Raw genomic sequence first — 135,151 nt, forward strand, 5'->3', positions numbered from 1 at the left:
CTGCTCGTCTCCCTCCCTTCCTCTCCCTTTCTACCCATACAGTTCCCCTCCGACTCACACCGAGCGATACATCCATCCATCCCTTCTTCCCTCCCTCCCCTCAACATCCCTCATCCTCTGCCCGTCACCATTTATATGTAAACGGTGTACGTGTATATACTGTGTATACTAACACCTTAATTCCAGGTATCGTCTTGGGGGCCCGTAATCAGCCCACGCAGATCATGCCGGAGACGGAACCCCCACTCTGAGTCTCCCACTGCACGGACCATAGCTCGTCCTCTCAGATCATCCCTTCACCCCCCCTCCTATCATTCACATGTTACTTCAATAAACGTACACACATCACACTGTTGTGGCGTGGTTCCTGCTAGGGAACATCGCTGTAATTACCTAAACTAATCCTATGTGGGCTTTTGGATAAAACAACAAAAGGTGAATTGGCAGATGGGCTGGAGTTCATTTAGCACATCCCCTTCAGTGTTTGTATCCTTCATCCGGTCCAGCAGGGGGGCCAAGATGCGGAGAGACCATCGACTTCACACAAAAAAAACCGGCAAATAAATATCCTGCAGAAATGTCTTGGAGCATTTCCAGACCCTGAACTCTGACCCCCACGGAGAGGGAGCGTTTGTGGTGTTGGAAGGTACAACTTATCCGTATAGCATTTTGGTAAGCAGTATGCGTCTCTGTTTTAGCAACACATATTAGAGTTACAAGCAACACTGAGACTGTTGTGGTGAAAGAGAAAGCCTGGCGTATGTTACAAATCATGTTCTACCTTAATTTGCAGTAAAATGCCTTACAACAGAAATCTAACTTGCAACTACAAATCCACACAACTTTATAAATTGGTATTAGCTTAAAACAAGTATTCACATAAGAATATTTTTTGTGTTTGAAAGCACAATGGTAAACCTTAAAACTATTTTTTTTAAAGTATCATTAAAACACATTCAGGTTTGTTTCGTCTTGATAAACAAGCTCTCATTCTCTATAGCCTTATATGAGACGTAAAGCTCAAAGAACAGCATTCTTTGCATACGGATGGTCACAAATAGCATAGTCCAGATGATTAGAGAACAAGGTAATGCTTTATTTTACAGCCTGGTATAATACATACAGTACTTATGTAGAAATATTTAAGACATGAGTAATCAGTAACTTGTCATTGCAAAGTTTGCATTTTAAAAGGCTGTAAAATTAAGCTTTAGTAATTAGTATCATTGTAAATGTAGACAACACTACATCAAAATTAAACATACTTTTCCTCAGTGAATTGTCGACATTTGGGGAAGTTTTTTTTCTCCCAACAAGAAATGAAACAAAAAAACACATACATTTTGAATGTAGATTTTCCCTCATTGGGTAAATTAAATTTATTTTGGAAATTTGTCAAATGTACATAAATTATATATAATGCATCAAAACCAAATCAAATACTTCTTTATCTTTAAAAACAAAAGAGGACATTCTTTGTTGAGATCATTTTAAACAAGTATTGGTCAGGCATTTCATTAACCTGGAAAAAGCAAAGTGCTACACACAACAACCACTGAAGACAGTTCACCATACACCTTAATGAGAATTGGACTGAAGCACCTTTTCTTAGCTTAAAGCTAAAATGGAGATTTCACTGTATTTTTTTTTTTAAAGTTTTCCTTTTCACAAAATAAAAAACTCCATTGTGTGTTTATAGTCTACCTTCAACAACGCATCCAAGTTTATCGTTTTCCTAAAGAGAGGCATACTTGCAGTACATTGTTCTATTTCAAGTTAAAGTACGTATGTGAACTGCTTAACACAACAGGCTGCTAAGACCTTGGTTTACTATTTCCTCCAGGATGGAGCTTTGAGTGCAAATAAGGCATATAACTCCTCATGAGAAATGAACATGGAATTCAGCCACATGCTTTACAATAGTAATTATATATTTAATTGATATACATATATTGCCACCATTGGCACATACGATATTGCACACAGTGATGAAATGTTGCACAGAAAAAAATAGATATATTTTTTTGTGGGCACAAACATTCCAAAATTACAAATAATGTGGAATAACGCTGAAAGGTAAAACTTCGTAAAACGAAAAAAACAAGACATGCTTGCTGCTCCCCATTAATTGAGTGACTTACAACTAACACATAGCTACCCAAGCCACAGAAGGAGCATTTCAAAGGGGGCTGGCTTCCAAACAACAACTCATAGCATTTCAGCGTACTACCGAATGTTCCCAATCTGCCCCTGCTCTCCCTGCTAACGCGCTAGGCTAGTAAAGAGCCAACTCCTCTGCATCACCTCTCATCTAGGTGACCACCCCCTTCCATGTTTACATGTAGGCCGATACCTGGATGGCTAGGGAATGGCAAATAAGTTAGGAAAGAAGGAAGGTAGCAGAAAAAAGAATTCTGCACCAAGTTTTTTCTTAAGAGTTTTTTTTTTTTTTACAAACCCTTTTTAGCACCACGAGTCATGCGCTAGCAAACCAGAGGGCTGGGACACAAGAATGGAAGAAAGAGAGGAAACGATAACTAAAAGAAGCCAAACTGCGATCCAAAGCATCAGGCCAGCGTGTAAGGCACCAGGTTGTTTATATGCTGAAGAGGACGCTCCCAATCAGGTATCATTTAGGCTATACCATAAGCTCCAGAAATAGGTGGTCAAGAACTGTCTCGTCTGCTGGTTTCCAGTCCATCTAAAGCTGGGAGCAATCAATTCATTCAATGCGGAGGAACACCTGACAGTATCTGATTGTTGCCAGTTTCTCTGGAGTTCACTGACAGAGTTTATAAAACTGCTATCACACATCTATGAGATGCGACTGAACTGGTTAAGAACCAGTCGTTTTCCGCGTGGCAGCCCAAATATTTACAAATAGACCAAGACAGAATCTGATCAGCCCCGGCAGGTAGATATATGGGCTAACAAATCTCAAGTGGTGCTACGTGTCCAGATAGCACCACTGAGCGTCACACCTTGAGATCTTAAACTTGTAGGAATGTGCAAATCCACTGACTGAAATGAATCCCTTTCACCTTGGTTTATCCAGTGGTCCTACCTATAGTGGAATGGCAATGTTTTGATTTCTGTTTGCGAGGTTGCTCCTTTCGAATGCGCTCTGAAACAACTTTCCCTACAACAACATAGCCTTTGAATGGAAATCACTCTGTACTCAAACTTGAGATTCATACACTGCAAGCAGATAAAGATATATATATATATATATATATATATATATATATATATATATATATATAGGGAAGGGTCCTTGGGCCAATATTTTAGGGAAACCAACTAAATGTATCTTAGTGCAGATTAACATGCAGCAACAGCACTCCTTGGCAACATTTGGACTTTTATGACTGAACAGATCACAAAATGCTTTAGATGTACAAACCAAAATAATGCTCTGCTGATTTTTTGCCTCTTTTTTCAGACCACTAAGTCAAATCAGTGTAGGGCGTTTGTCTTATTCAGTACTCTGCTAATTCAGGCCATTTGCAACATGTCACAGAATTTCCTCTATCGATTACACATTTAGTACCTTAAAATTAACACATTGCATTAACAACGAGACACAAAAAGGTCTACAATATATCCATCTGCATGGCAACAATTTAAACTGAAACAAAATTACAATATTAATATGTCTTTGAATGCCTCTGGCAAACGTCATCATGTGAAGATCCATTGATCAGCTCAATATATTTGATTTGTATGCAATGCATATTGCACGAGAAATAGAGTACTTATTTCATTTGATGAAATGCCTGTGTTTATTTTATACTGCATGACATCTAACCGGTTTCCGAAGCAGGCCTAGCCCTCATATGACTTGTGTAAACACATCTCTATTCACATTTAAAAAGTAAATAGAATCGCATGTACATGTGACAACCTCTTACAAAGTTTTGGGATTTTTTTCTTTCTCTTTTTTAAATTAAATGGTCTGATTTGTGCTGAAGTCATTAGCTCACATGAAAAGGAAACGGGTTGTCCTCTGCAATAATTCCTCTTGAACATTGCAGACGCCATTTTTTTTGTTTTACAATAGCTTTAACTGGTACAAAAGTTCTGTTAATAAGGGAAATAAACACTCAGGTCAATATTGTTTGTCAAGTAGGAAACAATGTTCAAATATAATGTTATTACTTTGTTTAGCAGCCTGTTACTGTATTAATGGTGGATAAGTGGGATAACATCCAGCAATGAGTGACAACATGTCATAACTGTCAGGTTGTGGAGGTTTCTTATATTGTGGGTGATGCTCCCTTGGAGTTAAACCATTACAGTTAAATCTTTAGATTTCTTTCTTTATACAGTAGAGTTTTTAATTATATTTCTCTTGTTATTTTTCGTTATTCTTGCATGTTTTGTTGCTATCTATAATCAATCCTCTTCTCCATCGTCTGGCTGCATCTCCTCTTGTTGCTGCATCTCGCTTGCCCTTTTATCCCGTTGCTTCTCCTGGATCTTCTTCATCTCCTCGGCATATTTACTGAAAGTATTCCCAAATTTGGACCACACTTTGTAGGGCACGGTAATCGAGTTGCGGTAGGTTGGCTTCACCTCGCTAACCCTCATGAACACACCATACTTATTGGATCCGACGTCGAAGAAAAACCGTTTGTTGTCCACAGTCAATGATGACCCTTCGGGCAACTCTGCAGGTTCGTCCTCTACACCGTAATCGTCAATAAGTTTAGCCAAAGCGTCACGAAACTCAATAAGTCCCTGGGCCGGCAAAGCGATGGTCTGGCCTTGCGTGGATCCCAAACCGGGCCCCCGGTTAACGGTCTGTCGAATCCTCAGAAACCGACCCCTCTGGTTCTCTTTCAGATCCATGTAGTATTTGCGGTTTTCCCGGACCAAGAACTCGCTTTTGAGTGCTCGCCTGGGCTCGTCTTGCACCAGAGCCGGGTTGCTCGGACCCAGCTGCGCATAATGTTCGATGAAGTCCCCCAAGTAGTCACGGAACTCGACAGCCACCGACATGGAGAGAGTCAGGCGGCTCTTGTTTCCACCGGCCCCGACTTCTGCTATCTTTAAGAAGCGGCCTTTCGCGTTCTGCTTCACGTCCAAATAGAAGCGTTTGTTTTGGATGTCAACTCGCTTCGACGCCAGCTCTTGAGTCTCATGCTGGAGCCCGGTAGCCGAGCCCGCCCCTCCTGTCGCGGGGTGCACGGAACCGAAGACTGGGCCCGTGGCTGCTCCTCCCTGCTCACTACCACTGTCTCTGTCCGCCATGATGCTGCCTGCCTGCCTTCTCCCTCTGTCTGCTGCAAAGCCACGGCCAGTCACAGAGAACGCCGGAGCTCTCGCGAGATCTACACAGAGAGGTATAAAGAGGCGAGGGGGAAAACATTATGCAGAGCGAGAAGGACGCTGTTTTCTCCCTCACACAGGGTGTATTATCATAGGCTGTCATAACGCAAATTAAACAAGGGTTGTTTGGAAGAAATGAAACTCCTCCTAGCACTGGTTAAGTTTCGATTAACCGGAAGAGCCTCTGAAAATGACGGGGGTTTTGCAACCTAGGAAAGACTGTAGCCTGCCCTCTGTTTCAAAAAGTAGGAGGAAAAATGCTTATCTTTCCAAGTAACACTGGTTACATCAGCTCTGTGCATGTTGAATATGCTCAATATTCTTATAAATGACGAATTAGTCAATGATAAGGTATCATGACAATAGTTTACTGTTAGGCTACACACGTTTGGCAAACTCATTCATTTCTTATGACTCAACTCATGGGAAACGTCTGTCATGACAAACAAGTCCCTTAAGCCAAATTGTTAGACTTTCGTTCCCTAAGCTAGTCACTATCACCGTTTTTTTATAATATTTTGTTACGACATTGAAGGCTAAGGCCTAGGCAATAGCCTATGGCAGATGACTCTGCATTGCATGCAAATTAGGCTATTTTTAAACTTGATAGGCTACTACACCTGTGAATTAAGCAACATCACAATATTTGTTTTCAAAAACACATTAAATTCGTTCTCTCATTTAATTCAACATTTACTTTTCTAGCAATGAGATGAAGGGAAAATCCCTCAACCCAAATGTTTGTAGTGTTAGGAATGCAAGGATTCAGAGCCACCTCACCATAGTAGGCCAGACTAGTTGGTGTCATTATGTAAATGTGATTTTTTTTTAACACGAGTCAAAATTCAAATGCATTTTTAAATCAACCTTTAGGGTTTGAAATCAGACGAGTTAAACTGGTGGGCCTACCTTCAGCAACTACTGCAGACTGAATTCATATGAGAATCCAAATGTTCACGAAAATAAATGAATAAAAACAAACAACTCTTTCAGTGTGCTTCGTTCAGACTCGCAGATTCGCCACATTGTAACTATCTGGGCCTAAACGACCAGCACGCTGTCCCTGACTGCCACAAGCGCGCTCACGGAATAAAATGATTACTTACAGGTATATATTTGGCATTGGAGAGACCATCAAGGTAAATCATTTTTTATTTAAGTTATGATCTAATTTATGACTCCAGTCCATAGCTTACCGTCGTTAAGTTGACGTGAATGTGTCCTCGTCCAGGTGCTCAGTCTGAGTGTTTTGTGGCTGTGCTGCTGTTTAGACCCACCTCTTCTTCATTGCATATTGGCTACCTGACTGCAGGCTGCAATCGCATTTAAAGACAGCTGATGTAAATTGTGTTCGCAACCCATAATTGACTGTGCTTTAGGATACGGCGATAAAAGACTGGTGGCTTAGGCCTATAGCCTACTGTAGGACCCTAAACACACGACTTGTCAAAAGAGGATGATGTATATTGTTATTCATTCCAAATGTGATTGCAAACAGTTGTACATTTCTGCTCTTAATTCTTTCTCATTGTGATTACAGTTGACTATTCTAGTTTTGCATGCATGTCTACTCCAAAAAACAAAAACAATCAACGGATTTTAACACATTTTATTAGGCTACAACACGACACTTTTAATGTAGCCTACCTGTTTTTGGTCAGTTGTTAAAATACTATTCCCATGCTGACGAAACTTTCTCCACTGTAATGTTCTTCCTTCTGGTCCACCTGTAAACACATTTGATAGCGCAAACATTTCACTTAAAGCTTCTTTGCCTCTTTGGCGTTATTTCGATGGTGCCAATTTGCTGCTGCTGTGGATGAATGTATGATATGGAAATGTATGTTAATATTTCTCTCAAATAACTTTGCCATTACTTGCTAGTGCTACGTGTTAATAATTCCAGTCAATGAGGTCAAATGAAAAATATGTAATAGAAGCAGATGTTTACGCATGCATGAGCACTAAGTGGATATTTAGCCGTGATGGGGAACAGCCAGTGGCGGACTGGCCATCGGGACGAATCGGTACCGAGGTGGGCCGGTCGAATAAGTCACTAGCACCCCCTCCCCCCTCTCCCGACAATTTACGAGCGGTACCGAGGTGGGCCGGCGGTACCGAAGTGGGCCGGTCGAGAGTCCCGGGCTGATTTGTAGTCCCTGTCCGCCCCTGGGAACAGCTGACCATCCTTTACATAAAACGCTGAATAAGAACTCTTTCAGAGAATATTTAGTATGAACGCCACATTTATTCGTATGAAAGTGAAAGCATTCATAATTTTAACATTTGATTTGGCTTAAAACAAGTATATTGTTATCGCCTAATGATAGATGGTCCGTTTCTGGAATTTGATCTTTGATTAGCCTTTTTAGGTGTTTTGATGTCTCAACAGCGTATGTTATTTTATATATAAAATATGAATACAAATTTCCACGGTGACAGAATTGTTAATGATAAATAAACGTGGACTTTTTCTTTAGTGTAAGCTTCATAAAGTGCCTGCAGGCCTGAGTGGAACTAAAGGAAATCTGACGCACACACTAAGATACCCTTAAACTGTTTACATTCATTAGATTTATTTATACTATTATATATATATATATTTGTTCATACAATGGAATATAAAGTCATTCACATGAATTATGATTATCATGGCAAATATGGGCTAATGTCCATTTTTGGCTGGGAATCATAAGGCAAAAGCAATGGAAAAAGATAAACAAAAACTAAAGTTAAACATGTATTATCATTTTAGAGAACTACATTGTTTGGATTTATTATTGATAATTGAAAAGCCATTGGGCTGAAAACTAAGAATACGAAATAACGTTAATTTATTGAAAGTGGTTTACTCATACTTATTTGGTTCATCCTTCATGTGAGGATGCATGCCGGCCTATAGGGGGCTACTTTACCCGAATTCCTCTTCTTTAACTCTTTGATTTAAGTTTACAAATGACATGTTGTGGACATTATTCAGATATGCCCTGCGAACGTCGCCCGGCCTCCTGATCAGCTCCACAGCATTTGTCACGTCTCGTTTTTCAAAAATAATGTTTGGAGAAATGTTAAATAAGTGAGTACATTATTATTCAGCTGTATAAGACACATCAACCGACATTTACGCAAGCAAATACAATCATATTAAAGTAATTAAAGAGGGCTATTCATGTACCTCGTAGGATTGTAATGTCCACAGGCCTACTGAGGCTTTGTGAGCCATTTGCTGGTTTACCCTCATCTCAACATCCCTAACCCACGCTTTAAATGTTTTTGATGTATTTATATCGTTGAAGCAACGCTAGCCTTTTTGTGTGACGTAATCTTTTTTTGTTTGATGTTTTTCTCAACCAGTTGCGATAAACACGAGCTGGATGCATGCAAAAATTATTCCTATACTTAAACTCTGAGATGGTCTCTTCGTTTTGTTATAATACAGACTGTATTTGCGTATAATATTGTCTTTAGGCTCTAATTACCCATAACAAAAAATCCACATGTACAGTTTGACACTACTTTATAATCCAAAACTTCCTTGGATATGTCTGCCTCATTTCCTTGGGTTACCTAGGCTGCAGAGGGACCCTCGCCATGTCTCTGTTCCGTGGTTTAGACACAACCTGTCAAATGTAGTTAATCTATCGTGAATGGAGCCTACATGCACCATTTTCAGAATATTTTTCAATCGTGAATATGAATCAGTTGTTTGAATGACGTCTAACACAGATTGTACCTTTTTTAAAAGAAAAACAAATCTGTCGTCGCAGTTTATTAAAGGGCAGCCTTTGTGGTCTGCTCTCAAAGTTTTTGCCCTGCATCCCAACACCGGAATGCAGTGACGCTGCTTCAAATGCAGCCCCCTTATTATGTCCGACGCACGACCATATGCTGTATATTCTGCTTCTGTACACTCTTTGGAGCGATTTCATATGCTTGGCTTCACGTTAGGACACTTAACTGCTGCAGGACGCGGTAACAATACAGATGACATGTAGCGTCATTGCAACCTAGCAAGATCCCATAACCTACCTTACAGCGCTCAGTCTGCAGAGGGGAGCGCCTACAGCATCGAAGGCGTGCTGCGGAAGACCAAGCGAGGCGTTAGACACATGTATGTGGCTGCCAGGCCTTTGTATGACAGCTCGACCGACTGATTCTGCTTGCTTCACAAGATGGACAAGGAACGGCGAGTCGTGGCACGGACAGCAACACACGCACAAGTTCAACGCCGCACGCTTCACCTCTGATGTCAACACGCACTGTGGGAACTCCGAGGACTAGCGCCCCCCCTTGGTTCTACTGAGGAGTTGCAGCTTTGCCTTCTGGTGGTTACAGGTAAGGCAACAGTTTCTGCAACTGTTATAAAGGGCACTGTCTCAAAAAGAAAGTAAGCTTTGCTGTTAACACCTCTTACAATTTCAGGTTGATAATAAGTCACGTGTCTCACTTGGATTTGTCAGGGAGTTATTGTTGCATGCATGTTTAAAAAAGCACATAGTTGTTGTTACGGGAAAAAGGGATTCAGTTCACATAATACAATATGTTATACCTTGTTTTACATAAGCATACAGGTCTAATATATAGTCTACATTTAAAGGCTTTGTAGGATTTCAGCACCACGGAGAGCAGCCAGGTCTGTTAGGTGTGTACAGTATGCGCACGGATGAAAACAGATAATAGTTGTAGCTGTGTCTTATACATTTACAATAGACATTTGCTTGTTCTGAGTCTCATTTGCTTTGAGTTTTAGAGGTCTTTAATTGCAACATGTATTTTCCTAAACTAGGCCACGTGAATTGTATAGTCCACACTGAGCATATGTTGTATGAACAAATTCAAAGTGCTTTCTTTTTATTATTTAGTAGTTTTTTCTGTTTGATTTACAGCAGCATTTATATCAAGTGTGTCAAATAGCTCATAAATACTGTGTGGACAGCAGATGTCGCTCTTTGTGAATACTGTCAGTGCAACATTCTGTATCCGCATTCAATTTAGGGTAAACTAAACATTACAATCATACATTGACGTTAACATTGCTATAGATATCATCCACACTGTCAATATTTCTCTGATTAATTTTGTTTTCTTTAGTTAGCATGTATTTAACTGCATGTATTGTGTTAACAAATCAGAATATAATACCAAAAACCCAGAGAAACTTACTTTTTAAATGTTTTATTTTTAAGTGTTTTTTTTCCTTTGCTGTGGACCCCAATTGTGCTGCTGTTTTAGCTGTATGGATTTAATGCAGTGCTTCAACATCAGTTTTTTCAGAGGCTGAGCAGCGAATGTGACCTGAATGCAGGGCATGACTTAATGGGATGAGACGCAAAACTCATTCAAAACAGTCTCTTGAAGAATCTGAAATGCTTTCGCAGCCTTAGTCATCGCAGCCATATGATTTTTAGGCCCACCGGACTATATACTGCATCTTTCACCGTGAACATATTTCGTTTTTTGGAGTAATGCCTTGGCTACAGTAAGATGCGATGCTGAGGAGGGACAGTCGTGGATTTAGGATTTGTTTCATTATAACGTGAGATCACCGCTGATAAAACACCATGGAGTGATTGACATACAGTAACTGGGTTTTGGGAGAGAGGATATCGACCCCTTGGTCCATCGGTTGCCTATATCAGTGCTCCAATCCTGCGTTTTTGTTGACGGAGCCCCTTGGCAATCGGCATTATTTTCTCTCCGTCTGTGGTTAGTGGGGGAGGCGGAGAGAGAGCCACGGTGGAAGGCGCCGTGTTAGCGTTATAGCTTCCGACCAGAGATATTGTTTTATTTTTTGGAAAGAAACGTGGCTTATTTTTTGCGACTGGACTACCAACTTGTGGTTCACGGCAGCATTTTGCGTCTTTTCCCTCCGCTGCAGATGATACAGAAAACCATCATAGCGGTACCCCACCACTGCAATTTTTGGGCAAAGATAAGAGTGGCGTCGTCTTGCAGTTAAGGCTACTATGGCAGCATAGGGGGAATCTTCTGGAGGGGAGAATCCGCCGATTCCGCGCTTAGCCTACCTACAATGCCTTATTATTAGCAGTAAGCTGTGACTGGATTTGAAATCCAGCATCGTCCCGCGGTTCCCCCGTTTCAGAGCTGCTGTTTACCCATTGGAAATCACTTTGAAAAGCAGCGGATCCCGATGGCATGGACACTTATGCAAGGTCTGCCGCGCTGCCGTGCTACTGGAGCCTACTTGCTGTCTCTTCATTCAACCCAGCTCCATCGCCCCGCAGCCCAGAGAGCCCTGCCGCAACGCGACCAGCGACCACCGAGCCACAGCAGGCGGCATGAGGCTTGATTCAGTACATTTATCCATGCTGGTCATCGGGGTCTCATTCGCCTGCTACTCCCCGAGTTTGAAATCCCTGCAGGACCAGATTTACAAATCCGCCGTGGTGATCGAGGGCAAGGTGCAGTCTACGCCTGTGAACGTCTCCGCGGAGCGGTACCGTGTGAATGTCAAAGTGCTGGATGTTTGGCCCCTTAACAGCGGGGGTCTGGAGCGAGAACAGCTCGTCACCGTGGGGGAATTTGGATCTGAGGCTCCGTGCACCAAAGTGAAGAAGAACCACAAGTACATTTTTTTCATGGACCCCACTGACGAGCCATTGGTTTTCAAGGCATCGTTTGCGCCTCGGGACACGAGTGTGAAGAGCCTAAAAAAGGATGTTGGGAAGATCTTGTGTGAGGACTGCGGTAAGTTAATGTATTGTGGATTACCGGTGAAGTCCAACCCGGAAGAATGAACGGTCTGTTAACGGCTCCCTGGCTTTTAGGGCTTTTGGTAACGGGCACTGTGGCGAATTGTGGTTATTATGGCAACAGTATTGTTTCGAGTCAGTGGGTACCAGATAGGTGCCTAAGGGGCGTCTATGCAGCAATTTTCGACAACTCTCGCAGGCTCCCATAGCCCACATGATCAATCAAACTCTCTTTCTCTCTTTCTCTCTCCCCGAACTGCATCAGACATGCGCCTCGCACTGTTGCTTGTGAGGAATTGCAGTTGGTGTGTAGTCAAACTATCTGCATCCTGCAAACCCGCAGTGTACTGTACGCTTCATGCACATGCTTATGCATATTTAACCTTTAGTCTGCAGATACAGATGTCTGTATTCCCCGCATTGAACCGGCTTCCTCTCTGAACATCGAGCACATGCATTTATGGACCCGGTACAATTTCAGGACCAGGGACAGCGGCCTGTATCACCGGTATCACGTGTGGGAAATCACGCTGCCCTAAGCAAATTGGTTCTCAGGCTATATTTAGGCTCACACCCTGCTTTAATTCTTTAATACCCCACACTTTGGTGTAGCTTATCTTAGACCAAGTCCTGCAGACATGTATATTCTATGCTCAGAGCGAGCAGTGTGTGGTGTAGTCTTAAAGAAACCGATGGGGTTGCTGTTTAAACATATCAGAATACTTTACCACCCATCACTTTAGTATTTTTTAAGATGTATGCACAAGTGGTTCAGGAATGGGCTTTGGTCCGCAGATGTCACCCTTAGGGAGAAACCTCACATCGAACCAGACACATTTTATTTTTAATAAGGCTTTTATTTAAGTGTACTTTACTTACTTATATGGTTTAGTGAACAATGGCTTCTCGCTGTCTCTCTTTCCTTCATAGCTAATCATTTCATTTAGGCACTGAAAGTAATTGACTAAGAACAATGCAGAATATTGTTTCAGTGTTCATGCAGTAAGCTGCACACTCGTACGTGAATGCACACAGTAGTGTTTCAAACATGATGTACTGTTCAGGAGCTCTGTCACAAGATATGCTCGAGCCACCTGTCGGCTGCTCAAATGCTACAAAGTGTCTTTCCTGGTGTTCTAGTGGGTAAAATAAGTCTCTACTTTAATTATAAAGTGGTGTCAGTGACTGCATCCTTAAACACTCCTTTTGTTCTACTTATGTCCCATACTAGTCAGCCTAACACAACTTCAACATGTTTCTGCCATCACAGGGAACACACTCACTCGGGAATTGTGGCCTGTGCATTGCCTTCTTAAATCCTCTTATGCCGTACGAGACACACATGCTCCCCTCTCTGGATTGTGTCTCACTCACTTTTAAACTCATCATCCCAATAGAGGGGAAACCCAAAATGGACCTCATCACCTGTTGATACCTTGAACAGCCCAAACCTCCCCCGGGGATTCTTCTGGCATTAAGCTCAGTGACGTGATCGCACCGGCACAATCACCACAGTCTGGTACCTGGGAGAGCTGCCACGCCCGCTCCCTGGGCCTCTGAAGATCTCATGTATTTAGTTCAAAGCACCCAACAACATAGCTCGGGTTTATCTGTAGGTAATTGTAGATTAGCGGCTTCTCACTCAGTGATCTAATCACTCGTCTCTTATCACGCAGTCTAAACATTACCTTTCATAAAGACAGATATACAGTTGTCCCCGTGGCCTCTTGATCTTCCTCCTTCATTCAGCAGGCATGCAATATCAACAATGTTCTGTTGAATGCTTCTCGACTTCATATTAAGTCACAAACACTATATTAAAAAGCGTGTGTATTTTTTACGCTATTAAACTTGAACTGCTGCATATGCATCTTTGTTTGCAAAACCTGCTTCTATGGCCGCTTGGCACACATTTCAAATCGGCCTCGAATCCCTCGTGTGCAGATACAGAGAAAGCTCCCAGGTGTGTTTACCAGGGGACCGAGAGCACACACTGTACACGTCTCAAAGTGATGCAGGTGTTGTCTTCCGGCTGCCTGGAAAACAGGCTAACTAAAGGGCTTGCCACCTGCACCCTTTCCTAAGGAGGACCCAGCTGGGAGCGCTAGGTTCCAGCCAAAGACGGAAGGAAAATACTATTCTTCTGATATAGACTACAACAAACAGGCTCATGTTTCTCAAGCAGGCCTTGTTGCATCTGGCCATCATTCCACTGTAGAGTAAAGAGACTGGAAAGCTCTCCGACAGCTACTGTATCTAAACTCATAGCTGCACGTGTTTCCTGGCATTGCAGATGACAAAACGCCATCATTGAAGTGTGTCTAACATTTAATCCAGACACATACAGCTTTATTTCATAGTGGACTATACACTGACCACCTGAAATGACATGTGGGATTCACGAGGCCAGCATATCCGTTAGCGGGATCATCTCCTATGACAAACTCTTCTTCAATGTATGCACTTTCAAAAAGAATATCTATTATGTGATTGCCATTTCAAGTAGATCAAATCTGCCTTTTTTAAGCTGTCTTTATTGAAGAGTGTTTTAGTCTAAACCAAAGTCTGTGTCATGCAACATTGGGAAGCTTTTGTGTCTCTCCATAGATCTCACGGAGGAGACCTACATCAGTGCATGTTGTGTATGCATCTGTGTGGGTGTTTGCAGACTGGTGGGAGTATGGTGTCAGTGCACATCGGTGCAAACACTCATGCACAGAAAAAGGTCACGCGAGTCGAGGAGTAACACATCGCCCTGAAACCGCCCTCACACTTCTCACTCATATTTATTTATCACTCATTAAGCCGGTTTCTTTCTGTGAAGTAAATGAATGTAACAGTGTTGTCATCGTGAGTCCGTCCCATTGGTCGCAGTTGCTGCTTTGAGGTGGCAGACAGGCAGCATGTTGCCCCCAGCTATGCATCTTTCTGTGAATTGAGAGACTGCTTTAGAAGAGTTAGACAGAACATGAACGACAGCTGCTGATGGCGACTGGCTTCTGCTGCTAAACCACAGCTCTATCTGGCAGCAGAACGAACCCAAGGGCTGGCTGGTCATTATACCCTAATGGCGCATTCAAGGGCAGCTGTTGATTGTGACAAAGGCACTCATTTACTGTGTAGCACCAACAAGATAACTGTTGTGTACAGGATGTGTGTTTGTTAAGATAACAAGGATTGAAGTGTTTTCAATTGTCAACGCGTTGCCTCTGGCCAAGGGCACAGGCTAATGAGGCTGACATCATGGATTTGTTTCAACTGTATGTTTGTTGGGATTTCTTTCTGTGTTCACCGGGTGTTTCTCAATGTCGAGGAAGGCTGCTCCAGAGCCACTATTTCAAGGATGCTACGTCATCGAGTGCCGCCGAAGGACTGTTCCGATGTCCAGGATGCTTGGAATTCTACCGAGGCCGGCGTACTTCGTTGCGGGACATTTCGAGGCTGCACGTGTGTAGACTCCGCCGTCTTAAAAGCCCCACAATGCTTTGCACACGGACCGATTTCCAATACTCGCATATGACGCACACCTGTTAGCCTGTTCCACAATTCTTCGTTTTCGGAAGACATGTCCTACCAAGGAAGCGTCTTCGACATTGAGAAACACCCACTGAGTCATTGATGTAGACTTGATGCTTCGCTGAATCTGCGCTCGGCTACTCTACTCTGACAAGATGATGTATATTTATAAGATGTATGAAAAAAAAACGGCATGGCTATTTTCAGTAATTGGTCCCTCATTTCCCTCTCCTGTTAGGACGCTTGGAATTTTACCGAGGCCACATCGTAAGACATCGTTTTACATGGTATTATGACACAGTGAGCACGTTGGGTCTCTATCTTCTGTGTATGTAAATGTGTCAGTTCCTGATCTGTTCCTATGGTAGGGTTGAGGTTTACTGATTCTGGGTCATGGTTGGTATCTGTTTGTTTGGTAGTAGAAGTAGCATCCTTTTGTGAAAGCCAACACTTTGTCGAGTCTACTACAGTGTCAGTTGATTCATATATATTTTAGAACATCACAGACATCTGCAGAATGATGCATGCTTGCAGAGGTTGGATGACTAAAACAGAAGTGAGGAATTTAGATGTCTCTTCTACTCCAATGTTGGTCTTCTCAGCATTTACTGTGAAGAGCTGTTATCTGTTCAAATGACATCAGTCTGCTTCATTGTCCAACAAGAAAAACACATTTAAAATACAAAACTTAAACATAGTATAATTATTGGTCTGAATATATAATTCACAAACATATCATACTACAGGATCATTTCTATAGCTTTTGTTCTTAAGTGTGATTTTTTTTTGTACATACTTTTTGTTTAGTCACGCAATTTCTAGTGAAGTGCAGCTGCTATATTGTGCAATTGTACTTACGTGCAACATCTGCTGTGAGCTGGAACTCGACCAGCCCTGCAATTATCAGGGTGAAGAATAGAGCTCCAAAAAAGGATTCATTTCATCATGTCAGTCTTTACTCGTCCAAACAAGTTACGAATCTTTAAACACCTTAAATATAGGAAAGCACAACATCGTCAGATTTGATGTTTAACACAGCATTTTATTCAATTTTGCATGAAAACCCTCATGGATAATAAATGATCAAAATAGTTATGATAGTTATCTTTCTCTTGATCGATTAGTCCACTAATTGTTGTAAAGAATATCCATGCTGTAAACCAATACTAAAGCTTTTTTCAAACTGTCATACCCTAACCAAAATGTCTTGCTGGCATTGCCCAACATTAATACATTTCTAGGCTTGGAGGCAAACATACTATTGATATCTCAATGAAGCCACTGCCTACATTAAACTGTTCAGTAGCTTATAACAATATGCGTGATGACAGATGAGCTTCCCCCCTGGTGGTCATTACATTACATTACATGTTACTTGTTAGACGCTTTTATCCAAAGCGACGTACATACTCAATACTGTGGGCAATCTCCACTGGAGCACTTTGGGGTGAAGTGTCCCAGGGACACAACGACATGCTGACTGCAGTGGGGTTTGAACCTGTGACCCCCCCTGATCCAAACACCAACCCACTGCACCACACGCCTCATTAGTGGTTAAACACAAGTACATGATATCTGTTGCCATGTAAAAGCAAGATCAAATGGACAGTTGAATATTTGAATACCATATATGATCGGCAAATATTAAAGGCAGAATGCTAAGTCCCACAACTGCAGAGTGAGAATCAGATTCACAAATCCGATTAGATCATTTTGACTTAGATACAGTTTGTGTTACAGTTGCCTTATAGCTAACACAGCGAGCGTTATTTGGAGTTGTGTTTTTGGCCAATTGAATGGAAATCATTATTCTCCTTGGGTGTTTCTTTTGGTCTCTTCCAAGTGCTGCAAAAATATATACTATTTGGTTTGTAGTTAGCTTGAAGGTTCTTCAGTAGCTAGTTGGTCACTTACCTTGTGTGTCTCTATGATTTGGTGCTTGGCAGGGGGTGTACACTCATTGAACCTTTTCACCTGAGAACAGCTGTGCGGTGCTATTAAAGCATTCAAGATGACTAGTGGTTTGAATTTTGCATTGCGCCTGCTGTCATTCAATTTTTTGTAGCCATCAGCAGCATGCTTTTAGGGCAGAGAAGTCCCCTATATGACCACTAATGTATAACATCCCATCATGTAGCCAGAAGTCGGTCATGCTTAGTGCAAAGTGCTTTAGAGAATTGATGACACAAAGTTATTAAGAAAAGGAGATCCCAACTGTCCTGTCTTCTAAGTTGTGGAAAAACACTGAAATTAAATGTTATTCCCTTAACCAATCATAATATATTCAAAAATACTTATATTGCTCCAAAGTTTATATTGAGCTTAAGAAAGAGAAAGGACAGGATTTGTGGATGGTCGATATTGCTAATATGAGAAAGTAAAAACAAAACAGAACATCCACATTAGATTAAAGACATCTCTTTGATGCGCTACGTCGCTGTTTTCCTACCAAAGCTCTGGACATGGAAACTAAGTTGTTACCACTTCCTAATTCTGCGCTTCACCACAGAACTAAAGCACTTTATGAGTGGTTTAACATGAGTTTAGTTCCACACGAGGGGTTACCACTCTACTGTGACAGATATTTCCCACCATTTTGAATGTCTGTTAACATGCCCTTTGATTTCACACACACCACAGCAAGCTTTGGATGATTACAAATGACAATTCTGTAATACAGAATAATGTCTGGGCTCGTGGAGAATAATGGGATTATTCTAAATTCAGCTGGATAAGAACTGAGAACAAGTCTGCAGTGCAATGCAGTTGAATGCTTGTAATATAACAAATTAGTGCTCCATAAAACTGTAAACGGCTTCAGTTGGACTTGCAATTTAAAATTATTTCTAAGATGTCGAGACTGGGGAAGTAGTTTCGGGTAGTTTCAGCAGAAGTAGTGGAAAGGGGGCAGAAAGTCATGATTTATTTCTTTTTGGATCAAATCTTTTTTTTTGTAACGTTAATTTAATATTTTATAATTTAAGAAAACGATATATATATAATTAGAGTGACAGATATTATTATGATCATAATAAATAAATAATATAAAAAATATAATTTATAAAAATAAGCAATTTTAGTATCGTTAAGTGTTGGATATTTTCTCTTTTCGTCGGCGCGCTGTTTGAAAGTCCGGCTATTTCTGCCAACTTTTATCAACTAAGGCTTCTTCTATTCCCATTACGAGAAACTGGGAAAATAGTCACAATTATTTTTGTATAATAACAGAAACATTGGTGGTTTTTTATACACAACCATTGGTATCCTCTGCTGCTGCAGCTTGCTAACAGCTGGCTGAAATCCGCCTCAGACAGGGATTGGGTCGGATGCTGCCGGTGAGAACGCAGATTAGTTTTTCAGTTAATACATAATGTCACATCCAGTAATCTCTGGTAATCTCAGGCTTGTAAAACGGGATGAAAGCTGCTTTTGGAGGAGCAAAACTATTTAGAACAGAATTAGACTATTTTTAGAGAGGACACATGCATTTATGTCTTATGGGTTTGGTGGCATTTGTCTTATGCTTTCAATATTAAGCCCGGAGATCATTTGGTATTTGTGTTGGATTCCTAAAGCCCCTGTCACACTGTCCCGAAATGGACACCCGATGGACACACGAATATGGAATTGTGAATTTCGCACGAAGATGGCCCCGAACCACACACGAAGGCAACATTTACATTACATTTAAGACATACAACTGCAATGAAAGTACCAAAAACAATTATGTTACAGTACTATGATACTGTACTGATATCTTCAGACTTTGTTCTTTACTTTATCCGTCTTTATATGTAGAAAATATTACGTTTTCTCCGTAATGTTGTTTCCATAACAACAACAACTTCCTGTCAACTGTCCTTCAAAATAATATATTATATCCTTTTTAGTTTCACAGAACACAAATTGGGTTTTTTACATAATATGTTTACATGATTTTGTTGTGCGGTGGGAAAATCTTTGGCATGCCAAAAAATTGCCGAAGGACTTTGCGAAGATTCATTTTCGTGTTGAATTCGTGTGTCAATTTTGCCCTTCGTAAGGCCATCGTAAGGGCATCTTGTTATCATCGGTGCCATCGGGCATTCGCCCCGATCAGAGTGAGAGTGAATGCACCGATGATAACACGAAGATGACACGATTTGACAAGATGCCCTCACGAGTACCTTACGAAGTTGCCGCTCACGAAGTTGCTGCCGGAGCCTGAGAAACTCCACCGGCGGTCGTACGATGGCTTAAGATGCCCTCACGAATGGCCCGATGTTGCTACGATCAAAGCCGAATTTGAACATTTCCTTTATCGTGTGTCCATCGGGAGTCCATTTCGGGACAGTGTGACAGGGGCTTAAACCACATCAATGTCGAACTGAATGGAGAATATGCGTTGTAACAAAGAAATGAATATAAGGTTTCTAAAAGTAGAGCTGTTGGTGGTTCTTTTTACATGGACTTAAACAGATGACTTTTAATGACTACAAGAAAATTAAGAAGCGCCTTAAACATGTTTCCAAGAACAATTGTTTCTGTAAACGTATTATTGTGGTGTGAAGCTTTATTGATAGAGGGACATTTATTTTTAAAGCCTATTTCATCTCAGATATTACACTTTGCATACTTTTCTATAAAACTTTAGTTGTTTTTGATATTTTCTAGAATATATAGATGTGTACATATATCTAGACCATAACACGTTATTTACAAGAGCATTTATTCCTTACATTCGACCATTGAATGAACTTCAGTGAGTTTTACAGGAAGTACAGCCTCTTAACTATCACAATGAATTTAAAAGGTCATTTTAGATATTTAGCTAGTTACCGAATTGAAAAACTCCTAAAGTATTAGTTGTGTACTTTGTATCCCTAGACTTACTATCAGCAAGCAGCTCTTTACTCAGTGAGAACCACACTTCCTATGCGTGTAATCTGATATGACAAAGTGGAATTTAAAGCAAATGTCACACTAAACACATCCTCAGTCTAACAAAAAAAATTAATCTTTAAATTATTTTGGCTTTACCCTCTGTAATCACGGCTTAGTCCTTATCTCGCTGCTTATCCGACAATTAGGAGTTTTCCAACCCACTGAAGAATGTTGCCTTCACCACAATGAGGCAGTATATGATCAGGATCAGGAAGCAGGAGGAACACCGACAAGTTAAAAGAGAGTCCGTTGGGAATGTCCCAGCAGTTGTTAGAATCCCTGCCCCTGCTGCTGGAGCCGTGTCAAAAGCCCACAGTCACGGCACAGGCTGTGAAATATGTACAGGATAACAACTGTGGAAGTCACTGCCATTTGGGTATGAGTTTGTTCAGAAGAGGAAGCCATCTTTCTTGTGTTACTCCTTAGCTGTTCGTACTGCAGTCAGCTGTACGCCGCTGTGTTCCTTTCACTAACTCGACTGTAATGGCATCCCTCAGGGAGAAGCCATCATGTACAGTGCTGCACCGAGGTCAAAAAGATGACCAGTAATAACTCTGAGCTGTTGTGTAAATGAGAATATACACGGCTGCCACCAGAGCTGGATATCCTCCAAGTAACAATCAACCCCTTTGAATACAGGCTTGATACATTAGTCAACGTCAACTTTAGTGTCAATCTTACTCAGGTTGTGTTTACAGACAGAGAGATCGAAATGACGTTTCCAACAGTCCCGAATATACAATTATACAATATACAGATATGTATACAAATATGTATATCCTATATACACAATCAACACAAGACACATTTACACATATGCACACATTCAGATAAAAAACACAACAATCGATATCAATCAATGACCGGAATATGTCTTTTTAAAATCACAATAAACATTGAACAATAAGTCATGGGCCAACGAGAAAAAACATTCAAATCAAATCACAAAAAGCCTAAACAAGAGACTCACACTAAACAAGAGACACACACTTGTTTCCTCACCTGAGCACTCTTAACCCTCCTATTGTCTTCATTCCCCTCCCCCTTACTTTGGTGACCGGTCCTGTTTTAACTGCATTACATTAACACAAAAACCATTAATCATCACCACGTTTCATTTAACACCCTTTCAAACTGTACATATTGTATCAGACTACTGGTGTACATGAAACGCTGCAGTAAATAGACAAAGAATAGACACTGAACCTGTATTGCGTGTAACAGGTGTGATTCACATGGGGGTTAGGCACATAAGGGACACACACACATCTAGAGTGTGTGTGTGTGTGTGTGTGTGTGTGCGTGCGTGTGTGTGTGTGTGTGTGTGTGTGTGTGTGTGTGTGTGTGTGTGTGTGTGTGTGTGTGTGTGTGTGTGTGTGTGTGTGTGTGTGTGTGTGTGTGTGTGTGTGTGTGTGTGTGTGTGTGTGTGTGTGTGTGTGTGTGTGTGTGTGTGTGTGTGTGTGTGTGGCCGGCCTAGCATTACTATACTTGTGGGGACCTAAATCAGTTACAGTCACGTGTGGGGACTCGCCTCCCTTATGGGGACAAATTGGAGGTCCCCATAAGGGGAATCATTAATTTTAGGGTGAAGACTTGGTCAGGTTTAGGATTAGGGTAAGGTTAAGGGTAAGGTTAAGGGTTAGGCATGTGTTGGTTATGGTTAAGGTTAGGATAAGTCTCCAGGAAATGCATGTAAGTCAATGTAATGTCCCGTGTGTGTGTGTGTGTGTGTGTGTGTGTGTGTGTGTGTGTGTGTGTGTGTGTGTGTGTGTGTGTGTGTGTGTGTGTGTGTGTGTGTGTGTGTGTGTGTGTGTGTGTGTGTGTGTGTGTGTGTGTGTGTGTGTGTGTGTGTGTGTGTGTGTGTGTGTGTGTGTGTGTGTGTGTGCTTTATCTGATCTGGATGGTTACTAATTCCTTTTCTTTATGGCGGTCAAGATGACCGGGAACACCATGGTGTTACAAAGTTGACTAAATCATCCAAAATTCAATGAAAGTTGTGATCAGCAATTGTATATGTTCAAATGTCTCCTGTGAAGGATATGATAGAGCCTTAATGCAATCGAATGTAAAACAAAAAAGTTATGATTGATGAAAGTAGTAAATCGGTCAGAGTGTGCTTCTCTTGGCCTGCTCCGTGTGAACTGTATGCTGCTGTTTGTGGAGGCAGTTTAAGTTCGCACTGCCTTTTGAATCATTCAGTCATTTGCAGCTATCTTGGGCCGCAATGCTCTTCCTTCACGGGCTGCAGCCAGTGCATGTAATCAAATATTTACGAGGTTTTTTTCTTCGGTGCACAGCATGAACGGTTGTTAACAAAATTAACCCTTGAATGTTGCGAACAGTACCAGAAATAAACAAGAAAATCAGAAGTCAAAGGTAAAGAAATCTGTTATGGGCAGGATGTACGGTACAGCGCATGCAGGTGTACAGAGAAGGAAGGAAAGGGCTACTGTTCTTGTACTGTAGCTTAGCATGACGAGACAGAACAGAACACAAGTCAACCATTCAGCAGAATGAATGTTTGGCATTGAGTCAGGAATGTGTTTTACTCAGAAATTAAAGTAGTTTTTATTCAATAATTCTATAAAAAAGGCAACAAATTGACTAATATTAGGCTTTTTCAGAGCTATAAACCTATGCAATTGGCTATTATCAGCTCGATTATTAACCTTGTGTAGTCTTACAACACAGCACTGGATCAATGCATGTAAATGGAACAACTGAACAACCCATGTAAGCTATGTGTCAATAATCTTAAATCTTAATAAGCTGATTTGCTCCCTCAAATATTGAACTGGTTACTGTGGCATGTGAAATATTGTTCTTCCCACTCCTTGTTATCTCTGCCAACTCTTACTGACACCGGGTTACATTCTCAGTCGATGGATGGGCATCTTTTTCGATAATTGCACCACCAGACTTGTTGTGTTGGCATGTTTGAGAACTATTGCTCAGCCCAAAGAGGGAGGGTGAAGCTGGCGGGCACACATTGTCATGTTCCCTCTCCTGAAGATCTGTGTAGCTGTGGGCGTAGCACTACACAACACACATTCCATAATATGACATATGACATGTTCAGAGATGTCAACAATGATCCTCAATCACAGGGCATCAAAGGTTTGTGTAAACATCTCCAGGTTGTCACTGTCAACCTCTAGGTTATTTATGGAGCAGTATCTTGCAAAATGGTACAGAATATGTCCATTATTTGATATGTAGTGATGAACACAAGTTAAAACCTGAGCAATGTTACAATGGTTGCATGCTTGCTTACGTGTCTAAAATGTTTGTGCATTAGTCAGTTTGTGAATGAAAAGCTGCTTTGCATTTCCTCTCTGGGAGCTTCTCCATTGCAGCGTCTCCTCACGAAGGTGTCGGGTAGATTCACAGGAAGCCGCGTGATACTGAAGGACAGTGCAGGAGATAACCTTTCACTGCAGACTCATTCTGTGGCATTCATTTACCAAAGGCCCCCAGGCCACCGCCTCACTCTCACCGTGCACCGCAGTCAGTGTCTGCCCCTGGTTGTATCTGTAGATCTGAGCATGTAGTGTTATGTCAACATATGCATGATAGACAACTGCCTTTTGGCCATTTTAGGTCATATTTCAAATTAGGTAACTGACATTTACTGGGAATGGCATGCTACTTATATTCAGATACATAACTATGTTAACCCGCGTATTCTACCATTTTCAGCCGTTAAAAAAAAATCTGTTTTCCTGCTTCAAGATAAGATTCAGTGTTTCATAAGGTATGCATGCAATATAACTAGACGTCTTTGTAGATGCTTGCCACTGCTTGGGTGTGAGATAATTGTCTGAATTGCATTAGCTATAATTCTGTGTCGGCAAGCATATGCATGTTTTCCTGCGTCATTTGTAAGATGGCTAGTTTTTTGTCTGCACGACGAGCCCGGGGAAGTCCTGGAAACATATAATACCCTTTTAAGTGAGTGTCTGTCCAAAAGTGTAATAACTGTTGGTTAAAACTGTCCAGAGAAAGCTGACAGTGTCCATGACAGGAACTTCAACAAAACGATAGGGAACAAAAGGACCATGGGAAGGGCAACTGTGTTTGTGTGCAGCATGTCGAAGTGTTGAAAAGAGGGGCTGCTGGCACTCCCGCTGGGCGCCTCCCGGTGTGTTTAAGGGACGTGTCCGGCCATGTTCACCCCACACACACAGCACATATCCTGAGAGAGGTTTGTTTCCTCAGGTATGTTGTAGGTGTGGATTGATGTGTGTCTTAACATGAAAAGACTTTAAACAGAATGGAATGGCTTGTTAGCAGCAGGGTACGTTGGAAGTGGACCAAGAGAAAATCATGTTTCCCTCAATAGGGAAGGGGTCTCCTGCTTTGACTCAGAGGTTTTGTTTCAGAACACATGCATTCATAGCGTAGCTGAGATGGTTTGCCTAACTCTGTGGTCCGGGATTGAGCTTTGCCATCCTGAACGTAACACAGAGGAGGAGCTAATAAAAGATTGTGACTGTTGACTCACAGAAGAACTTGTAAACAACTCGATACACTCATTCTTGAGTATTTACAATGAGTATGTGGATATTTAGACACATTGTAAATTACCATCATCCCACTATACGACGACCAGATAGCCTACTTGACATTTACTCACACAGCGGCGTGTGTGTACTGTCTGTGTTTCCTAAAACGGTGACGCCATCCATTTGCAAATCCGAGAGTTTTTCCAGAATATTTTTGGAAAGTTAGGAAAATTCCCCTCGGGGGTTTTACCCATATTCACGTGGGATCAACTTCAACAATAACCCCTCTTATGGTTAAATCCCCAAGTTTGTTTCTCATTTTGAAGTTGGAACGTCTTTGCAAAATAAAGTAAATCCAACATTAAAGAAATAGACAATTTCTTGACAATTTTGATAGTGCCATCGTCACATGACAACCAGAACTCTCTTTGTTCTTCTCAAGCTCCAAACACAGCATTCATTTCCTAGAAAACTGCACGACTACTGTGATGAAATATTTCCTGTGTACTGATTGTCAAAATCACGGAAAAATCCATCTGCTTTTTCATGAATCCTTAGCAACATGGCTACCGCTAGCACACAGGCTAATGCTACTGTCCGAAGCAAGAATCCCAAAGAACAAGAGGCCCAGACATCAGTGCTATGGTACAGAGTTAAACACCTGCTTTGTTAATACGTGTTGTTACTTACTGATATAGCTCAGTAGAAAAACCCTTTTTCCATCACTTCCATCTTTGCCGTCTTTGCATCGTCTGTCTCCGGGCTCTTTTACCAAGTAGAGATTCCATAGTTAACATGTCTCTGGTTGTTCCACCATCCGTTAGCTGACGTAGCTACTTTAAGCTACTTTGTTGAGTTACCTTATCGGAAAATGGCCACTGGTTAGCGGTGATGTGGTGTAAATGTCTAGGGCTTTTATTGTGAAAGGCAGTTTGAAATCTGGAGCCCTGCAGAAAGAAAAAGGCCAGATTTATGTGGAACAAATCCATATGCAGATGGTGTTTTTATTCTACAGCCGATACACTTTGCAATCAACATTAACTTCAAAATGATACGTTTAGGCAAAAGTGTTATTTCCTGTTAAAACGTATGAATCCCTTTTCAAAGCAATCTGTTTCCTAGAAGTAAGATATTTTATTCTTTTAACATTGGGACACAACACAGTTGATCATTTAGACTTTTAAGTTTTTATAATTATATGATAAAAGCGTGTGTGTGTGTGTGTGTGTGTGTGTGTGTGTGTGGCCGAGCATTACTATACAGTACTTGTGGGGACCTACATCTGTTTACACAGTCACGTGTGGGGACTCGCCTCCCTTATGGGGACAAATTGGAGGTCCCCATGAGGGGAATCATTAATTTTAGGGTGAAGACTTGGTTAGGTTAAGGTTAAGGGTAAGGGTTAGGGTTAGCCATGTGTTGGTTATGGTTAAGGTTAGGATAAGTCTCCAGGAAATGCATGTAAGTCAATGTAATGTCCCCTGAAGTGATGTATACATGGTATGTGTGTGTGTGTGTGTGTGTGTGTGTGTGTGTGTGTGTGTGTGTGTGTGTGTGTGTGTGTGTGTGTGTGTGTGTGTGTGTGTGTGTGTGTGTGTGTGTGTGTGTGTGTGTGTGTGTGTGTGTGTGTGTGTGTGTGTGTGTGTGTGTGTGTGTCTGTGTGCGGGGATGTGTGTTTTGGTAGTATACTGTTACTCTATCCTTTGCCCTTGCTTTCTTCTGAACTTCCACCGGTGCGTCTGCTCATTATTGTGCTTCTCTAATCTGGAGGGGACAGGACTGGGTGCAGAAGTGTATTTATCTTCCTGCACAAATAGGACCTCTTTCCGTCTGGTCCCTGCTCAGCTTGTTGTTGAAAGATAGTGAACAGCATAGAGCAAGCTTGTGCGTGTGCGTGTGCGTGTGTGTGTGTGTCCGTGCGTGTGTGTCTGCACACGGGTGAACTGAGATGTGTCCCAGCTGGCCCACAGACCAGCACACTAACCATCACCTCACTGCAGCAAATGCAGGCAAAAGAGGAATATATCTCCCTTGTGATATCGATACCCCTTAACTCCAGGGGTGTTTCACCCTAAATGAGAAGGCAACATTCCTCACAGAGGTCTGTTGTACTTGTAAAAGCCAGTAAGATCAGCGTTACAGAAAGTCCCTGTTGTGTGAGTCGTGTAACCCTGTTTCCGCTTTTGCTCCATCACATCTGTTGGGATGTGTACTTTTGCTACGCACTGTCTAGGCATGTTTCTTTTCATTCCCCTGTCGTCTCCCTGACATGAGGCTCGCAGAGCAGCAGCTATCATACAGCAAATGGCCATGAGGCAAAAGTCGGTATTCCGAATCAAAACAGAACGTTAAAAATAATACAAAAGATGGCTTTCGTTCTGATCCTTACACAACAGAAAACTATTGGTCTGACCTCGGTTTTTGATGTCCAATAGTTGCCACTAACCTGTTTTCCTCTCTGTCTACAAACATGGATTAGTATTATATTCCTACTGCATGACCCTTTGAGCAATAATTAATACCCTGTTGGCTAAACCTCAACTATTAGATTCTAAAGCTTTAGCAATGCTCCTCCATCGCTAAGCTGCTCGCGGTGGCGTGCCTATTTAGAAAAATATGATAGCTTTAGCTAGCTTTGACCTCCTTCTTAGTGCCATCACTGTTTGGCTTTGACTTTAACTCCTGGACGGGTGGAGAGGCCTTTTGGACCCAGGCAGTCCTGCTGTCGCTCTGAGATGACCCGACCTCAGTCCTGGCTTCCTGTCAGCCATGCCTGCGTGCCAGAGCTCTGTGTGTGGCCATCCTGGCACCATCATCTGGGGCCACTCTCTTGCCCACTTATCAAGCCCACTCATCAAGCTCACTCGATTTGAGACCGCCTTGATCTGGTCTTTTGCCGCCGAAGTGTGATCTAAGCTTACACATGCGTAGTGGCCTGTTTTTCAGGAAACGCCGGGTGAAAAACAAACAAAAGAGATAAGCGTTGATAAGCCCAAACTCTGCCTTGAGAGGAAAAAGCAGAAATGCAAATGATTTTTTTTTTTACCAAGAAGCTACTTCCACTCTGTGTGAAACTCAGTGTCCTCATTGTGACATGTTTGTGTTGCTCTAAAAGCACATTCTGGAGATAAAGGACAAGTGCAGAGCACAAAAGGAATTTGATTTGATGCGAAGAATGCGAAGCAGAGAGTGGATGCACGCATGTTATTGAAGGGGGGGCGGTTGCTGATAAGAGCACAACCTTCCCTTGTTTTCCCTTGTGGACATTTACACTTCGAGTTGAAGTTTTATAAATGTATGAACGGTTAATTGATAGATTCAGTTAAAGCGAAGTTTATCACTGATATTAATATCTATTATTGTGAAGGTTTGAGGATTGGAGAAAAATGCAGGGTCATCGTGTCCAAGTATGAATGTACAGACAAGTATACTAAACATTTCACATATTATTTGAAGACTTTAAGGTTTTTTTATTTGACGACTTTAAGGTTTTTGTTACATTTCTTTGCAGTGACGACAAGCAAGATGTATGAAAGGTTTAGTCGGTTCGTTTTTCAGGGGAAAAATGTGTGCGCAATGGTAAGAAATCACAACAAGCCTGACGTTGAGCTATGATTCAGAGGTCTTAAAAGTCTGTTTTGTAAATGAACGTCAGGGGAAAGGTTTGTATTGGGTACATTACGAGTGGAAAACAGGTCCATTCGAACGCATCACTGACCCTTCTTCTATTTACATGTGGATGCACCTGTGTGTTTGTATGAGTATGCTTATGTGCGTATTTGAGGGGGTCTGTTTGTGTTTGAGTGTGACAGTGTATACTTTGTCGGCCCGAGGACACTTAGATTGAGTGTGTGTTGTCCTCTCTGGTGAGAGCACACATATGTGTTTGCATGAAGACCTGCTACTATGTGGGTGTGTGTTTGATAAACTGTGAGAGCATGTGGGAGAATGTTTGTCTCTTCATCTGGGTGAGAGCGGGAGAGAACGAGCAGAATGAGGAGGTGGAGGAGATCCGCTTCCAGCCTCTATCTTCAAGTCAATCTGCTCACAGTCACACAAAACCTCTTTATCTCTCCCTTAGACAGCGGGGAGGGAGACAGGCAGAGGGAGAGAGACAGACAGACGGAGAGGAAGACAAATATATGCGTTTTAAAAAGAGGAAAAGTACAGAGGGTAAAGGGAGACCGATTCAATCAGGCAGCTTTAAGAGGATCATCAAAGTCCTGCTCAGACAGCATCTGCCATTATAAGTATTTGTGCTATTTCGGTATCAGCACAATACGCTATTATTGTCCAATCGAAAGGCTCTTAGTAAGATCTTCAGGATGTGGCACGTCAACTTTGATACAATCCCCGATCGACAAGCGAAACATTATTTTACAGTGTTCCCTACTGTGGCCGCAGTGGAAGTGGAGTGGCCATTGACATCCTCTCCAGCTTTCACCGTGTCCTCTCAACACATGCAGTGCACACACACTCTTCCACACACGACTGTGAACGATGGCGTCAATTTTCAGCGATGAAACTGACAAACACGCAGTCGTGTCTCCGCGTAGGTGTGCCTGTCTGCCTGCAGAAAGAGCAACAAATCAAATAAATCAACTTGGCTTAATTGCACGTCTGACACAAATGTATGGTTTGCAATGCAGCTCTGGCAGCCGTCCAGATAAGGATGACGACCAGTAAGAGTCTGGAGGCGCAGAGACCATATCTGGCAACAGGGCTGCTTTGGGTGCGTGTGTGCGTGCGTGTGTGCGTGTGCGTGTGCGTGTGCGACTGCGAGGCTGCCGTGGTGCTGGCCTGTTATTGCAGTATCATGCCCCATTGGCTGATGAGTTGCTATGCTCATCTCTTGGTCCTTTCAGCCCCAATCAAACCTGTCACAATATGAGTCAGCGTGGCCATAAGTGGGGCCGATGCCTCTCACCGTTAGATCAATCCGCCCTGTGGCACACCGGGCACATTGTAATCCAGTGCCGAAGCCACTGGTGGTGTGATGTGCTCGTGAAAGCTGGCTAGTGACAGGCGGAGGCTGGAGAACTGAAATCTCATTTTCTCATGTGGCCTTGAGAGTGGAGCATGCTCAGTGCTGATGTTTGTCATCTCTCCCTCTCCGAGATGCTGCTGCAGTGCTTCCCTGCTTATGGACATCTCTCTTATGGAGCGATACAGCGGCCAAGCTGCAGCGGCTCGGTGGAAGCCTGTGTTTCTTCCATTCACTCTGTGTTTCTCTGCGGCTCTCCCGTGTCACCTTTCTCCCATTTCTGCCTCTCCCACTCTTTCTCCCGTTGTGTTTCTCACACATTATCTCCTACTTTCTCGCCTGCATCCTTTTCTTGTCTCACTCTCCCCGCGTCTCAGCCTCGCGTCTCAGCCTCACTCCGCCCTTCCACATCTCTCTCTCTCTCTCTCTCTCTCTCTCTCTCTCTCTCTCTCTCTCTCTCTCTCTCTCTCTCTCTCTCTCTCTCACACACATACTCTAGTTGCTACCCTTAAGACCGTGGTTACCATGGTGACAGCTATGTGCTGCGGAAACGTCAAAGAAGCTGCATCCACCCAGGATCACTTCCTTGTTCAACACTTAAATTCTTTCAATCAATCAATCAATCAATGTTTATTTATATAGCCCAATATCACAAATGTTACATTTGTCTCAGTGGTCTTCACAGTGTGTACAGAATATCAGTATGACAATACGACACCCTCTGTCCTTAGACCCTCACATCGTACAAGGAAAAACTTCCAAAGAAAACCCAGTTTAAAGGGAAAAATGGGAGAAACCTCAGGGAGAGCAACAGAGGAGGGATCCCTCTCCCAGGACGGACGGACGTGCAATAGATGCCGTGTGTAAATTGAAAAGATAATACATTTGCAACATAGGTAGTCCAAATGTTTGGAAATGCATGTGTGTATAATAGGAAGATGAATCCACGAGGATATCCATCCAGGACCTATGATCCAGGACCACAGCCACGACTCAAGATCCAGCGCTCGCGATCCAGGACACAGGACCGCAGGATCATCCATGACTCCGGATCCCAGCGTATATAGACACCAAAAAGAAAGACATTTGGGGAAGCTGGGTTAATCGGAACATGAGTGTACACGGGTATAGACAGAGAGAAGGAAGATGTAAGATGTCCCCCGACAAACTAAGCCTATATCAGCAAAACTAGGGGCTGAATCTAATCAGCCCTAACTATAAGCTTTATCAAAAAGGAAGGTCTTAAGCGCACTCTTAAAAACGGATAGGGTGTCTGCCGCCCGAACACAAACTGGAAGCTGATTCCACAAATGTGGAGCTTGATAAGAAAAGGCTCTGGCTCCCATTGTACTTTTAAAGATTCTAGGAACAACCAACAACCCTGCATTCTTGGAACGCAATGCCCTAGTAGGACAGTAGGGTATAATGAGTTATTTAAGGTAAGATGGCGCCTGCCCATTAAGGGCTTTGTAGGCGAGAAGAAGAATTTTAAATTCTATCCTGTGTTCTATAGGGAGCCAGTGTAAGGCAGCCAGAACAGGAGTAATGTGGTCCCTTTTCCTAACTCTGGTTAGTACACGAGCCGCAGCATTTTGAATCAGCTGAAGCGACTTGATTGACTTCTTGGTACTCCCTGATAATAAAGAGTTACAATAATCCAGCCTAGAAGTAACAAATGCATGGACTAGTTTCTCTGCATCATTTTGAGGCAAGATATGCCTGATTTTTGCAATGTTACGTAGATGGAAGTAGGCGGTCCTTGAAATTGATTTTATGTGGGCGTTAAAGGATAAATCCTGATCAAATATAACACCAAGATTCCTTACAGTCTCACTGGAGGCCAAATTAATGCCATCCATAGTTAGTATGTCTTTAGATAATTTGTTTCGTAGATTCTTCGGGCCAAGTACAATAACTTCAGTTTTGGTCGTGTTTAACATCAAAAAGTTTAAGGTCATCCACGTTTTTAAGTCCTTAAGGCAGTCTTGAATTTTATTTAGATGATTAATTTCATCAGGCTTGATTGATAAATATAGTTGAGTATCATCCGCATAACAATGAAAGTTTACAGAATGATTCCTTATAATATTGCCTAACGGAAGCATATATAATGTGAACAAAATAGGTCCGAGCACTGAGCCCTGTGGCACTCCATGGCTAACTTTGGTTTGCGTGGAAGATTCATCGTTAACACGTACAAACTGAGAGCGTTCAGATAGATAGGACCTAAACCAGCCTAAAGCAGTTCCCTGTATGCCAACTAAGTGCTCTAGTCTTTGCAATAGGATATCATGGTCGATAGTATCAAATGCAGCACTAAGATCGAGCAAAACAAGAATAGAGACAAGTCCCTTGTCTGAGGCTATTAGAATATCATTTGTGACTTTAACCAGAGCTGTCTCTGTGCTATGATGTGTTCTAAAGCCAGACTGAAAATCTTCAAATAAATCATTGTTTTTTAAGTAATCACACAACTGTTTTGCGACCGCTTTCTCAAGAATTTTTGAGAGGAACGGAAGATTAGAAATAGGTCTATAGTTGGCTAAAACCTCTGGATCGAGGTTGTGCTTTTTAAGAAGCGGTTTTATCACTGCTACTTTGAATGATTGCGGAACATAGCCTGATAATAAAGACATATTCATAATATTTAATAAAGAAGTGCTAATTAATGGAAAAACTTCCTTCAACAGCTTAGTTGGAATTGGGTCTAACATACACGTTGATGGTTTAGAAGAGAGAATCATTGAATGTAATTGTTCAAGGTTAATGGCTGAAAAGCATTCTAGTTTACTATCTAGTGTAATATTAGAACTTACGATTCCGGGAGCTGTTGATAACACTATACTGGTCGAAGGCAAGAGGTCATTAATTTTGTTTCTAAGAGTAACAATTTTATCGTTAAAAAAGCACATAAAATCATTACTACTGAGTGCTAAGGGAATAGAAGGCTCAATCGAGCTGTGGCTCTCTGTCAGCCTGGCTACAGTGCTGAAAAGAAATCTTGCATTATTCTTATTCTCATCTATTAATGAAGAGTAGTAGGCTGCTCTCGCTTTACGCAGTGCTTTCTTATATTCATTGAGAGTAATATGCCAAATTAAACGAGATTCTTCAAGTTTAGTGGAACGCCATATCCTTTCAAGTTGTCTAGACTTTTGCTTTATTTTGCGGGTTTCGGCATTATGCCATGGAGCTAATCTATGTTGTTTTATTTTCTTCTTTTTCAAAGGAGCAACAGAATCTAATTTTATTCGCAGCGCATCTATAGCACTATCAACAACATGATCAATTTGGGGTGGTGTACATTTTGTATAAGTTTCCTCCCCTACATGCAGACATGCTATCGAGTTAAGTATTGGTTGAATCTCTTCCTTAAATGTGGCTATAGCACTAACAGATAGGTTTCTGCTGCAAGAGCTTTTGACTAATGCTTTGTAGTCTAGTAACAGTACTTCAAAAGTTACTAAGAAATGGTCGGATAAAGCAGGATTATGCGGTTCGACTAATAGTTGCTCAATTTCAATACCATAAGTCAGAACAAGGTCGAGAGTGTGATTATAACAGTGGGTTGGTTTATTTACACTCTGACAGAAACCAACAGAATCTAATATAGAGTTAAATGCAACAGTAAGGCTATTTTTATCATCGTCAACATGAATATTAAAGTCACCTACGATAATTACTTTGTCTGTTTTAAGAACCAAAGTTGATAAAAACTCAGAGAATTCTGATAAGAATTCTGAATAAGGACCTGGTGCACGATACACTGTAACAAATAAGATTGGCTGCAAAGTTTTCCAGGTCGGATGCGTAAGACTAAAAACGAGGCTTTCAAAAGAGGTATAATTACATTTTGGTTTAGTATTGATAAGTAAACTTGAGTCAAAGATTGCTGCAACTCCACCTCCTCGGCCCGTGCCTCGAGCAATATGAGTGTTGACATGGCTGGGTGGAGTGGCCTCATTTATGCTGACATATTCTTCATGTCTCAACCAAGTTTCAGTGAGACAGCATATATCAATATTATAATCTGATATTAAATCATTTACCAATATTGCTTTAGATGCTAGAGATCTTATGTTTAAGAGACCACATTTAATCTTCCTGTTTTGTTGCACTGTAGTAGTTGTTACATTTACTTTTATTAGGTTATTATGTATGACACCTCTATTAGGTTTTACCTTAAATTGTCCTTGGGCAGACACACACACCGCTAATATTGGGTATTTTATTGGGTTCGGGATTCCTATGGGTGACTGCCTAGGAGAGAGCGCAGAGAAGCGTGTAAGACTGCGACTCTGCCTCCTGGTCTCAACTCCAGTTTGTCATGGATTACGTCCACAAAGCCCTGAAATGTTTGCCGAAATGAGATCTGCACCTTTCAAAGTAGGGTGAATGCCGTCTCTCTTAATCAGACCAGGTTTTCCCCAGAAGGCTGTCCAATTATTTACGAAGCCCACATTGTTTGCTGGGCACCACCAAGACAACCAGCGCTGAAATGATGACATGCGGCTATACATGTCATCATTGATCAGATTGGGGAGGGGACCAGAGAAGATTACGGTGTCCGACATTGTTTTAGCATAACTACACACCGACTCCACATTAAGTTTTGTGCATTCTGATTGGCGTAAACGAACATCATTACCACCGACGTGAATAACAATCCTACTGTATTTACGTTTATCTTTAGCCAGCAGTTTAAGATACGCCTCAACGTCGCCCGCTCTGGCCCCCGGAATGCATGTGACTGTGGAGGCTTCGGTCTCTAAATTCACGTGTCTCATAATAGAGCTACCAATAACCAGAGTTGGCTTCTCAGCGGGTGTCTCGCTGAGTGGGGAATATCTGTTAGATACGTGAACGGGTTGGTGGGGACCTGCGGGTTTCGCGTTATGCCCCTTCTGAACAGTCACCCAGCCTCCCTGCTGCTCGGGAGTTGCCGGTCCGCACATGCTAACATGGGCTTTACTTTAACTGAGTTACTTTCTAAGATGCGGAGCCGGGCTTCTATGGCTATGATTCCCGCCTCCAACCTAACAACTATACTACATTTAACACATGTATCCTTACCAGTAAGGGAGGCCGGGAAGTAACCAAACATGAGACAGGAAGAGCAGGAAATAGCACCAGAAGGTGGGGAAAGAGCCATGGCTAGCTATCAAGCTAAAGTAGCTACCGTTAGCAAACCCGAAAAGAGTGTAGGCAACTGTGGAGTTACAGTCGCTAAGAGAAGGAGAGTTGTGAGTGCTTAAGCTGTAGTAACGTGTGATTACAACGTCAGGCAGTTGCCGTGATCAAGAGTTTTAAAACGATCGATTAAGTTTAAGTTAATAAGCTATCAGCAACAGAACAGGCACACGGGATACCCGGAGATGAAAACAACAACAACCGGAAGTTACAACGTGCAACGTGCTCACCGCAATAGGTTCCTCCTTCCGCTCTCGCTGTTTCTCTCTGATCTCTAAATGCCAAAGAGCCATGCTTGATTTGAATGTGCTATGTTGTGAACGAGGCTGTTCACGTATGCACTCAACTGTTGCTGAGTAGAGTCCTAAGTGACACGTCGTTTTGGAAACTCGTTTGACCTTGGTACAGCTGACCTTGAAACATCCCAGAAGCCCCCTTCCTCGGGGCTTCCAGGTGTCACTGACGTTGATTTGTGTGGTGTCTGTTTTGAAAGGGGCTTCGCCAGCACGCCCAGTCACATACGTCTCGTCACACCTTTAGCCTGTCGTTCACACAGAGGGCCGCTTGCACAGACGGACACATTTACCCGCTAATGGAAAGCTGCGAGACTGGCAGCATCAAGCAGATTATATTTATGCTTTGTACACAATCTCCTTGGTCTGTACTGACAACATATGCTGCTGCTGGGTGAGCAGGTTCGTATTGGCCCGCCGGTGTTGTTTCCACAGCACACCTCGGGGCACGGTCATCTGAGGGAGCAGATGCCTTATTAAGAGGTGGATATCAGCAGGTGGGGCTGTTTCTGTCATCTGATGAGGAAGACGTTATTTTCACTCCCTAGTTTCATTCACACGTTACACCTTTGTGTCCTCCCATTTCCTTTCCTTCCCTATTTTCCCTGTCCTGTCCATTTTCCCTTACTGTTGTTGTACTTACTTACCCCTCCTCCTTGCCCTTGCTTCACCTCTGAGAGTCAAGATGTGTGTTAAAAGCTTGCACTATGCCCCTACTCTAAGCCCCCCTGACACCCATATACACTTTGTTGGACACAAAAGCAGACCGATGTAAACAACACAACCTAATGGCGGTTTAAAGCCATTATGTCTCAAAGATAAACTCTGGTGCCTGTGAAAGGGCAGGAGTGCTGTCGAGCGGTATCCATGTGATGATGTGCAGGTATGCTGTTGTTAGGAGAGCTGTCTCCCCTATTTGAGGGACAGCAAGGAGGGATTAGGAGGCAGGCAGAGATGGGGCCTGTGGAGCATTTATGAGCAGGGCTCAAAGGATCAATGTCAGAACTTTTAGGGGTTGGCTCCACTTCTCTTTTTTGGATATGCTCTTCAAGTGATGCTCCTCCCACACTGGCCCAGCGTGCCCCTCCACCTCCAGACCCTGATCCAAGGACGGCCCGCGGCTGTTGAAAAACAGCAGATGCTTTTGAGTAGACAAAAATGAAGAGAGATTTCGATGCACATGGCCGTAGTGTGTCTTGGTGTGAAAAATGGAGTTCATTTCAGATGCTTGTTGGGCTCCACAGGCTCATCTACAACAGCCTTACCTTGTTCAGAGCTCTTGACGCAATCTTGTGAACAAAAAGAAACATCTAACCCTATTTTCTGATGGCGTGTAGTCGGAGAGGGCTCCATTTCCATCTCCCTCGTTCCTGTATGTGCACACACTGTTTGCATAACATTTGCCAAGTGGGACACAGTTGTGGCACGTAGTGATCGTAAAAACGAATGCATCTGCACAAAGTATATTTTCAAATCTTTTCCCAGTTCAGCAGGAGCTCGGCACGTTTGCAAAAACGTTGAGACGAGAGCCACACATTGATGTCCACGCTAACCCCGAGGTTAACCTGCTCCTGTTGCTCCTACTGCTGTGTAGGACTCCCTCATTACTCATGTTACATTTCACCAATTTGCATCTTGTGTGGCTCGACTTCAAGGCATCCGTGGGACCGTGAAGGAGCAGGTTTGGAAATGTTATGAGAGGCACACAGAATATCTAGATCCACATCCCGTCGGCCTGAAGGTGGTGCTTCTTTTGTCCTGACGTCACTGATACTCACATTTCTGACACATACATAACCCGCACGCCCACCCAGAGAGACGCGGGCCCGGGAACGAGTCCCATCTCGTTGAATAGTGGAGGAGGAAGTGAGTGTTGAGGGTAGGGGGGAGATAGGGCGGCAGGGGCAGCTCTCTGACACACTGTGGCCCCTGCCAGTCCTCAGCGAAGTCCGCTGACAGATTAGATCATCGAAAAAAACGACCAGCGGGAGTAGAGGACAGACGGACAAGCATTTTGTTCGTAGGAAAAGCACAACATTGGATCGGATTGCCGTGTCAGCCCTTCGCCTCAGTGGGACCCCCACCAGTTTGGTTGCCCACAGATTAGGCTTATGCTATTGAGGGCAGTGACCCGTAACGACATGACCCCCTTTCTGCCCCCTTTCCAATCCCTGCTGCCGCCGCCTCTTCCTAAGAAATCAACGTCATGAATCTATGGAGGGCTGGACGGAGGCAAACCTCCGGAGGGCCCCGCAGATGACTCATTTACGGATCTTTTTTTTAAACCAACGAGTTTCATTGAGAGTGGACCTGCTGTTGTTTCAACCGGTTTTTATTTTCTTGCCACTTAGTGGGACGGTGGAGTTCAGTCAGCATGAAATCAGAAAACCTTACTTTTGCGATAGCAGCTTAAAATAATACCATTAGCCGCAGCGTTGTAGTTGTCAAAGTTATGTTTGCATTAGATATTGTTTTACGAAAAAAAAACTAATATCCTCTTGTACTAAATTCGGGCAGTGACTCATTTGCCACATTCAGAAAGTTCTGTACTTTGATTTATTTATTTTCTGGAGCCAAACATGGCTCAACCCAGCCCCCCCCACCCCCTCTTTTATATTAGTCTCCCCTTGCCCTATTTTCCTCCGTGCTTTCAAACTTTCTACTGAAAGTAGAAACACACAAGGTGAGCTTCCCCCTTAGCCTTTTAAAAAAAAACTTATTTGCAGAATAACAAAATCTTCATTTGAACAAATTCTGGTATCAAAAGCAAATGTCTGCATTTTTAAAAGATGAATGCTCGTTTCAACGGATGCATATTATTTATACCTCTGCATGGACATTGATGACAGCGAGTTAAAACCACAGACATGCTGAGACCCGCCTGAAGTAAAGAGAGGGGGGTCTGACAGACAAGAAAGCTGAGGAAGGGGAGCAGCTATAGGAAAAACCACAGATTATCTTTCTTTTTGTGTATTTTTGGAAGAAGCAAGTCTGTCGTAGATTGTGATCTGACATTTGGCACCTCACACATCGCACACATCGCACAGAAACAGTGCTGGGCAAATCTGGACCAGATGTGAAGTGTTGTGGGACCCCGACATCAACCTGGCAAGGGCAGGTCCCCGCCTGAATGATCTGGGTGGGGTCAGCAGTGCAGAGGGGACAACTTAAGAGGTCTCGCTGCACTTTTGCATGGGTCATTAGAGGGGATGCTCCCGAAGGTGGGGACTAGAGTCAGAGCCGGCTAAGAGGCCGTGGAGCATGAATGGACGAGTCCAGATTCCTGGCTGGACTTCCTCAGTCGTGGCTGCAGGGCCTGTAAGACCCGCTGCTTATCTGATAGATCCAGAAGAGGAACATTTGATTGCCGTTAAAGCAATAGGAAATGCCTTCCCTCTTTCTTCACTCCCTCCCTCTGTATTCTCTCACTTCTCCCCTTTCGAGCTATGCCTCTACCTTTTTCTCCCTATTTTTTCCTGCTCGCTCCCTCCCTCCCTCCCCTCCCTCCCCTCCCTCCCTCTCCTTCTCTCTCCCTCTGCCCTGCTTTGAGTAGGTGGTTCTTGCTCTACTTGATTGGTGTGAGTCTATATAGGAGGAGAGACGACTCTAACAGGCTCAGAGTCTGGTGGTGCCCACTTGCCACACGTTCCCAATAGGACTACCTGGGATTTTTTTTTTCCCTGTGTCTTCTACTGAGGATTTACTTTCTTGTGACAGCATGACGGAGACCAAGAGGAAAGATAGGAAAGGGAAAAAGAAGGGGGGTAAGAAGGGCGATTCCACTGCAGGTAAAAATAAATGAAAGGTGGTTTCTGTGTAACATGTTATGTATGTATGGCTGTGTGTTAGAGAGAGACAGTGTGAGTTTAAGTTTGTGTTACTGTATTACGGAAGTGTGGGACAAAGTAAGTATCCCCTTGGCTTGTCAAAGCTTGCCGCTTGGTTGTCACATGGATTGGTCTTCTTACATGGACAGCGTGTAGAGGCACATCTGTTTTCTGCTGCAATTGGGAATTGTAGGGAAGACAACTAATACGACATGTGTACAAAATCAACTTAAACTTAGGTTTTTTATCCCAACTGTTTCTGGATCTCACAGAGCCAAAGCACAGCTGTATAATGAGCCATGTGGAAACTGGCTATAACTGCTTTTGTTGATTCATCTGATAATTTAACAACTGATCTGTCACATCAAATGTTGATATATCGGATTTTTTCCTCGGTCTTTATCATAAAAGTAACGTCTGTATGGCAAAATTCTGAATTTCATCACGCATTTTTCGACATGGTTAACAATTCAACAGTTGCTTTCATCTTAATATGCATATGTGGTGAGTCGTATAACATAAAAGTCTGACTGTGTATGTGCTGGAAGCTACTCTGACATGGGGTATAGTATGGGAGCTGCTTGTATTTCGGAATCACAGACGTAGCAATGTGCTTGCTTAGTGGAGGATCCTACAAGCTGCAGCATGTCACTGTAGTTTGACCTCAGGTCATGGGGGAAGCCCAACCCCCGTTTCAGTGACACTTTGAGGACAATACCATGAGAAGCACTGTAGCTACTTTGACTTCTCATTCTTGGTTGGATTAGATACTGTATCTTACACAGCATCTGTTATAGGTAGCCATTTTGTACCTGCTGATGTCACTCATGTCAGCCTCCAACAGATAACCCTCAAAACTGGGTTTAACATGAACAGAATTTCCTTATGTCGACCACTTTTTGCATGTCTTCTTTATTGGGAAGACATGGGGCCTCTTTTCAGCTTAAACGTGCTACTGTAGTTGTTTTTGGCACCTACGGTTAATTTGATTTTATTACCCATGTACAGTGGAAGATGTAGCCTGAATAATGAATGGTCCTGGACTCCTGGTTCCAGGTCTGATTGTGATCTATAAACATGTGAGATAAACGGCTCCCAGAACTACACAGGACACAGAGTGCTTTTGGAATATTTCTCTGTGTCTTTGTTCATAATCTAGCACAGCTGCTGGACACAGAGAAGATTAGCGTGTGATGTCTGGTTTAGTTTACTTTTACAAAAGGATGCAACTGATAATAAACGTAACTCTTGTTGGATTTGAAAAAATATGCCTTTAACAAAGTAACTGCGGATGTTCCAGTGCCACGTTCATTTTGTATGTATCTGATAATGATCTTCAATATCCACATGGAGATCACTTCATTGATGTATTACAAACTTTGGTAACTAGGTAACCTCTTTGAAACTACAGTACCTGCTTACTCATAAAATGGAGCTTATCAAAGGAAGCCAAAATGATCACACCCTCATTGGTGACGCTTGTTGTGTCTGCTCCGCATCAGTTGCCTTGGCCTAAGGCTCTAAAATAGGTAATCCTTAACATAAAAAAAAGGAACCTAATGACCCATAAAGATGGCTCCTCTACCACAGGGGTGTCAAACTCAATTTCACCACGGGCCACATCAGCATTATGGTTGCACTTAAAGGGCCGGTTGTAACTTCAAGACTATATAAAAATGCATATATAAATAATATGTTATATATATATAAAATAATGTTATTGCCTCTGCATTGGATTATTATCGGACAGGGTAATAACTTCATAATTAACTACGTCTGAAAGCAGAAGTCTAGGGAAAATAATTGCAAGTCTCTTCAGTGAGCATGTCACAAAATGATTTAAAAAGAAAAAAAGTGAAATCTTGAAATAAAAGTCTAATTCTGAGAAAAAAGTCAAATGAGAGATGCATTGTGGGACATGTAGTTTGTGTGCTTCTGTAAATCAGCCTTTAACCGTTCTATGCAAGCTCTTGTGGGGCCGCATAAAATGAAGTCGCGGGCCGGATTTGGCCCCCGGGCCTTGAGTTTGACACCCCTGCTCTACCAGAACCGCTCTGATCTGGCTCTTTAATAAATGTTGCTGGCTTGTAATTATCTACGAGTAACATGGCTTCATTCAGGATGTGTTTTTTCAATTAATGAAGTTCAAAAGAAGTAGCCTTATCATTCGCAAATCTATCAACAAGACTTTATAATCAAAACTTACATAATACAACGGTCATATTCTCTAAATGTAATTGCTGCATTTAATAATAATTACAACTTCACGATGTCCTTCCAATAAATTGCTGTGGTTAGTTTGTTGATAGTCGAAGTCGCGTTTGGTCGAAACTCACTGAAAACTGTTTATTCTGAACAACGCATCCGATAAGTACAATGTACTTTGTGTCCTTTCACGTGTATACTTGTATGAAAGAGGTGTGTCAAAAATAAAGATGGTTCCTTTACCAACATCACTCTGATCTGGCTCTTTAATAAATGTTGTTTGTAATTTTCTACGATAATTATCTGGCTTCATTCAGGATGTGGTTTTTCAATGACTGAAGTTCAGAAGAAGTAGCCTTATCATTCGCAAATCTATCAACAAGTCTTCATAATCAAAAGTAGCTATGTATGCTGCTAATTAAATGAGTAGACATATATACAGCATCAGAATAGGATGCCAGCTTTCTGTAAGCTACCTTTTTGATGTCAGTGCTTAGCTCAAAAGCTAATTAAAGATCTTTGAGCTAGCTGGCTTGTTTCGCTAGCGTGCTAACTAAGCATCAGTCGCATACAAACCAGTGCAGATTGTCGTTAATGTGCTGCATGTTAGCGGTGTGGTATGACATGGATATTGTGTACATTGCACCAAAACATGGATATATGAATATTTGTCAAACGAAAGGGCTACCTTCCAGTGCTATTTAGACGTGAAGGTGTGCAGGAAAACCAAAAACACATTTTGTATGTAACTGTTTGCTGGCAACACGCTTTTGTTCTCAAAGCCTTCAGACAAGAGATAGCTGGTTCCTTCATGATTGTTCTGCAAGTTGTAAAAAAACGGATTATTTGTTCTTGTTTTGGAAATACAACTGTCATATTCTCTACATTTAAATGCTGCATTTAATAATAATTACAATTCCACGATGTCCTTTCAATAAATTGCTGTGGTTAGTTTGTTGATGATTGAAGTCGGGTCTGGTCGACTCACACTGGAAACAGTAGTACACTGAACAACGCATCCGAATCGTTGTACACCATTGGGTTTGCTATCCTGGCTCCAAAATGGTGGAATGAGCTCCCCATTGACATCAGGACAGCAGATAGCTTACACACCTTCAGGCGCAGACTGAAAACTCATCTCTTTCGACTCCACTTCGAGCGATAGAATTATTAACAAAGCACTTATATACTAATAAAGGGCTGGCTTATCTAAAGCCAGTTGAGTAGCACTTGAAATGTTTTTGCTCTATGAAACCTGATGTACTTTATGATTCTGTTTTCTTCAAGTTTGTATTTTGTTGGTCGAACGCACTGATTGTATGTCGCTTTGGATAAAAGCGTCAGCTCAATGTAATGTGATGTAATGTTGTACAATGTAGTTTGTGTCCTTTCATGTGTATACCTGTATGGAAGTCTAGAGGTGTGTCAAAAATATAATTGTATGTAATCTAGCCCATGAGCGATCTGTTCAGATTGTTAGACTGTCAGTCAACCATCAACGATATCACACGAACTCAACCGTATTATCTCAAGCACGATGTGTTCTCAATCAGCACACATACCTTTAAGAAGATGAACTCACAGCATGTACTTCTCAGTTATAATTCCCTTTTAACTGGCTATGACGTCTCCAGAATTTGGATCAGAAAGTATTTCAAGTTTTTGATTTATGGAATTCTGCTGCTGCAATGTTACATGATGACTTCCTTTCAGGTCTTTTTTTGATAGGCTTGTGTTTTGTGGCTGGAAGTCGACGCTCTTTGAATAATGTTGCAGGACTTTTTGTAATGAAACAAGCCCAGCGTTAGAAAGGGAAAACTTCTGCAGCGATTTGTGCCAAAATCGTGGTTCTTTTTTGGAAGGAAAAGGCCCCCGAGGGATGGAAATGCTCTGCAACTTGGTTGTCTTTCTTATGAATAAGACAAGAGCAAAATGCTACAGGCATTTCATCAAATCTGTCATCAATACAATACTACAAGAAAGCATGTCTCTTTTTTTTTCAATAGCAGTTAGAAATCCCTGTACAGTTCGCCTGACCTACATAAATATTATTTTGCTGATGATGTTGCAATCTATAAACTTCAACCATCCATCTTATATTGTATCAGCACAAGACACAACCAGTTTCCTTCTGGCTGGGTTTGCTTGTGTTGTCAGGGTATTTAGAATTAGTTATGTATGAGATCCTTCATTTTGTGTCAGACACTTTAATAATGTAACACCTACCACAACTTTTATAATTGAAATAAAGCTATTATTTGTTTTGCATAATGGCTAGTGGTGTAAGGAGAAGGTGGTGAAGCACAGTCTGAGCTTCTAATTCATGTCGGATCTTGCTTCATATAATTGCTCTTACAAAATTACTCTATCATGATCTGTTACAACAACGACTTGAAACGAATCAGAAAGTAAAATCAGAGACTATTACAACTTAAACCAACCTACAGAATAATAGTGCCGATGAAACACCTTAATATCTGTTCAAAGAGTGTCACTGTCGCTGGTAGACTAAACACGGTTAATCAAAACCAAAAATCGGTTGACAAACACGTGTGTGCAGAGAAATATTATGACAGGCTTTTAATCTGAAAGCAATCTGCTGATGAAACTTTTGAAATCTCCTGTTTACCAAAGAATCTGTGGAATGCTGTGAGTGCTTGTAATGCACTTCAGTTAGCTATGCTGATCAAATGTTAACCACTTCTGTCAACAATTGCCCTTTACTATACCAACATAAACTTAAATCACAATAGTATTTTTGCAAGATATGACACCAAATGCAACATCTGTGGTTTGCCCATTTTCTTTGCCTGTCCTTATGTTGCTTTTGTAAAGAAATTGGCAGAACTTAGCACAACTCCCAAACCTGATATTAAAGTTGGCCATGTAAGCAAGAGGCCAGATGTGGTTTTAATCTAAACTAGCATGTCTGAAATGATGTTACTCATCCATCAGAAACATTTGCATCCCATTGGAGACCTTTCGCTCTGTAACTGTCAGCAGTAGTACAGTATCAGGTCCAGTCTGATCTACTAACTCATGCGAAACACACATCCAGTGTGTGTGTTGGGAGCGCAACTGAGATGCAAATGTCGCTGACTTCTCATACCTAATTTGCCTGCAGTTTTTATTGCACTTTTGAGTAATTCAACAACAATGAGTGTGTACCGAAACAGTATGACAATTAACATGAAAGTCATTTGCTAACCAAAAAGGACCAGCAGTCAAAGGCACATATCAAATCAGAACGCAAGACGGTATGTGTTATCGTAGGGGTTGGACTGATATAATATTGCCGATAAATACAAAAATGTTGTGAAGGTAGTTGAAGCAGACATCTCTTTTCTTTTCTTGGAGATTGTATCCCAACAAGGTGCATTGGTCCTTCAGTGGTGTGACTGCATGTGTTTACGCTGATCTTTGTGAACTGGACGGTTTGCAATTGGATTTATTTGTACAAATATTTGCATATTTCGCCATTTGCATCGTAGCACAGTTAGCGTTACATTTTACTCCTTGTGGATAAGAATACCACCGTTTCTTTGGCGCGTTCAGCTTCTGCAAAAGCTGCTGAACTGTTTGTAAATGTTCCCCTCAGTGTAAAGGAACACTTTTATTTCCTAGCAGGGGCCGGCTGATTGGTCAACGTGTTGGTTCTTATTTGTTCATGGCCCAAAGCTGTGACAGAGACCAGTTCTTCTGCTTTAACTTAATATGATGATTTGGCCTCTTTGGGGTGTGTTTTAAAAGCTAAAGTAGTAATGGACATTTGTCCCTTCACATCTGGATAAGATAAGATAAGATAAGATGAACCTTTATTAATCCCCGAGGGGAAATTCAGTTGTACAAAGCAGCAACAGGGTAAGCGTAAAAAAAAAAAACAGTACAGCAAAGATTCACACAGATCAATAAAATGAGGAAATGAGGAGTCCACTGAGGAGTCCACGCATTGTGTTGACATTGTTAACTTTTGTATGTGCGATAAAGACAGGTTGTATGAAACATAGTAGTTACAAAGTTGAGCATTGATCAAATGGGGATTTTGACATGCCAAGATGGACTTAATCAAAGTATGTTTTACTGCCGCAAAGAAAAACAAAACACAAACATTTTAATAAACGAAAAAACACTATTGGATGCATATTTGTGGTGTTTGGCGAGAGATAAGTAGAGTGTCTTGAGTCACATAAACAATGTAACAGATCATTATTTGGGGGAAGTGTATTGGTTGTGGTGGGAGGCTGTTGAAATGATATCTTTGAACAGGCACTAGTGGGCAATATCTGAAGAGCATTCCCACATGCGTTCCCATTTCTTTAGCTACCTCACCATGTAACGTGTCTTTTGACAGTGTGCAGTAAAGTGACATAACACCAGAGTAATCAGCGATACTTTGTCTCGAAGGGGGAAACACAAAGGCATGCCTCGGATTCTTTTCCTAAGCTCCTGGAAGTAAAACTGAAATGTTAACTCAATAATACGAGCAAGGCATTGTTAATTCATCAACTGACTTTGTGTTTGAACCTCTCTCTGCGCCGAGGTCTCCAACTGTTACCCAAGGCATGAGCTGTTGACACGCCGGTTAGGCTTCTATTCTCAAATTTGGTTTTTATAGTCCATGTCTGCAGCTGCCCCTCGGCTTCAGAAAGAGAGAATCAGGCTGTTGTTGAGGCGAGGGGTTTATCGTAGCTGCCCGACACTTTTTCCACTGGTGTAATGGAAAATGAGATAACCATTTGCCTCCAAGAAATTATTCTATTTCCAATGATAATCACTCTTTATCCTCTTGTTGGAAAACATTACAGTTTGTAGATTTAATATGCTTTATGTCAAGTACAGTTGACTTAAAAGTCGTTACATCAAAGTATCTCCTTTTAAGATGCTCTGTTTTACAACCATTATTCCAAGAAACTATGTCACTGACCAATGTCAACATGTTCTTTGATAATCTTTAGAGGCAAATGTATTTTGTGCGGCACAGATTAAAGAGTTGGAAAGACACAATATTTAACGTGGACATAAAGACTATCCATGCAGTATAATGGTGAACATCTGTATCTCAGAGCTGGAGTGTCTGATGGACTCCTGTGTCTTCATTAAAAGTGTATCCTGTGGATGGAGCAGACCTTCTTGCACATCTGGCTCTCTTGGTTGATGAGAAGTGCAGTCCTGTAACTTTTCCAGGCAAGGACATGGCTTGTTTAATTTGCTTGGCAAGGACAAAACTGTGTTCAGGCAAAGTCCTACATATTCTTGCTTTACGGTGCAACCTCATTCCTGCTGTTCTCTGACTATGACTGACAAGGCTTTCCTGGGGCAGTGTGCTGGTTTTAGTCGAGCAGAGCACGGTGTGTTTGGAGATCATGTACATATGCACCCTTGAGTGCATGGCGTTATATAAGTCATTATATACAGTAGTGTATGATAAGTTTCTTTTACAGTAAATTATCCATCCATCTTCTCCCGCTTATCCGTGGTCGGGTCGCGGGGGTAGCAGTTCCAGCAGAGAGCCCCACACTTTCTTTTCCCTATACAGTAAATTATATTCAAACAAAATAGTTTTTCTTAGAAAGTTGATTTTGGAACTTGAGAACGAGCCATGAAAACATCTGATGCGGCTGCTAACCGTGCACATAGGCTCTGTCATCACGTGCAGTATAACTCATTCATTGCTGGTATGTTTCCATTAGCCAGCCTAATGTGAAAATTAGGGGGATCAGTAGACCATAGAACATTTTTCATTCTGATCTGTATTTAACATCAAGTCCCATATACTATATTACATTTGTTAAATAACAGAAATGTTTAATGAAGAACATCTGGCAGCATCAGTATTTTTTTTTATCATGTTCAGTATATGGTCTTGCTGGAGGCTATTGATATACGCGCGCCACATGCAGAGTCGATCTGAAATGGCGATAACGTGTATGTGTAGCCTATTTAATGTTATGATTTTCAGCATATAATATTAACAATGTTTATTGTCCCAAAGCCTGTTGGGGCAGTCAAATCTTACGCCGCACATACATCCATCCTGAATTAAAGCTCATTATGTCCTTCGGTGCCACGGCACAAAGGAGCGTCTGCCTTGTGTTAGATTCTTTGTCTTTCTTTTCCAAACGCCATGAATATCATCACTCACATTTTCCTACAGGAAGCTGTTCCCAGATAAAAGACCTCTGTCTTTCCAGCTGCAGAATAATTATAGTAACAAAAAGATGCTTTTGAGCTAAGAATAGTTGTTTTTCCGTTGATCTGAGCTGTTTGTGAGCTATTTTAAATTTGACATTTCACTATCTTTGACTCCAGTGGAAAAGAAAGGCTCTTGTAGTATACTGTGGAAGAATCATGACTGCTTTTGATGTGAAGTAAAAATAGTATTTAAATTCATTGGATCCCCTTAAATAGGATGCGATTTGGTAAAAACATTCAAGAATCAAGAAATAAATATATAATTTAAAGAGACCCGATAATGACTTTAGGAGTTTTCCCTTTCCTGTAGTGTGTTAGCTTTGTGTGCATGTAAATGGTCTGCAAAGGAAGTTTCTCATCCACCAGTCCCCCCCCCCTCCCCCTGCATGAAACGCCTCCATTGGACAGTTTTATTTACTTCTGTGACATGACATCACTATGTAACACTCGCGCTTCTATTGGATAGTAATCCGCAAATTGTAAGTGATAGGCTAATGGGCGGTACATCTCTGAGCGGTTGACCAATCACGACAGTGCCGGCCAGCTAACCAATCAGAGCAGACTGGGCTCTGGTTTCAGACAGAGGGTGAACAAAGGTGCTGCAGCATTAACATTAAGGTATCTAAACACGTCACACAAAATACAAATATGGACCTGAAAATGTGCACAACGTCTTCTTAAAGTGGGACAAAATGTTGGCGAATCATGTCAGTAAACACCCAAGATCCAAATTAAGTGAATTCTATTTATAGAATATGTTTCTTAAATGATTTAGGAACACACCATACATCAAATATGGGCCTTTACGTGAGACATGACGTGGGTGTGCGAGGATGGATGGTGGTAGATTTTGTAAAGCATCAAATGTTAAGTAGTTCAAAGTCAGATAGCAAGGAGATCCACGACAGGAAGTGAGAGCTGTCGCCTGACTCGCATCAGGAGAATCAGTGCCAAGTGACCAGAGATGGCAGGACACACACACACACACACACACACACACACACACACACACACACACACACACACACACACACACACACACACACACACACACACACACACACACACACACACACACACACACACACACACACACACACACACACACACTCGCAAGGTACCGAACACTGCTGGGTTGACAGACCTCTTTATTTGCTCTGTCTATCTGCCAGGCTTGCAAAGCTGTGTGCATGAGAAAACTTGTATATGTGGCTAATGTGGTGAGCTGAATAAGGATATTAATAATAGCGGTGACTTCAGAACACTGCAGAACATCACGATAGACTATTTCGTAACGGCTTAAGTGTGTGCTTTACCATTGTAAATGTCACACTGTCAATCCAAACCCAACTGTACCCCATGATCCATCTCAGCTGTCGTCTTAAACTAACAAAGAAAAAAAGAACAATGCAGCATCATAAAGGTTTTTCTTTTTTTCAGACATGTCGCCTTTACTAGGTCAGGGAAGTAGGACAGTCTCCTCAAAAGAGGAAGACGGGGGCCGACTTTGGTGCACTACTTTTTAAATGTGTAATTGAAGTCATTACCTATGTATACTATTCTGTGCTCGTCAGGCTTTGTTAGTCTTCATTCTGTAGCCACCGCTGTAGTGGAGATGCACTGCTGTAGTTTGTAGGACCACTCAGTTAAGCATGAAATTGTAAATGTTACACATGGAGGGAGTGGGTTTGTGTGTAATAGAGGGAGAGTGAGGGGGAGTGGGGGGCATCTTGGACAGCCCCTGGTTGACCCTTGTTCACCCCTTCTCCCTCGCTCCTCCCTGCATGAGTCTTCTCCTAAACATGTGCGCAGCTGTCAGCTGGCAAGTGTGTAAGTGTGTGTGTGTGGGTGTGTGTGTGTGTGTGTGTGTGTGTGTGTGTGTGTGTGTGTGTGTGTGTGTGTGTGTGTGTGTGTGTGTGTGTGTGTGTGTGTGTGTGTGTGTGTGTGTGTGTGTGTGTGTGTGTGTGTGTGTGTGTGTGTGTGTGTGTGTGTGTGTGTGTGTGTGTGTGTGTGTGTGTGTGTGTGTGTGTGTGTGTGTGTGTGTGTGTGTGTGTGTGTGCGTTTAGACAAAGATCATTGTCATATTTCAATTAGAGGAAAAATAAGTTGTGAACATATTTGTCTCACACATCAGATATAATATACACTGTTATAAAATATGAACATAGTAAGTAACTTGATAGCAGAGGAAAGTGCTACTATTTTATTACTGACTACGTCTTCTTTTTGATGCTGTACTCACAACAAACAGGTTATTGCATTTTCAATGTGTTTTTTATTTACCACTTTTAATAATGCATCGGTCTTTGGTTGCAAATGTTCTTCATCAGCTCGGGCATGTTTGCTAAATATTGCTTCAGGGTGTCTTCAGAGCAATAAATCCAGAGTGAAATTCAGCATGTTTATTAGTCCGAGGCAAGGTTGATGATGTCTCCAGTGACAACATCTGGCGGTTGCATGAGAGAGTTATCTGCTCAGTCCGTAGAGACCGTGATTGTCCTGCTTTGACCCGCTGTTTCTCCTAAAATCAATGCACACAATCATCAAGAAAATGTGTGTCGATGGTGGTTCATAACAATGCCTTTTTCTTTGTCCCCTTTTTAGCTGCGGCTCCAAAGTTAAAACCGATGAAGAATCCAATAACAGTGGACGAGGGAGGCAAGCTCATAGTTAAGTGTGCGGCCAAAGGGAGCTCTCTCTCCTTCAGATGGTTCAAAGATGGCAACGAGCTGAGGAAAAGCAAAACACTCAAAATAAGGGACACCTCGTGAGTATAAGTCATCCATGTCATGTAAACCTTACATACAGTGTAAGATGGAAATAGACCGAGGTACTCCTAAGGATGCTGTTATCAGGAGAAGAATGTGCTTATTCCGTTTTTCATGAAACTGCAGTTTGAAACAAGTTTAAAAGCCTCAATAAATAAGTGGAATAAAAGCATGTACTCAATGCTTTGGACTACAAACGTTTATTCAATCAATTAAAGGTGGGGTAGGTACATTTGAGAAACCGGCTCGAGATCGCTAGAATTTGAAAATACACAACCGGAGAAAATCTGCCACTTCCTTATAGAGCCCCTCCTCCAACACACACGAACGCGCACATGACCAATGAGGGCACGAGATAAGTTTGTGCCCCGATGGAAGGCTGACAGGCAGGTAGGCCATCCAATCCGATTGGTTGTACTTTTTACAGTATTACGGCTTCTACAGATGACATTTATTTATGGGTTTTTTGTCAAAGCACTTCAGATATTCATTGCTATCGGGATGTTAAGAGCATTCCATGGAATATAACAAAAAGTGTATCTCGAGCCGGTTTCTGAAACTTACCTACCCCACCTTTAAATGTCGTATGATGATTTATGCAAATCCATTTTTCTTATTTATTTATTTTAAACTTTGTTCAGCAAGAAGAGTCTGAGTGAGATAAAAAAAAGTCAAATAAAAAATTCCACTTTGAGGCAATTAAACACAACCACCGTTAAAGATATACATTCACATGTTACTACTGGTCACGCTCTGACACCGGCTAATGTTTGCTTGACCGAGACATTGCCCTTTGTATCACTAACCTCAGAGAGATATTTTAACACTGCATTTTAGCATCTGACGGTTAAACATTTCACTTATTTAATTTAAGACGAGTGAAACCTGGAAAAACCCACAATACCGTGTTCTTGTTCCATGGATGTTTTATCTCTCGTACCAGTTTTCCTATATGTTTCGGCTAGTTACTCCGAGGCCAGTGAACATACTTGAATTACCCCACAGAGATATATATTCTTTTAAAAACAAATGTAACAATTCATTAGACAAATAGTCATAATTGACTTTGTTAGCAATTTGAGGTGTACTGGTAAAACCTTTGCAGAATACTTATTTTAATGAAAGTCTACTGGGAAAAATGCTTTTTTGGCTCTTTCATGGGATCTTTGTAGTTGTAGCCAATTTGGCAACAGGGTTTACAAGCTCTGCCATATTCGTCTCCCTTAATACATCCATGGTTCTCTCTTAGTCAGGTTGGCTAATAATGACTTACATAAAGGCAGCTGGCTTTGACAAAGTATTGTAGTAAAACCTCCTATTGATGTATATCCACCTGCACTGTTAAACCAATAACCCCTTTTATTAGAGAGTATGCCAGTAACACTCGGCCCTATGCTTTTTTAAAACTGTAATCAGTGTTTTTCCCCCCTCAAATTTGGCCCCAGAGTAAGTGATTATGTCTCGCTATCAAAGCAAAGAGCTGTTGCCATACTGATGCTTGCCCTGTTGTCTGTCTCTGTCCCCCATGTTTCCACTTGTTGCGTTTCCATGCTATTTCCTCCCTGCCCTGATTCCTCTGACTCAGCTTTGCAAGTGTTGTCTCCCACAGGAGGAACTCCAAACTCCAGATCAACAGAGCAAAACTGGAGGATTCTGGGAATTACACGTGTGTGGTGGAGAACACGCTGGGAAAGGACAACTCCACCGGCACTGTTAACGTCCAAAGCAGTGAGTACTACCTAAGCAACACGTGAAGTGGCACAAGATGTACATTGTTGGTATCGGTGGAACAGTACATTGTACTTGGTAGTGAATGGAATTTAAAGGTATGGTGTGATCTCTCCGTGTTACATTGCTGTGAAATCCCACAAAACGACATTGCACACAACAATGCAGTATACCGTAGAACATAGCTTGACATAATATGAAAGTAGTAAACAAGAATCGTCTTTGCAGTGTGTGATAAAATCGAACTGGCTCGTTCAGTAGTCGTGTGTGTACGTTTGGGAGTTTTTCAAAGTACTGTAGCAGATGAAAGAGTTTTGATAACAGCTGCTTCCTTTTGGTGGGGTGGTGAGTTCGTGTTTGTTCCAAGCAGTGCGGGTGGGGAGTGTGTGGCTGCTGTGGGTAGCCAGTGTAACAAAACATCTAAATACATATACAGTAAAGACATTTGCAGCTCAGATATAATTGATGTTGTTTTGCTTCTGGACGGAGAACTATGCGGCAGCTTGTCTTTCACACACCTGGATTTTCTATCGGAAGGACGCTAAACAATGTCTCTAGACTTTGATGCAGTGCAGACAAAGAGTTGTGATGTTGAACAGAGTCAGGGCAGATAGTGTTGTTTTTTTAGCAAGCTTAACATGGGTGATGACATATTTATGCCATTGCAAGTAAACCATGTCTTGACGAAATGTATATATTCACTCATTGCTTTTCGAGAGTCGGAAAATAAGAAGTTAGTCAAAGTACTCAGTTCGTCTTTAAACATATTTGCAGCTGGTTAATGTGAAGCTTATTTTTTTACTATATATACTGCTGGGTAGCTTGTACATGCTAACAAGGTATCAATAAAGTTTATATTAACCTTTAATACGACATGAAACATTATTTGTAGAGCAACAGGGTCGGAAATGGAAATAATAAAGTACATAATGACCGTACTTGAGTAAATGTACCAACTTTCCACCATTGAAGATAAAGTGGTGCTTCTGGAGGTTTCTCATACACACTATTCTCATCGCTGACCTTGACAACGGGATGATTTCGTAGAATCCCACACTGGCAGGGGAGGTGTAGCTGGAAAAAGAAAAAGAGAAGCGGGACTGGAGTTGAGCCATCACTCAGCGTCCTTGTATTCACATTCAGGCTAAATAATGACTCTCCCTCCTTTCTCTATATTTGTCAAGGCCACCTTTTGTTTACAGTTAGCAGACTTAAGCTGAGATGCATCATTAGACTAGCAGCTATTCTTTTACAAGAAAGGACCCATTGTGTCCAATATGCACGTTTGATTTCCAGCAAACAATTGAGCACAAGTCATCCATCTTGTATTTAAATGGGGCTTCACATCGCCTCATTTTTCTTAAATGCATCCAAAACGTTTCTGTTGAGTTTTACAGCCGGATCGTGTGACTTACTGTACGCTTATTATGACATTTGGCTTTGTTCCAGAGCACTGATAGATTTCTTTTTATCCATGTCATTTATTAAAAGGTTATTGACGCAAGACTCAAAGCCCCACTGCCAACATTTATATACAAATTAAATGGTAATCACCATCTCACATTTAATTAAATATATATCAGGGTAAACTGTACATCCTGCAGAGGTCGGGGGAATCCCTGGTGGTAGCACCTGTTTGCACGAGTGTTTAATGAAGGCTCATGAACATGTGACCAATGGCCTGTGAAACTCTATATGATGATCCTAGCAAAGAAGCTTGTACGGTAATGCCAACATATCAAAGAAAATATAATATTACAAAGGAGTGAACATGTGGGCTGAGACATACAGTAGCCACAATGGATAAAACCGGACTGAGCAATGCTATAGCACACCGCTCTCATCACACACTGCTTTAACACATGATATCACTACGTCTGCTGCAAAAGGTGATTAAACCAGATGCTAATAGTCAAAGATTTGTTTAACAGTGTACATTTGTGCACATTTTTGTGTGTGTTCTTTGAGTGCATGTCTGTCAACAGTGACGTTGCTTTACATCACTCCTGGATATCCACACAATGGCATCACTGTGTGTCCTCTCAAGCGCCGTGATCACCGCATGTCTGTCTCGCAGGTGTTTTCTTGTGTTTTCGTGTGTATGTGCGAATGTTCACTGTTATTTAAAAAAAGTCCCATTGTGTTCGAACAGCACGCCTAGTTCCGTCATGCTTCAGGGGAGAAGGCAAGACGGGGCGAATCGGGGGTGGTATGTCCATAGGCAGGGGGAGGGCTTCGCTGAAACATATGCCAATAAAAGAGAAGTGGCAGCAAACGGTGCCTGTTGCTGTGATTGTCATAGGTTGATGACATGCTTAAAATGTGCTGATTTTGAGGGGGGGGGAAACACATTTCGTTGGTAGGGTGACAATTAAGGGCTCCGTCTGCCATGACACAGGTTGTTTTTGAAAGGGTTTGAGCCAAATGTGTCTTTTTGCTTGATATTGATGCATAAGACACATATTTCCTTTTAAGACCAAGGGCTGCTCGTCATCCTAAGGTCATAAGAGAAATGGCTATCGTGTTAAAGGGCTGCAGTGGAGTACGCTTGCCTGCTGCAGTATGTTGCCGAAGCAGCATGTAGCCGCAGTATTATCTGTGTATGTGTGCCTTCTAGGGAGGGAGAGCAAGGGGAGGGGTGCAGATGTAGATGGACAGAGGGAGAAAAAAAGAAGAGGAGAGCGTGAATAAAGCAGGGGGGTTGGATACAAAATTAGGGAATGCATGACAGGAAGCAGACAAAGACATTAGGGTAGCGAACGAGAGGGGGATACAGCGAGAGAGAAAGAGACAGACACTGAGAAAGGGAGAGAAAAGTATGAAGAAGAGGAAGAGAAGAGCCCGCCGTGTTGCAGAGGAGACTTTCACACCCATTTTAAAATGCTGTTAGTGCTCGCTATCGTTGTCCGAGACACCTACTGTATCTCATGTCTACAGTCATGTGTAGAGCCAAGCATGCTAACACCGCTTGGACCGGCTTCATGAAAGTCTCTGAGGAAAATGCAATCATTAGAGATTCTGGCTTTTGCGCAGACAGAAACGTGATCGTAGATGATACAGTCGAAAAAGGAGCATCCTTCCTTCCCTCGCAGTGCCTGCTGTCTGTTCTGGTGGAGGCAGATTTGGGAGACCATCACTCAGCTCCACCACATGGTGAATACAGGCCACCACAAGCTCAGCAGACTCCTCACTGCGATTGGACACACTGTCTTTGTGTGAGGTGAAGGGTGAAAGTAGCTCTTAATTGTTTTAATTATTTGATTTATGTTCTCCCCCCTTAATTAGGGAGACTTTCCCTTTCTTTGAAGTCGGGACATTTCTCCGCTATTCCAAACACAGCTTCACATTTAACCAACAAGTTTGAACACAGTAGTGCAATTAGAAATTACAGTGCCAAAAGAAACTGATGCGTCGCCCTGAGTTAGCCTTAATCAAAAAGTGATGGATCTACTGTACTTAAAGCTAAAGGGGTATGCAGAGGGGAAGCCTGCCACTTATCATAAACAGCAAAAACATATAAGCCCTCATTATTGATACGACAACTGGTCATTACTCAGTCCAAGCCAACCCATATCAATATCGGGCAAATGCGACACCTTTGTTTTTCTAAGACGTTGAGCATGGTGTGGAAATTGCCTCGAGAAAAAATAACCACCGTGTTCAAGGCTGAACCTAAACTGAACCCCTCGTGCATTTTAAAGCACGCAGTACATGTTGGCTTCGCGCCAGCCATGCAGTTCGCCAATAACGTTGAATGATTGCGCCTGTTTGGGGATTTTACCCATGTCTTTCTGTTTGTCCGGCAGAGCAGAAATGCACACTGTCAGCCGATCGAGTGCCAGTTACTGAGCAATTATTCAGCACAGATGGTTGGATGTTCTGCTGAGCTGCATCGCCCAAGTTGCTTGTTTTCAATGTTTCAAGATTCATGTTCATACTCTCACATTCCCTGAGGCTGCACTTTTGAAACCTGATATCAATCAGTGGATACATTTTGACATTCTTCTCTGAATCCCCAGGACTTTTGTCCCCATTGATTGTTTGTTTTTTGCCAACTCCGGCATTGTGACACAATTCACAAGAGCATGTGTGTAAGTTGGTGTCATGGTGGTCTGGAATAGCACATACCCTCTTAGCCAGTTCTGTAACACTTGCTACCTTTTCCTGAGTGGTGTTCCAGCCCTATACCCAACCCCCATTGTCGAGGACGAGGGACCATTTGTTGTCCATCTGGTCTGACCTCTACCCTGTAATCAGTCTGGCATGGTAAGACCTACTGGCCTTCTGCAGAACGGTGTAGTATATCATCAACTGTTTTCTATAAGGCCAGTGTGAAGGAGCAACACTAGTCAAAGTTTGCTTGGCTCCACGTGGCTTCAGATTAAGGCCTCACATTATCCTGCAGGCTGCTGTGTTGTGATAAGCGCTTGCGAGGCAGCCATGTGTCTACAGGCTGCAGGTCACATCCTTGGGGGGTGCTGTGCGCAGCTCCACTGAGAGAGTGTGTGAGCGTCCAGGAATGTGTTGATGGAAATCACAGCTGAACATATGATTGCTCCAACCTCAGCAGTCATGCTGGGGCCCTCCAGCAACAATTTTGCGCATGCATGCATGCAAGGCCCACACACACATGTGCATACATACAGATGTGCACATACACCTTTACATGTTTTACCCCCTATCCTGAAGCCAAAACACCCCCTCCTCTGTCACAAACTAGTGCTTAACTAACTTGAAATGACACTTTTCACAGCAGTGGACAACACGACGGCATCTCAGCAACGGCCTGGTGTGCTGAACGTGAGACTTTACAAGGTGTTGCATCTCACTCTCACACACCATGGTGGGATTTTTGCTTCACATTCCATATGTTGAGTCTGAAACCAGGCCACTGCTGGAAGATGGATGCCCGGTGTCAGGAGCAATATATTGCATCTCATTCAGCTACAGAAAATCCAATTTCTTAATTAAAAGTAATTTGTGATGCATTCTTTTTTTTTTTTTTTAAGTCTGAGCTTATTTGTTAAGGACACTTTGTAGCTTCATTCTCTGAAGGCATGTACATGATGTGAAGCAGACTTTTAAGACATTTTTTAACTGCTCATTAAAAGTGCAAAGTGTTCTGATGCTTATCACTTTCAGATGGTTGTCTGTTGTTGGTCTGGTTATAAACTTGCAACACTGTATTGCCAAATCGCCACAAATCAGAACGTTCCCGTTATTCTTTGTATTTAACTCCAGGCAGAGAGAAATATGGATTTACTCTTAATAATTGAAACCAGTCCGCTTCTACTCTGATTCTTTCTTAGTATAGTCAAAGTGAAAAACAAGGTATGTCGATGCCTTATTGTCACTTTATCTAAGACTAGAGAAGAATATAATCTAGGGTCTTATTGTTGGCCTCGTGAACACAAAGGAAGAGTATTATCTGACGTCGTGGATACATTTTGACTCATGTTCTTTCGGACTGGAAAGCTATTTTTGTCTCCTAATCATTATTTAATGTTACAGAGAAAATAATCCCCCATAAATAAACAAGAGACAAAAAACTCCCTCATCTTTTTCTGTTTTCTTCCAGTAATTAGTCATATCTGCCCTACGTAAGGGAAGCATTACAGTAAGTACTACTTTGAACTACATAAACAAAAACTTCCCTCGCTCCTTCTATGTCTCCAATTTGGTCTGAGTTGTAAAAACAAAACTCACTCACTCCTACTACGCAAGAGACAAGATAAACTCATCTAATGACGCTAAAGGATGTTAGTTGTGGTTGCGGCGTAAAGTGGAGTGTGTGTACGCTAGTCAATGCTATTGATTGGTGTGTGTAAGCCGCCGCAGCAGCAGCAGCCATGTCTGAGAGGAACAGGCCTTCACATCTGCCAAGCGTTCTGTATTTACAGGCCACTGGAGAACAGCTTGTCAGGTCCTGGATCAAGCCGCTGGGCTATTAGTCATGTCCACTTTTTCAAAATTATCCTCTGTCCAGGGGTCTGGACAGGCATTCCTCCATGGTGGCCGTTTGATTGCTCCAGAAACGCGGGACTTGAAGGTTGGCAGGTTTGACCACAAAATCAGGGTCCACTGGAGAAATAGGATGTTTTAATCTGACATAGACTGAACCACATTGGTGCACATTGACAGCATGAACACACAGTGGTCTTAAAATGTGGCTAGATTTGTGCCATTTAGGATGAACTGATACAAGGAATTTATCCTGATCTGGTCATTTGGAAGCAAAACAACAAGTATCTTACGTTGCAGTCATTTTTATTTCAAAAAAGTCCTCGCTTTTGAATAGTTTTTATAACAGCCTTTAGGCAAATTTGCAAATATTTGATTACAGACAGATGTATAACAAAATCATATTAAAATGCATGTTGCTCGTACTTGCTTCGTAAAAAGCTGCTTTTGCATACACAAGCTTTCCAATGCAGGAACAAGAAAATGAAAATAAAATATATATAAAGGTAAATGCAAAGCCATGACCAAACATAACCAACAGTTTAACATTGAATCAACTGATTATTTTCGCAGTCCAAGCTTACATGCCATCAACTGAGAGGGGCCCGTTTGTTATCTTCTCCAACATCACAACTTACCTCAGGACAGCTGCAGCATGTCAGAGTTCAGGACTTGTTTTGATCTTCACCTTCAATAATGTTTAGTTTTCGAGGCGGTCACAAAAACGTCACTTCGCCCACGCTCGCTTTCTGTTTTTGTTTACTCTTCGAGCCCTTCAGTATTAGTGGGCAGCATCCGGGACAGTGGATGGAAGAGTGGATGGAAGAGTGGATGAACACCCACAGTATCGTACACGCATCGGAGGCATGACGTGTGTGGGGTTCATGATGAATACAAACCAACGTGACAGGACAAGTTGCTGCTGCTCTGCGAACATCCCCATGTATTCGCTGCTCTCTAAGCATCATTTTTTCATACTTACTTTTCTTACACCTGGCGCAGTGTTTAGATTAAGCATTTTATAATAATGTTAACATTTTACTTCATATCTCAACATATTTATCAGCTTTTAGATGATTTTAGGTATTTTTTTACCTAGCAACAGGAGTTTATTGAACCCTCCATCTCAACCTTAATATGTTATGAGCTCAGAAATGTAAAGGAGTTGGCACATAAAACATAAATCAGATCAGTAATATGCTGCTAAATCTTATCATTATCAAGAATCTAGGAACAGTTGGGTAAAATATATTAAAGGGGACCTATCATGCAAAATGCACTTTGTGATGACTTTTATACATAAATATGTGCCCCCGGTGCGTCGTGGAACTCACGCAGCGTCAGAAAATAAAACCCTCTCCCTTTTCCTCCGTACTCAAATCTTTTAAAAAACGGGTGTACGAGCGGATACAGATTTCCATCCGAACTGACGTGTCCATCCGAGGTGACGTCGGCGGACCCACAGAAAGTTGCTATCAGAAACAATGCCTGACGTGTTTTGTACGTCTTTGTTTACATTAGCAAGCCTCGCTAACACTCAGAGCTAACCTGTACTGTAGAGCACATGTTTAAAAAGCAGGAAATAAAAAAAGGAACTCACCTTGTGATAAACCTGCAAGAGAAAAGGCATTTGAGCTCCATACTGTTTCAGAAATAATCCTTCACGTGGTTTAAACAGGATGGCATTTTATCACAACCGAATTTAACTTTATCTCCAGTAGAATTCTGATCAGGCATTAGCTCCGCCTCCTGTTCTTTCTTTTTTTCAAGTAAAGGACCCAAAATCTGCGTTTCTCTAACAGGGCTTCAAAAGAGGGGTTTGAGCAGTATGAGAGATGGCTACAATAAGTGATCTGTTTGGGATTTTGAAAAAAAAACTTCACAGACATGTTTTATATACGTATGGCCCTACAATATATTTTTCAAATACAGCATGATAGGTCCACTTTAACTAAAACTAACCAGAAAAGTTTCCAGGAACATCACTGCTAATGCTTGCACTCTTAATTCACTTGAACCCCGCCGATCCTTCCAGATAAGTGGGTGCCCTCAATCTAATCTTTGCCAAAACAACTAAGTTATTGAAACTCCAACCACATCTCACTTTGTTGGATACGCAGTAATCTTGCTGTGTTCTGTGGGACAGTTAAGCCCTCAGTGTGAATGAGTGAGGATATTGCTATGTGTGTGGAGGAAGCAGCTGTTACACTTGAAAAGCTGAGTGATGTGAGCAGGAGGTGACATGAGGTTCTGCTGTGTGCTGGGCTTTGTTAACCCTTCCAGGGCCCCGGACAAAACTCATCTGAGAGGCTTCATTTAATAGCATTATAAAAGATTCCCTTTCACCCCGCCTCCCCCGAACCCTCAGCTGTCCTGGTGGTCTTTTCCTCGATGGTAAGCCCAACTGCGGGTGCAAGAATCTGTTTTAACTTGCCATACAACAAACAAGCACGGCGGCGTTTGTTAATGCTTTCAAAGAGGGTAGAATGATTACCTAGACATTAAGCATTGCGTCATGAAGACTTGCTTGTTCTGAGTAAGTCATAATGAGCCGTTTCTTGTGAGAATGGGGCTGTGAGTAAACTAGTGTTCCCATATATCAAACAGAATCCCCGCACCTCCTATTACTTTGCTTTTTAAAGAAATGTTCATGAGCGATCCTGTGTGTCTTCGTACTTCAAGTTTTCTTTGAGCACAAGCGGGAACATATACTTACACCATTCCATTGCTTCTAGCTCAGGAGTGCAGTACTATAGTTTAGTGGCCACAGCTGTCTCTCATCCTCAACCTCCCATTACTCCATCACGCTGACGCTGACGCTTCTTTCTTCTTTCTTTCTTGGGCAACTGTGTTCATCACATCGCGTCTGTTGGGGTGAGTAAGCCCTTTGCTGTGTGTCAGGACTCAGCAGCCATTTCCTTTCGAGTGTGAACTGTGGATGGACTGGGCCTTACTTTAATCACACTCGCAGTGAACTCATACTTTAGTATACAGGAGGCCGGAAGCCTGACAAAACAGCAGCGCGAGTGCCCTTGATCGGGACGTACAGAGAGTGTGGGAGGCGTGTGTACATTAGCGGCACACACACACACACACACACCACACACACACACACACACACACACACACACACACACACACACACACACACACACACACACACACACACACACACACACACACACACACACACACATAAGCAGACGTTGTGCTTTCTGGCTGTTGGGGAACAGCGGAGGGGAAACCTTCAGACCTAGCAGCTGGCCACTACTGTAGCTGTAAACATAAGACCCAAATATGGAGTTGTGGTATATGTCTTCAGTATCTGGTACAAGGTTGCAAAAGTCTGTCTTTCCTCAGAAATGAGCGCCAGCTGTTAAAGATGAAGGGCAACGGGGAGATGTGGACGCTCCAAGTTATGTCCTTTTAAAGTGATGGTTATGAAGAAAAAGTTTCTTATACTTCAATATTTTTTTACATTCTTCTTTAAGCGTCCTTATTTTTGTATCCAGTACGCAAATCGGAGTGGTAGGAGGAGTAAGACATTACTGCAGATGCACTTAATTATAAACCTGCATAAAACGCTGAAATGTACGTGAAGGATTTCATTTTTAAGTGGGTTTCCACAGAAAGTAGTACATTTCATTTACATATGGTTTTAATGTAAAATTAAAAGAAATTGATAAAATGTAGACCGGTTAAATCAGGCTAGCTCTTCGTCTAATCATAAATCAGTCAGAAGTGTGTACATCCCAAAGATAAACTTCAAATATTAGAATGTAGATCTGGAAGACATCTTGTTTTGTTTTGCAATAGCTGAGCAGAAGAGTGTGTTTCACAGATTATTCCTGCTGGCCCTCAGGTTCAAACATGGCTCCTTCAAGTCACAAATCTGCTCTTCTGACCTTTACCACCAGTGTTACTGTCCGTCAGGTGGATTCGGACAAGAGGCACAGGTTTTTCTTTTAGATGGATAACTGGAAACATGCTACAATTCTCCTTTTTTCCTTGGGTGAATCTCTGAGTCTTTTTTAGGGTACGTCCCTGCTTTAAGATGTCATTAAAGGTTTTCTGTAGCGGTCATTTGCCTCCTCTCACCTTGTGCTGCGCAGGTGTCCACACACAGATGCAGGCACAAGCATTCAGTAAACAATAGTTAGTGTGGAAAATGAAAGCAACAGGCATCCTCAGACTCAACAGCGTCAGGAACGCCACGCTTTTCCCGAAAGGACCGAGAGAGGAACAGCCCCGCCTGGAACGTGCCGCAGAAAACACCATGTGTCACTTTGTTGCCAACTGCCCACATCGTGGTGCCTGCCATACCAGCGCCCGCACCATACCATACCCTGCCCTTCCTAAGTGCACTTCTTTGCAGTGCACGAGCAGCTGTTGTGCAATCACACACTGGGCTGCTGTTTGATTTCCCTTCAGTGCAGAGACGATCGAGGCAGGCAAGACCAGGCATATCAGCTATGTGACTGAAACATGGTAATAGGAGACAAGAATATGAAAGAAGACACACTGGTTGTGGCAGTGGCAGTCTTGCTGAAGAGTGGGTGGTAGATTCATGTTTCTGGCAGGCTCCATTTTGTTCATTTCTAAACATTCCTGTTTCCTACTGAAGGTGTTTGAATTGTGGATGATTTTCTATTGATGAAAAGCTTTTAAGTGCACTCTCAATCATAATGGGTTCTTTCGTGCGTCCTACCTACAGTAAATAGTAATTGAATTCCTCTATGGGTATTTGACATGACATCTCTTTTGTTTTGAACTCTATGCTTGAAAACACAGATGCTGGATATTGGCATTGATTGGGTGTGCCTACAGTGCACTGTAAGCGTGGAAGTAGGTGCGTGCTTGTTTTTGTTGGCTTTGGCACGCTGAACTATTTTCCAGCTTAAGATCCCGTCATTACTCCTGTATCCATCCCTTTTCCCCCCCTTTCTTCTCATTTGTTTTTTGTTTTTCTTTCAATGGGGCTACATTTGTCTAGACTTGCGCGACTTTCCAAATATGTTGCCTTTCTAAATCTGATTACAAAAACTGCGTATTGCTAGCAATTGCTCATTCAATTAAACAAATTAAGATCAAATCAATCTTTCTTAAATACAAAAGCTAATCTTTACATGCAGCAGATCCTACTTGCAGATGCTCGTCTTCAAACAAGATCCGGACATTTATCTTGCTTTGTTATTGGTATTATGTGTCTCCGGCTCCACTTTCTATAGAGCTAGAAAACCACCTACATTACTAATAGCTCCAAAATTGCGGTCTCTGTCGTGCATGCATCTTCTTAACTCCCTCTGCACATCCTCTTTCACCACATCAGACCAGCTGTCAGCGGCTTCGATTGAACCCAACCACACTCACCAATATGGGCTTTTACTTGTTCCTTCTGTTTATCTTATTTATTAATTTCCAGCTAGGATAGGCAGTCTTTTCAGATTGCGGAAAGGAACATAATGCAGTCCACCAAGTGTAGCAAGAATGCATGCAATATGAATTAGCCTCAAGTATAGAGATAAAAGATCTTGGTCCGAGCTGTAACAGGAGACATGTCAGACATTCCCTGCCAAGAGTCGGGAGGTGAGGCGAGAAGGGGACGAGAGGGGAGGAAAGGGGGGACTCCCAGCTTCTTTCTGGTACATAAAACTGACTTATGGAAAAGCATGACTGGGTGGCAGAGCTATTACAGATACCATGACTCCTGAAGGGTCAGTCCTTAAGACATGTATCACTTTCCCATCCAACCGGTTTATTTGGCCTTTGGGATAGGAGTTTGATTTGTCTCCTTGTTTGCATTGTAATGATTTACCTTGTCCGATAAAAGAAAGAGTTAAAAGCGCATTTAAGTGTGGCATTTAAGTTTCAGGCCACCTGTTGAAGGATTTCTGCCCAGTTAGCACTTTATTTAGTTCAGATTCTAAAGTACTAAAGTATGGCAGAGAAGTCTCTGCTCCATAGTTTCTCTTGGAATAAAACCACATTGTACATTTATATAATCTGTTCTATTTAATATTCCATCCGTCATATATTTATGTATGTATGTAATACCTTGTTAATTCAACATGTATATTTTCTACTTTCTTGTTTATTTCTAGTCTTTTAATTTGTATTGTACAATGTCTTTTTATGCTGCTACAACGCAAACATTTCCCAAATTGGGATCAATAAAGTACTATCTTATCTTATCTTATTGTCAAGTATTGGTGTAACTAAAATAATTTGGCATGTCTTTGATTCCTTAGAAAGCAGGTTTGCATGTGTAATATAATTAACTTTTACCTGACTGACAGGTTCAAGGTCTTCCTGTTGGCTTGATTTGTTTGTTCCTGAACCTTTGTGTCCATTCATCTTCCTCAATACGCTGCAGATGTGTAAAACTGGCAAAGACTCACCAGGTCTGCACACTGTTCCCACTCACTTACAAACTCCCAAATACTTTCAACTTTTTATCCTGATAACATTGCTTTTAAGAGTGAAAACACAAAGACATAACACAGTCCAGATGGAACCGATCCACTGCTGGTAGAATAACTACCTTGGCTTCGTTCCTGCGCAGAATCAGGCTCTGTCTCGTGCTTCAGAGATGGGCTTTCTGGTCAATTCCGGTGCAGAAGTGAAAAAGATTAAACCAAGCTGCGGTAAATTATCAACATTTGTCATAAATTAAGGGGACCTGTGTATAGCTCTGCACCATAGACAGGCCAATTGAAAATGTATTTCCTTACCCATGTTGGGGCTGGGTTGTGAGGCGCAGTGCAGGATTGAGTGTGGCCCTTTGCTGCTTGCTGCATATGCACAGGGTGCCTCAAGAGGAAGAAAAAAACTGTACAATAGGGACCACTTTTTTCATTTTTACAATTTTCCTAGAATCCTTTGGAGAGCGTGGAAAGACAGGCATGTTTATGAAGGTTTCCAGATGGTCCCGCCTGCACCCCCAGCTTTTCCTTTCAGTTCTTGGGCCATGAAGGATTAATCAAAGTCAGTGGCGAGGGCTGATGGCTAAACACTGTGGCTCTCGCGAACCTAGAGGTAACCCCTCTTCAACTCCAAGTCAGATTCAGCCCCTGGGCTACGGAGCAGAGGGAAGTTGAAACCCGAGGTTCAGAAACCAAGCAAACTTAACTAAGCCCTGGCCACATAAGTGCGGATAAACGTAGTGTGTTTATCACAGCGGTTGATCTCCTGCGGGTTAGAGGAATTTGTCTCCTACATCCAGCCAGGAAAGCGGGGCGAACCCTGACGGATACACCTGAACTCTGATCCCCTTTGTGAGCTGGGGAATTGTGCTGCTTGGTATTTATGGATTCTCTGTTACATGTAAAGATTGTAATGGAGTTTGATGTCATTCTGGCCATGACTCGAATCCGCTCGCCGTGATTGAATGCATTCGCACTATAACGCAAGACGAGTACAACACGTCCAGATTGCTATGATCAGGCAAAGGTCTCTCTTTTATCTACCATTTTTAGCCTCGCCATTACCGCCTGGCCTCTTGGGGATGGATGCCGATAAAAGGGCTGTCTCTTGAAAGAGGATGACAATAAAAAGCACAAAAGGAGAGTTGGAACGAAACTGTTCATTTTTAAATAAGCTATTTCTGTTTATCGTTGCCTTGAACATCCTTCGTTTGACAGGACCTGAGCAGGTGGAGCAGAGGATTGTCGAGTGACAGAATGTGTAGCTTGATTGGTTGGTAAAACAAATAGATTGATACCAATATTACTGAAGCATGACACTGCAATGTACTTTCTTTATTAGACACATGCCACTCTGAACAGCTGCTCCACATGAAAGTGATGAACACGCGCAGCATTCACTACATGTTAGTACACCAACTGTCAGTAGATATCTCTGTGGTGTGTTCGCAGCAGACTCACTATGTGATTACAAATGAGTCCGTCTTCAATTGGACATTCAACATTGTTCACATTAAAACACTTGAGATAAAATAACACAGAAGACACGGCACAACTATTGAAAGACAGATTGAGAAGAGATGAACTGTATGACTCTTGCAGAGCTCTGTGGTTAGGTCTGTGACCCAGGCTCCCACTGAAGCAACACAACTGTCCTAGATATGGTCGTGTAAACACAGAAATATGTTCAAAACAACTATTGCAAGGCAAGCTATTTTCCTTGATAAGAGTTGTTTAAACTATAATTTTTCTGATGCGTTGTATTCAGTTGGAGACGGTTTAATTTATAGAGGAAATGTATTCCCACAAAGTCTTGCCAAAAGTTTAGTTTTACAACCACACCAGTGCAATAATTTAAATATACATCTAAATCCACCGCATATGCAGTGCCACGGGATGCTGCTCTCTTGTTTGTATTTTTTATCCCGGATTATGTCAATACATTTTAGGACTTGTCATTAGTTTTAACCGCGAGTAAACATGTAGTGCAGCCTGAGTAAACACTGTATTGGCTGAACCAGATCACCTCAGAAAACACTGTTGTGTCCCTGAGAGCAGGACCTCTCCTTGTAAGGGTTTTACAATAAGTGAGATAACTACTACCAGCAATATCTGTGGTGGTTCTGTCCATGTTTTGATCATGTGGTTTGTTCTGGAACACATACATTACATCATATTTGCACTTGGCCCTTGGATAATACATAATTGAATAAGCAAATATAAGTGTGGCAGGCCCTTGTGTGGTTTTGTGTAGGCACACAGTTTTCAGTGATGCAAGTGTCCAGAATTAACCACGGACTCTCGAACAGAAAGTCCATGGCTTCTTAACATTGTACTACTTCTCAGCAGGTTCTCACCTACGGTAATATTGTCCAACCTGATTTATAGCTGTTTGGGGCATCAGTCACCCCTCTCAAAGTATCCGAACTTCAAACTTGACATAATAGTCTGAAGTTCCTTGTGCTTTGAAGTTTTCATTGGAAACTCAATTAAGTTTGACGTACGTTGGCTGTTCCCAGAGGCAATATTACAGATGACATTGTGTTGCATCCAGGCCCTGTATGCTGCCGAGCAGGTTTTTATAAATTATTTTTAATTGAGCATTTCCAAGCTTTGTTTTTTTGTATGACATCAGAACGTTTCCTTACTTCTCTGTGATAAACCAGTGTATCTGCAGAGGGAGTATTTGTAAGTAAAGAAAGGAGTATGGTAGAGAAAATTGGGACGTTGACTTGGCAGTGTCATAGATTGGATATCAGTTAAAGGCTGCAGGCAAAACAAAAATCCATATCTATCCTTTTTTTTATTTAATTAGTTTACGTGCCACTGAAAAGCTAGTTGTTGCAGTTGAATGTATCTTAGTTGTGTGGATAGAAAATGCAAACATTTTACATGAAGGTTATTAAGCTGAGTTGTGATGGATTATGGTCATTTATCTACGGTCTTGAGAACATTACAGGTTGAGGTTTTCCTGCAACAACATTCACGGTCTGATCCTGGGAGCTCTTGTCAGTCGGATTCTCATTGTTGTCTTCTGATAATTCAGTTGAGACATTTTACGAACAAATAGGTTGAGAAATATAACCAATAATGCTTTAAAATGTCTTTCGTGTGGACATTGAATTTTCAGAAACGCTGGTGGTGGGGCAGGAAAACAAAGCCGGTAAAATACATGAATACCTCTGAATGAAAGTATTGTAGTCCTATGTGGTTTTGCATTCTTTGAATCCCAAATGTCATGCAAATCGGTTGAATATGTAATGGTTTAAAGAAATGTACAGATCAATGCCCATACAGACATCTTGTAAATAGAAACTGTGACCATTAAACAGACAAAAGTCATCTGTGGTCCATTACAATATATTTGGACTCAAAGTGCCATGAGACTCTGAGTACAGTGAAGCAGATTTGGTATGACCCGGTAGCCAAATAAACTTGCCAGGGTTTAAATATCAGCCTTGATCCTTTCTGTGTGAAGTTTACATGTTCTCCAGCTCCCTGTGTGGGTTTTCTCTGGGTCGTCTGTTTTCCACCCGCAGTCCACCCACATGAAACCAGGTGGACTGGAGATTATGTGTTCGCAGCATGTTGCGTGTGTGTCCGCCCGCCCCTGCAGAGCGCTGATGATCTGTCCAGGACCTTCCCCTCCCTTCCAGCACTGTGCATTCTGGGATGGGCCGCTGCCCCAGATAGAGATCCACGCAGCTAGTTTCGCCACCTTTTGTGTTGGGTGTTTTACAGTTGAAGACGAGGTTTCTATTTTGAGCGTAGGAGGTTTTTTTTACAATGTTTTGAGGATCCCTCCTCCCGACAGCTTTGTTTGATCTTTTTTTACGAGGCGTTTCACACTCAGCACTCCGAGTGAGAGGTCAGGTGTGACGATGAGGTAGTTCTGATTAACTGGTAGACCTGGAAAGGTTTTTGGAAACGATTCGAGGTGTCAGGGGATGCGTGCTGTGTTATGTTGGAAACATTAAATCAGGACATTTGTAAGAGCAACAACATGACAGCTTTTGACTAAAGTACAAAAATTACATCCTTTATTAGCAATAATAAAAGTTCACCTTGAAATCAAATGTCATATCAGCATGTCTCATCAGATTAATGACACGGTTTGTTGTTGGGAAGGGTGCTTGGAAGAGGAAACCTGTATGTCTGCCAGAACCTGAAAACATGCCAACATTATCACAGAGAGGAAGTAGATATCCTATTTTTGTTATTTAAAATATGAAAATACATATTTGGAATTGTATATATAATGCTGTGTTTTGGAATACACAAAATGCTGACTTGCTTGTGATATTCAGACTCTACTGATTTAATGTATGTGGCTTTGTTATGCTAACTATCAAGGGATCCCTGTTGTTTTAGCGACTCCAGAAGTGTGCTTTTGAAAAGGATGCACTTTTTGCACCAGAGGATTGAGTCAAACTGACTTCCTCAACTCTGGCACAGGAAATCTTGTTCTGGTGGCAAACAGCCTGTTTTATGTCAGAGCAAATGGCCCAGCTGAGTAAAATGCAATTTCTTGTCACAACATTCTGCATGAAACGAGCATTCAGGCTGCCCGAGCTGATGCGGTTGTAAAGATCTTTCCCCATCGGAAAAAGGCTGTGTTTCTACCAACAAACTGTCACATTCTGCAGAGGTGCTACGAGCGCCAGACAGCAGGTAACACGGAGACAATCACGTGTCAGCATCTGACACTCCTCCTTCCTCAAGCCCCATCCTGTCGCTGTGCACCTCTCTCAGCACTCCCCTTCCTTCAAACGTCCCTGCTTTCGTCCCGATAAGCATGCTTCATCCCACACATATTATATCTATTCAATCAGGGGGATTAAGTGCAGATACATGACTTGTTGGACCATTCCAAGGACCTGAGTCAACGCATAAACAACTCCTACGCTATGTCAGGGAAATATTTATCTTTGCTCATAGAACTTCTTGAGATAGTGTCAACACTGCTTAGAGGCATAATTACATTTGTGGATGGGAAACTAAGAGTTCTTGTGGAAATACAAGTGTATAATATGAGTTAAACTTAGAATACTAAATAATAACGTGTGATGTTTCATTATGCCATTTTATTTCCAAATCATCATCAGCAAGAGTAATATTAACCAAATAAATGTTTCTTTTTTTCTCAGTAACCACAACGCCACCTCCAGCCTCAGGCCACGCCAGAAAATGCAACGACACAGAGAAAGCCTACTGTGTGAATGGCGGCGACTGTTACTTCATACACGGTATAGATAAGCTCGCCTGCAAGTGAGTTATATTCTTATTTTTTTTCTATTCACCTTGAAAATATACATTTTTTGACATCGTAAAATACATGTATTGTATAACATTCAAATCACTTTTCATGATGTTTCCAGTAATATTCCTAACTCTTCATATTTTGTATCCTGCTGTTTATTTTCCTGATAGCACTTGATCTTTCCTTTCAGCAGCAGCAGCAACACATCACAGGAAAATGCTGCCAGTCTTCCTAACTACCCACCTGTTGTGTATTTTAACACTAATAATGGAGTGAGGCGGCGGTGTGCTCATCCTTTTATGTCATGTTTAGTGTCCAGGAGGCCTTCGCATTAAAAGCCTTTTCAAAATGTCATGAATCACTGGTTTAGTAGTGAGCAAATATTTATGCTTGTTGGAGGCCCCCAGTGAGGTAAATAGAATCATTGCTTACATTTGAGGTCCTTGGCAGAAGGGATCAAGACCCATGTGTAAAGTGCGCCGAGGAACTGTGTCTCTCAAGGAACCTTATTCGACACGATTTCAAGTTATTTAAAAAAAAAAAACTGACAAGGTTTTATGAGTAGAGATTCAATGACATAAATTATTTCGATAGTCACTCAAGATTAAAAATCACTGCTTTCTAATTCTCAAATTGTAATTATGGCTGCTTTCATTTTTGGACATTTTAAGATTTCTTTCTGACATTTCACAATTTATTCAAGGAAATAACCGTCAGATGAAAATCATTGTAAGTCTAACCTAATAGTTATAGCACAAGCTATGCACATACAGTATGTCTTGCCATGGTTGTCAAACATTATGTTGCATGTGCCCAGTTGGCCCGAGGAAGAATGCTCGACAAGCAACGAGGACATGGCTGCAACAGCCGTTCAATACGCTGTGTACAAATTGGAGGCAGCACTAACTCAATTGCTGCAGCTAATTCACTCACAGCCGGGGCATGGGTCCAGAAAAGTTGGATAATGCAGTGAAGGCCTGCAGGGATTTGTTGCCCCCCAGCCATCTCATTCAATATAGGCCAGGCTTCAGTGGATATTACTCACTGGCTAAACAAGTCCTGCAGACAGCTAGTCCTACTTTAATGCCCTGCTCCTTCACTCTGAAGGATACACTTTGTTTTGGACAGACGTTAAAGTTAACAAATGACCCACAGTAAGTAACTCACTAAATGTAAACATACTTTTTCTGATGGTTTTCTTCACATAAATTAGCTATAAAAAACAAATATAGACTTGTTTAACATATTGTGCATAAATAAAGCGTTTATCATTTGTATGGACTTTTTCCAGGACATTTTCAGAAGGTTTAATTCACATTTAGTTGGATAAAGATAATGTAGATAATATTTTCTTGATTAATTGAGTAGGCGTTTTAAAAAACTGTTTTGCTTATTCCATGGGGGATGTTTTAAAACTTTAGACCAACAAAACTGGAAGATATTCAGTTCATTTAAAACGGAGAAAAACAATCAATGTCACACCAGAGAAGCTATCAAATAAGATGCAGATGAAGATTCTGTGAAATGACTAATCAATTGAGAAACTAAAGGTTTCAGCCCTATTCAAATGTATACAAGTATATTAGCATTCTTCTTTCTAAGGGAATGTATTTAACTTTTAACAAGTCACCTCTATGTGGGACTTGACAGAGGATTATGTAATTGTATTGTACATAAGTGCAGTATATACAGTATGTAGAAGTACAATTCCACACGCTTCATGGAAAAGCTTTTCCTTTCTACATTTTTATTTTTCATCAAAGAATAATAAATAACGACAGTGATTTATTTGACACCAAAGTTAAAACGAGTGGTGATAGAGTTTGCATCTGCACCGGCACGGACATTTGCACGCTCATCTGATTTTTAAATTACGCCGTTTATTTCTTGAATGTTCCAGCCAAGTGTCCTAGGTCTAGGTGGTGCTACCCCCCCGTTAAACACCATCACTCAGGACGAGTAATTTAATGCTGAATGTTATGGCGCTCCTGGGAGGCGTTGTGTGAAACCAGTAAATAAGGAGCAATGACCTTTGTTGGACTGGTGGTGGTCTAGTTAGTTGAGTCTGTGAGAGGAATGCCGTGCCCCTCAAAGACCAGCCGCTCTTCCTAATGGGCTTGTAATGAGGACATATGGTTTGTCTTCACTCACTTGATGCTGATGATACAGTAGTTTGTCTGCAGTTGCACAAATATGACGTTAAATGTCAGAGAACTTGATTAATGCTTCAAACAATGAAGAGTCATGTTTTCCAGGTGGTTTCATTTCCATATTCTTTTTAGGACTGGACATACAGGAAATGCTTTCTCCTCATTTGATTACTTTTCCTCCCCATCACATTTGGAGGTAATAAACACATACCAGCTCACGACAGGCACCAGGAGAAGAAGCCACATTAACCCACTTTGTGCTTCATGATTGATTTATTGATCACATGGGCCCAGTAGTTCAACACTTGTAATCCCTATGTGATCAGATCAGATTTGGATCTTGGGGAGTTCAAAACCAAAAAACAGGATTAGGATCACGTTGATATCCGATCAGATCAGGAAATCCAATCCAAGCTTTAATCTGGATCGAATCTTCAAAACGGGTAGTTCAAACCGACAACACAGGATTGGGATCAGTTTGATCCTGAACAACTGGATTATCCTGATCCCACCAGAGGGGTGGATTTCCAGAGCAAAATGTACTGTACAATTTATTTAAAAATATGTTTCAATATAAGATGGCAAAGTTTGTTAACTGAAATAATACACCGTTGTTAGCCTTCATGGCAAATCAATTTTACTTTTCATTTTCTGGTCACGTTTGTGGTGGCCTATTTAGTTTTCAACCAAATGTTGATGACATAAATGTTTATGCTCATACAATTATCACAACAAAGAGTGTCAATCACAAATATAATTTAGATTAAAGAAAAAATATCTTCAAAAAAAAAAAAGTCCATCATCTGTCGTCACCTTTCAAAAGTAATTGCAGACAATAGATGTCTGCAATGTGGTCTCTTGTCTTCCTTGTATTATTTTTCATATCCACAAGATGGAGATCGGTAGGATTAAAGCACTGATATTCAGGATCTAGTCATCTTGAAAAGTCTGAATCTGGATCAGACTGATCCTATCCTGAATTGCTTTGAAATACTGGGACAAAATCTGTCCGAGTTGTCTGATCCAGGATCACAAAGAATGGGATTTCAAAATCTGATCGGATCTGATTGAGATTAAAAGTTTTGAACTACTGGGCCCTGGAAAGCAGCACATCTTTTTCCCGATACAGACTGAGGTCAACAAGAGCCTCTGAAGCCCAAATATGACCTTTTTATATCAGTATGTCAAACTTGTTTTTGCTAACAAGCAGGGTATTTACCTATTTTAATGTTTATTTAAGTTTTTTAAGTTTTAATATAGGTTTGCTCACTTGTAGTAGCATTTATTTGTTTACTATTTGTTCTTTTAATTTTAGAAATAGATGGTAAAGCAGTTTATTTCTATACTGTGTAACATTTATAAAAGAGGCCCTATTATGCTTAATTTCAGGTGTATATGTGTATGCTGTGCCTCTACTGTGACATGTTTGCATGCGTGGGAGAGAAACTCGATCTGGAGGGAACATGGGGATTTTTGCTTTTGCACACCATTGACATGCATACAAACCTATATAACACACTGGAACGGGTACACCCCAAAAAGCATAATAGGGCCTCTTTACATACACAATATTAACATCATGGGGATACCAATCATCTTTGGAAGTGTTGCTTCTTGTGTTTTCTCCATGTGGCTTCACAGTGAAATTCAACAATACGCCTGAAAGGATTTCGACCCCCCGGTATTTACAGTGCACCTCACTTCCTGTGTTTTCCTTCTCATAACACTTGTCTGCTCCTTCCCAGATGTCCGGACGGATACTTCGGCCCACGGTGCTTACAGACTGAGCCGCTGCGGCTGATTATGCCCAAGCCTACAGAAAGTATGTCCACTTGATATGCAGCTGAGAACAGAGACACAGTTGTCACTGGATTACCTCTGGACTGACTCCTGCTGCCCAACAGTTCTCTTCCTCTTTCTCCTCCTCTTTCTCTTCCTCAGGTCAATGAGCTGCGCGTTACACCATGCACACGGTGGTGTCGTCCATGGGAACACTCTGCTTCTGCTGTCTGTAGTTGTGCTGTTGTTCTAATTCTCTCTTTCTCTCCCTCTCCCTCCCTCCCTATCCCCCCTTCACTCTTTTCTTACGTATACTTTTCACTCTCCCTCTTTCTGTTGTCTCTCTCTTTCTCACTCACCTACCACCCTCCTCCTCCTCCTCCTCCTCCTCCTCCTCCTCCTCCTCCTCCTCCTCCCTCTCTCTTTGTGGCTTTGTTTCTTTCCATCAGGTGTCCAAATGACTTTACTGGTGATCGCTGTCAAACCTACGTTATGGCCAGTTTCTACCGTATGTCAATTTCCTCTTCTGTCACTCTGTCAGACTGTCCTTGTGTCATGCGTGCATGCTGGGTGTAGAGAGATTGCATTCATGTCCTGTTATTATTACCTAGTAGATGTGTCTGTGCCTCCTGCCATGACTCAGAGTTTAGTCGAGTCTGTTATTGTGTTTGGTCTGCATGTGATAGTGCGTGCCCTTTAACTTGCATGCACGTTCTTCAGAATACGAGCCGATGGTACGTGTGATAGCGACAAGTAGGCGGGAGAACTCAGATGCTATGTGGATTCTCACAAAGTCAGCTGCATGTAACAACACAGTCTAATGGCAAAACAATTACTAAAACCCTATCTTAATCTTGCTCACGATTGATGCTTGTTTGTGCAATCAGCGGCAAACACAAGCATGTATGATCGAATTAAAGCTGATGGATGGAGAAACAATTAGCATTTACTAAGGCATGACAAATGATGAACCTGTTAAGGTTGGCTTAACCCATAAAGAAGTGTTTGTTGAGGGCCAACAAGTCATCTCATGTAGGATGTGAAATTGTACACGAGCCAACATGAACACATTCCACTTATGCTTTTCTTGACTAACTTGATTTTGATCTCAAACATAATAGGGGATTTAGTGTTCTCGCTTCATGGGTTACAAGTAGCACATACAGGCGTTTCTTTCACTTCAAATCAGCCGCATAACTCGCTCAAGACTCAGACTCTAGTAAATCGTAACATCCACACTGCAATCCGCCAGTTGTGGTTGTTGCTTCAGAAGAGCAGCAACAAAATGGTGCTCTCACAGCAGATGTACTCAGCTAAGAGTTCACACGCTGCACTACAGTGCCGTGTCAAACTACTTTGCCTGGGGTAAGAGAAGCAAACCTCACATCACTCAACTTCAGAAAACAAATCCATCAACAGCTAAATGAAACGAAGATTGCCAGATAACTATGGTTTTGTTTGATCTTGCCCTTGAGGTATTTTGATTTAAAGAAACATCCTCAATTACCTGTTGGTTGATTACTTGAAAGTGTCGACATGAGCCAAAATAAAGATAGTGTAAGGAAATACTATAGAATTAAAATACAACGCCCATTTTGGATAATAGCAAAGAATCTTCTGGTATCTTTCTGCATATTCGTCAGCGTCATGTCTTTGCAAGCCCATGTGGTTGCAATTCAGAGTCACATAAGAGTGAAATAACTAACTGCATCTGCTTTGCCTGATGTTGCCTTCAGAGCCTCATCCCCGCAGTCTGACTTGCAGAGCTTACACTCAGTGTTTGTTGTATGTTGGCTCAGAGTACAATGGCAATAAACCCTCTTAACTACAAGTAATTCCATCTCACATTAAGTGGAAATGCACTGTGCTGAAATGACTTGTTCTTTTGGCAGAGCAGACAGTGATGTGTGGGAGCTCTTTTTCCCTACACTGTGTTCTGCATTCTGTCTAGCTTCGACGCAGCTGTGCAAATGCATCAAGGACAGCATTTATTTCCAGCTCTCATCCAGCTACGTGAACACAACACAGGCTTTGATTACTTGCTTTACATTTGAATGTGTTCAAATCAATGACCTGACTATCTGTACGCTTAACAGATTAAAGTTTCAAAGTAAGTTCAACAATCAGTTCTCTGATGAAACGTTCATCCATCAATGCTGTTATTTAAAATATAAAAGATTAAGCCTCCTCTCAGTCACATCATATGATTTCATATCATTGTTTACCCGAGGATATTAACCTCATGGGTTGAAGAAACGTAAGATCAACAGTTATCATGTTCATGAAAGCCCCTCTCAGACATGATGGATGTCGCTGCTAAGGGACTTTTGCTTTTTTGGAAAACTAGCAATCATTAATGGCCTCGCACATATTTCATGTTGCCTACTCTCAATTAAGGCGAATAAATCACAGTTTTAAAGCAGTCACATGTACACACACACACACACACACACACACACACACACACACACACACACACACACACACACACACACACACACACACACACACACACACACACACACACACACACACACACACACACACACATACCATGTATACATCACTTCAGGGGACATTACATTGACTTACATGCATTTCCTGGAGACTTATCCTAACCTTAACCATAACCAACACACGCCTAACCCTAACCCTAACCCTAATCCTAAACCTAACCAAGTCTTCACCCTAAAATTAATGATTCCCCTTATGGGGACCTCCAATTTGTCCCCATAAGGGAAGCCAGTCCCCACACGTGACTATGTAAACAGATTTAGGTCCCCACAAATATAGTAATGCTAGACCACACACACACACACACACACACACACACACACACACACACACACACACACACACACACACACACACACACAGACACACACACACACACACACACACACACACACACACACACACACACACACACACACACACACACACACTCCATATTTAAAGACCCATCTCCTGGAGGGCACCTCCCATCCCCAGGAGATATCAAAGAGAAGGAGGATGGCTTCTGCTCCTCAGCCATAAGGGCTTGGCTTTACAAGAGCATGTTGTCATAAGAACAGCTGGGACTAGCCTCAACCCAAGTAAAGCAAGAAAGCTGCCAGAGATATGGACTCAGCTGGCTGGTGCAGCCTCCCTAGGGCCTCTCTGTGCCATATGATATAAAGTACAGCTATAATTCTTCCTATTCCGAGAGATTACTCAGATACTGTACCGATACACTCCTTTTTACTTGCCTGTTCATGCGATGGGTGTGTTCAGGAAATGACAGTGTAGCGTTCTTTAGAAAGCAGAACACTGAAAGCCCAGGTAATCTCAGCAGATGACGCATAGTTCCCCCCGAGAGCAATAATGAGAGTGACTGTGCGTCTAATTTTTCCAAATCCCATTAGGAGATTTTGTTCCGTTATGTTATCAAATATAACTGCAAGCCTGGAAACACACACCCAAGTGAGAATCCGACTGTGTTGAGACATACAGCAAATAGAAAACTTTCGATTCGACTATTTTAGACGTAACAATCAAATCAGTTAAGACTGAAATGGTAGTTTTTGTGGTTTCACGTGTGTGTTGCATGCTGTGTGTTCCCGTCGTTGACATTACTGACCATGTCATGCCGACAATTACTGACAAAGTGTGTGTTGTCCCAGTTGCCGTAATGCATATTTGTGTCTGCTCCACTGTGTGTTAGAAGGTGTCACTTTCTAAACCTGGTCTTTTGTTTATTTTTGTTTCTCTTCAACTGTCAACCCTCTGCAATGGCAGAGCATCTTGGGATTGAATTTATGGGTATGGAAAAATCCATTTTGACTCTCTGCCCAAGCATAACTATTAAATAGGTGTCCTTCGTTTTGACTTGCTCCCATTCCTGTCTGTTAATCATATCGTCCCTTGATTAACCAATCAAATCTCTCTATCGTACCATTACTCATTATAATGACAAACCCGACGCATCCGATCCATTCATCAATCCTCATTAACATGGATGTCCTCACTCGCAACCCTCATACATGTGCAATGGAAACGTAGAACCATTAACAGAGTTTGCAGCTCAATAGCATTTCCCCCCTTTTTTGGACTGATTTTTGTTTTCTCGTTCCATCTGTCATAAGCATGGTGTTTCGTGTTGGTAGCTACCAGATGTCTCTCCTCAATCTTCACCTTCATCTTTCCAAACCTTTTAGCCTCATACCTCTCGTGTCTGTTTCCTTTGATATGCCACCCCTTTACTTTTGATGTATGTGTTCTGTCCATGTTTCCCGCATCACCCCGTCATTAGAATAGCTGAAATGTAACTTCTGAAGTGTGTCATATAGTATCTGTGTAACTGGTTTGAATTACCCTATGCGGATGCTGTGATGTGAGCATGCATTGCTATATTTAGAACCGACATTCATGATTTTCTTCTATCTCCAGCGATTTTCATCCTCCTTTGTTGTTAGCTCTTGTTTTCTGCTAACTTTTCCAGACGAGTGCTTCACTGGTTGAGGGTTGTGGAATGAACGCTAAAGGCGTTTCTTTCCAGATCACAAAATAACACATATAGAAACTGGACCTGCACCAAGATCACTTGTGATTGTGATGTATTTGTTCTTTAAGAACTTGAAACAAGTTGGTATGGTGGTGTACATTGGCAGCTTCAGATGGAAGGATTTGGGCGGTGGTGGCGAAGTCGATAGGGACTTGGCTTGGCAACTGGAAGGTCATCAGTTTAAGTCCCGGCAAGACCAAGTGCTACCGAGGTGTCCCTGAGCAAGGCACCGTTCCCTACACTGCTCCCCGGGCGCCGTTCAAAATGGCAGCACACTGCTCCTAACACTAGGATGGGTCAAATGCAGAGAAACAATTTCCCCACGGGGATTAATAAAGTATATCAAAATCAAAAAAATCAAAAAGGAGTTGTACACATTCATTTATTTGTGGTACATTATTGGTCAGACACCACACTACCTCTTAGCTCCATCATGTCCTCCAAGGACACAGGTCTACCTCAACCTCACACAAGCTCTTCTCTGGAAAAGCACAATTTAAGTCTAAATTCTTCCAGTTATATATGTAATGATATTTCAATTCAAAATGAATGTGTTTAATGAATAAGCGTAAAATAAGATCTCATAATTGTACTTACTGAATCCATGAGCAGATGAAGACTTCTGAAAGTGAATGCAGCTGTTGTTTAAGATCATGTCAAAACATTTCCATACTGCACAGTTTGCAGGTTCCGCTGGTCATCCATTAAGGGCCCGAACCATTAAAGTATCATATATTGTATAATTTGAAATGACTTGGATTTTTAGAGGATACAGCTGCTTATTCAATTCAGTCCAACTCCCTGCCGCCACCTACGCCGCCTTACTGCAGCGCAGGCGGCAACAGCATCTGTTGTATTTGTGATTATGTGCGAGGAAAGGTTTCCCTGTGAAGTGAGTTGCCAGGGAAAGGAAGGTGAAGCTTCATACTGCTCAGGATTCAGTCTATAAAAAAGTTAAGAAATGTGGATCAGTGAAAAAGTGGTGAACCTGCATTTTTGTGACACTAATTTGTTTTCTCTCCTGTTATTTTTCTCCCTGTGCGTGTGTGTGTGTGTGTGTGTGTGTGTGTGTGTGTGTGTGTGTGTGTGTGTGTGTGTGTGTGTGTGTGTGTGTGTGTGTGTGTGTGTGTGTGTGTGTGTGTGTGTGTGTGTGTGTGTGTGTGTGTGTGTGTGTGTGTGTGTGTGTGTGTGTGTGTGTGTGTGTGTGTGTGTGTGTGTGTGTGTGTGTGTGTGTGTGTGTGTGTGTGTGTGTGTGTGTGTGTGTGTGTGTGTGTGTGTGTGTGTGTGTGTGTGTGTGTGTGTGTGTGTGTGTGTGATGTTGACAGAGGCAGAGGAACTCTACCAGAAAAGAGTCCTGACAATCACGGGTATTTGTGTGGCGCTGTTGGTGGTGGGCATCGTGTGTGTGGTTGCCTACTGTAAAACCAAGTAAGTCCTGCTGATGAATGGATTTTAACATTTTTAACTCCACCTGCCTTTCTTAAAATATGTATGTATACTCAAACTGTTTTCACTGCATGTAATGTGCAGAAGAGAAATAGAAGAATACTGTTTATTAGTTAAAAAATAAGACATTTTGTTATTTTTATGGTTAACATGTCGTTTTGTGTTACTACTAGAGTGTCGTAACTTAAAAACAAAGAGCAAGAGAGAAATTGACCAACATTTTCTCAACAGGAAACAAAGAAAGAAGATGCACACTCATCTGCGACAAAATATGTGTCCAGAACATCCCAATCGTAACCTTGCTAACGGACCCAATCACCCCGGACCTGGCCCAGAGGAAATCCCTATGGTAGATGTGAGTTTCTGAAAGGATTCCTCACGTTATTAAAGTAAACGCACACAGATGTACTGTACACCAAATGGTGTAATGCTTAGTTATATAATCAAAGCTTGTCTTTTCCCCCCCCCACATTTTTCCATCTGCCAAATCCATTTTTCCCGACACAGTACATATCAAAGAATGTCCCTGCAACTGAACGAGTCATACGGCCTGCAACAGAGGGATCGTTCCCGGCCAGCCATAACTCTTCCAGATCTCACAACTCTTCCACACGAGCCCATTCATCAACACACAGGTGAGCATTCATAAAACCAAACCATTTCTTCTTTCTTTCTTTAAGGTGAATTGGTTGTGAAAAGAAAAGGATAGAAAAAAAGGATCACGCTGGGGTGTGTGCGCGTTAACGCCTTTTTTATTTGTCAGACATGAGGAACGGACATGGAGCCTGGCACATTCTGACAGCATCCTCTCCGACTCGCCGGGAATGATGTCATCATCCGTGGGGACCAGTAAATGCAGCAGTCCTGCGTGCATGGACGCACGGGCACGACGCGCTGGTCACTGTGGTTACTCTGACCCCCATCGGACGGGCCTGCAGTACAGAGACTCTTTCGACTCGCTGGGAGACTCTCCGCACAGCGACAGGTGGGAAACAGGCCGACTGTATGCGGCTCTAGGTTTGGCTTTAACATTCTCGAAGAGTTTGATCTCTGCGCTGGTTCTCTCTCAGCCTCAGTCCCAGTCAGGGCACTCTGAGATTCAGCAGGCATGATGATGAAATACGCTAAGGTAGGCAAGTGTGGAAAATGGGGACAATGTGCATACAGCTAGTGTAACATTAGTCCCTAGCCAGTATGTCATTCCGATTGGCTTAAGCTTTCCCTTTTTATTGCCCTTAAGGATCCATGTGACAGTTTTGGACATACACTTCTTGGCCAGAAACGATTTCATCCGTGCGTCACAAGGAAAGGTAGTGGATACATTTAGCTGGAAGCTGGAAGAAGAAGTTAGTCTGTCAGAAGTGAGAACATATTCCTTTCAACAACCCCAAAGCAGTCTATATTTAGCAGTCCTGCGTCTATTTCTGTTCTTAAGGCACAGAGATGTCAATCTTCTCATGTGACTCAACATGTCAAACAAGATTATTTCATCAAATGTCTGAGTGCTCCCAGAACATGTCAGCTCAAACACAATTAGTTCACTGTAAATATTGTGCTTTCAGTTCTGCCACATGCTCTTTATTTCATTTGCAGTGTCACACATGGTCCAAATTTGAAGGGATATTGTTATAGGGGCCTAACAATGACCCTCCCCACCCACTCCCAAAATGCCCTCACTGTTAACGTTTACATTTCCAATTTTTTTTACAGCCAAGCATCCATCACTCAACAAGCTCAATAAGCACTGAGCTAGGAGAACACACAGGGGTATGGGAGCACTATTGAGCCATATATTAAAAGTATGAAGTGTACGTTTTAAGCACAAAACAGTGGGTTAGTTATCTTTTCCAAAAGTAAACAACTTTTTTGAGGGATTGGAATGATGGCCCAGCTATGTCGAGGAAGTCGGTCTCTGTTGTAATTGAAGACCCTGTGTTTAAGGTTTGAAAAAACATGCTAAAGGTTGCTTTACAAGAAGTCATCCAGCCCTTTTCTACCGATAGCTTACACACAGCCTTATTCAAATTTGCTTCAAGTCTTTAGAATCAATATTTACCCTAATGTCTTCTGTATTGGACCTTTAATTATTCTCAGCATCAGCCAATCCATTTTAAATGGACATTCTTCATTCCATTTGGACAGGAATGAAGTGAAAATACAAGAAAAACGAGTTCAATTGCATTAAAACTAACAAATAGTTGAACAGACGATAACAGAATGCATAGTGACCCACTGACCTCACAGGATAAGCCTGCTTGCTTATGGCTTTAGACTTTTAAGTACATATCATTCGGGTCAACCAGAGTCACACTTTGGACCAGATGTAGACCTTACACACTTAACACATTAACCTATGCCTGCTAATGCTGCAAAGTGCTTACTTGAGGTGTTGAATATGCAAATCGGTGCATGTCCAGCTTCAGTCCCTGGGCCAAAATGAAAGTAATGGACCAAGAATATTCCTAATGTCTTTATAGCTGCATGCATCCATTTAAGTATTAAAACATTTCCAGAAATGACGACATGACTTAAGCCCCTTTCCCACTGGACAAATATCCCACTAACTCCCACTAACATCTGGCTTTTTCCCTTTCGTGGGAAAGGTTACAATCAGCATTCATTCCCGGGACAAATCACTTGTGAAGTCACAGGTATTTGTCGGCTCCAGCTTTGATCAGCAGTGATACAAATATGACCCAGGGGTGGACCGCATTTTTTTTTGCCCTTTTATAGTACAATGTCCATGACACATGTTGAAGTGGAGATATAATAAATAAAATCAACAGAGTTTTGGAGAATTATTAGAATGTATAGAGTACAAAACATGTAATTGATTTGGAAAACTACCAGATTCCATCCATTAGTAATTTTATTACACTGATTCATGTAAAAACTCACAAAAATATACAAATAACTCCTTAAAACCTTGTTTTACTCTTTCACTGTTCCAACTACACTGGTTTGTGAGCTTCAAAAAGAGACAGAATAAGTAACAATATAAAAATAGAGTAACCATCTTAAATACTTGTTACGGTTTATTAACCCTGTTTTCCGGCACGTCAAGTGTGTTTTCCCATGTCCTAATTTTGGTAACATAAGGGTATGACTTACTGCAGCAAAAATGTAAAAAATATACTGTATAAATGACAAGACTATGCAGTCCTGGCCTATTATCTAAAGCAAATAAACAGTGCCTTTTATAGACTGTCAAAAACAAACTGGACAAGATGTGTCTTGCCTCCTATGTGCATCAGCTTCATCGTCCCAACAATGCCAGCACACAACAAGCATCTCAGCACGAAATGTGCCTTGGCCAATGAGTTGCTATGCAGAGTCAGATTGCATAACCAACATCCCCTCAGAGTCATTCCAGGTAACAGGCGCCTGTTTCCATTATGGCGACGGCTTCGGATTCAGCTGAATCAGCAGTGTTGTGGGAATATCTCAAGCTTGTGTCTCACACAGCGTGTTGTAGTTTCCTAAGGGCAAAGAACATTTGACACAAAAAGTCTGATCTACAGTCAGTGATATGAGGACTTGAAACTGCAAAATGTATTGACAATCATGTTTAGTTGGTGTATGAATATAGTTTTGTAACTGTCAATCAACATGTTGGCAACTAGAGTTAGTTGGAGAAGGGATGGAAAAGTAGGAACCATGACTCCAAGACTCAGTCAGTCGAGAAAACGCACTCTAAATGTATCTGTCTTTAAAGCTTGATATTGACTTTCTACTTCAAGAGCCAAGCCGTACGTTTTTATAGCTAGTGTTTAATAATAATAATAATAATAATAGCTTTGATTTGTATAGCGCCTTTCAAGGGACCCAAGGTCGCTTTACAAGTAGTAGGGCAAAAAAAAAACATAACAAAACAAAAGTCAGACAGACAAAACAACAGACAATAACAATAATTGGGGGGTTGTGTATCTTCAAGAACTTCTACATTTACTCAAGCATTCAGTCTTGGTGCCAACATGGCCGTGACACATAATTAATCAAGATAGCATAAACTGAAAACCACAGTAAGTTGGGGATGAAGGTATAGAAAGGTGCAGCATGCCATTATTTAGTCACCGTCATTCTTTAGAATAGACTATACAGCAACCAAAAAGCAGCTGCTCCTGCGTGTGGTGCAGTGGGTTGTGGGTTGGTGTTTGGATCAGGGTAGCACAGGTTCAAACCCCACTGCAGTCGGCATGTCGTTGTGTCCCTGGAAAAGACACTTCACCCCAAATTGCTCCTGTGGGGATTGCCCACAGTATTGAGTATGTAAGTCGCTTTGGATAAAAGCGTCTAACTGGGATTTGATTTTAACTGCTTGAGACGCTCAAATAGACAGGTGATCGTAAAACAAACTGCTGGAAAAGTTATTGATAGAATCCAAAACAGTCATTGAGATTCACTGTCATGCAGTAGAAAGAATGTTTATGAATGTCTGTTAAGACAATCACTTTTGCAAATCCTCAGCATCAACCAATTTTATATTAGTATTTTATAAGACCCAAGGATATTTAAAAAAAGACATGGCTCCACATCAGATCCTTGGGGGACACCACCAGACTCCAAGTCTGTAAATATGGGATATGATATACAGTACTGTAGTATTGCTGTTGTTTAAAGCAGCTCTTCTTTAGTTCAATTCATCAAGACTTTTCCCCGATTTTATATTTGTCTTTCACTGTAGATGCATGCAAAATAAATAAAGAATTTAAGGTAACACAAGGTGATAACTTTCTTTGAGTGACTTTTTTCAACCTTGGTCAAATCTGCCGATAAAAAAACTTCAGATCAAAATAGAAATATCTCAAATATATCGTCTTTTTTTAAATTGAGACAATGTCAATGGTCAAGGAAGATATTATTTAAAGTTACAATACCCAGTGTGAAAAAATACCTTACAGCAGTTCAGCTCAAGAGGACATCCAGGTTAAATGAATGTATGATACAACACTTGTTTTCCATTTAATATTTCAGTGCCTGCTTACAGCTTGCTTGTAACATGGCAATTTGGTAGTTCATTCAATTAATCGAATGTTGGGGGAAAATTCAGACAGATTTCTTTGAACTCTTCCACTTGCTCACTTCTGCTTGTTGCTCTTCTCTCTACTTAACTATGCCCTCCTCTCTGCTTTTACTACAGATACGTGTCAGCCCTGACAACACCAGCCCGACTCTCCCCAGTGGATTTCCATTACTCATTGCCCTCGCAGGTGCCTACCTTCCAGATCACATCCCCCAATGCCAGCCATGCCATGTCTCTCCCTCCTGCTGTCCGCAACCCCTACCCTCTGGAGGATGACCAGCCCCTGTTGCGCCGCTACCAGGTGCCACTACACGATGCCCAGTGCCAGGAGCCCTACCGGCAGCAGCGCCGCACCTATCTAAACGACAGCAGGGGCAGCCTGCCCTCCAGCCCCTACCGGCTGGCTAAAGAAGAAGACTATGAGACCACCCAGGAGTATCTCTCCTCTCGGGAGCAACCAAAGAGAAGTGGGTCCAGTGGAACTGGTAGCCGGCGCTGGCGGAGATCCAGACTTAATGGCCACGTGGCCCCGCGTGGATACGAGGCCTCTCGGGACTATGGGTCTCGAAGCTGCCTAACAGATAGTGAGTCAGAGGAGGACGGGGAGAACACGCCCTTCCTCAGTATGCAGAACATGAATGCCGAGCCCTCCACCATCTACAGGCCGGTGGACAGTCGGACTTCTCACTCATCAGGGCGGCACAGTGGGCATGGGAACATGCATACAAGACTTACACACTCACGCTCCAAACCGGACAATACACCCATTAAAGAGTGAAAATGAACCAACAAAAATCAATATAGTATAGACCTGCATCTATAAGAAATATTTTTATTTTATATAACTGAGATATTCTAAACAAATGAAATATTTATTTTCATTTTAGCAAAAGTTGTCTACTAGTTAACAGCAAAGACTTTTTTATAGGGAAAACTCTATTTATATGTACATTTTTGATTTACAGCATAAAAAGATGTGCCAGTTTTTTCACAACGTAAAAGAATAATAGTAATATTGTGGTGCCTTTTGCTGTATGCCGATGCCAGAGGGCCAGTGGAGGTTTTTGTAGCCTTTCTTATATGGACGCCTCATTTTTTATACACATTTATGTTGTTTTTTCCTCTCTGGTTTCCTGTTTTACTTTCTTTCCAAGTTGCATTCTTTGAGGAGTCTAGCCCCACTGGAACATAACCCCTTCCATGTCATGCAATATAAACCACTTCAACATAAAGTGTATGTTTACATTAATATGATTCGCCTGTAGGGTATATGATTTGGGATCTAATAGAGCGCCTGATAAATACGATGTAGATCCTTTTTGCCCTCTGACTGATGTCTACAGAAAGATTGTGTGTGTGCGTGTGTGTGTGTGTGTGCGTGTGTGTGTGTGTGTGTGGGGGGGGGGGGGGGGGTGATTGTTAGATGAATTTCATTGTTTGTTGTGATGACATCAAACTTGTGGATCTACCGGTGTTTCAGCAGAGCTGACAGAAGAGTGTATCAGAGGTTCACAGAATAGTGCTTTATCAGAACAGTGACCCCCAGTGTATGTGGACAGGTAAGGCTGTTTTAGGGTTGTATGTTATGCAGGTCATTGCTTGATGTGTTTACAGCTATTCCTTCACTTTCCCAGCCTGCCCCAGTTTAGTCCTCTTTGATTCCCCAGCAGGTTTTCCCTCATGTTAGTTTCTTAAGAGGCCAACAAACGCTGAGCCGCTTGGCACAGGGTGACCCCTGCCATCAGGAGTGATGGCAAAACAAAAAGATGACATCTGTTTTCACTCAACTCAGCCCCTAACGCCATTCCTCATCATCCTTCTGTGTCCATTCTGTTTTTGTGGATCGTGTTAAAGGCCACACAGTGTCTCAGGATTTCCACTTGCCCACCCCCCCTTTTCCCTTCCACCTTAAACTCTGTTCACCCTCTTCCTCAACTTAAGGTCTACCTAAGACTAAGGCTCTCAGATCATGAAGGCCTACATGTAAAACATACAGCCTACCAGTTCCCTGAACACATGCACATAGAGAGAAGGAAAGTGGAAGCAGCTGAGTGGAGAACAGTATAGAACATACTAGACAATATAATGGAAATAGCTGTGAAACTTTGGAGGATCATACAATGCAAAAATATGCAAACTTTCTATTTTGCTGTTTGATTACATCATTTTCTAACAGGTGACTGTAGTGTGTTTTGTGTGGAAAAAAACAATGTGATGCCTGTAGTGTAGAATGAACATGATATAAATGCATATTTACATGAGTTAGTTTTTAAAGCCATTATGCAGCCATCTATAAAGTTGTCAGCCTTTCTTGTTCACATGTCCATTGAATGACTGTGTCCATGAATTGTTGTATCACTTATTTTAGACTGCTCCACTTAAAATGCACACTTCCAAGTAATGGCAAATAGCATCCAGATAGTGTCTCCTCCGATGGTACTGTGTACTGCTTCTTATCTTGTCGACGGTTAGTCATTTCAAATGAACTCCATAAATGAGGATGATTTCAAAATTAAAAACATTTGAGCCCCCTGTCCTTCATTGAAGGATGTAAACATTTCCAAGGTAATTCAAGAATCATGACTCAGTGAGAGAGAACAGTTTGTTGGTATGGTATTTACTCCTTAAAAAAAAAAAAAATTCTGAATTATCAGACTATAACTCTTGAAAATGAATCTGCAATATTTACGTCTATGGTAAACGCACAGTGGTATTGCTATATAGAAAGGTCTTTGGTCACACCTCACATGCAGATACTTCATTGAGTTTCTCACCTCTGGGTTTACTTTTGTATGTCTGAAAAATACAGAAGAAGATACTGTAGTGCTCCTCTAGTTTAAATGTGATACTCCCTTCACTCTTCTAGTCCTCTCACACAATGGAGATGCTACCAGGCACGTCCTGCCACTCTCTTCTGTTTAATTTTATGACCCCCCCCACTCCACCTGACTCCCACCCTCGCTTGAAATGTTTGAACACCTCTCCTCTGCATGTCCTTGTGGTCACGGTTAGATGGGTGCATGGTAAAAAAGCAGCAGACAATTATTTTCCAGTCAGTGAAAGTGTATTTCATTTTAACATTCAGCAATAAAAGAGAACCTTCCCCCATGTCATTCCTGAAATATGCTAGAAAAAAAGAAAAAAAATGCGAGATTGTCATAGATTGTAAAATAAAATGAAAAATGAATCCACCTGTTCATATGAGAAAATAAATCTTTATTCATATCATTTTACGATGTAGTTATTTCTTTAGAAAGCTTTGCTTTTGCATTTAATTCACCTTTTAGTGTGACTTCAGGTTTGACTCTTCTGGCATAGTGCATACGATACACAACGTGTCTCAGGAGTACACACATAACATCTGATTCTGATATATGGTTTATATGTTGATTGAGGGGTTATAGATTGAACAAAACAGTTTCACATGGTAGAAGTCATAGCTCAGTCAGAGCCAGTCACACAAGCACATACAAAAACATGTGTGGGAAATAAGCGTAGTCAAGTTATAAAACGTATTGTCAGAAAAGTACAAAAGATAAAAACCGATGGACCTATTCTGAAACAAAAAAAATAATCATCCTGTTGGACCTGTCTGCTGCATTCGACACGGTGAACCATCAGATCCTCCTTCGCACTCTCCAAGAACTTGGAGTTTCAGGCTCTGCACTTTCCCTCCTCACCTCATACCTCAAAGATCGTACCTACTGTACAGGGTAACTTGGAGAGGGTCTGAGTCCGACCCTTGTCAATTAACTACAGGGGTCCCTCAGGGCTCTGTTCTTGGTCCCCTCCTCTTCTCCCTGTACACAAACTCGCTCGGATCAGTCATTAGCCCGCATGGTTTTTCATACCACTGCTACGCTGACGACACCCAATTAATTCTGTCCTTTCCCCGCTCAGAGACCCAGGTCGTCGCACGCATCTCTGCTTGTCTTGCTGACATCTCTCAGTGGATGTCCGCTCATCACCTCAAGCTCAACCTTGACAAAACTGAACTGCTTTTCCTTCCGGGAAAAGATTGTCCCACTCTTGACCTGACAATCAACATCGGCACCTCTGTTGTTTCCCTGACTCAGACTGCAAGGAATCTGGGTGTGATCCTAGATAACAACCTGTCCTTCACTGCAAACAATCGCTGCTACAACCCGTTGCTGCAGATACATGCTTTACAACATCAGGAAGATACGTCCCCAGCTGACCCAGAAAGCGACGCAGGTTCTGGTCCAGGCTCTCGTCATCTCACGCCTAGACTACTGCAACTCCCTCCTGGCTGGGCTACCTGCATGTGCCATCCGACCTCTGCAGCTCATCCAGAATGCAGCGGCTCGTCTGGTCTTCAACCTTCCTACATTTTCCCACACCACTCCGCTCCCTTCACTGGCTTCCGGTAACTGCTAGAATCCACTTCAAGACACTGGTACTTGCTTACCATGCTGCGAATGGATCTGGCCCTTCCTACATCCAGGACATGGTTAAACTGTACACCCCAGCACGTGCACTACGCTCTGCATCAGCCAAACGACTCGCTGCACCCTCGCTGCACCCTCACTGCGAGGGTGACCCAAGTTCCCATCAGCAAAAACACGTGGGTTTGCTATCCTGGCTCCAAAATGGTGGAATGAGCTCCCCATTGACATCAGGACAGCAGATAGCTTACACACCTTCCGGCGCAGACTGAAAACTCATCTCTTTCAACTCCACCTCGAGCGATAGAATTACTAACAAAGAACTGCTAACAGAGCACTTATGTACTAATAAAGGACTGGCGTATCTCTAGCCAGTTGAGTAGCACTTGAAATGTTTGGCTCTATGAAACCTGATGTACTTATATGATTCTGTTTTCTTCAAGGTTGTGTCTTCCTAGTCGAATGTACTTATTGTAAGTCGCTTTGGATAAAAGCGTCAGCTAAATGCTATGTAATGTAATGTAATGTAATGATTTATTTATTTTCCTTATCGATTTAAATCTTGATGTTTCACCAGCATTCTTGAAGAAAAATCCCATATTGCGTATTGTAAGACATGTAATGACAAGCAGATCTGTAAGAACACGATTTTCTAGCATTAAAGTAGTACAGAGAAGATTTCTTGCGTTATTTTAGCTTCTAAATGTCCGCCCTTCTTCAAAATAAAGATCTACACAGTGTTGGGGATCTGAATGGTTTAGCTTTTGCATTACCGAGGACTCACCACTAGATGGAGCCACAACAGCAAGATTCACAAGACAAACCAGGAAAGAGCAACGTTTGCAAGGGTGAGTTTTATTCTGTATTGTATGTTATTTCCTTATTGAATATAAAATAGAAACACACTTTATATGTATTACAGCTGTGTTCATTTGGAGTGAGTTGACAGTAAACTGAACTGCAGCCTGATAAAAAAACATCACTTGAGTTTGCCGTTTGTGATCCAAGCAGACATCGTTGTAAATATTAGAGGTCGATCAATAGTGAAACAATCCTCCACTTTAAATCTCAGTTCAATATATTTTTGTCACAAATATGAAATATTAAAGTACAGCACTTATTGTTACTTTACGGTGTCTTTTTAGAAGTGGAAAAAACCGCCTATTGAATTTGCCGGCATCATGCACACAGTCAAAATGGATACCATGATTCAGTTTGTCCATTCAAAGACATGTTCGATTGTCTGTGAGACTCAGAAGATTAATATTTAAAGACTGGGTGACATTTGTACCTAAAATATGGAACACCAGAGGTCATTCTTGTGATCATGAAGAGAACAGACAAATGTAAACAGGAGTAGGTTCTGTGTGTGATTGAAAAACATAATTCTCTACCTGATTTCATATTTTGTACTTATTGATTGATGTCTTAGGATAAGGCCCAGACAATGAATGACGGACGTAAAGCAGTTAAATGTAAATCCTCTTGTCGCAAACTTCTTATGTCTGACTTGTTTCAGTAAATGTATCCGACAGTGCCCATCTAAAAGGATCCTAAATAACAAATTGTGCAAAGTATTTCAGTTCAACAGAGCAGAGGAATTGAAAAGACACACAAGACTTAAATGTGAAGGTGCTGATTTTAATGAAAATATATTTTTGTTTTCAAATACTAGATTGCAAGTAATAAGAAGTTATACAAATACCAGTAAAAGCAAAGCACCTGTAGAAGGCACATTTTCTAAAATATAAAAACATGATTTATGCAAATCCAGACTAAAATCCTCCTATAACACAAACACACACAGATCTAATTGTTCACAGCTATTCATTTCACTGTATTGACCTGTCTTATGGCAACTCCACCTGTCTAGCAGACATACAATATAATAAGCTTTCTATTGAAATCAAACTAATAAACAGGCCGGAGAAAAAGCAGTAACCAGGTCCAAGATATGTTCATTAACATGTCAGGAAAACCTCAGGAGCAGAATCCATATGCCCTCAGGCCGTCTGCTTTAGGAGATCTGCCTGGGTGTCTTGCAGGATTATCGCTTCCTTTCGTGACACTTTGGAGCTTCTCCCAGTTCCCCTGTGGTCAAAATAGAAAATGAAAATATTGATGAATCTGTCTCTGTCTCACTCTTAATGTCTACAATGCCTCCAGTATACTTTACTAAAAATGTATGTTTTGATTTGCAGAGATGTAAAGAAGGAACAGATCCTGTCCCCCCTGATCTTACCTGTCCTCCACATCTTGTATTGTGTCGGGGAGGGGTGAGCCAAGTGTTTCTGGAAGAAATATTGCAGCAATTCCACTGAGGATCGGAGCGCCGCCATAGATCAAACCCGGGAGCCAAGGTAGATAGTCGGCCGTGAGAAGCACCATCGGGGCCACCATGGCTCCCACCCGAGCCATCATGGATACCCAGCCCATGCCATTCTGACTGAGAGGGAGAAAGAACAACAAGATTAGAGGCTGCAATTTCAGGACATTGCTAAATTCACCAGTTAAGGTGTACATGAATTATGTCATTTTCGTTGAATAAAACGCTTGAAAATGAATGCCTATATGAAAGTTCAAAGTTCAAGTGTTTTTTTTAACAGATAAACCTCGTAAATGCAGTCCATATACAGCACTGATAGGGACAAGGGTTTTTAGTAACTATTTAAAGGTGGGGTAGATAAGTTTGAGAAACCGGCTCGAGATACACTTTTTGTTATATTCCATGGAATGCTCTTAACATCCCGATAGCAATGAATATCTGAAGTGCTTTGACAAAAAATCCAGCTTCATCTGTGGAAGCCGTAGTACTGTAAAAAGCACGACCAATCATCTGAGCCGGCCCGGCTAAAGTAACTGGATGGCCTACCTGCCTGTCAGCTTTCCATCTGTGCACAAACTTATCTCGTGCCCTCATTGGTCATGTGCGCGTTCGTGTGTGTTGGAGGAGGGGCTCTGTAAGGAAGTGGCAGATTTTTTCCGGCTGTGTATTTTCAAATTCTAGCGCACTCGAGCTGGTTTCTCCAAAAGTACCTACCCCACCTTTAACTGATTAGAAAAAATATGCATATACTATGTTTGTTTTGTTGGTGACACAGTGTGCAGATGATAAGCAAAGAAACAGGGTGTTTCTCAATGTTGAGGAGGCTTGCTTGGTAGCACATGGTACCTATGTCAACAAAGTCACGTGTGACCTCGCATGACCCTGGAAGGTTCAACGAGTTCAGTCCATGGAATCCTCTCGCAGGAAGACGAGATTCCGAGTGACGAAGAACTCTGGCAGTCATCCAGGATTCACAGAACCGTAGTTACATACGTAACTTTCGTTATATTTCATACTGACCGGCAGTGTTCTGCACTGGATGACTTATTTCAACAGAGTCCCGAAGAAACCTGAGTGGCCACCAGAGGTCGCGTTAACCGAATATTTAGAAAAACTCAGAACAGTGCCACAGTTTCCCCGCAGCGAGGCTCCGGTGTTATGCCGTGTTATGCCCGCCCAAAAGGAAATTATACGGTTTCCAAACCTAACTTTGCCGAACAGATCATTGAAATGTCCATGAGTATTTGCTTTACGCTGTGCGTGCTCCCGCGAGGTGCAGTGGACATGCATAACACGGCGCTAACAGTCCCCTGTTGACAGTTCCAGGGTTCTTACACCTTTTCCAAAGTCAAATTCAAGCACTTTTCAAGCATTTTCAAGGTGCATTTTCCAGCTTTTCAAGCATCTTACAGCTGTTGTAAATTACATATTAATATACACATACTCAAATGATTATTTCCCTACCTCACATTAAATCAGATGTTCCTTATGCTATAAACAACCAAATGTGTGTTTCGTGATAGCCTTCTACACGAGGATACAAAAATTAAAGAAAAGAAAACAAAGTTTAATATTTCAAAATGAGTGACCTGTATGTAGACTGGGCCTCCCGTAAAACGTGGCTGAGCCAATATAAAACTATCAGCCAAATAACTTTTCAATACATTATTGATTACTATTTTTGAGGTACTTTTAGGTTGGAAGTGAACATAAGTCAGAGGTAAATGGTGTACTTTTCCTCCACTACATGTATTTAATACCTTTAGTTACTTTACAGATCTGGATGAATGGTGTGAAATATAATCAAGTGTTGAATCAGACTTTAGTTCCACCTGGAGTAAATCCACCAGCTACCCTGCAGAATACAAAGTCATTCAGACTAGCTGCACCTTCACCAGCTCTGAGAACACTTTCATGATCAATCATTATAAAACATTTCATATATATTATTCTGAAATGGACCAATCTGCACAATGACTACTTTTACTGTCTTTAACTATATTTTGATGAGAATACTTTTCTACTTTCACTTGAGGAACATTTTGAATGCAGGACTTTTACTGTAACAGAGTATTCCTACACTCTTGTACTTATAACTTCACTACAAGATCTACTTGTACTTATTCCACCTCTAGTAGCATATTAGTCTGAATTGTAGCCACAAAATCACGCAGAGCTGCATAAAAATAGACTCACAATGGTAACAAGTGGAAAATAATATTTACACATGTGTACAATGATTTTAGGTAATTTTGACTACTCGAGACACCTGACTTATACATCTTCAAAGGAAGACTGTGTTCATTCTACAATTACATGGCATTAAAGCAAAATGTAGTTTTACTTGTATAATACTTCAATTGTATATATAAGACAGTTTGTTTTCATCTGTTTTCAAATAAACAAAGTATTGGCTTTCAGAATATTAAACTTGTTTCGGCAAATTCAGATGATAAATACAACTTTGAAGCTTGTAACGGCATAATTACAAGCAGAGAACGGACTAATGTAACGTCACAGCAAGCATAACAACAGCCGGTGTTTCTTGTGAGTGTTTCCCCGGTACACAAACGCAAAAATACACACACACACACTCGCGAGCTTCCCCCAGACCAGTAATACAAACGAAAATGTGTCTTCGGGTCAATGTGACTGATTTCGATAGAGCAAGTCCCATTTGGTTTAGGTACGAAACATACTACCAGTAGAAATACATTGCTTTCAAAATCGCTCTGTGTCGAATCAATAGATTATATTTCATGACTATAACACGAAAAGCCGTGAGAGCTTCATCCTCTGAACACCACAGGATGGCGACTGTAACGCACATAACATAGGTACGCTCCTCTGAAATGATTGTCCCCTGCAATTATTATTATCCCTCAATCGAGTTCGCTATTCAGCTCGCTAACGTTAGCTTAAACAAACGTAACATGCAACGTTAGCCTAATCTAAAATGCTCTACTACGGCGTACCTTTCATGTGGCTCGTCAGCGCAGACTCTCGCATCGTTATGTTGCAAACTTTGCAGGAGGCTACTCGTGGGCTTGACCATGGCTTGTATTTGTCTTCTGCTAGCCAACGCTCGTTGATACTGCAACCTCCTGGCACACAGGCCCAATCCCAAACCACTCCCTCGACCCTCCCCCTCCGTGACGGAGTGAACTCCGTCTGTAGGCACACTCACAGCTGAATGAAGTTCCCTCCATTAAGGGTTAAGGGTATAAATACAGCGGCAAGCTTTGGGACGGCCTCCCCTCTCTCCGCAGGAGACGGACGTCATGGTGTCCAACCCACATCTGTCGGCTGCATTTACCTGCGTTGCTATCCGTCGCCTGTTAGCGGGTGCAATGGCAAGATCCAACAGAAGGCGCAGAAGGTTGAGGCTCATTTTAGCGATGTGCCAGTGGCAGGTAAACATTTCAATATTGCCAATACAACAATTATCTTCACTTTATTTCTTATATTCTTATATGAACTTTGTATGTGTAATACAAATAGATATTTAGATATATTGTGATATACATTCATTTAGTCTTTCCTTATAAGCTATACGTGTATATCTGTATAGTGTCTGTAGAATTCCAACACAGAGAAATGTTGTCAGTAGTTTATAGAATAAAAAAGGAAAGGTTAATTTGACTTGCTCTCAGAATTGTTTACAGAGCTGTGTGTGTGTGTGTGTGTGTGTGTGTGTGTGTGTGTGTGTGTGTGTGTGTGTGTGTGTGTGTGTGTGTGTGTGTGTGTGTGTGTGTGTGTGTGTGTGTGTGTGTGTGTGTGTGTGTGTGTGTGTGTGTGTGTGTGTGTGTGTGTGTGTGTGTGTGTGTGTGTGTGTGTGGTTATTGAACAATACTGTGTCCTGTGTTTGTCTTTTACAGGGGGGCAAAGGTCTTTACATGCAGCTCAATGCTACTGCCCCAATTCTCACCGTGTATGCCAACCCTGAAGCCTGTCTAAAGAAGGACTTTAGAGTTAAGCGATCTAGTGTGGTGTATTTGGTGCATATGCTTTCCTCCCCAAAGGACCACGGATGGGGACAAGACATCGAGGTGCTTGTTCTCCTCTACAGCTTGGCCCATGGACTATCGCTCTCTGTGGTGGGTTCAGCATTCGGGATTCCCAAATCGACGGTCCACAGGATCATCAAACACGTCACCAGATAAATGCCAACCTGAGGACCCTCATTTCCCTGCCAACCGCAGATGAGCTGCCAGAGATTGCAGATGGCTTCTGTCAGCTTGCAAAGAGTCCTGCATTTCACCGTGCTGCTGGTGTGATTGATGGATGCCATATTCACATCAAACCTCCAGGAAACGAGTACCACAAGGAGTACATCAATTACAAGCTGTTTCCTTCCATCCAGATGCAGGCCATCTGTGACTCAACTGGGAGATTCCTGGATGTCTTCATCGGCTATCCAGGCTCCGTTCATGATGCCAGAGCAGAGTCCTGCACGGGTCTGATTTTCAAGACCCGCTCCCGCCCCGCACCCGCGACGTGCAATACCGAACCCGCCCCGCTACCCGCACATATTGCCAATTAGTTCCGCAACCCGACCCGACCCGTCGGCACAAGATCCGCGACCCGACCCGAACCCGCATAGCCTATATATGAGCAGTGAAAACGTGAAATTATTAACACACGCAGTTGCATATTTGTCTCAAAAAGCGTGGGATGTTGGTTATTTTCTCCATCTAGGAACCAAAAGCCTCCCAGACGCTGGGTTTCGCTCTTGAGGAAGTGTTATTGAAAATGCTGTATTCTCCGCTAGAGAGCTTCACCTCAGCCATTTCGAATGTGGCGCGCACAGCAGCAAATTGATGCGCTGCAGAGGTTATGATTATGCACGGTCCCGCGGGGGAGAGGTCTGAGGATTTAAACATTAAACTAAATTATTTCAATATATTTACTATGCAACACCCGCGACCCGACCCGCATCATCTTTGTTTTACCCAGAACCGAACCCGGAAAAAAGCGTTTGGAAAAATACCACCCGCGAATCACCTTTTTTGCGGGTCACCTGTCGGGTACCCGCGGGTACCCGACCCGATGCAGGACTCTGTGCCAGAGTACTGCGAAACAGCCCCATCTTCTGCCAGGCACTGTTTCCCCCAGCTGGTTGGTTCCTCCTTGGGGACGGTGGTTATCCCTGCCTGGAAAAAACAGTGCTTACTCACACCCTACAAGGTCCCTCAAGGCCAGGTGCAGGCCAGATTCAACAGGCATCATGCCAGGGCTCGGTCTGTGGTGGAAAGAGCATTTGGAAGGATGAAGGCTCGCTGGAGGGCCACCCTTTTCAAAGCGCTGGAGGTCAGTCCAAGCTTTGCCCCTGACATCATTGCATGTTGTGCATTTCTGCACAATCTGTGCATAGACATGAACGATGTCCTTGAGGATGCTGAAGCCTTCCCCCCTGAAGATGGGGACCAGAGTCCTCCCCCTGCCGCAGCATGTGGACAGGAAAGTCCTGGACACCACCTAAGGAACAGGATTGCTGCACAACTCTCTGCTCCTGTCCAAATGGCACCACACCTGAGAGAGCACGATTACATCTAATGAACTTTGTTTTTTTGTGTTTTTTTTTGGCAAAACGTGGTTGTCTGTTCAATCAATCAATCAATCAATGTTTATTTATATAGCCCAATATCACAAATGTTACATTTGTCTCAGTGGTCTTCACAGTGTGTACAGAATATCAGTATGACAATACGACACCCTCTGTCCTTAGACCCTCACATCGCACAAGGAAAAACTTCCAAAGAAAACCCAGTTTAAAGGGAAAAATGGGAGAAACCTCAGGGAGAGCAACAGAGGAGGGATCCCTCTCCCAGGACGGACAGACGTGCAATAGATGCCGTGTGTAAATTGAAAAGATAATACATTTGCAACATAGGTAGTCCAAATGTTTGGAAATGCATGTGTGTATAATAGGAAGATGAATCCACGAGGATATCCATCCAGGACCTATGATCCAGGACCACAGCCACGACTCAAGATCCAGCGCTCGCGATCCAGGACACAGGACCGCAGGATCATCCATGACTCCGGATCCCAGCGTATATAGACACCAAAAAGAAAGACATTTGGGGAAGCTGGGTTAATCGGAACATGAGTGTACACGGGTATAGACAGAGAGAAGGAAGAAGTAAGATGTCCCCCGACAAACTAAGCCTATATCAGCAAAACTAGGGGCTGAATCTAATCAGCCCTAACTATAAGCTTTATCAAAAAGGAAGGTCTTAAGCGCACTCTTAAAAACGGATAGGGTGTCTGCCGCCCGAACACAAACTGGAAGCTGATTCCACAAATGTGGAGCTTGATAAGAAAAGGCTCTGGCTCCCATTGTACTTTTAAAGATTCTAGGAACAACCAACAACCCTGCATTCTTGGAACGCAATGCCCTAGTAGGACAGTAGGGTATAATGAGTTCTTTAAGGTAAGATGGCGCCTGCCCATTAAGGGCTTTGTAGGCGAGAAGAAGAATTTTAAATTCTATCCTGTGTTCTATAGGGAGCCAGTGTAAGGCAGCCAGAATAGGAGTAATGTGGTCCCTTTTCCTAACTCTGGTTAGTACACGAGCCGCAGCATTTTGAATCAGCTGAAGCGACTTGATTGACTTCTTAGTACTCCCTGATAATAGAGAGTTACAATAATCCAGCCTAGAAGTAACAAATGCATGGACTAGTTTCTCTGCATCGTTTTGAGGCAAGATATGCCTGATTTTTGCAATGTTACGTAGATGGAAGTAGGCGGTCCTTGAAATTGATTTTATGTGGGCGTTAAAGGATAAATCCTGATCAAATATAACACCAAGATTCCTTACAGTCTCACTGGAGGCCAAATTAATGCCATCCATAGTTAGTATGTCTTTAGATAATTTGTTTCGTAGATTCTTCGGGCCAAGTACAATAACTTCAGTTTTGGTCGTGTTTAACATCAAAAAGTTTAAGGTCATCCACGTTTTTAAGTCCTTAAGGCAGTCTTGAATTTTATTTAGATGATTAATTTCATCAGGCTTGATTGATAAATATAGTTGAGTATCATCCGCATAACAATGAAAGTTTACAGAATGATTCCTTATAATATTGCCTAACGGAAGCATATATAATGTGAACAAAATAGGTCCGAGCACTGAGCCCTGTGGCACTCCATGGCTAACTTTGGTTTGCGTGGAAGATTCATCGTTAACACGTACAAACTGAGAGCGTTCAGATAGATAGGACCTAAACCAGCCTAAAGCAGTTCCCTGTATGCCAACTAAGTGCTCTAGTCTTTGCAATAGGATATCATGGTCGATAGTATCAAATGCAGCACTAAGATCGAGCAAAACAAGAATAGAGACAAGTCCCTTGTCTGAGGCTATTAGAATATCATTTGTGACTTTAACCAGAGCTGTCTCTGTGCTATGATGTGTTCTAAAGCCAGACTGAAAATCTTCAAATAAATCATTGTTTTTTAAGTAATCACACAACTGTTTTGCGACCGCTTTCTCAAGAATTTTTGAGAGGAACGGAAGATTAGAAATAGGTCTATAGTTGGCTAAAACCTCTGGATCGAGGTTGTGCTTTTTAAGAAGCGGTTGTATCACTGCTACTTTGAATGATTGTGGAACATAGCCTGATAATAAAGACATATTCATAATATTTAATAAAGAAGTGCTAATTAATGGAAAAACTTCCTTCAACAGCTTAGTTGGAATTGGGTCTAACATGCACGTGGATGGTTTAGAAGAGAGAATCATTGAATGTAATTGTTCAAGGTTAATGGCTGAAAAGCATTCTAGTTTACTATCTAGTGTAATATTAGAACTTACGATTCCGGGAGCTGTTGATAACACTATACTGGTCAAAGGCAAGAGGTCATTAATTTTGTTTCTAAGAGTAACAATTTTATCGTTAAAAAAGCACATAAAATCATTACTACTGAGTGCTATGGGAATAGAAGGCTCAATCGAGCTGTGGCTCTCTGTCAGCCTGGCTACAGTGCTGAAAAGAAATCTTGCATTATTCTTATTCTCATCTATTAATGAAGAGTAGTAGGCTGCTCTCGCTTTACGCAGTGCTTTCTTATATTCATTGAGAGTAATATGCCAAATTAAACGAGATTCTTCAAGTTTAGTGGAACGCCATATCCTTTCAAGTTGTCTAGACTTTTGCTTTATTTTGCGGGTTTCGGCATTATGCCATGGAGCTAATCTATGTTGTTTTATTTTCTTCTTTTTCAAAGGAGCAACAGAGTCTAATTTTATTCGCAGCGCATCTATAGCACTATCAACAACATGATCAATTTGGGGTGGTGTACATTTTGTATAAGTTTCCTCCCCTACATGCAGACATGCTATCGAGTTAAGTATTGGTTGAATCTCTTCCTTAAATGTGGCTATAGCACTAACAGATAGGTTTCTGCTGCAAGAGCTTTTGACTAATGCTTTGTAGTCTAGTAACAGTACTTCAAAAGTTACTAAGAAATGGTCGGATAAAGCAGGATTATGCGGTTCGACTAATAGTTGCTCAATTTCAATACCATAAGTCAGAACAAGGTCGAGAGTGTTAACTTGTGTTTTTGAAATGATGTGCACACATACCTGATTTAATTTTGTTTGTTTTAGTGAGCTCCACTTCTCACTTTAGAGAAAAGAGGTGAAATAAAATAAACCTGTGCACCGTTGATTTCAAACTTGGTTTTCCTGAATTGTCTTTCTGCATAATCCCAAATTGGAGACAAATGTCCTTACCTCTTGGATCATTCAATCACGAGCACAGAGCAAAGGTTCAGAAAATGAACACAGGTCTTCTAATACAATCACTTTTGTTTTTTGAGTGAAACTCTGCAAATGGTTTGACATGAGCAATTAAGACCGTAAATGGCATGTATATTTTAATGCCTTATACCTATGAAGCGCACACACATATCTTGATTTAAGATGCTGATATTCAGGGTTAATCTTCAGACTTTGGAAAAAACACTTTAGTTCCGTGCACACCATTACTTTGTGCACAACTTTTCCTTCTACATTATGAAACCCACACAGAACAATGTAGCCATCTAACAATCAAGCAAACGCAATGTCACCTTCATCACCCGTCTACCTGTATTTACTATATCCCATACAATATTGAAGACATGAAGGACAGTACGTTAAATTAGGTTTATTGTCTTCCAAATAAATAATACAAGCGAACAAAAACAAGTCTTTAAAGTAACATCAATAATCAACATAGAAATGGCCAATGGTGGGGGGGGAGAAATAAATCACATTTTGTCGACCATTTTTTCGAACAGGGTTAGAAATGTATCTGAGTGCTGCATTATTTCTCTGTGGCGTTCGTCCTCTTTTTCTGCCTCGCGTTCTAGGCACTCCAGCACTCCCATAGCACCTTTTCTTTTTTTTGGGGGGGGCTGCTGGGTGGTTCCAGCCTCAGACAGTGATGAGGGTGGTGAGGGGTCTGGATCATCAGCCACATTTGGGGGGGGAAGGAAGAGGAGCAGGAAGCAGCCTCCGGATCAAAGAGGATTGTGGGGTTTGCCAAGGCTGAGGCAACAAGGACAGAAGGACTAATTGAAGGCCTTGCACCTATGGCCTCATCCATGGCCATGAAGAAGGGCCATGTTGCAGGGGTTTCTTCCCCCTGATCAGTCCCTGTTCCAGTCCTTGGCCTTTTAAGTTCCTATTGCAAACAAATGCATGTTAGAAATATTTGTTCAGCTTTTTCAAAAACAAACATGTTTTACAATAACAATACACCATTTACCTTGTATTTCTTTTTTAGGTTCTCTCATTTCTTGGAGGCCTGTTTGTGAGACACATGTTGCCCAAGGTCCAGTTCCTTAATGATTGACCTGTTATCATAGAATATTTAAACAATATATATTGGTGTTAAGGCAATGACCCACAGTGCACATTCATTACTTTCATTGCACAAAATATGAATTGAGTATATAACTCACTCCCATGCTTCTTTTGCAGCATTGCGTTTTTTGCAGAACAGGTCATCCTTTTACATTCTTAAAGCAATAAGTGCCTTGGTTTTTACCACAGTCCCTGAAATTACAAATCACACTTAAGTTTAAACCGATTTCGTAAGTGAATGGATACATGAATTGACACATGTGTTGTTAGTTTGATTCCGATTTAGATTTGTACATCTTCAAAATTAAAATCTAATGTAATCTTGGCAAATTAACACGTGTAGATTTATAAATACATGTTTTAGTTAAGGCAACGTATTATTTATCCTTTAAAAAAATAACCACATGGAACTCACATTTGTATGACGTTGTTTCCTCCATGCCCGAAAAACGGTTGCACACCTGTGGAGTGAGATTATCAAGCCTGCATCCATGCAAACTCGCTGTCGGAGGCTTTTATAACCCACTACGCCTCCGCCCTGATTGCTTTGGACCAGCCCTTAATATGGCGGACCCTCCGCGTGAACGCGCAAACGGAGGGGTAGGGTGTAGGGGTAGGGTGTAGGGGGCGGTTTGGGAATGGGCCACAGTCATCTATCACTCTCATCAGAATGTTACGAATGGGTGAAGCAGGTAGGACTCAAATGCAGAATAACGAAAAGCGAGCTTTATTAAATAAATTAAAGCTGTGGCAAAACAAGGCAGAATCCAAAATATCCAACACCAACGAGCAGCACAAGGAACACCGACCGTGGAATGACATGGAGGGGAAACAGACAGAAAGCAGACAGGCAGGAAACGGGGGTGAACACTTTACACAATAAAACCAACCTGATCTCACCAGAATGCGTGACTCCACCACGACTCCTTAACACCACAATGCGTGGTGGAGTCACGAACTTTGTTACATTTGCGTGTCGGCACCACGCAAACAACCCCAATGTAAAGTGAATGAGGCTCCTTTGTCGTGGTGCACACACGCATTTCTACAACGTGCATTGTGTGTAATGCAACTGTTATTTTTATTAAATTAGTTAGTTTTTAAGGAAGGCCAGAGCTTCAGCTGTGTCAACTAGATTGTTCCCTTCAGTTAACGTCATTTAAAAGATAATGATCATGTCCCCTGTATTGTATTACGAGCGTCCATTCCCATTGGATAACGGAGAATTTTACACCCGGAAGTAAGTAGCCTATTCTCCTTACTGTCGATTCATTTACAGTGATATCTGCACTACTCATCGACTAAAAAACACCAATTTGTTAATTACACAACATTGATTGGTTTGAATTGTGTACAATGCTTTTGTATTTTCCCCCTTCGATTCGGAGAAACAAATATATTTTCGGAGTTTTTGGACGGCAGAAGACACTACACTACCCAGAATCCTCAGCTATCGTTTGGGACTACACCATGTGCTTAGCTTGACAAACCCCGTGATCAGTCCTCAACCTCTGTGATTGGATGCGCGACGTTTACACAGAGCGTCAAAAAGGACTTTGAAATGGAATGAAACCCATCTACGGCACACTATTCAAAACAGGAATCGAACGTGTCCTACCCCCCTCCCCCCCTTAGGTCACAGGCTCCTCCAACAGTGCTACGCAATAAAACAGATGCACAGAAAAAATAGTGAAATAGTGCAATAAGAGTCTATATACAAGTGATTGGAATATGATATATTAGATAAATAATTTCTAAGTAGCAGCCAGATGAATGTTATTTCTAAGTTCAGGTGTTTAATAGTCTTCTGGCCTGTGGGATGAAGCTGTCTCTGTGTCTGGTGGTTTTAGTCCGAATGCTGTGGTACCGCCTGCCAGACTGCAGCAGACAGAACCGTTTGTGGTTAGAAATGGTCGGATAAAGCAGGATTATGCGGTTCGACTAATAGTTGCTCAATTTCAATACCATAAGTCAGAACAAGGTCGAGAGTGTTAACTTGTGTTTTTGAAATGATGTGCACACATACCTGATTTAATTTTGTTTGTTTTAGTGAGCTCCACTTCTCACTTTAGAGAAAAGAGGTGAAATAAAATAAACCTGTGCACCGTTGATTTCAAACTTGGTTTTCCTGAATTGTCTTTCTGCATAATCCCAAATTGGAGACAAATGTCCTTACCTCTTGGATCATTCAATCACGAGCACAGAGCAAAGGTTCAGAAAATGAACACAGGTCTTCTAATACAATCACTTTTGTTTTTTGAGTGAAACTCTGCAAATGGTTTGACATGAGCAATTAAGACCGTAAATGGCATGTATATTTTAATGCCTTATACCTATGAAGCGCACACACATATCTTGATTTAAGATGCTGATATTCAGGGTTAATCTTCAGACTTTGGAAAAAACACTTTAGTTCCGTGCACACCATTACTTTGTGCACAACTTTTCCTTCTACATTATGAAACCCACACAGAACAATGTAGCCATCTAACAATCAAGCAAACGCAATGTCACCTTCATCACCCGTCTACCTGTATTTACTATATCCCATACAATATTGAAGACATGAAGGACAGTACGTTAAATTAGGTTTATTGTCTTCCAAATAAATAATACAAGCGAACAAAAACAAGTCTTTAAAGTAACATCAATAATCAACATAGAAATGGCCAATGGTGGGGGGGGAGAAATAAATCACATTTTGTCGACCATTTTTTCGAACAGGGTTAGAAATGTATCTGAGTGCTGCATTATTTCTCTGTGGCGTTCGTCCTCTTTTTCTGCCTCGCGTTCTAGGCACTCCAGCACTCCCATAGCACCTTTTCTTTTTTTTGGGGGGGGCTGCTGGGTGGTTCCAGCCTCAGACAGTGATGAGGGTGGTGAGGGGTCTGGATCATCAGCCACATTTGGGGGGGGAAGGAAGAGGAGCAGGAAGCAGCCTCCGGATCAAAGAGGATTGTGGGGTTTGCCAAGGCTGAGGCAACAAGGACAGAAGGACTAATTGAAGGCCTTGCACCTATGGCCTCATCCATGGCCATGAAGAAGGGCCATGTTGCAGGGGTTTCTTCCCCCTGATCAGTCCCTGTTCCAGTCCTTGGCCTTTTAAGTTCCTATTGCAAACAAATGCATGTTAGAAATATTTGTTCAGCTTTTTCAAAAACAAACATGTTTTACAATAACAATACACCATTTACCTTGTATTTCTTTTTTAGGTTCTCTCATTTCTTGGAGGCCTGTTTGTGAGACACATGTTGCCCAAGGTCCAGTTCCTTAATGATTGACCTGTTATCATAGAATATTTAAACAATATATATTGGTGTTAAGGCAATGACCCACAGTGCACATTCATTACTTTCATTGCACAAAATATGAATTGAGTATATAACTCACTCCCATGCTTCTTTTGCAGCATTGCGTTTTTTGCAGAACAGGTCATCCTTTTACATTCTTAAAGCAATAAGTGCCTTGGTTTTTACCACAGTCCCTGAAATTACAAATCACACTTAAGTTTAAACCGATTTCGTAAGTGAATGGATACATGAATTGACACATGTGTTGTTAGTTTGATTCCGATTTAGATTTGTACATCTTCAAAATTAAAATCTAATGTAATCTTGGCAAATTAACACGTGTAGATTTATAAATACATGTTTAGTTAAGGCAACGTATTATTTATCCTTTAAAAAAATAACCACATGGAACTCACATTTGTATGACGTTGTTTCCTCCATGCCCGAAAAACGGTTGCACACCTGTGGAGTGAGATTATCAAGCCTGCATCCATGCAAACTCGCTGTCGGAGGCTTTTATAACCCACTACGCCTCCGCCCTGATTGCTTTGGACCAGCCCTTAATATGGCGGACCCTCCGCGTGAACGCGCAAACGGAGGGGTAGGGTGTAGGGGTAGGGTGTAGGGGGCGGTTTGGGAATGGGCCACAGTCATCTATCACTCTCATCAGAATGTTACGAATGGGTGAAGCAGGTAGGACTCAAATGCAGAATAACGAAAAGCGAGCTTTATTAAATAAATTAAAGCTGTGGCAAAACAAGGCAGAATCCAAAATATCCAACACCAACGAGCAGCACAAGGAACACCGACCGTGGAATGACATGGAGGGGAAACAGACAGAAAGCAGACAGGCAGGAAACGGGGGTGAACACTTTACACAATAAAACCAACCTGATCTCACCAGAATGCGTGACTCCACCACGACTCCTTAACACCACAATGCGTGGTGGAGTCACGAACTTTGTTACATTTGCGTGTCGGCACCACGCAAACAACCCCAATGTAAAGTGAATGAGGCTCCTTTGTCGTGGTGCACACACGCATTTCTACAACGTGCATTGTGTGTAATGCAACTGTTATTTTTATTAAATTAGTTAGTTTTTAAGGAAGGCCAGAGCTTCAGCTGTGTCAACTAGATTGTTCCCTTCAGTTAACGTCATTTAAAAGATAATGATCATGTCCCCTGTATTGTATTACGAGCGTCCATTCCCATTGGATAACGGAGAATTTTACACCCGGAAGTAAGTAGCCTATTCTCCTTACTGTCGATTCATTTACAGTGATATCTGCACTACTCATCGACTAAAAAACACCAATTTGTTAATTACACAACATTGATTGGTTTGAATTGTGTACAATGCTTTTGTATTTTCCCCCTTCGATTCGGAGAAACAAATATATTTTCGGAGTTTTTGGACGGCAGAAGACACTACACTACCCAGAATCCTCAGCTATCGTTTGGGACTACACCATGTGCTTAGCTTGACAAACCCCGTGATCAGTCCTCAACCTCTGTGATTGGATGCGCGACGTTTACACAGAGCGTCAAAAAGGACTTTGAAATGGAATGAAACCCATCTACGGCACACTATTCAAAACAGGAATCGAACGTGTCCTACCCCCCTCCCCCCCTTAGGTCACAGGCTCCTCCAACAGTGCTACGCAATAAAACAGATGCACAGAAAAAATAGTGAAATAGTGCAATAAGAGTCTATATACAAGTGATTGGAATATGATATATTAGATAAATAATTTCTAAGTAGCAGCCAGATGAATGTTATTTCTAAGTTCAGGTGTTTAATAGTCTTCTGGCCTGTGGGATGAAGCTGTCTCTGTGTCTGGTGGTTTTAGTCCGAATGCTGTGGTACCGCCTGCCAGACTGCAGCAGACAGAACCGTTTGTGGCTGGGGTGATGGTGGTCTTTTATAATCCTGAGGGCTTTCTTTAAGGTTAACCTGGTATTTTTAATCCACTACATTTATTTGAGTTACTTTACAGATTTGGATTAATGATGTGAAATATAAACAACCCTTAAATCAGACTTTAGTTACACCTGAATGAAATTCAGTGAAGGTGATTGTCAAGTGCCAACAATCAGGTGAGATATTTGATAGTTGGTTGCTTGAGAAGACTAAATATTTATCTGCAGATCCGTTTAAAGCATATTCATTACTCGTTATTCTCTAATAGTTCATTAAAGACTGTATATAATTGCTATTTTGCACATCCCTTTCAAGATTTCAAGATTTTCTAAGGTTTATTGACATATCATATACACAACAGTGTAGTTATGCAATGAATGAACAACTTGGGTCACAGGTTCATCAACAGTGCATTACAAGACATCTATCAATGTGTGTATACTTCCACCATTACACTGTCGTATTCTGCACATTTCTTTAAATAAAGCCTTATTAGTTAGCACATCCTCCTATCAGGCACTAAACTGTTTTACTCTAGATATCATTTGAGTATCTTCTTGATATTTTCTATTCTATATTTATATAATTGACCTTCTACTTTCCCACTATTTTGTATGTACTCTTAATATTTGAATGTTTTCAGAAAATATAACACATTCAAAAGTGCGTTACAAAAATGAAAGACATTAAGAAAAAGGCATTTTAAACAGTCATTAAAAAGCAACACAATCTTCCTGCATTGCAATTACTCTAAACGTGCAATAACGTGCTTTAACCAGTAGGTGGTTTGGGTTAAAAGGCTGTCAAGTTTACAGTGTTAACAAAATAAAATATACTGCTGTTTCCGGTTTAGTTTACGACGAATATTATTTTGTTATTGTTTTGATATTTGTAACACAAAAGCGATGGAAAAAACCCATAGCAACCAAAAAAAGATGGTCTTAACATGACCCAGTCGTCTAGTAGTTAATAAAAAACAATAATATCAAAACAAAATATTACTACTAACTTTATTGTGAAATTAAAACAGAACGGTAAAAGAATAGTTTCCGGTGTATTCTGATGCCCGATCTTTGTAGATAAATAAAGAACTAAGACAGATGTGTAATATTTAATGCAGCCAAACCATTTATTACAATGCATTCATGTGATGACTATCAAAGAGTAAAGCAAGCACTTCTGAATAAAGTATGATTTTCTCTTTTACGAAACGTTTTTTTTTCATATGGAATGCAGTTGGAGGTCAACCAATCAAAGAACTTGAGGACTGATCACGGGGTTCATGGTGTAGTCCCAAACGATAGCTGAGGATTCTGGGTAGTGTAGTGTCTTCTGCCGTCCAAAAACTCCGAAAAAATATTTGTTTCTCCGAATCGAAGGGGGGAAAATACAAAAGCATTGCACACAATTCAAACCAATCAATGTTGTGTAATTAACAAGGACAATTTGGTGTTTTTTTAGTCGATGAGTAGTGCAGATATCACTGTAAAATCAATCGACAGTAAGGAGAATAGGCTACTTACTTCCGGGTGTAAAATTCTCCGTTATCCAATGGGAATGGACGCTCGTAATACAAGACATGATCATTATCTTTTAAATAACGTTAACTAAAGGGAACAATCTAGTTGACACAGCTGAAGCTCTGGCCTTCCTTAAAAACAAACTAATTTAATAAAATTAACAGTTGCATTACACACAATGCACGTTGTAGAAATGCGTGTGTGCACCACGACAAAGGAGCCTCATTCACTTTACATTGGGGTTGTTTGCGTGGTGCCGACACGCAAATGTAACAAAGTTCGTGACTCCACCACTCATTGTGGTGTTAAGGAGTCGTGGTGGAGTCACGCATTCTGGTGAGATCAGGTTGAATAAAACCCAAAGACAAGAAAAACACCAACACAGACAAAACTACAAACGTGACATAACATGAGAATCGTGATAGAATCGTGACACAGAATGCCCAGGTCACACGTAACACAAACACTTCAGGTCGCGCGCATAGCGCGGGAAGGCCGCAGCGGAGCCGTTTTATGTAGAAGCGAAGCAATTCTTTTCTTTTAATCTAAAAAGCGAACTATTCAGTCAGACTGCAATTTATTGTAAAAGTAAAGCATTTACATTTTCAAGCACTTTATCTCAATTTCAAGCACCATTCCCAAAATTCAAGCACTTTTCCCAACCTTGAAAACACCACGTCAAATTTCAAGCATTTTCAAGGATTTCAAGCACCCGTATGAACCCTGCAGTTCACGAGCGTGCTCTCCCCACCCCCCCTCCCAGCAGAGTTGTGTACAGGCCGACCGACGGGTAATAATGGATTTTGACGGAAATGTTACGAGCGAAAAAGTCTAGCGCAACCTCTGGTACCCACCATATAGGAAGGCGAAGTCCCGCCCTTCTACTTCCGCCCCATGGGACCTTATTTCGGAAAAATTATGTATTGAAGTCAATGGAAAGTGTGGAAATTGATGTGAAATATTGTAACGAAGAAGTGAGGCAGCATATTTTTGGTATGTTCATTTAATGTCACCCATCTATAGGAGGTGTATTACATCATGTCATCTCTAATATATGTGTGGGTTTATACATTCCTGTGTGTTTAATAGTTGAAGGAACAAAAAGTACATTTTTCCTCTACCATATAGAGAGGTTTTTTATAGATTCCTGAAACAATGTTCCCTTTTTCTTAAAAGTACCTTGTACTTGACTTGTACCTGTTTATCAAAAGGGTGTTTTTAGGCTATTTTTGAAGAAGGAAGATGCAGAATTAATTTTGAGTTCTGTTTTGAGTTAAAAGAGGTCCCTTTGAGTTTCTCTGGTAATTATCAATAGTAGCAGTTAAGTGAATACTGTTCAAACAATACCTGTGTTTGTGTTTATATTGATTTCTCTGTTTTATCCTTTCATAAATGTGAGGACTAAAATGGCTATAACAAAGGGCTGTTTAGAGTAAACAGGGTTTTATTGCCCTATGGGGGAGGTGTATGTATGCAGGACATGGTGCTAGGTGGGGGGAAGAGTATATTCTGCTTAGATCTCTAGCATGTCATGTTTCAGGGAAGTCTACATATCTTGAATAGTATATGTGTGGGTTTAATTACTTTGTATTATGTGTAACCAGAAGTTGGAGATATGAGAGATGAACTATTTGTGTTATCTTAAATATCCTTTAAGACACATCTGAGGTCTCTGGAATGTGGGGGGGGGGGGGGGGGGGGGGGGGGGGGTGTGTGTGTGGGAGAGTAAACTCCACCCCTTCTTGTTTCTGTTGGTATGAAAGCCTATTCAGCTTGTTGTTCGTCCTCTCTTCTCGCGTCGCCCGGACCGGAAGGTCGTGGCAGCCCGTGAACAAGGCCAGGAGTAGGCATACTCCTGACATTACGCATATGATATGGCTTTGTATGGTAATGTATTATATTGTATTGCATTATTACCTTTTATGATTAAAACAGATTTTTGTTTAACCCTCGTCCTGGTTGTTTTGAGTATTCCTTCTTTTAAAGCAAGCTCATAGGAACGGCGCGGAGAAAGTGCTACCTACTCCTTCAGAAGAGAAAGATTATCTTTCGATCCCGTTTGAATTGTGCCACGAATTACACATATGATGTTTGTCAATCTTAAAAAAAATGTCCATGTCAAAAAAGTCACAGTTTGTCGGAAAACTGTTTGAAATATAAGACTATGAAAAATACGCAACTAGAAAGACTACAAATCCCAGAGTCGCCTGAGTGATATCATTAACGTTACACATTACACTCGTGTTTACTCACCGAAACCTTGTAAAGCCGGTCCCGCATGCTGGCTCTTACGGAACCGACTAACTCCCCTTTTTCGTATGTACAGCTCTCAACATGCCCAGACTTGTAGTGATTTTCACCTAGTGGGACTTCACCTCTCTATAGGGATGGACTAGGTGGACTCTGCAGGAGGACCACACCCAATGGGTGAGGGGCGGGCAACATTCACTCTGTAGTATCTGGTGAATTGTGCTCTGGGATGCCCATGTGTCTGCGGGGCAGCTGTCAGCTTGCCCAAGAGGCGGAGAGCAGGGCGGGAGCGGGTCTTGAAAATCAGAGCCTTGCAGGACTCTGGTTCAGACAAACTCTTCTCGAAGTTCACCCTGAGGCCTAGCCGGGCGACGTGAGAGGAGAAGGAGAGCCATGTCCTGGGTCGACTGCAACCAGGGATGGTGCACAAATCAACCAGTCCGTCTAAGTATGGTAGAATCTTCATGAACCTGAGACTGCAGGGGCAAGAGGGCTGCCGCGACACAACTGGTGAACACCCGTGGGAGAGGGAGTGTCCAAATGGAGCACCCTGAACTGGAAATGACGGCCTCTTGAGGCAAAGCGAAGAAGAAGAAGAAACTGCCTGTTATGAGGCACAATAGGCACATGAAAGTAAGCATCTTTCAAGTCGACGGACGTACCGTCCCCCTGGCCACGGTACGAATAACGTTCTGCTGTGCTCAGCATGTGAAAGGGTAAGATCTTGAGGAAATGTTGAGTCTCCTCAGATCCAGGATTGGGCGAAGTCCACTGCCTTTCATCCTTACCAGAAAGTAGGTAGAGTAGAAGCCTGTGAGATGGGGTCCCACATGCTCGATTGCACTTTGGCAAGGAGGACTGACAGCTCCTGGTTCAGGGCTAATTATTTTTGCCAGGAGCGCATTCTGCTAACTGGGGGATGGAATAGGTAAGGAACCAATTGTTATGCAGTGAGAGGGGAGCGAGGTCACTCTCTTCACTAGCGCAGTAGCAAGGTAGCTTTGAGTGAGGCACTCTGCTAACTGGGAGATGGAACAATACCTGAGCTTGCGTGTAGATAACAATAGCAGTGCTAGCGGCCGGACAAGTTTTAGTCTGGCTGGAGAGCACCCTACTAAGTATTTTTTTTTATTAAATATATATTCTTTCTCAGCGATCGGAAAAAATAAATGCAATGCGGCATCAGCCAATTACTGCTACTTTCCAGCCAAGTTAGCCTGAGCGAGAGCATTCTGCTAACTATTAAAACAGTCACTATAGGGAAACAATATATACACCATGCTTGTGTCTCAATTCAGGGGTTGCATCCTTCGAAGAGTGCATTCGTAGGCCGCACACGTCCCTTCCGCCGAAAGAAGGCTGTCCCAATTTTTAAAAAAGACGAGACTCCTCCGAATGCGGCCCACGAATGCAGCCCTACTTTTCCGCAAATTGAAGGATACATCCTGGGCTGCAGTCGAATAGTCCAAAAGATCAGCTCCTAAGTTCTAACCCTATCGTCTAGTCCTTGACCTCTGAGTGAAACGTCACGGGGTTAAGGGATAGTGGATAGGAGAATTCAAAAGGACTTAGGAGAAGAGACTGCAGTGCTTTAGAGAATTCGACTGCACTTTTCACTATCCGACGTGTTTATGATGCGCCAGCGGACGTCGGTCTGCTGCTGTGGGGAAACTAGTGAAACCACAGTTTTCATATACAGCGGACTACAACATGGATGTTTAATAAGAAAGAGGGACTACTGTAAACTAATCAAGAGACCTCTGCACAGTGCTCTGATGCTATTGCTTTGCTTTATGAACGTGAACAACGAGAAACATATTCTTCATGACCAAAGTTGGAATTGAAATATAAAAAAGGAAAGTGAAACTTATGCTCGTCACCCTCTCCTCCGGTCACACATGAATACCAATGATCCCAATACGTATGATTGGTATGAACTAAATGATCTTTACAATCAATACAAATGTATTTATATATAACGGTAGCCTAAACTCTATCACTGTGTATATCAACCATTCAAACATCTTTTTAAAGTTGAACAAACTCCACACAAGCTCAGTAAACACTGAAATGTTGACTTTATTTGATAATGTTTCAGTTAAAAACTAACGTTCATATTTCTCTTTTTGATTATAATACTGATGATGAACGTTCAAAACAAAGCACGTTGGCAACTTACCACCTATGTTTTAAAAAGCTTAATAAGCATCGTAACTTTCATGATATAATTTCTCCGTCATAATCGGTTGTTTCCGTGAACGGCCGACTGTTGAGTGACGGCAAATGCTGCGGCGGCGATGCATTGTGGGGCAGCATTTTCGCTTCTCCTGTCGGTTAGGGAGGTCCAGTGGTTCCTAAGCTAAAGGAGGTTATAAAGGAAGTTTGAAACCTCCTTTCCTATCATTCTCATCATTCTAGAGCAGGGGTCTCCAACACGTCGATCGCGAGCTACCGGTAGCTCGCGGGTAGCTTTTCAGTAGCTCGCGCTCGATTATCGATTTAGCGTAGTAAACGTTGCTTCTTGATTTTAATAATTTCTAAGTAGCAGCCAGATGAATGTTATTTCTAAGTTCAGGTGTTTAATAGTCTTCTGGCCTGTGGGATGAAGCTGTCTCTGTGTCTGGTGGTTTTAGTCCGAATGCTGTGGTACCGCCTGCCAGACTGCAGCAGACAGAACCGTTTGTGGCTGGGGGTGATGGTGGTCTTTTATAATCCTGAGGGCTTTCTTTAAGGTTAACCTGGTATTTTTAATCCACTACATTTATTTGAGTTACTTTACAGATTGGGATTAATGAGTGAACTATAAACAACCCTTAAATCAGACTTTAGTTACACCCTGAATGAAATTCAGTGAAGGTGATGTCAAGTGCCAACCATCAGGTGAGATATTTGATAGTTGGTTGCTGAGAAGACTAAATATTTATCTGCAGATCCGTTTAAAGCATATTCATTACTCGTATTCTCTAATAGTTCATTAAAGACTGTATATAATTGCTATTTTGCACATCCCTTTCAAGATTTCAAGATTTTCTAAGGTTTTTGACATATTCATATACACAACAGTGTAGTTATGCACTGAATGAACACAACTTGGGGTCACAGGTTCATCAACAGTGCATTACAAGACATCTATCAATGTGTGTATACTTCCACCATTACACTGTCGTATTTCTGCACATTTCTTTAAATAAAGCCTTATTAGTTAGCACATCCTCCTATCAGGCACTAAACTGTTTTTACTCTAGATATCATTTGAGTATCTTCTTGATATTTTCTATTCTATATTTATATAATTGACCTTCTACTTTCCCACTATTTTGTATGTACTCTTAATATTTGAATGTTTTCAGAAAATATAACCACATTCAAAAGTGCGTTACAAAAATGAAAGACATTAAGAAAAAGGCATTTTAAACAGTCATTAAAAAGCAACACAATCTTCCTGCATTGCCAATTACTCTAAACGTGCAATAACGTGCTTTAACCAGTAGGTGGTTTGGGTTTAAAAGGCTGTCAAGTTTACAGTGTTAACAAAATAAAATATACTGCTGTTTCCGGTTTAGTTTACGACGAATATTATTTTGTTATTGTTTTGATATTTGTAACACAAAAGCGATGGAAAAAACCCATAGCAACCAAAAAAGATGGTCTTAACATGACCCAGTCGTCTAGTAGTTAATAAAAAACAATAATATCAAAACAAAATATTACTACTAACTTTATTGTGAAATTAAAACAGAACGGTAAAAGAATAGTTTCCGGTGTATTCTGATGCCCGATCTTTGTAGATAAATAAAGAACTAAGACAGATGTGTAATATTTAATGCAGCCAAACCATTTATTACAATGCATTCATGTGATGACTATCAAAGAGTAAAGCAAGCACTTCTGAATAAAGTATGATTTTCTCTTTTACGAAACGTTTTTTTTTTCATATGGAATGCAGTTGGAGGTCAACCAATCAAAGAACTTGAGGACTGATCACGGGGTTCATGGTGTAGTCCCAAACGATAGCTGAGGATTCTGGGTAGTGTAGTGTCTTCTGCCGTCCAAAAACTCCGAAAAAATATTTGTTTCTCCGAATCGAAGGGGGAAAATACAAAAGCATTGCACACAATTCAAACCAATCAATGTTGTGTAATTAACAAGGACAATTTGGTGTTTTTTAGTCGATGAGTAGTGCAGATATCACTGTAAAATCAATCGACAGTAAGGAGAATAGGCTACTTACTTCCGGGTGTAAAATTCTCCGTTATCCAATGGGAATGGACGCTCGTAATACAAGACATGATCATTATCTTTTAAATAACGTTAACTAAAGGGAACAATCTAGTTGACACAGCTGAAGCTCTGGCCTTCCTTAAAAACAAACTAATTTAATAAAATTAACAGTTGCATTACACACAATGCACGTTGTAGAAATGCGTGTGTGCACCACGACAAAGGAGCCTCATTCACTTTACATTGGGGTTGTTTGCGTGGTGCCGACACGCAAATGTAACAAAGTTCGTGACTCCACCACTCATTGTGGTGTTAAGGAGTCGTGGTGGAGTCACGCATTCTGGTGAGATCAGGTTGAATAAAACCCAAAGACAAGAAAAACACCAACACAGACAAAACTACAAACGTGACATAACATGAGAATCGTGATAGAATCGTGACACAGAATGCCCAGGTCACACGTAACACAAACACTTCAGGTCGCGCGCATAGCGCGGGAAGGCCGCAGCGGAGCCGTTTTATGTAGAAGCGAAGCAATTCTTTTCTTTTAATCTAAAAAGCGAACTATTCAGTCAGACTGCAATTTATTGTAAAAGTAAAGCATTTACATTTTCAAGCACTTTATCTCAATTTCAAGCACCATTCCCAAAATTCAAGCACTTTCCCAACCTTGAAAACACCACGTCAAATTTCAAGCATTTTCAAGGATTTCAAGCACCCGTATGAACCCTGCAGTTCACGAGCGTGCTCTCCCCACCCCCCCTCCCAGCAGAGTTGTGTACAGGCCGACCGACGGGTAATAATGGATTTTGACGGAAATGTTACGAGCGAAAAAGTCTAGCGCAACCTCTGGTACCCACCATATAGGAAGGCGAAGTCCCGCCCTTCTACTTCCGCCCCATGGGACCTTATTTCGGAAAAATTATGTATTGAAGTCAATGGAAAGTGTGGAAATTGATGTGAAATATTGTAACGAAGAAGTGAGGCAGCATATTTTTGGTATGTTCATTTTAATGTCACCCATCTATAGGAGGTGTATTACATCATGTCATCTCTAATATATGTGTGGGTTTATACATTCCTGTGTGTTAATAGTTGAAGGAACAAAAAGTACATTTTTCCTCTACCATATAGAGAGGTTTTTTATAGATTCCTGAAACAATGTTCCCTTTTTCTTAAAAGTACCTTGTACTTGACTTGTACCTGTTTATCAAAAGGGTGTTTTTAGGCTATTTTTGAAGAAGGAAGATGCAGAATTAATTTTGAGTTCTGTTTTGAGTTAAAAGAGGTCCCTTTGAGTTTCTCTGGTAATTATCAATAGTAGCAGTTAAGTGAATACTGTTCAAACAATACCTGTGTTTGTGTTTTATATTGATTTCTCTGTTTTATCCTTTCATAAATGTGAGGACTAAAATGGCTATAAACAAAGGGCTGTTTAGAGTAAACAGGGTTTTATTGCCCTATGGGGGAGGTGTATGTATGCAGGACATGGTGCTAGGTGGGGGAAGAGTATATTCTGCTTAAGATCTCTAGCATGTCATGTTTCAGGGAAGTCTACATATCTTGAATAGTATATGTGTGGGTTTAATTACTTTGTATTTTGTGTAACCAGAAGTTGGAGATATGAGAGATGAAATATTTGTGTTATCTTAAATATCCTTTAAGACACATCTGAGGTCTCTGGAATGTGGGGGGGGGGGGGGGGGGGGGGGGGGTGTGTGTGTGGAGGAGTAAACTCCACCCCTTCTTGTTTCTGTTGGTATGAAAGCCTATTCAGCTTGTTGTTCGTCCTCTCTTCTCGCGTCGCCCGGACCGGAAGGTCGTGGCAGCCCGTGAACAAGGCCAGGAGTAGGCATACTCCTGACATTACGCATATGATATGGCTTTGTATGGTAATGTATTATATTGTATTGCATTATTACCTTTTATGATTAAAACAGATTTTTGTTTAACCCTCGTCCTGGTTGTTTTGAGTATTCCTTCTTTTAAAGCAAGCTCATAGGAACGGCGCGGAGAAAGTGCTACCTACTCCTTCAGAAGAGAAAGATTATCTTTCGATCCCGTTTGAATTGTGCCACGAATTACACATATGATGTTTGTCAATCTTAAAAAAAATGTCCATGTCAAAAAAGTCACAGTTTGTCGGAAAACTGTTGAAATATAAGACTATGAAAAATACGCAACTAGAAAGACTACAAATCCCAGAGTCGCCTGAGTGATATCATTAACGTTACACATTACACTCGTGTTACTCACCGAAACCTTGTAAAGCCGGTCCCGCATGCTGGCTCTTACGGAACCGACTAACTCCCCTTTTTCGTATGTACAGCTCTCAACATGCCCAGACTTGTAGTGATTTTCACCTAGTGGGACTTCACCTCTCTATAGGGATGGACTAGGTGGACTCTGCAGGAGGACCACACCCAATGGGTGAGGGGCGGCAACATTCACTCTGTAGTATCTGGTGAATGTGCTCTGGGATGCCCATGTGTCTGCGGGGCAGCTGTCAGCTTGCCCAAGAGGCGGAGAGCAGGGCGGGAGCGGGTCTTGAAAATCAGAGCCTTGCAGGACTCTGGTTCAGACAACTCTTCTCGAAGTTCACCCTGAGGCCTAGCCGGGCGACGTGAGAGAGAAGGAGAGCCATGTCCTGGGTCGACTGCAACCGGGATGGTGCACAAATCAACCAGTCGTCTAAGTATGGTAGAATCTTCATGACCTGAGACTGCAGGGGCAAGAGGGCTGCCGCGACACAACTGGTGAACACCCGTGGGGAGAGGGAGTGTCCAAATGGAGCACCCTGAACTGGAAATGACGGCCTCTGAAGGCAAAGCGAAGAAACTGCCTGTTATGAGGCACAATAGGCACATGAAAGTAAGCATCTTTCAAGTCGACGGACGTACCGTCCCCCTGGCAACGGTACGAATAACGTCTGCTGTGCTCAGCATGTGAAAGGGTAAGATCTTGAGGAAATGTTGAGTCTCCTCAGATCCAGGATTGGGCGAAGTCCACTGCCTTTCATCCTTACCAGAAAGTAGGTAGAGTAGAAGCCTGTGAGATGGGGTCCACATGCTCGATTGCACCTTTGGCAAGGAGGACTGACAGCTCCTGGTTCAGGGCTAATTATTTTTGCCAGGAGCGCATTCTGCTAACTGGGGGATGGAATAGGTAAGGAACCAATTGTATGCAGTGAGAGGGGAGCGAGGTCACTCTCTTCACTAGCGCAGTAGCAAGTTAGCTTTGAGTGAGAGCACTCTGCTAACTGGGAGATGGAACAATTACCTGAGCTTGAGTGTAGATAACAATCAGCAGTGCTAGCGGCCGGACAAGTTAGTCTGGGCGAGAGCACCCTACTAAAGTATTTCTTTTTATTAAATATATATTCTTTCTCAGCGATCGGAAAAAAATAAATGCATGCGGCATCAGCCAATTACTGCTACTTTCCAGCCAAGTTAGCCTGAGCGAGAGCATTCTGCTAACTATTAAACAGTCACTATAGGGAAACAATATATACACATGCTGTGTCTCAATTCAGGGGTTGCATCCTTCGAAGAGTGCATTCGTAGGCCGCACACGTCACTTCCGCCGAAAGAAGGCTGTCCCAATTTTTAAAAAAGACGAGACTCCTCCGAATGCGGCCCACGAATGCAGCCTACTTTTCCGCAAATTGAAGGATACATCTGGGCTGCAGTCGAATAGTCCAAAGATCAGCTCCTAAGTTCTAACCCTATCGTCTATTCCTTGACCTCTGAGTGAAACGTCACGGGGTTAAGGGATAGTGGATAGGAGAATTCAAAAGGACTTAGGAGAAGAGACTGCAGTGCTTTAGAGAATTCGACTGCACTTTCACTATCCGACGTGTTTATGATGCGCCAGCGGACGTCGGTCTGCTGCTGTGGGGAAACTATGGAAACCACAGTTTTCTATACAGCGGACTACAACATGGATGTTTAATAAGAACGAGGGACTACTGTAAACTCATCAAGAGACTCTGCACCGTGCTCTGATGCTATTGCTTTGCTTTATGAACGTGAACAACAGAGAAACATATTCTTCATGACCAAAGTTGGAATTGAAATAAAAAAGGAAAGTGAAACTTATGCTCGTCACCCTCTCCCTCCGGTCCACATTAATACCAATGATCCCAATACGTATGATTGTATGAACTAAAGATCTTAAAATCAATACAAATGTATTTATTATAAACGTTAGTCCTAACATCTATCACTGTGTATATCACCATTCAAACATCTTTTAAAAGTTGAACAAACTCCACACAGCTCAGTAAACACTGAAATGTTGACTTTATTTGATAATTTCAGTAAAAACTAACGTTCATATTTCTCTTTTTGATTATAATACTGATGAACGTTCAAAACAAAGCACGTTGGCAACTTACCACCTATGTTTTAAAAAGCTTAATAAGCATCGTAACTTTCATGATATAATTTCTCCGTCATAATCGGTTGTTTCCGTGAACGGCCGACTGTTGAGTGACGGCAAATGCTGCGGCTGCGATGCATTGTGGGGCAGCATTTTCGCTTCTCCTGTCGGTTAGGGAGGTCCAGTGGTTCCTAAGCTAAAGGAGGTTATAAAGGAAGTTTGAAACCTCCTTTCCTATCATTCTCATCATTCTAGAGCAGGGGTCTCCAACACGTCGATCGCGAGCTACCGGTAGCTCGCGGGTAGCTTTTCAGTAGCTCGCCGCTCGATTATCGATTATAGCGTAGTAACGTTGCTTCTTGATTTTTCGGCCACGGCCGGACAATAAAGTTTTTTTATTTTAATCACACTCTCGACCTTGTTCTGACTTATGGTATTGAAATTGAGCAACTATTAGTCGAACCGCATAATCCTGCTTTATCCGACCATTTCTTAGTAACTTTTGAAGTACTGTTACTAGACTACAAAGCATTAGTCAAAAGCTCTTGCAGCAGAAACCTATCTGTTAGTGCTATAGCCACATTTAAGGAAGAGATTCAACCAATACTTAACTCGATAGCATGTCTGCATGTAGGGGAGGAAACTTATACAAAATGTACACCACCCCAAATTGATCATGTTGTTGATAGTGCTATAGATGCGCTGCGAATAAAATTAGACTCTGTTGCTCCTTTGAAAAAGAAGAAAATAAAACAACATAGATTAGCTCCATGGCATAATGCCGAAACCCGCAAAATAAAGCAAAAGTCTAGACAACTTGAAAGGATATGGCGTTCCACTAAACTTGAAGAATCTCGTTTAATTTGGCATATTACTCTCAATGAATATAAGAAAGCACTGCGTAAAGCGAGAGCAGCCTACTACTCTTCATTAATAGATGAGAATAAGAATAATGCAAGATTTCTTTTCAGCACTGTAGCCAGGCTGACAGAGAGCCACAGCTCCATTGAGCCTTCTATTCCCTTAGCACTCAGTAGTAATGATTTTATGTGCTTTTTTAACGATAAAATTGTTACTCTTAGAAACAAAATTAATGACCTCTTGCCTTCGACCAGTATAGTGTTATCAACAGCTCCCGGAATCGTAAGTTCTAATATTACACTAGATAGTAAACTAGAATGCTTTTCAGCCATTAACCTTGAACAATTACATTCAATGATTCTCTCTTCTAAACCATCAACGTGCATGTTAGACCCAATTCCAACTAAGCTGTTGAAGGAAGTTTTTCCATTAATTAGCACTTCTTTATTAAATATTATGAATATGTCTTTATTATCAGGCTATGTTCCGCAATCATTCAAAGTAGCAGTGATAAAACCGCTTCTTAAAAAGCACAACCTCGATCCAGAGGTTTTAGCCAACTATAGACCTATTTCTAATCTTCCGTTCCTCTCAAAAATTCTTGAGAAAGCGGTCGCAAAACAGTTGTGTGATTACTTAAAAAACAATGATTTATTTGAAGATTTTCAGTCTGGCTTTAGAACACATCATAGCACAGAGACAGCTCTGGTTAAAGTCACAAATGATATTCTAATAGCCTCAGACAAGGGACTTGTCTCTATTCTTGTTTTGCTCGATCTTAGTGCTGCATTTGATACTATCGACCATGATATCCTATTGCAAAGACTAGAGCACTTAGTTGGCATACAGGGAACTGCTTTAGGCTGGTTTAGGTCCTATCTATCTGAACGCTCTCAGTTTGTACGTGTTAACGATGAATCTTCCACGCAAACCAAAGTTGGCCATGGAGTGCCACAGGGCTCAGTGCTCGGACCTATTTTGTTCACATTATATATGCTTCCGTTAGGCAATATTATAAGGAATCATTCTGTAAACTTTCATTGTTATGCGGATGATACTCAACTATATTTATCAATCAAGCCTGATGAAATTAATCATCTAAATAAAATTCAAGACTGCCTTAAGGACTTATAAACGTGGATGACCTTAAACTTTTTGATGTTAAACACGACCAAAACTGAAGTTATTGTACTTGGCCCGAAGAATCTACGAAACAAATTATCTAAAGACATACTAACTATGGATGGCATTAATTTGGCCTCCAGTGAGACTGTAAGGAATCTTGGTGTTATATTTGATCAGGATTTATCCTTTAACGCCCACATAAAATCAATTTCAAGGACCGCCTACTTCCATCTACGTAACATTGCAAAAATCAGGCATATCTTGCCTCAAAACGATGCAGAGAAACTAGTCCATGCATTCGTTACTTCTAGGCTGGATTATTGTAACTCTTTATTATCAGGGAGTACTAAGAAGTCAATCAAGTCGCTTCAGCTGATTCAAAATGCTGCGGCTCGTGTACTAACCAGAGTTAGGAAAAGGGACCACATTACTCCTGTTCTGGCTGCCTTACACTGGCTCCCTATAGAACACAGGATAGAATTTAAAATTCTTCTTCTCGCCTACAAAGCCCTTAATGGGCAGGCGCCATCTTACCTTAAAGAACTCATTATACCCTACTGTCCTACTAGGGCATTGCGTTCCAAGAATGCAGGGTTGTTGGTTGTTCCTAGAATCTTTAAAAGTACAATGGGAGCCAGAGCCTTTTCTTATCAAGCTCCACATTTGTGGAATCAGCTTCCAGTTTGTGTTCGGGCGGCAGACACCCTATCCGTTTTTTAAGAGTGCGCTTAAGACCTTCCTTTTTGATAAAGCTTATAGTTAGGGCTGATTAGATTCAGCCCCTAGTTTTGCTGATATAGGCTTAGTTTGTCGGGGGACATCTTACTTCTTCCTTCTCTCTGTCTATACCCGTGTACACTCATGTTCCGATTAACCCAGCTTCCCCAAATGTCTTTCTTTTTGGTGTCTATATACGCTGGGATCCGGAGTCATGGATGATCCTGCGGTCCTGTGTCCTGGATCGCGAGTGCTGGATCTTGAGTCGTGGCTGTGGTCCTGGATCATAGGTCCTGGATGGATATCCTCGTGGATTCATCTTCCTATTATACACACATGCATTTCCAAACATTTGGACTACCTATGTTGCAAATGTATTATCTTTTCAATTTACACACGGCATCTATTGCACGTCTGTCCGTCCTGGGAGAGGGATCCCTCCTCTGTTGCTCTCCCTGAGGTTTCTCCCATTTTTCCCTTTAAACTGGGTTTTCTTTGGAAGTTTTTCCTTGTACGATGTGAGGGTCTAAGGACAGAGGGTGTCGTATTGTCATACTGATATTCTGTACACACTGTGAAGACCACTGAGACAAATGTAACATTTGTGATATTGGGCTATATAAATAAACATTGATTGATTGATTGATTTTAGAATTGTTTCTGTCACACGAATATAAAATTGGTCGGTGACGCAGAGATCAAGGAACAGACGTGACAGCGGCTGGGCGACACGACACCACACACGGAGCAGTCTGCTTTCTCCAGCAGCACCAGTCAGAACCAACGGCAGAATGGCCCGCTCTGAATCAGGCCCCGTCGCTGCGGCTCAGACACACAGGGAGGGATTTGTGTTGAGCATATTTGTATAACAAAGTCATGTTTGAGTTCATGTGTATGACATCATCAGAATGTGCCTGAAACGTGGTGATGCTAATGAGCATGCGCAGTTACAATAAACTGCAGTACTCCAGGCCAAACTCTGAGCGATGTGGTCGTGTGTTTCCTCTGTCCGTTAGCATACTTACAAGCTACTTTCGTTGACTGCAAACGTGGAGACTTCTGCTGAATACAATGTCTCACGCAACAGGTTATGGGCCCAGTCAAGGAGGCCAAAGGTGGTTTAAGTTGTTATTCGACGGTGACGAGAAAAACTTTGAGTTATGGGAGACGAGGTTTTTGGTGCACATGGAACTGCGCGGCCTCAGTGAAGTTATCCTGGAAGAGCCAGCGATAGACAACGACGAACAAGCACTTGAAGAAGACGCAACAAAGAATGCAGAGGCATATGCTGAATTAGTGCAGTGTCTAGATAATAAGAGTTTATCACTCATAATGAGAGACGCGAAACGAGATGGAAGAAAAGCGTTGGCAATACTCCGAGAGCACTACGCGGGAAAGGACAAACCACGAGTCGTGAGCCTGTACTGTGAACTCTCTTCTCTCCACAAAGCAAGCAACGAGACTGTTACTGATTATATTATTCGAGCGGAGACTATATTCACGTCTTTGAGAAGGGCCGAAGAAAATATCAGTGACGGGTTGCAGATTGCCATGGTAGTGAAGGGGTTACCAGACTCATTCAACCCGTTTGTCGTGCACGTCGCTTAAACCAACGACCGTCTAACGTTCGGTGAGTTCAAAACTAAACTGCGGAGCTATGAGAGCACTGACAATATAGGACGAGTGACATGAAAACGGACGAGGACGGCGTTATGAGGACTAGCGGGGCGAGGACACGAGGACGTGGAAGAGGGAAGAAGATGGACTTAGCCGACACTGAATGCTACACATGCGGGAAAATGGGGCATATGGCTAGGACATGCCCTAACGAGATCCAAGCGAGGCGAGAGGAGCGACGGTGGGGACACGCCACACCGAGGAAGGGGCCGAGGCAGAGGGCTGGGTCGTGATCAGGTGAAGAAGGCAGACGGAGACACGGAGGATGATACCGGTGCATCATTCTTTTTCAAAATAAGTGACTGTCAAAATCAAGTAGGAAATAAGAGAGGTCTTATGGTCGACTGTGGTGCCACGACACACATGATTAATGACCCGGCAAAGTTTAAGACAATCGATAAGAGCTTTAGACCCGAGGAACATGTGATAGAGCTGGCAGATGGAACGAAAACGACCGGGATGGCGAAGATGAGAGGAGAAGCCGAAGTTGTTCTGCTCGACAGCGAGGGACGGCAAGTGAAAACGAGGCTCAAACGAGCGCTTTACATCCCATCTTTTCCACAAGACATTTTCTCCGTGAAAGCAGCGACAGCCAGCGGAGCTGAGGTCCGCTTCAAAGACGGTGATGATTGGCTGATTCATCAAAATGGTACTAAGTTTAAAATGGATGTGTATGGTAGGCTATATTACCTTAGCACAGTAGAGGATGAAAATACTGATGATGTTTGTAATGGTTGTCATGACATCCAGACATGGCATAGAATACTTGGTCATTGTAATTTTGAGGATGTGTCTAAACTTGAGAAAGTGGTTAAAGGTATGTCGATCAAAGGGAAACATGACATTTCTAACCATAACTGTGAAACATGTACGCAGGGAAAATGTACTCAAAGCAGAAACAGGCAGGCAGATGCAAAAGCTAAGACAGCACTAGAGCTAGTACATACAGACCTATGCGGTCCAATAGAACCAGCAGATAAAGACGGGTACAGATATGCAATAGCATTTACTGATGATTATAGTGGGATGATTTTTCCCTACTTTATCAAAGCAAAGAGTGATACAGCAAAAGCTACTGAAAAATTCCTAGCGGATACTGCTCCATATGGACACATTAAGTGCATAAGATCTGACAACGGTACTGAATTCACTGGGCATGAGTTTCAAATTTTACTTAGGACGAAAGGGATAAGGCACGAGACAAGTGCCCCATACTCACCTCACCAGAACGGTACTGCTGAGAGAGGTTGGAGGACCTTATTTGGGATGTCACGATGCATGCTATTGGAGAGCAAACTCCCAAAGCAGTTATGGACATATGCTGTACAGACAGCAGCACAGATACGTAACAGGTGTTACTGTAAGCGTCTAGAGCAGACACCATACCGTGTTTTTACTGGCAAAACACCCAACTTGTCCAACATGAAAATATTTGGCTCAGAATGCTACGTGTATAAACAGGATAAGAAGAAGCTAGATTCTAGATGTGCAAAGGGTATTTTTGTAGGATACGACAAATATAGCCCAGCATTCCAAGTATTTTATCCTGAGACAGGGAAAGTCCTGAAACATAGGCTGGTAAAATGTATCACAAAGAGTAGTGCAGATAGTCAGACTCAGACAAATCATAATATGGATTTTGACCCTTATGGAGAAACTATTCCCACAACACCAGCAGGGACAAAAATGGTGAACCAGAATCAGAGAGAGCCTAATGTGGGTGTACAGTCCTATAGTGAGGAGAATATTGAGGCTAGTCAGATCCAGACAGATGGTACTCAAAGAGAACAGGGAGAGAGTGCACGACGCTATCCCACTAGACAAAGAAACGCTCCAGAATATTTAATGGAGTATCAGTGTAAGGCTGATTGTAAAGATGAAGGTGAAAATGTAGATTATTTCTACAGGGTTGCTTGTGACGTACCCAAAACATACATGCAGGCTGTAGGCTCTAGGAAATCAAAAATGTGGGCTGATGCAATGAAAGAGGAGATAAACTCTTTAACAGAGAATGAGACCTTCAGTCTGACCACACTGCCAAAGGGCAAGCAAGCAGTGGGAGGTCGTTGGGTATATGCAGTAAAGGAAAGCCCAGATGGATCTGAGATTTTTAAAGCCAGATATGTAGCTAAAGGCTATAGTCAAGTAGAGGGAATTGATTACAAGGAAACTTTTTCACCGACAGCAAATATGACTTCTGTACGTACATTGATGCAGGTGGCTATACAGGAGGATTTTATCCTACACCAAATGGATGTGAAGACAGCTTATCTCCATGCACCAATTGACTGCGAGTTATATATGGAACAGCCCGAAGGTTTTGAGGCAGAATCCAAAACAGGGGAGCACTTAGTGTGCAAACTTAACAAGTCATTGTATGGTTTAAAGCAATCCGGGCAAAACTGGAACAAGTTACTGCATGATCATCTTACAGAGAATGGGTTTGTGCAAAATGATGCTGATCATTGTGTCTACAGAAAAGAGTCTGAGAAAGAAAGAGTTATTCTGCTGATATGGGTAGATGACCTACTTATAGCGGCCAATAACAACGGCTCACTCAGTGATGTCAAAGAGATGTTGAAGAGGAAGTTTAAAATGAAAGATTTGGGTGAACTTAAACACTTCCTAGGTATCGACTTTACACAGAGTGAGGGGGAGATCAAAATGAGCCAAAAGAGACACATAGAAAAGATGCTAGAAAGGTTTGGCATGTCAGAATGCAAACCAAGGTCAACTCCATGCGAGCAAAAGTTACATTTTGACACTGAGGGTGAAGTTATCGATTCAACAGGATACAGAGAGATAGTAGGTAGCTTAATATACATTATGACATGTACTAGACCTGATCTGAGCTGGATTGTGAGTAAACTATCACAACACCTAGCAGAACCAAAACAACAACATTGGGCTGCAGCAAAACAACTGTTGAGGTATCTAAAGGGTACAATAGACCAAGAGCTACATTACAAGAAAAGTGAGGAAAGCCTAAAGCTTGAGGGATACAGTGATGCTGATTGGGCAGCCGATCAAAATGATAGGAGAAGCACAACTGGATATTGTTTCAGCTTAACTGAAAATGGTCCAGTTATATCCTGGAAAAGCAGGAAGCAGCCAACAGTGGCGCTATCGACCTGTGAGGCCGAGTACATGGCATTAGCGGCTACTACTCAAGAGAGCATGTACCTTGTACAGCTATTAAAAGGGGTAGACCGTAATAGCCCACATGTACCAGTAAAGATATATGAGGACAACCAGGGAGCAATAGCTCTATCCAAAAACCCTGTATCCAGACAGAGAAGCAAGCATGTAGACAAATACCATTTTGTACGATCTGCACATGCTGAGGGGAAGATATCTATTACATATTGTCCTACTGCAGATATGGTAGCTGATGTCCTAACCAAGCCGTTGACAAAGGCACAATTTGACAAGTTCAAAGGGTATTTGTTTGGAGAGTAATGTGAATTGCAGGTATAAAAATTGAACACTGCTAGAGAAGCTTTTGTTTTGTTTATTTGGATTCTGTGTACCACTGTAGAGTTATCAACATGTCTTTGAGTGGGAGTGTTGAGCATATTTGTATAACAAAGTCATGTTTGAGTTCATGTGTATGACATCATCAGAATGTGCCTGAAACGTGGTGATGCTAATGAGCATGTGCAGTTACAATAAACGGCAGTACTCCGGGCCAAACTCTGAGCGATGTGGTCGTGTGTTTCCTCTGTCCGTTAGCATACTTACAAGCTACTTTGGTTGACTGCAAACGTGGAGACTTCTGCTGAATACAATGTCTCACGCAACAATTTGTGTTTTTTGAAAAACACTCGTTATCGTAATGTCAGGTTTTTGGTGGATTTAATCAAGTCTTGGATTGCAGAGTATGAATGTCCTCTTGCTATTTTCAGTTGATAAATACGCGTGTACAGTTTGTGAAGGCAGGAGGAAAGCTTCCGCGATCACTGTCTCCTCCGTTCCTCCAAGCCCCGCCCCCTCCTGAAAATAATGAGTGACAGGCTGACAGTGACCCGATAGAAACTTTATTATTCACTTAATCACTGAGATATAATGAAGCTAACTTAATCTCATACATTCATGGGATTCATGTAACAGTAAGACAGAGAATGTAAGTGTGCACCCACATGCACTATTTTTGTTTTTATAATGCTGTTGTAAATACTCCTTGTCTGCTGTGTTCAGACTCAAGTCATGTGTGTGATGCCACATTCAGGACATTCAGTGTCCTTCTTTTAACAGAAGACCGTTGCTTGAAGCTGCAGCTAGACTGCAGCTGTATTAGTTTTTTGTTTTTGAGGATGGAAAAATGTCACACACAGATATAGGGAGGCTAGACCGATACAATTGATTAATTATGGTTTATAATTTCATGTCAACACGAAGAAGAAGAAAAGATGGCTGCACTGTTCAGTGTCAATCCTGTGGAGATGGAGGTTATAAATCTCCAAAATCATGTTCAGCTCAGCAAAACTCACAACATTTCTGGAGCCTTGTATACGCCCAGAAAACTATAAGAACATTCACCAAGCAGCACTGAACATGTCTGCTTTATTAGGCTCTACATCCCTTTGTGAAGCAGCTTTTTCTGGCATGAATGAAATCTAAATACAGAACAAGACCGACTGATGAACATGTAAATGACTCTATTAGAGTGAACCTGAGTGGGTCCAGCATATGGTAGACTCCATGCAGCGCCAGTCATCTCACTGACTGTAAAAAAGAGTGAATGCACTTATTTTACACACGTGCCATAAGATGCTTGCAAGGTGGTGATTAAGGCGATGTATTTACTATGTGGGCCATACTAAGAAGTGAAAACATTGTATTTTGCTCTTGGACATGTATGTGAATCTTCAGTGATGTACTTACTTTGTTGTCCATATTAATATGTTAGAAATTGTCGTTTTCTTGGACCTTGATGTGAAATTAAGATTTTAGATAAGCTTTAGGTATTGCAATTTCACACAAAAGTAGCTTAATTCAACTGATGAGTGCTATGTGAATAAATGTAAGCGATGCGATGCAAGTAAGTAGTGATACAAATGCCACTTCAATCTCATTAGTATGCAGAAAAAGTGACAGGTCGCCCCGCCCCTTTTCGACCGGAAGTCCCGCCTTATTTGACCGGAAGTCCCGCCTTTTTATTTTTATTTTGAAACCGGAAGTCCCACCTCGTTCGACCGGAAGTCCCGCCTCGTTCGACCGGAAGTCCCGCCTTATTTGACCGGAAGTCCCGCCTTTTTATTTTTATTTTGAAACCGGAAGTCCCACCTCGTTCGACCGGAAGTCCCGCCTCGTTCGACCGGATGGTCCCGCCCCCGCTTCCGGCGGATGTCCCGCCCCCGCTTCCGGTTTTCAAAATAAAAAAATAAAATAAATTTAAATTAAAAAAATGAGAAAAATAAAATGCCGTTGTTTTCAATCAATTAATATGCCTAGGATATATGTCCCGCCTCCTTACCACTTCCTGTGTGGTTAATCCTGTATACAGTATTGAATGTAACTTACAAATACTTGCAAATAACATGAAATTAATCAAAAGTAAGGCATCTTAAAAACATATATTTAAACCTCTCTGTTTTTGCAAACAGGACATGACAGGACATGAGGGGAGAGAACATATGGTGGAGGAGGGGGAACACACACACACACACACACACACACACACACTTTCCCCGCCCCTCACCCTCTCCCTCTATCTAAATAAAAAGCCAGCGTCACTCTTAAATATTTTTCAAGTCGAGAGAAAATGGCCAAGAGACGTCTTGATATGAATTTAATCAGCGAGACACCGGTGACAACTTACAGCCATCCGTTGGGTGCTCCAAATCAAAGTAAAGCATATAAAAAACAGATATTTTAAAAAGTCAGCCTTTTTGTTAAAGGATAGGGCAAGGGAAAACCCCAAACCCCCTATGGAGAAGCCATAAACCCCCTATGGAGACAAACCTGTGGTAAACAGAGGGAGGTAGGTAATATACTTAAATATATAGAAAGTCAGAGAATATTTATCAGAGGATAACGCATATACATTTGTACAAGTCGGCTATGGTGTATTTTATAAGTAACCGAGTTTTCGTACTCAGACCGTTGCAGCAATTTCAAGCAGATCTCTGCGATATGCAGTCGCTGTCCAAATATAATGATGGCTTTAATTATTTGTTAACAGTCATAAATGTATTTAGAAAAACCTGTGCTCAAACATTAAAAAGAAAAAGAAGGGTAAGGTTACCAAAGCTTTTGATACAGTTTTTAACACACAGCGAGATCCCTAAAAAGTTACAAACAGACATGAGGGGAGAAAACATATGGTGGAGGAGGGGGAACACACACACACACACACACACACACACACACACACACACACACACTTTCCCCGCCCCTCACCCCTCTCGCTTTAGAGGCCTACAGCCGAAGATATGTTTCAATCTCCTCTGTCTTGAAGGCATTCTTAAGCACATAAATGTAACATTAGGCTATGCATAAAATAACCAAACGATTATTTCATTAACTAATTTGAACAGTATCAGTATTGAACATCATCATATCATAACAAAATAAGCTAAGGCAACTACTTGCATTCAGTGACTTGATTTTTTAAATGAAAACCAGGGATATCTTTTGTTTTTAATATCTCATTAAAAATATCTAATGTTAGTAACTATTAAAGAAAGAATGGGGACAATTCTGTGTTAATGTAGTTTGACCATTGTAACTGCTGTGCAGACATACTGATAAAATAGGGCTTCTAACTAATTACCTTAAATAAAATCACTAATTAATTAAACCAGTTCAATACGCATTATTCTTATTCTTATCATTCTTTATGAGCGCAGTAACGGTAAGGTATCTAATTACTTATTTATCTAGTATTCCATCACATAATAACAGAGATGGTTAAACTGAAGTAGAGACATGGCAGAAATCCTACAATGAAGCAGGACAGTGAAGGGAAAGAATTCTTTTAAATAAAGTTTTTCAAAAAGTTGTTGAAGAAAAACGGTATACAACATTATATATAACCGCCATTGACATATAGCCATGTATGGTAGAAAGATTTAACCGTACGCTGAAAACTAAAATGTGGAGGTATTTTACAGCTAAAAACACTCCTAGACCTATGATAGTGTTTTTTATGTATGACAACTCTACAACTGGTAGAAAGTTAAGTACTTTTTCTGAGCAGATTTTCTTTAAGACTGTGACTCTTAACAAACCAACCCCCCGAGAGCCAGACATACTCATCCCCTTTTCAACGTATTTTGTTTTTGTCTTTCTCGCTTTTTTTTTTTCCATTATATTTTTGAAAAAACTACATAGTGATTGCTAGCAAAATACAACATGCAACTAATACATTATACAATATTACGACTTTTTGCGATATTTTCAACACAATATACTTGTACCCTTTTTTTTTTGTAGGACTTCAAGATATTTTGCATGTCATACATAAACACGGTGTCATCTTTCTTGAAACTGACGTGCTGTCCGTTTTACAAACAAGTTATGTTTATGCTTCTTCATCCTCTGAATGTTCCTCCCCCGTCCCTCTTCACAATAACAATCAAGGTGGATCTATGAAATGAAACACCTCTTCCCAAAGCGTGACTACCCTATTGAGGGCATGCGTCTAGGGCAGTAGGGTCTAAATCGATGGGCCAGATATACTAACATGCAGAACGTACGGTATGTTTGAAAAAGACTAACCATTTATCCAGTTCAAGCTGTCTTTAAGATGTGACATCGCGCTCTGACTATTTCCCATAAAATCGTGACAAACTATTACTTGTTCTTACATTTGACCTCTTGCTGCTTGGTTGAAAATGATAGATAAAAAAGAACTTTTTTAAAAAGAGTCAAACCACAAATGTTTTAAGATTGTTACAAAATGTAAAAAATAAAAAAGGTCTGGAGACAAAATTAATTCAGGTGACTCTGGCTTTATTAGGACAACAAACATATAATACAAATGGGTTAGGGGTTAAATATAACCATCGTGGACTTAATAGTCTAACAAAATACTTACTTATCTGAATACATTTGTTCTTTTTAAGAGCACTTTTTGAAATTATTTATTTATTATTTCAGTGGAACAATCCAGTGTTTGTTAACATTAACGCTTTCTTCTCTTTTTCTTGTGTTACTAAGATACTTTTAAACACACTTTGGTGTATGCAACACTTGTTCAGATAAAACAAGGTTTTTTCTTTTCTGATAAACTTACATATTTTAGTTATTTTATGTTACCAAGATACTTTGAGATACACCCTGATGTACACAACACTTAACAAAGGGTATAATATGAAGTAGTTGGTAAGGAAGGGGTTTTTCTTTAAGGGTGCAAAACTTTTAGAACAGGGTAAAATATTCATTAATTTGTATTGAATTGAGTTTTCTTTTTTTGATTTTCAACATACTATATGACTTTTACATATTTCTGACGTACTATACTTTTTTTTTTGACTTTTTTCTGTAGAATCTTGACAAAACTATTACTTGTTCTTAAATGATGACCTATTGCTGTAGATGAGATGAAAAAGCTACAACGCTTAAAGAACTTTTTTCTAAAAAACTCTCAATTCTACACTGACTCCCCCCACTCAACGCAATAAGTCCCACCCCACTCAGCAAATCATCTAAAACGAAGGACCCCATCAAGACGACCGTTGAAAACTAGCCATGGATCTGAGAAAAACCAAGTCTGATGTAGCCTACCCTTATTATCACCAGGATAATGGATATGGGCTTAATGACTGGATGGTACAAAGTAGGGGAGAGGATGTTCCCGAAGAAGAGCTCTCCTCTATATGTAATAGTATTGTAAACGAAACATTTAAAGTGGTCCCGGAATCTTCATTTTTCAGAAACATTCTGTAACATTACCGAAGAAATTACACTTACTCTTTTTCTTGTGTTACCAAGATACTTTTAGATACAGTTTGGTGTCTGAAAACTGAAACTGGGTGAATATAAAGTACTTTATAAGGAATTCGGATTCTTTTAAAGGCAGATTTTGGCTTTTTTCTCTTGCCAAGATACTTTTAGACACACTTTGAGGGATGCAAAACCTTAAAACTAGAAAATGAAGTACAGTCTGATTAGATTTTTTCTTAAAGACTGTTTCTCTAAAAGGTAAGTTTGTGATTTTAACAATTTTCCCTGACACTTGGCAGATTCGTGTGTAATTCTCTCACAAAGGAACTGTAAGATACACTTTTTATGTATGCAAAACCTTAAACTTTTTTTTTTTTTTGAAAATAAAATACTTTGTCTGAATACATTTTCTTTAAAGGCACTTTTTTTTATTTTAACGCTATTTCAGTGGAAAAATACAGTTTTGTTGACATCAAGGCTTTTTTCTCTTTTCTTGTGTTACTAAGATACTTTTAGACACACTTTGATGTATGCAACACTTGTTCAGTTAAACAATGGTTTTTTTTTCTGATAAACTTACATATTTTAGTTATTTTATGTTACCAAGATACTTTGATATACACCCTGATGTACGCAACACTTAACAAAAGGGTATAATATGAAGTACTTGGTAAGGAAGGGGTTTTTCTTTAAGGGTGTAAAACTTTAGAACAGGGTAAAATATTCATTAAATTGTATTGAATTGAGTTTTCTTTTTTGATTTTCAACATACTATTTGTACACAATGACTTTTCCATATTTCTGATAAACTATACTTTTTCCGTAAAATCATGACAAACTATTACTTATTCTTAAATGTCACCTATTGCTGGAGATGAGATGAAAAAGCTACAACGCTTAAAGAACTTTTTTTCTAAAAACCCTCAATTCTATAATTGACTCCCCCATTCAACGCAATGAGCCCCACCCTCCACTCAGCAAATCTTCTAAAACGAAGGACCTCACTAAGACGATCGTTGTAAACTAGCCATGGAGCAGAGAAAAGCCAAGACTCCCCCCGCGAGTTGCAGTCAGGAACAGAGTCCACCAGCGACACCACCATGTGGGAAACCCGAATCTTGCAGTACTACTGCTGCTGATGCTACTCCTCGGGTCAAGAAGTCTCGGTTTAGGGACACAGTGAAATCGGAATTGTTTTATATTCTGGAGATGGTGATGTATCGGTACAGAAAAGAAATCTGCAAAGAATGCCGACGCAGTAACCCCGACCAGAGGCAACACGATTGTCGGAATGACATGCCCGATTTCTTCTTCAGAAACAATTACAAAGCGTTAATGAAAAGACTTTGGCTCGCCGACTTCGTTGCAGTGATTGACCAGAGTCTTATTGAAAAAGGCATTTGCGAGGATAAACTGAGGATAGGACGCGCTTCGGAAGCCTTTCTGCACAAGCTTGTAAAATGCAGATGCCTCAAGGAGAGACTTGAAATATCCATACAGAGTTGGATGGAGAAGAAGAAGAAGAAGAAGAAGACTAACAAACAGCAGTCGGATGGAGAAGAAGCCAGGGACTTGTTCAATGCAGTGACTTTTTTCTTTAAGTAAAATAAAAATGGGAAACTACTATGCAAAACGCTCTGTATATATTGATCATAATGTAGTCCTTACCCGTTTAATAAGTGTGATGATGGGGACGATTGAAAACAGAATGAGTAGTGACCCCCGTGTAAACAGAATGGCTGAAGTTTGTAAACTAGAAGACATTTTGGATATCGTTCGTTCTGGCAGTACTATTCCGGGTCATTGGGAAATGATTGTAAACGAAACATTTAAAGTGGTCCTGGAATCTTCATTTTCCGAAACATTCTGTAACATTATCTCAGAAATGAAACAAACATCAACAGTGTATCACGTGCTCTCATTGTATGCTCTGTTTGTAGATGTAATGCATCTTTGCGTCGAAAACAGCATAGACGTGAATATTTTGACTGAAGTGAAAAAACTCCATCACGATATCTCCAGTAACATGGGGAATTCTAAGCTGGAGACTGTCCTGGGGATGCTACAATCAGTATAACTATTGATTTTGCGTGTGAAAAAAATAAAAAAAGTGTTTTTTTACATCTAAAAACTGTTGTCATCATTTTAGCAAGGGGAGCGTGTCTGATACATGTGTATTACAGTCCTTCTTGTTGTGTTTTTCAGTGTTTTCTGTGTGTCTGTACACACAAAGCACGCGTCATTATCTACTTTTCAGCTTTTATATACAAAGTGTATCTTCAGTAACTTTACCAGAGAATTTAAGCATAAATCTGTCAAATGTTCAAAACAGCCTTGTTTCACTGAAATACCCTCAAAATGACAAACTGCCATTATTACGAAATCTCCTCAAACAGAGTACTTTCTACAGATGAAGCCTTCCCACTCAACGCAATATGTCCCACCCACTCAGCAAATCATATAAAACTAAGGACGACCGTTAAAAACTAGCCATGGATCTGAGAAAAACCAAGTCTGATGTAGCCTGCCCTTATTATCACCAGGATAACGGATATGGGCTTAATGACTGGATGTTACAAAGTAGGGGAGAGGATGTCCCCGAAGAAGAGCTCTCATCTATATCATATCCATGTAAGGTTTTTAGGACAAAAGAGGACCATGATAACATGACATATGAAGAATAATCTTTCTTTAAAAGATGGTATATAGATAACCTTTATAGAAACAGTATATCTCATACCACTCGCCAAGATCGCAAACGACAATTAGCTAGAAAAGAATAGAAAAAGTAAAGAAAAACGAAGAAAAAAGAAAAAGCAACATGAAAAGAGAAGAAAAAATTAAAAGCAAACGCAGAATGCGAATGAAAAGAAAAGGGACCATAGGACGGAAAACTAAAAAGACAAAAAGAAGGAAGGTGAAAAGAAAAAGAAACAATGTGAAGAATTTAAACTAGAG

At 41.5% G+C, this 135,151-nt stretch overlaps 3 protein-coding genes, 2 long non-coding RNA genes and 1 pseudogene across 9 annotated transcripts in view; 2 read left to right on the plus strand and 4 right to left on the minus strand.

Annotated features, from left to right (window-relative positions):
* Window positions 1-1,086: 1,086 nt before the first annotated feature.
* On the minus strand, window positions 1,087-9,566 carry puraa (purine-rich element binding protein Aa). Of its 2 annotated transcripts, XM_034099167.2 has the most exons (3): window positions 9,361-9,566; window positions 6,979-7,058; window positions 1,087-5,333 (listed from the first exon to the last, which is right to left on the minus strand). In XM_034099167.2, exon 3 carries the CDS (start codon window positions 5,251-5,253, stop codon window positions 4,396-4,398), a length of 858 nt encoding a protein of 285 aa, XP_033955058.1. In that variant the 5' UTR covers window positions 5,254-5,333; window positions 6,979-7,058; window positions 9,361-9,566; the 3' UTR covers window positions 1,087-4,395. The 2 variants fall into 2 exon arrangements, with proteins under 2 accessions (XP_033955058.1, XP_033955060.1); XM_034099169.2 differs by lacking the exons at window positions 6,979-7,058; window positions 9,361-9,566 and adding an exon at window positions 6,528-6,611.
* Window positions 9,567-11,596: 2,030 nt separating this feature from the next.
* nrg2a (neuregulin 2a) lies at window positions 11,597-85,991 on the plus strand. Of its 4 annotated transcripts, none has more exons than XM_034099931.2 (11): window positions 11,598-12,039; window positions 50,284-50,446; window positions 52,057-52,175; window positions 69,706-69,826; window positions 74,197-74,255; window positions 77,525-77,548; window positions 79,616-79,718; window positions 79,968-80,091; window positions 80,244-80,371; window positions 80,500-80,721; window positions 84,877-85,991. In XM_034099931.2, exons 1-11 carry the CDS (start codon window positions 11,631-11,633, stop codon window positions 85,535-85,537), a joined length of 2,133 nt encoding a protein of 710 aa, XP_033955822.1. In that variant the 5' UTR covers window positions 11,598-11,630; the 3' UTR covers window positions 85,538-85,991. The 4 variants fall into 4 exon arrangements, with proteins under 4 accessions (XP_033955824.1, XP_033955822.1, XP_033955821.1 ...); XM_034099930.2 differs by lacking the exon at window positions 74,197-74,255 and adding an exon at window positions 73,714-73,790 and having other exon boundaries at window positions 11,602-12,039; XM_034099934.1 differs by lacking the exons at window positions 11,598-12,039; window positions 74,197-74,255 and adding exons at window positions 39,055-39,243; window positions 73,714-73,790.
* Window positions 85,992-90,785: 4,794 nt separating this feature from the next.
* The window catches only part of LOC117458122 (solute carrier family 22 member 6-like), a 56,797-nt gene continuing 12,431 nt past the window's right edge, over window positions 90,786-135,151 (minus strand). The window contains exons 9-10 of the mRNA XM_034098392.2: window positions 91,408-91,611; window positions 90,786-91,256 (exon numbers count right to left, since the gene is read on the minus strand). Coding sequence (XP_033954283.1) covers window positions 91,169-91,256; window positions 91,408-91,611 — 292 coding nt within the window. The 3' untranslated portion in view covers window positions 90,786-91,168. The remainder of the gene's footprint in view (window positions 91,257-91,407; window positions 91,612-135,151) is intronic.
* Window positions 94,831-97,068, plus strand: LOC139435102 (putative nuclease HARBI1; annotated as a pseudogene).
* Window positions 100,635-101,904, minus strand: LOC117458123 (uncharacterized). The gene is made up of 3 exons (XR_004553403.2): window positions 101,440-101,904; window positions 101,244-101,331; window positions 100,635-101,159 (listed from the first exon to the last, which is right to left on the minus strand). It is a non-coding gene; the product is annotated as an uncharacterized lncRNA (long non-coding RNA).
* LOC117458125 (uncharacterized) lies at window positions 103,927-104,901 on the minus strand. Its single transcript, XR_004553404.2, has 3 exons — window positions 104,732-104,901; window positions 104,536-104,623; window positions 103,927-104,451 (listed from the first exon to the last, which is right to left on the minus strand). It is a non-coding gene; the product is annotated as an uncharacterized lncRNA (long non-coding RNA).

This window comes from Pseudochaenichthys georgianus, chromosome 14, assembly GCF_902827115.2.
Source record: "Pseudochaenichthys georgianus chromosome 14, fPseGeo1.2, whole genome shotgun sequence".
Taxonomy (NCBI): domain Eukaryota; kingdom Metazoa; phylum Chordata; class Actinopteri; order Perciformes; family Channichthyidae; genus Pseudochaenichthys; species Pseudochaenichthys georgianus.

What these genes read in the sequence shown, in the direction of transcription:
- puraa (XM_034099167.2), bottom strand. Translation starts at nt 5,253, where the DNA reads ATGGCGGACAGAGACAGTGGTAGTGAGCAGGGAGGAGCAGCCACGGGC.
- nrg2a (XM_034099930.2), top strand. Translation starts at nt 11,631, where the DNA reads ATGAGGCTTGATTCAGTACATTTATCCATGCTGGTCATCGGGGTCTCA. An exon ending in CTCAAAATAAGGGACACCTC is followed by an intron (nt 50,447 to 52,056) that starts GTGAGTATAAGT and finishes TGTCTCCCACAG; the next exon opens with GAGGAACTCCAAACTCCAGA. An exon ending in ATAGATAAGCTCGCCTGCAA is followed by an intron (nt 69,827 to 73,713) that starts GTGAGTTATATT and finishes GCTCCTTCCCAG; the next exon opens with ATGTCCGGACGGATACTTCG.